Source organism: Lepus europaeus, chromosome 9 (genome assembly GCF_033115175.1).
Source record: "Lepus europaeus isolate LE1 chromosome 9, mLepTim1.pri, whole genome shotgun sequence".
Classification (NCBI taxonomy): domain Eukaryota; kingdom Metazoa; phylum Chordata; class Mammalia; order Lagomorpha; family Leporidae; genus Lepus; species Lepus europaeus.
In genome coordinates this window covers 98,706,849-98,823,191 of record NC_084835.1, presented here as the reverse complement: position 1 = coordinate 98,823,191, position 116,343 = coordinate 98,706,849, and the positions used below count along the sequence as shown (strand labels likewise).

The 116,343-nt window shown below is 43.2% G+C and overlaps 1 protein-coding gene across 2 annotated transcripts; it reads right to left on the bottom strand.

Moving 5' to 3' along the window:
- Positions 1-57,005: 57,005 nt before the first annotated feature.
- On the bottom strand, positions 57,006-114,036 carry SMAD4 (SMAD family member 4). 2 transcript variants are annotated; one of them, XM_062201682.1, is made up of 12 exons: positions 113,959-114,036; positions 92,199-92,583; positions 91,254-91,428; positions 90,467-90,496; positions 85,416-85,628; positions 81,277-81,396; positions 81,065-81,181; positions 79,548-79,598; positions 71,973-72,156; positions 70,598-70,766; positions 60,023-60,161; positions 57,006-58,528 (listed from the first exon to the last, which is right to left on the bottom strand). In XM_062201682.1, the coding sequence occupies exons 2-12, from the start codon at positions 92,445-92,447 to the stop codon at positions 58,317-58,319; spliced, it is 1,659 nt and encodes a 552-aa protein (XP_062057666.1). In that variant the 5' UTR covers positions 92,448-92,583; positions 113,959-114,036; the 3' UTR covers positions 57,006-58,316. The 2 variants fall into 2 exon arrangements, with proteins under 2 accessions (XP_062057666.1, XP_062057667.1); XM_062201683.1 differs by lacking the exons at positions 81,065-81,181; positions 81,277-81,396; positions 113,959-114,036.
- Positions 114,037-116,343: the final 2,307 nt, after the last annotated feature.

Below are 116,343 nucleotides of genomic sequence, written 5' to 3'. Positions count from 1 at the left end.
ACATGCATGCCTGTATGGTTGGCTATAGTCATTACTGACCTAACTGTAAATAATTAGTTTTAATACATTTAAATCCTCAATTCAATTTAGATGCTGCTTGGGTAGTATACTCCTGTGGACTTTTGTCCTTTTTACCAACAAATCATAAAACTTTTCTGATATGAAAGTACAAGTTTTTAACTTTGAGTTAAAAAAAAAACTACCTTCTGGAAAGTTTTGTGGTGAACAAAAATATTACTCAATTTATACAATTGATTTTATGCTGATTAGGGTAGGTTGTTACTCTTATTGTTAAAAAATAAACATAATAAAGACATTTCCAGTATTTTTTAAAGAAACTAAAATTCTATTCATTCTTAACAGTACTACACAGAATAGTAAGTCTCATCATAGGTTTTGGAAAAATTCTTAAGCTGTGCTGAAAGATTGGCATATATAGATTCAGTGATGGACAAGATCATTGACCTAGAATTATGTATTTGTCAGAATTGTTTTTACTAATCTTAGGATTAGCTTCCTGAAGTATGAGAGTTTAATTATTTGGGTGTGTTAAAGTATTTTACAAAGACAGTTTACATTGGATGGCCTGTGAACTGAATTTCTTAATAACAAGGTCAGGGGACCTTGAAATAATCTACTTTAGAGGCTTTTCTGCCAGAGTAAGCCAAAACTTTGTCTGGAACTAATGTTAGCAAAACTGATAAGCTCTTATCTTAGTTCTAAGTCTGAATCTGCTTTTTCTCGTTGCTGTGATTTCTCATGGCTGTGTCTTAGAGGCTCTAAGAACTCCAGGTCCTGTGTCTCAGCTCAGTCACACTGGGCAAGCTGCAGTGTGAATAATCAAGAATTGGCGGGAACCTGTTGAAGAGGGCTTTACCTCATTTCATTTTCACAAACTGGGGGTGGCGGTGGAGGGGTAGACACTAAACTGAAAACATTTGATTTGGCTAGCAGTTCAGTGATTGTTAAGTTAGGTCATTCTGTAAGGGATTTGAAGAATCACTGAGAAGTAGGTGTTTAGCAAGAATGAAAAAGGCTTGAAAGATTAGGTTTAGGGAATAGGTGTGCTGTGTCATTATACTTGCAGATTATCCCCTTTAGAGGATCTGTTAGCACAAAACCAGACATTGGCTCTCAGTCTGCTATGTACACACAGCTCTCCCTTAAATTTCTTCTTTTTCTCATCCCAACACATTTTCATAAATCATGGGACTTAGAGATGTTTATAATATGTGGTGAACACCTTTTCCATGTCAGTATACATCTACAATTTGATGGTGACTACTCTATAAATTGCTCACTATTAGTGTTTAATTAAGAGCAATGGAGCACTGATGAAATATAGAAAGTACACTGAAAATTCCAACCAGGAGACCGTATTCAATAAAGATTTAGAACAGCTGTTCCCCTGAATTACCATAGCTTTCCTTTCACCTTGGTACCTGAGTCATTATTCCTATTTTTCTTTAATCTGTGGAATAACTGAGAATTATGAAAAATCTTCTGTCACTGAGTTTTCCTACTGCCTCCTTGTTTAACTGCTTATACATTGTGAAGGATAATATCTGTACACCAGTGTGAGAACTTCAGTAGGAGGGTGAGTGGCCAGATTTTAAAGAGTAAATGGAGTTCATTACTCAGCAATGGGGATTGGGAGGCAAAAGAGAAAAACAACGGAAGAGCAACCATACATTTCTAGACATTCGCTCTGGAGTTTCATGGAAAATGGGAATGTTTGTAACCTGGTGACTGGAATGAGCAGTAATGGGTTCCTGCTGCCTGTATACGTGTTTAAAATACAAACCCTAAATCTTGTTGAGAGTGTGTCCCTAAGTACCTTCCTTTTTTAAAATATGGAAGTCTTCAGAAGGAACTACCAATATTGAGCGGAATACACAACAGAAAAACCAAAAAGAACTTAGTAAGAAAAAGCTTGCCGAAGAACAGGCAATAAATGAGGGTCTCAAGATTATATGTCTTAGCTCTTTGCCTACTTGCAACATTTCAGGTTTGCCCAAAACTTGCAGCAGTTTAGTGCATAACTTACTGCATGTATTCATGCTGAGCTCAGGGTAGGAAGAATCGCACCGTTGTAAGGGCTGCATAAACCTCAAAATACCAAAAACGACCTGTGCCCTCAGGACAGTCAGGTGGAGTGTGTGTTTGTTTAAGTGATCCTGGCACTGTAAGTGTGTAATCACTGAAAATTAGAAAATTAACTGTAGGTAGTCCCCTCTTAAAGCACCAAGGCTCGAATCTGTTTCATTTCCCTAGATTGAAAGACAGAGTGGAACTTCTGACAGGATCTATTCCCACAAATTCAGGGGAATTACCAAGGCTTTACAAGAGACAGAAACGGGGTAGCGGTTCAGGTCTGTGTGAGTCAGACGTGAAGTGCTGAAGTGTAGAAACGACAGCTTTGTTCTTTCAAGCTAGAGCTGGAGAGCTAAGGGTTCATAAAGGATTGAGGGAGTGCTTGATAACTTGACGAGTTGGCTAATGCTAACCATTGTAAACTACCTAGAACGAATGTCAGGCCTGTTAAAGACAAGGAAGGGTGAGACTAGAGTTCATAAGAAGTAGCCGTAACCTATTAAAGTCAGTATTGTTCATGAAGTGAAGTTTTCTGAAAGGTCAATTAAAACCACACACACAAAACTGGAGCAGTGGATGAATTCATTTCTTCCATATCGGTGGGAACCACGACAAAAGCTTGCTCTGTGAAAGTAGTTGTGCACATGCTAAAAGCAGCTCTTAACGCCGCTTTCTTAAAATGATCTGAGTGTTCTTCAAAATGTTCATGGGCAAATGGAATTAAAGGATGATTTTGCTCCAAAAAGCTTTGAAATCCAGCACAAGTATTTTTAGAACATGAATTGTCCATGAACTTTTTGAAGATCCTGTGTATTTATAATTTCAAAATTTAGAGGATCAAAATAAACTTAGCTTTTAATTCTGTTTTCCAAGAACTTTCTGGAGTGCCCTCATAATACTACCTTAATTAAGGACTTTTTTTCTGTGTCTTGGCCATTGCTAAACAACCAAGATGGGACTAGGAGTGGGCTCTTGGGTTGTGTTTGGATTCAATAGATACTTTCCTACTCTGTATACAACTAGAACTATGATTGAAAACTTCACGTTTGTTAAATTACCAGATGATATTGCTTAGGGTTTGGTTTTGTTTTTTAATTCCAAAAGATCCTGTTACCTACCAGTCAGATCATCAGTTTATCTTTTCAGCGAGTGGGTGATGGTTTCGCAGATTTTATGTTCTGAGAGTTGCCATCTCGTTGGAATTTGAGAAAGCAAACTTCAAAAAATGTTCTTTTCCTGGACTGTTCCCAATGGTCTTTTTTAGTGAGAGACAGCTCCCATCTGCTGGTTCACTCCCCAAATATCTACAATGGCCTGGGTTAACCCTTGGGCCGGGCCCCAGCAAAGCTCAGAAACCAGGAACTCAATCCAGGTCTTCTACACGGATGGCAGGAACCCAACTACTTGAGACATCACTGCTGCCTCCCAGGGTTTGCGTTTGGGAAGCTGGGCCCAAGTATCAAACCCAGGTTCTCCAACATGGGACATAGGCATCCTAACTGCGAGGTCAAACACCCACCCTCCCCATCCACTTGAAGCTCTGTCATTTGTCCTCATGTCAAAGTCTGTGTTTGTGATTGAGTTGCGAAAAAGGTCCTTTTTTCTTTACTAATATGCCTGCCTTCCTTCATGTGCCTGCTCCGTTTTCTCCGTGTTCTAAGTAACATTCCTTTAGATCTTGGAGCCTTTATAGCCTTCTGCTGTGCCTCTCCCACCCCCACTGCTGGGACATTCTTATCCCTTTCAGGTAGAAGAATCGCTCTTCCCAAAGTCTTTCATTGCCTTTGAGAGTACATGTGATTTTCCCATCATTCCTCATACTTACAGGTTTTTTTTGTTTGTCTGGTTTTTTTTTTTTTTTTTTTTTTTTGAGAGGCAGAGAAGCAGACACAGAGGTCTTCCATGTTCTGGTTGACTCCCCAAGTGCCGACAACAACGGGGGCTAAGCCAGGCCAAGGCCAGGGACCCAGAACTCAATCCAGGTCTCCCACATGGTGACAAGGACCAAAGTATTTGAGCCATCAACTGTTACCTTTTAAAGTGTGTAATTGCAGGAAATGAATTTGAAGTGTAGCTTGACTGCAACCCAAGCACTTCCATGTGGGTTGCAGGTGTTATAAGCAGCAGCTTAACCACTGCAGCACAGGCTACCCCTTTCCCAAGCTTTTTATGTTTCTAAATAGCTGGGAACCTAACGGCTCCTGGGCCAGGCCTGTGAAGGTCCCCAGACACAGCAGTTGTGGGGTTTCATCGTATCCTCTAGCGTTGGCCTTACATTTCAACTCAAGTTCTCTTGTTTTTCTGGCTCCGTTAGGGGGCACCTAGTCCCATATTTTGCACATTACCTACTTTGAAGCTCACTTCCCTTTTCTACAATCGTTACCTCTTAGGGCTGCATGAGACCTAGAAGTGCTGTGAAGTGAGTAATTTGCTTTCTGGGTAGCATCGCTTTTGTTCTGGTTCTTTTCAAAACCTGGCAGAGAAAGCGCTGTAGCACTGCCCCCAGTGCGCTCAGACACGCACCTGTGGTGGGGGAAGCGCCCTAGCACTGCCCCCAGTGCGCTCAGACACGCACCTGTGGTGGGGAAGCGCCCTAGCACTGCCCCCAGTGCGCTCAGACACGCACCTGTGGTGGGGGAAGCGCCCTAGCACTGCCCCCAGTGCGCTCAGACACGCACCTGTGGTGGGGGAAGCGCCCTAGCACTGCCCCCAGTGCGCTCAGACACGCACCTGTGGTGGGGGAAGCGCCCTAGCACTGCCCCCAGTGCGCTCAGACACGCACCTGTGGTGGGGGAAGCGCCCTAGCACTGCCCCCAGTGCGCTCAGACCCCTCTGGTGGGGTGAGCCAATTGTGCAAAGTGAACTCAGGTGCATAATCTGACTTAGTCGTCACCATAGCCCAGAGGTGGAGGGACCATTATCTCCATTTTGCAGAAAAGAGCTGAGACTTAAGAGTTTAAGGAACTAGCCTTAGGTAAAGATTAAAATCTCCAGTCTCATGTCATTTTCAGAAGATTCCAAGAAAATGCCTCAAGAGTTGCTTACAACAGCCTTTTTTTTTTTTTTTTTTTTTTTAATTTTTGACAGGCAGAGTGGACAGTGAGAGACAGAGAGAGAGACAGAGAGAAAGGTCTTCCTTTACTGTTGGTTCACCCTCCAATGGCTGCTGCAGCCGGCGCCCTGCGCTGATCCGAAGCCAGGAGCCAGGTGCTTCTCCTGGTCTCCCATGGGGTGCAGGGCCCAAGGACCTGGGCCATCCTCCACTGCACTCCCGAGCCATAGCAGAGAGCTGGACTGGAAGAGCGGCAACCAGGACTAGAACCCCGGGGGACCGGCGCCGCAGGTGGAGGATTAGCCTATTGAGCCGCGGCGCCGGCCCTACGACAGCCTTTTTCATGTAACTCAGTGGTTCTGTAATTTCTGGGCATGCCAAGCAAAAGATTTCAGCCCTCGTTAGGGTGGCATGGTTACCCTGTTCTCAGGCTATCCATGGTGGTGGAAGGCGTGGGCTAAGTCAGGCACCAGTTCTTGTTTCAGAATTGATGTGTGGACTCCCTGGGCAATAAAGTGCTCTGCCTGCCAGGCACCTATCAAAAGCAGCCCCAACAGGTCACGGGATTTTCACTTCGTTTTTTACTTCATTTCTGAGTCCCTAGGATGAGTAGGTAAGTGGCCCAGCCAAATAACCTTGTTGACCTTCTGAGGGTTTGGTCTTTTTTCAGGATCGTGCAAGTTCCCATTTACATACTTTTGGTATGTAGGATGTTTTATCCTGGAAAGACCAAATCAGAAATGGGGGACAGGTATCATTTTTATCACTATATGATGCCCTTTTTTTCTCTGCCCCCCCCCCAAAGCTATATTCTGGCCCTACAGGTTTTTTTTAAAAGATTTATTTATTTACTTGAATGAGTTACATGGAGAGAGGAGAGGCAGAGAGAGAGAGAGGGAGGTCTTCCATCCACTGGCTCACTCCCCAATTGGCCGCAACAGCCGGAGCTGTGCTGATCCAAAGCCAGGAGCTTCTTCTGGGTCTCCCACGTGGGGGCAGGGGCCCAAGCACTTGGGCCATCTTCTACTGCTTTCCCAGGCCATAGCAAAGAGCTGGATAGGAAGTGGAGCAGCCAGGTCTCGAACCGGCACCCGTATGGGATGCCGGCACTTCAGGCCACAGCGTTAACCCACTGCGCCACAGCGCCGGCCCCCCTACAGTTTCTATAGCTTTTTTACATCTTATCAAAAAGCTATTCAGATTAGTTCACTAACCTGTGAGTCTGAATTCTGAATCCAATGTCTCTAACTTCCCCTTCCGACCCTTTGGTGGTAGTTGCTACAGCGTCCTGACAAGAGGACAACCTCTTCCTGGGTTGGTTGCTGCCAGATGTCACACTTGCAAGCCAATTTGCTAAGTTTCCCTCCTTGTCTGGATGGGCCTACCCCAGCTTCTCCCAGTAGATCAAGGGCCCTCAACCCCAGCACCATTGAGGTTTGGCCTGGGTCATTTGGGGGAAGGAGGGCGGGGAGACTGTCATGTGCACTATTGGATGCTTGCCTGTAGAGGTCAGTAGTGTGCACATGCCCTGTTGTGCCCATCACAAATGCTTTCTGATGTTGCCAATTGTACCCTTGGGGGGCGGGAAAATTGTCCCCATGAAGAACCACTGCTTGAGTCAAATGGAAATCCATACCCTCATTTGTCTAGTCAACTTGAGTGGTCCTAGGTACTAAGGAAAGTGCTGGAAAAATGCTTTTAGGAGACCAAAACAACCTCTATTTTTGAGCATGCTACTAAATGTCCCCCCCGCCCCTGCAGCCCCATCAGATTGCCTCATGGTTGGTTTGATGAAAGATACTATGTTGTTTGTGAGGCAGACAGCAAGCTGCCTGGGGATCTGTTTGCTTAGGTCCCAAGTAAGATTTTATCTGGGACATCTGCACCTTGGGAGGTGGTGTTTTTTGTTTGTTTGTTTTTTTAACATTTGTTTATTCTAAAGAGTTACAGAGGGAGGAGAGGCAGAGAGAGAGAGAGGGAGGTCTTCCATCCGATGGTTCGTTCCCCAATTGGCTGCAACGGCCGGAGCTGTGCCAATCCGAAGCCAGGAGCCAGGAGCTTCTTCCGGGTCTCCCACGTGGGGGCAGGGGCCCAAGCACTTGGGCCATCTTCTACTGCTTTCCCAGGCCATAGCAGAGAGCTGGATTGGAAGTGGAGCAGCCGGGTCTCAAACCGGTGCCCATACGGGATGCCGGTACTTTGGGCCAGGTCGTTAACCCACTTCGCCACAGCACCAGCCCCGAAGAAGTCTTATTTTTCAGTGGTTTTCCCATGGACCTTGCCCTGGTCCAAGAAGGAACCAAAAGTCTTCAGAACCATCGCTTCTAGGCTTCAAATGCTGCCTAGCAGGGGTGGGGCACACAGCCTGTGAGCTGTGTAAGGCAAATCTATAGCAGGCTGATTTTGTATGGTCCAGGAATGATGGTGTAGATATCCAAATGGCCCTGGGCAGAAAGGAGGTTCCCCGCCCTGGAGGCACATCCTTAGCTGGTTTGCTCTCCTAGTGTCAAAACGTGGAAGAAGACAGCGGAAGTGCGAGTCCTTGGTCTCTCTGCCATGTCTGTTTGCAGCTTCTCGGGCACCCGGGGACAGGGGGGTAGGGGCAGGGTGAAGACCATGTGGAGCTAACCCCATGGACTTCCTCATCCCCCAGGGCTCTGATGGCGACAACGGTGTGATCCTGCAAGGCCTCGCACTGGGTTTGTCGCTGCAGCCCTCAAACCTGGAAGGCGTGCCTTTTATCTCTTCTACAGAGGGACCAGGAGCCAGTGCTGAGGGAGTGTGCTCCACACCTGTCCATCTCCTACCTGGCTTTCACGAGCAAGCACACCTTGGAGCTGGTGTGGCTCCAATGCAAGCGTAGCATCCCCCGGGGCCCACCCTCAGAGACCCGGCCCTGCTGACCAGTCGGTCGCTGGAGGGGCGCGGCAGAGCCGGGCGAATAGGGGGGTGTTCGGCGCCCCAGCCAGGCTTGCCGGTGGCTGCTTTGAGCTGCAAGCTTGAAAGGTCTTCCAGGACTTGTGTTTAAGCTGTCTCAGTGAAGAGATGCATTTTCTGAACAACCGTCCCTTTTTGATGTCAAACTCTCTGGAATTCCTTCACTACGTGCCACATTTTGAAAAATAAAATCCAGCCCCAGATGTTTGTCACGCAGGCCACGGGGCTCCTGTGCTAGCGCTGTCGTTTGGGGCAGGTGGGGACAAAAGGGCTGTGTCACCAGGACAGGCTGTGCAGCCTGCGGCACCCGCTGCTCTCTCTGGGCCTCTGGCTATTGTGTTCTTGGGTGCCGTGGGCTGAGGGGTCCTCGGCCTGGTGGGCCACATGCTCATGGTGACCTCTGGACACAAGGGGAAGAGGAGGGGGAAGCTGTGTTGGGGGCTGACATTCCGATCTGAGCAGCAAGGAGGGCACCCGCAGAGGGAACCCCCGACCACAGCGGGGTCCTGGGGCCCAAGCCAGGGAGAGAATTTCCTCCTGAGTCCCAGCTGTCATGGAAACGCCTGCCCATCCCTCTCATTCCACAGAGACTTGCACGTGTGACCATGTTTAATACCAATCCTCTGAGGTAGCCCATTTCACAGATAGAGGGGTGGAAACTGAGACCCGGCAAAGTCGGCTGTGGTGCCGGAACATTGGAAAAGCGAGGCCCACGCGTGCCCGCTTGGTTTGGGCACCCTCCCCCAGTGCCAAGCTGGAGCCTAACTTTTCTCAGTGTTTTCAGCCCTTACAGCTTTCTGAATTCAGCTTACAGTAACTAGCCTAAAACGAATTCCCCTGGGCATGAGGTATTTCATCCATAAAAAGATACCTGTCTGGGCACCTGTGTTTCTTTATGCTCCATTCTGAGCCCCTGGTGCCCCCAAGCTCATGCTGGGGTGGGGGAGGTGAGGATGTTGCACACAAAACTTCATTTCCAGGTCAGAGCCAGCCTGGCTCCATAAGCATGTACAAAGCAACATGGGGTCTCTGTCAGGCAGACGGGGCCCCACCCCCACCAGGCCTGTAGGTGACACCCTGTTCAGCCAAGCTGGTGAGGGTGGGGACCTGAGGTATGGCACTACTCAGACTGGGAGGCAGACTAGCCATGCAGCCACTGGCTTCTAAACAAGCCAGGGAGTGGGACAGCCACATGGGGAGGTCAACACGCAGAGCACTGAGCCCAGCCCCCGCCTGCCCCGGGCGAGCAGAGTGGAACCTGCGTGCTGTTCATTCAGACACCAGGAGGGGACCAGCAGGGGAAATGTTTTCACTCCCAGGAAAAAAGGGATCTTTAGCGGGCTGGATAGTCCACTAAAGGAGGCAGGAGAGGCTGACCACTCTCACCTGCAGCCCCTCTGCAGGGCCAGCCAGACCTGGGCAAGCAGGCAGCTGGGCTTGGGGTGGCCGCTGAAAACTCCCGGCCCGGATGGATCCTCAGGAAGTGCTTCCGGCCCTCCCCTTCCCACGCCTCTCCTGCCTCGCCAGCCACCCTCCTCCGCTCGCCCTCCCACTAACATTTGTCCTGGGGCCCAGCATTAGGCCTGGGGTATCAAACACTTGAAAAGGACTCTGTCCTCAGCGAGCTGGGTCCTCCCCACCCACTCAGAGCTCCCCTGGCATCTAGGAACCAGGACTTCAATGCGTTCTTCTGATGCTGTTTGAATTTGTTCCTTCTGGGCAGCAGTGTGCGCCCTTGGCACGAAATGGGGAAAGGAGCAAGAACGGTTTAAAATAGCACACCGGGCAGTTTGCACCACCAACACAGGCCAGCTATAATAAACAAAAAATCCAGGTGATGTAATTTGTTGCAACTGCCTTTGGCATGGGCTCCTGTGTGGGTTTGAGAGCACACATGCTCTGTTAGTGGAGCGGAAATGAACAGACCAAGCGCGAATGCTGTTGTTGCGATTGCATGCTTTGGGACTAGTGTTGGGTGTGGTTACAATGCAGACTGCAACTTGCTTTGGGTGCAAATACAACATGCTTGTCATCTGTTCCCTGTCCCCGGGCCTCCGGGTTGGAATCCATGACTTCTAGGAACCGGAAACTGAGCAGCCACAAAAGGAAGCTGCTCCCGGGGGGTTGTGTTTAAAGACCTGGGAGACAGCTTCTAGAAATGACCACCACAGCCGGGGTCCCTGATCACAAATAAATACAGCAGACATGTGTCACTCATGGAATCGCCCTCCTGAAACTTTTGAGAGGGCCAGCGTCGGGAGTATGGAGCTGTGATTCACGAGGGAACTTCGGAATCCCTGTGCTTGTCATCGCTAGGAGAGAACAGGTAGCATCCCGGGATGCACACGCTGGAGCCCTCAGCACACTAACTCAGCAGCAGCCGGGTGACTCGGAGCTGCACCTGTGCAAGATAACAAATGCACAGGGCCAGCTTCCTTCAGGGGGCTTGCAGATGACTGAAGCGTCAATGGCACAAATGCCCAGGGTGTGCAAAGGTCTCGTTATCAAACCAAGAATGGAGCAGAACAGGGACACTGCACATAGCGAGCCGCCCTTTGCTTCCCTTGGCGAGAGAGACAGAAATGTACCACGTCCGAGGGCTCGGCTGGCTTGGCTCTCCATCTGAGTGACACTTCCGGTCCCAGAGCATTTCTGCTATTGTCTTCCTTTCTCAGGGTCAGCAGCGCAGATCTTGGACGGATGAGGTAAGCAGAGGATGTGAAAAGCCTTTTTTGCTGGAAATCACGTCACTGCTAGTTAGGTGAAGCTGGAGTTAGAAGCGATTGGCCAGCTTCTGGTTTCTATGTCACATCTTGCTGCCTCTCCGACGCCTGGCTCGGATTTTCCCCATACTCTCCCCCTGGAAAGGTCAGCCAGAGGAAGACACCTGTCATAGGCAGGTGCCTAAAATTCCACCGTAGAGCGTCATCTCATTTCTTACAGCAAGCAGTGCCTAAAGTGTGAATGCTCCCGAACGGAACGTGTCTCATACTCGGGGTTGGCAAGCCTGTCCTGCGAAAGGTCAGAGGGTAAATATTTTCGGTTTGACAAGCTCCACAGATAGATAGCCTGTGCCGCAGCTCCTCAACCCCGCCTCTGCAGCACGAGAGCTGCCGTAGACAACACAACAGGTGGCCAGGTCCGTGCAAAGGGATGCTGACATTTGAATTTCAGGCGACTTCACGTGTCACCAAGCAGTATTCCCTGCTCGAGTTTTCTCAGCCACCTGCCAGCGTGAACGTCATCTTGGTTCATCAGCCAGTTTGGCTACAGGCACGCGTTCCGTGATCCTTGTTCTAAGGTGGCCACATCTCTGCTGTGCGTCGTGAATAGCCTTTCATTGAACAGATGAGGTGGGAAAATTGAAGGGACAGGAAGCCACCAGGCAGGGAGGTGGGGCACGTAGACAGTCTTGCCACTGCTGTCCCCTGAGCCCGCCTAGAGAGGGCCAGTTGTCCACTGGCTGGCTGGGCAGCTGCTGCACTGGGAGCACTCAGGGAGCCATTTGGAGCCATGGTTGAAGGCTGGGGTCCTCCAGCTCACTGAGTGGGAGCCAGCGGTTGCTCACTCTGGACGACAGCTGCTCCAAGGTTCTCCTGCTTCCCCTCCCCCACATCCGACTGCCCGCACACACCGGCTGGGAAGGGGGCAGGCATTCGGCTCGCTGGTTAGGACACCCGCATCCCTCATCCCAGGGCCTGGCTTTGAGTCCTGGCTCTGCTTGCTCTTCCAGCTGCCTGTCAGTGCACGCCCTGGGAAGCAGCAGGGGATGGCCCAAGGGGTTGGGTTCCTGCCACCTGTGCGGGAGGCCGAGATTAAGCTTCTGATTCCAGGCTTTGTGTCCCTCTTCCCGCTGTGTCTGGTTTGACCTGAGTTTCTCTTCTTTTTTCTTTCTTTTCTTTTCTTTTTTTTTTTTTTTTTAATTTATTAGAAAGAGTTACAGAGAGAGAGAGAGAGAGAGAGATCTTCCATCCACTGGTTCACTCCCCAAATGGCCACAATGGTCAGGGTTGGGCCAGGCTGAAGCCAGGAGCTTCATCCAGGTCTCCCAGGTGGCTGCAGGGGCCCAAGCACTTGGGCCATCTTTCACTGCTTTCCCAGGTGCACTAGCAGGGAGCTGGATGGGAAGTGGAACAGCCGGGACTCGAACAAGCGTCCAGCGTCCATCCGGGGTGCCGACGCTGCAGGTAGCAGGTTTACCTGCTGTGCCACAATGCCAGCCCCTCCCTGAGTTTCAAGAGCAGGAGCCTGCATTTAGCCCGAGGCCAGCACGACAGGAGCTGTGCTGGTATAGACCACAGCACCTGGCTGATCACACCGGGCTCCAGCAGGCCACCCAGTGGCCACCACAGGCACTGGGCCACAGGGCAGAGGAAACCAGAGAGGGGTTTCTTGTGGCATTTCTGAAATCTTATTTCCGGCCTCATTTCCAAAGCAGGTGTTTCTATTTTAGGTACATCTTCAGTTGCTATTCCAGTCCTGAGTTGCTAGTTTTTTCCAAGGACCCAACTGCTATTCTTTCTTCCGGAGGAGGCACAGCAGACAGCGGTTTGTGCAGCCAAAGTCAGCTGAGAGACAGAGGCTCCTCCCAGGCCCGCCCCTCTGAGGCTGGGGCCCCTCCGCCGACTGAGCTGGGAGCCCCAGCACACAGGGCATTGCCCTAGCCCGTGGTGTCTGGGTTCCAATCATGCACGTGGTGTCTTCCCCGCCCCACCAGTGAAGAGCAAAACAAAAACAAGCCAGAGCCAAGCACCTTCTAGAGAGACCTCAGCCCTGCGGGGCACTGGAAGTGACCAGCGACAAACCCAGATCCAGAAGGCCTGGAATTAAGGGGCTGCTCCCATGAAAAGGCAGAGGTGAGAGCTCAGATCCAGCACTTTAAGAGCCAGGGCCACCAAATACCATCAGAACCTCCAGGTGCAGTGGAGAAGCCCCTGAGCCCTCTGCAAGAATTTGCATTCTTATTTAAATGAAGGTCTCAAAAACCAGTAGAACATATTCCACGTGGTGTGAAAGATCAACTCACGGCACAGTGTTTCTTGAGGCCTCAGGGCCTAAGCACAGCCACAGAAAAATCAGAGCCGGTGCCACAGCTCAATAGGCTAATCCTCTGCCTGTGGCGCCGGCACCCTGGGTTCTAGTCCCGGTCGGGGCGCCGGGTTCTGTCCCGGTTGCTCCTCTTCCAGTCCAGCTCTCTGCTGTGGCCCGGGAGGGCAGTGGAGGATGGCCCAAGTGCTTGGGCCCTGCACCCCATGGGAGACCAGGAGAAGCACCTGGCTCCTGGCTTTAGCTCAGCGCATTACGCCAGCCGCAGCGGCCATTGGGGGGTGAACCAACGGTAAAAGGAAAACCTTTCTCTCTGTCTCTCTCTCACTGTCCACTCTGCCTGTCAAAAAAAAAAAAAAGAAAGAAAGAAAGAAAGAAAGAAAGAAAGAAAGAAAGAAAGAAAGAAAAATCAGAAAGGAGCACTCGTGTTCCCTAGGGCCCGGCCCGCACTCCTAGCAGGTGACATGGGCGCTGCCTGCAGCAGGGGAAAGGCGGGAAGAACCGCATCACTACGCCGCACGCGGTGGTGCCCCGAATGCAGGAGGAGTCCCAGCGCTGGGGCTTAGGAAAACAGCAAGGTGCTTGCAGACCTGAGTGTGGGCCGTTTGCAGGGACTCTGGGAATTTCACCTACTCGCTCGTCTTTGGTTTTAGAGCTGGGGGCGCTGTGAAGGTACACAGCGCTTAGTCTTCTGATCGTTCGTCCTCATGGAAGTCACGTGCTAAGCCAAATCATGTCAGTCAACCCTGAGGACCACAAGACTTTGGGATTCCTTTGTTTCAAAGAGGTTTGTGCAGGACTCAACTTTAAAAATCCTCACTGCACTGTCTGCATGCGGTGTCCAGAGTGATCGGCAGCAACGGTGGACGTGGGAGAGGGCTTCTGGGGCTTGGGAGCAGCAAAGAGAGGGCGCGAGAGGGTTTGCTGTCAGCCGGCTGCTGACCCGAAGCAGAGCTGGAGAAGGCAGAGAGAGTCCAGGGGCAGAGTTATGGGGCGCGGCCGGCTGCAGGGGCTGCAGCTTCCAGCGTCCTTATCTGGGCCTGAATCGTTACTTCCCAGGGTTTAAGGCCAAGTGCGGTCGATAGAAGTGTTGCTGCCTAATAAGCTGAAATATGATTGGGATGCTCACACATGTCCCAGAGGCCCCTGCAGCCCGGTGAGGTCATCGCCCTGGGAGCAAGGAAGCCGCTCCTCACCTGGCTCCCTCCCCAGCCCCCTGCCTCCCCCAGGAGCAACACGCCAGCCTTGGCCAGTGGATTGGAGGCCACGAGGGAGGTCAGTTCTGGGCTGCCACAGCCGAATGTTGCAGCCCTGAGCTGTCCCTCTGATTGTCCAGAACCCACAGTGACTGGGGAATCCAGGGACGCAGCAGCCTAAGAGGCTTGGAGACAGAAACAAGGGAGCTCGCGCAGGTGAGCAAACAAGGCCGTCCTGTGGCACAGCGGGGACCGAGCAGGAGGTGCGCAGGCGGCAGCTGCTCCCGGGCCTACACCTGCTGAGCCCGGCAGCCAGGTGCCAGGTCCCCTGGGACAGAAGCTCCAGAGACCTGGGCTGTCTGCCTTCTGAGGCAGGAACTTGCTAGAACCTGGAAGGGAGTGGGTTGGCCACAGGAGACAGAATAAGGCTGGGCCAGACGAACGCGCGTGCAGAAACAAACGGAGCAAGAAGCGCCGAGGAGCCACTTTCCAAACGCCTCAGGACCACGCTGACCGGGAAGACAGAGGCGCTCAACACCGGCCTCCATGTGCTCCCGGGGTCGGGGTCACAGCAAAACGCCACAGGCTGGGGGGCTGACAACAGGAGTTGGTTCTCTCACCGTTCTGGGGGCCGGAAGTCCAAACCCAAGGTGTCGACAGGGTTGGCTTCCCTGGAGGCCTCCCTCCTCGGGTTGGGCACGGCCGCCTTCTCGCCGCATCTCCACACTGGCTTTGTCTGTGAGTGTGCGTCCCTGGTGTCACTTCCTCTTAGCAGGACACCAGCCCCGTAGGGTTAGGGCCGAACCTGTATGGCCTCATTTAACTTGAATTAAGTTTCAATGAAGGCCCTGTTTTTAAACATAGCCACACTCTGAGGTGGGAGGGGTTAGGGCTACAACAGGTCACTAAGAAGCATGGCGTGAGGTGTGGACGTTCCAGGCCCGAGCTGTGTCCTTGCCAGTGAGGGTCACACAGAGCACGTGACCACAATGACAGCGTCGCCATGTTCATAAGACCATACAGCAGCTCCAGACCTTTCCTCAGGCCCTGGCAAGGATGGGCTGACCTCTGGCCTCAGGCCTAAACACCTGTCTTCCGGGCTACAGGCTGCTGAACCAGCACCAAGCCCTCATTGGGTCTATCTTGGTGCAGGTGGAACACTGAGCCTTTTCATTGTCTGTAGAGTCTAGGTGTGCTCGATGGCACTGGGCCCGGGGAAGTGATCCACAGCCTGCTTGGGACAGCAAAGGCCACCTTGCGTGCCCTTCTGGCCAATGGTTATGAAGACAGCTAAGCAATATGCGTAGCTCCCAGGCTGGGCTAACACACACCTGACCCCTGACACAACATCACATGCTAGGCCCATGAGTCACCCTTCTAAGACTTAATACAGAGCAAGGGGATTTAGCCTGACCCAATAGCAGCAATTTTTCCATGTCTGCTCAAAGGGCCTTCACCAAATAGAACACAGTTAATAACACCAGACATCCACTTCCACTAAGGACAGACTGGGGAAATCAATTCTTCCACCAGGGACAACTAGAAAAGCTGGACTAAATATAAAAGCGCAGGGGCCAGTGTGGTGGTGCAGCAGGTTAAGCCACCGCTCGTGATGCCAGCATCTCATAGGAGTGCTGATTCGAGTCCCAGCTGCTCCACTTCCCATCCAGCTCCGTGTTAATGCACCCGGGGAAGCAGCAGAAAACTGCCCAAGTCCTTGGGACCCTGCCACTCGCAGGGGAGATCCGGATGGAATTCCAAGCTCCTGGCTTTGGCCTGAGCCAGTCAGAGCCATTGTAGCTATTTGGGGAGTGAGCCAGCAGATGGGATGATTCTCTCTCTCTCTCTCTTTCTGTCCTCTCTCTCTCTTCCTCCTTCTCTGTGTAACTCTGACTTTAAAATAAATAAATTAATCTTAAAAAAAAAAAAGCAAGAAGTATTCCTAAAATAAAGAAGTTTGGGGGATTTTTTATCCCCCCCCCCTTTTTTTTTTCTTGGAAAAGTTGAGACAGAGACAGACAGAGGGATCTTCCATCTGCTGATTTACTCCCTAAATGCCTGCAACAGCCAGAGTTGTGCCAGACCAAAGCCAGGCTCCCAGAACTCAATTCACCCCATGGGTGACAGGGACCCAAGTACTTACACCATCATCTGACACCTCCCAGGGTGCACATTAGTAGGAAGCTGGATTGGAAGCAGAGCTGAGGAGCATCCCCAGTGGTAACTTAACCACAGTGCCCAATGCCCACCGTTAAAGAAGTGTTTTATAATAATGAAAGGTTTGGTTCACCAGAAAGATCTAGAGAAAGAACTAAATTGATATGATATAATAACACAGCCAAAAAAATATAGAAAGCAAAAATTGACAGAACTAAATTAAAAAACAGACACATCCACAATTAGGATATAATGACACATTTCTCCCAGAAACTTAAAAAAAAAAAAATGATCGTAAGTCAGGGCCAGCACTGTGGCACAACAGGTTAAAGACCTAGAGGCGGCATCCCACATGGGCGCCCGTTCAAGTCCCAGCTGCTCCTCTTCCAATCCAGCTCTCAGTTATGGCCTGGGAAAGCAGTGGAAGATGGCCCAAGTCCTTGGGCCCCTGAACCCAAGTAGGAGACCCAGAAGAAACTCCTGGCTCCTGGCTTCGGATTGGCACAGCTCCGGCCATTGCAGCCATCTGGGGAGTGAAGCCCTCTCTCTCTGCCTCTACCTCTCTCTGTAATTCTTTCAAATAAATAAAATAAATTTAAAGAAAAGATCATAAGTGAATCCAAAATGCACACTACTTAACTGGAGAAATTAACCCAAAATAACCAATACTAAGATGTATTCTAATATAGTATTGAAATTAAAAGAGAGAGAGAGAGAAAGAAAGAAAAACTTCTGGCTATCCAGGCAAAAAGACCAAATAACTTCTAAGAGAAACAAAATTGTTAAAAACATTTTGGAAACAACATTTTTTTCTGTGAGGGAAAGTGAGTAAGGTTTAAGATACTGGAGGGGGCTGGATGTTTGGCACAGCAGTGTGCCAGCCAGTATCAGGGTCCCCAGCTGTGAGTCCCAGCTCCACCTCTGGTTCCAGCTTCCTGCTCATTTTCACCTTGGAAGGCAACAGGGCAGGTCTAGGGCATGGCCAGGGCAGCTGAGTCACCCCCTCCCATGGAGGAGACCTGGGGTTGAGCTCCAAGTTCCTCACTTTGGCTCAGCCTGGCCCAAACTGTTGTGGGCGTTTAGGAAGTGAATGAATGGAAAATATCTCTCACTGTCTTGCTTTCAAATAAATAAATGATTTTCTAAATCTACTGGGGGAAAGAAATGAAAGTCAAGAATTGTTTTTAAATTTAGCCAAACTGATCTTTAAATATAAATGCTGCTGAAGTTTTAGTTACAGAACACACAAAAGTCCAGGGGATGGGGCCAGTGCTGTGGCATAGTCGGCTAAGCCTCCGCCTGCAGCACTGGCATCCCATATGGGCGCCAGGTTCACGTCCTGGCTGCTCCTCTTCCAATCCAGCTCCCTGATAGTGGCCTTGGAAAGCAGTGGAAGATGCCCCAAGTGTTTGAGCCCCTGCACCCACGTGGGAGACCCAGAAGAAGTTCCAAGCTCCTGACATCAGATCAGCTCAGCTCAGCTCTGGCTGTTGCGGCCATTTGGGGAGTGAACCAATGGATGGAAGACTTTTCTGTCTGTCTCTGTCTCCCTCTTTTTCTCTGTAACTCTACTCTCAAATAAATAAATAAAATCTTAAAAACTCCAAAGGGTGATAATTCTTTAGCCCTAGCTAGAAAAACACTAAAGGACAAAGTTTTGACAACTCTGTGTGTGTACATGTGTGTGTTCATGTAAAACTATAGCGGCATGAAGGCTGTGAAAGAGAATATGATATGTACTAACTGCCTGCTCTGTGGAGGAGGCCGAGCAAGAGAAGGGGCAATAGAATGGGTGAGAATATGTAAAATAACCCAGCTAACCGGCCAGCGTCGTGGCTTAACAGGCTAATCCTCCACCTTGCGGCGCCGGCACAGAGGGTTCTAGTCCCGGTCGGGGTGCCGGATTCTATCCCGGTTGCCCCTCTTGCAGGCCAGCTCTCTGCTGTGGCCTGGGAAGGCAGTGGAGGATGGCCCAAGTGCTTGGGCCCTGCACCCGCATGGGAGACCAGGAGAAGCACCTGGCTCCTGGCTTCGGATCAGCACGATGCACTGGCCGCAGCAGCCATTGGAGGGTGAACCAATGGCAAAAAGGAAGACCTTTCTCTCTGTCTCTCTCTCTCACTATCCACTCTGTCAAAACAACAACAACAAAAAATAATAATAATAACCCACCTAACCATGCCCAGTAGCCAAATTTGGACTGTAGTGTATCATATCCCATCAAAAAAAAAAAAAACATAAAAACAAAAATCAGTGCTCCAGGGAGAAATGACTGGGCCAAGAATTGCACAGGATCAGCCTGGAGTGTCTTGTGACCCCAGATGAAAAAGAAGATATAGAAGCCACACTCCAGCTGCCCCCAAAACAGGACAATTTGATTACTGCAAAGGATGAAACACATGAAATATGATTAAATCCATTAGTTCCTGATCAAAAAATAAACTCAAATACCAATTGATCACCCTTGGAGGATGCTGCGAACCCAACTCTTTATTCTGAACACTGGTGAGGAAAGGGGAAATCATTGAGCATGCACGTTATTTTTTTCTGTTGAACTGTGCATCTGGGAACTAAATGGCGGATGAAATGAAATTTCTTTCTCTAGAAGTGTTCCAGCAAATGGATGAAAAAGGCATGCTGGACCTGTGATGTCAGTATGAGGCAGCCCTGAGCCAGTGGACACACTTGGTGTTGAACACGCATCAAGGCCAAACCTCATAAAGAGGGAATTCCAGACATCGCGTGCCTCCTGGCGAAAAGCAAAACAAGCAAGTCCTTAAGAAGAGTCTTGCCAAAAAATAACAACAAACAACAACAAACTAACCTGATTACGATTAGACTTCTAGATCCAATTACCCATTTACAGGAAATACAGCGGACAGGGAAATACGTTGAAACCCTGCCGTGGAAATGCCATCAGCAAAATCCAGAATATGAGAAACCCCGCAGAACAGATGACCTTGTTGTTTAAAAGCAAGTTGTGAGCAGCGAAGAAGAAACTATGAATTACAAGAGACTTGGAGTGGGGGGCTGGTGGGAGGCATTTGTCCTAATGGTTAGAACACCCCCAGGTCACAGCGAGTCTCCCCTCCTGATTCCAGCTTCCTGCTGATGTGAACCCTGGGAGGCAGAGGTGATGGTGCAAGTGGTTTGGGCCCTGCCACCCCCGGGATAGCTGGATTGTGTTCCTGGCTCCCAGCTTCGGCCCCAGGTCTTTTCGAGCAGTTGGAATTGAGCCAGCAAGTTGGCGTGTGTGCTCGCTCGCTCTCTCTCACTCTCTTGCTCGCTCTGACTCTCTCTCTCGCAATCTCTCTGCCTTTCAAATAAATAAACAAGAAAATAAAGAGACATATCAAAGCAGTTAAACAAAAAAAAAAATCCAACATTAAATTGTAGCATTAACCAAGCATAGATATTTATATGTGGGCAGTGAAATTGTAAAGACTGGAAAATAATGACTGAAAACGCTGGGCTGATCGGTGCCCCAGCAAGGTGGGAGGTGGCTGAGTCTAATGAGAGCACTTCTCACAGGATTTATCCTCGTACATGGGAAGTGGATGCAAAAATGGTCACCTCATAAAAATACATTCAACAGTACCCTGTTTAATGTGGTTTTCTGAAAGTGTGTTTACTTTTAAAAGTTCATGGAAATGTGTATTATGGAAAACTATGCATGGGGGTCAATGGTTTTTGCACAAAATAATTTTTTAAAGATTATTTATTTATTTATTTGAAAGGCAGAGTTACAAAGAGGCAGAGGCAGAAAGAGAGAGAGGTCTTCCATCCACTGGTTCACTCCCCAGATGGCCACAATCGCCGGAGCTGCACCGATCTGAAGCCAGGAGCCAGGAGTTTCTTCTGGTCTCCCACGTGGGGGCAGGGGCCCAAGGACTTGGGCCATCTTCTACTGCTTTCCCAGGCCATAGCAGAGAGCTGGATTGGAAGTGGAGCAGCTGGGACTCAAACCGGCACTCATATGAGATGCTGGCAATGCAGGTGGCAGTTTTATCCGCTACACTACAGCACCAGCACCCCCAAATTATATTTTTAAATTTATTTATTTATTTGAAAGAGAGAGAGATTTTTCATCTGCTGGTTCACTCCCTAAATAGCTACAACAGCTAGGGCTGGGTCAGGCTGAGGCTGGGAGCCTAAAACTCCATTCAGGTCTCCCACATTGGTTACAGGGACTAAAGCACCTGAGCCACCATCTGCTGCTTCCCAGGCACATTGGCAGGGAGCTGGATTGGAAGAGGAGCAGCCAGGACTTGAACTGGCACTCCGATATGGGATGCAGGCATCACAAATGGAAGCTTAGCCCACTGAGCCATAATGCCAGACTCTGAAGAAAAAAAATATATTTGAGGAAGACAACCCCCCAAAAAAGTAGTAAGAAATAGCAATGATAAGAGCAAAAACCAATAAAACAGAAAATATAGTCGAGAAGATCAACAGTGTCAAAATTACTTCTTTGTTCAAAATAGTAAAAAAAAGCTGTTGGTATGACCAGTTAAGAAAAAGAGTGAAGTTCAGGGACCGGCGCCGTGGCTCACTTGGTTAATCCTCCGCCTGCGGCACCGGCATCCCATATGGGCACCGGGTTCTAGTCCCGGTTGCTCCTCTTCAGTCCAGCTCTCTGCTGTGGCCCAGGAGTGCAGTGGAGGATGGCCCAAGTCCTTGGGCCCTGCACCCACGTGAGAGACCAGGAGAAGCACCTGGCTCCTGGCTTCAGTAGGCGCAGCGCCAGCTGTAGCAGCCATTTGAGGGGTGAACCAACAGAATGAAGACCTTTCTGTCTCTCTCTCACTGTCTATAACTCTACCTGTCAAAAAAAAAAAAAAAGTGAAGTTCAAATAACCCAAAGAAGCCATCACTGTATATCCCACATGTATTCAAAAGAAAATAAGAGGGTACTCTGGAAACTTTGGACAATGGAAAATTTACAATGAGCAAATTCTTAGAACACCACACACAAAAAGAGATTTTCAATGGACTCTATCTATTAAAGAAATTAAGTTTGCTATTAAGTCTCTCCCAGGAAGAACAGCCCAGAGGCAGGCATCTGACCTCACAGGTAAGGTGCATATGAAGATGCGGGCTTCCATCCATATCAGAGTGTCTGAGTTGGACACATGGCTCCAACACCTGACTTTCTGATGACGCAGATCCTGGAAGGTAACAGATGGTGCCAGCCACCCACGCCCACGTGGGAAAGCTGGATTGTGTAACCAGCTCCCAGCTTCAACCCCAGCCCAGCCCCGGCCGTTGGGGAATTTGGGCAGTGAAACAGCAGGTGGAAACTCTTTCTGTCTCCCTTTCTCTCTGCCTCTCAAATAAATAAATATTTTAACAATAAAAGGAGCACCCCTGTCTCAGATGGCTTCTCTAGTAAGTTCTACTAAACCTTTAAAGAAGTGTCTACACTTCTGGAAAATAGAAGAGGGATCAATCCCAAACTTATTTTGTAAAGCGTGGCCTTGATACCAAATCTGACAGAAAAATTACAAGAAAGGAAATGTCAAGCCAATATCATTAATATAGATTTTTTCAAATTCTTTTTTAAAAATGGATTAGCAAACTGAATCCAATGATGTATAGTATAAAGGATAATATATCATGGCTAAATGGAATTTATTTCCAGGCTGCAAGAGACAACTTTTGCAAATCGATCATTACAACTCACCACACTTTCAGAATAAAAGTGGAAATCATGTTATCTCAATAAATTCAGAAAAAGTAGACTTTGAAAATACAAGGTCAACATAAAATTCAATTGCATTTGTATAGATCAACAATAGTTTGGAAATGAAATTTTAAGAGTGACACCATTTATAATAGCATCAAAACCCCAAATACCTAAGGATACTTCTAATAAAAGATAACCTCTGTGTTAAAAACTGTACTATTAAAAAAAGAACTAAATTAATAAAGTATATCAAGTTTAAAAACTGGAAGACTTGATATAGTTAAGGATATAAATTTTCCCAAAAGCAATCTATAGATTCAATGCAAGACCAATAAAAATTTCATTTTTGTGAAACCAGATAAAGTGATTTTAAATTTCATAAGGGAAAGCAAAGGATTAAGAGTGGCCAAAAGCATCTTGAAAAAGATTTACTCTATCAGGTAGCAAGACTCATTTTGCAAAGCTAAAATGACTGACATTTACTGTTCTACTATTGATTCAAAGATAGACAAACCAGTGCAACAGGGAGAGGTTCGTGGAAGTGTGGCCGCTGGCTTAATGGGAGGATGGCACTGCAGGGTGATGGGGACCCATGGCCGCTCTGTCCACTGGATCCATGGGTATCCACAGGAGAAAAAAAACGCAATGCTACCCTATCATAGAACGTACACAAAAGTGAATCCACAAAGTAGATCTAAATATGAAGCCAGAGCAATATAGAACATCATCTTCAGGACGTTCTCAGCATAGGGAAATACAAAAACTGCTACACATACAGGAAGTGGCTGGTCTATGTGAGTGTGTTCATTATAGGAACTCCTGTTCACACCTTGAAGAAAATAAAAGACACAATTAGAGAAAACATAACCCAAAAAAGAGTTTATTTCTAGAATATATTTTTTAAAAAACTAAGAAACATGTTAATGACCCAACAGAAAAATGAGCTAAAGAGTTAAAGAAGCACTTGCAAATGGCCGACAAACACAGTACAAAGTGCTGAGGCTCTTGGGCCATGAGAAGAATGCAAATTAAAGCCCCAGGGAGACGTTGCTGCCCATACAACAGCTCAGATGGAAAAGCTTGGCTGTGATTCCTGAGTGTCGATGAGGAGGCGCATCAGCAGAGGAGGAGCAGTTTGGGGAGCCACTTTGGGAAACTGACATCATCTGGTAGAGTTCAACGTGGACCACGTTCTGCAACCAGCAATTCCTCGGTCAGATATTTCCCCAACAGTAGTGTAACAAAAGCATTCTGTCATTAGGCAGGCAACACATGACGGTATTTAGGGAGTAAGAAATGCAAAAGGAAACCAAATGCCCTTTGGACTGCAAGCATAAAGCAGAATGAGAAACACAGAATTCAGGAAAGGGCTTAACTCTGCAGGCTGAGGGCCGGGGACAGAGCCGGGGAGGATGGACAGGGAGCTTCGAAGGAAATCGCAGTGTGCCGTGTCTTTGCCCAGGTGGTGGGCACATGTGGATGTCTATCATACACCAACTCTTCATGTCTTCCTTGGATTTTACAAAACATTCTTTTATAGGTATTGAGTATTCTATTTTAAACACATTTTCAAAATAGGCATGCAGAAACATGAAAAGCACCTCAAATGCCATTTTGACCCTATCCCAAGATTAATGACTATTTAATGACTTGGTGTGTATTTCCCGATTTTTGCTCGTTGTGAATGACTAACATATGCAAGCTTGAAGAAAACAAAGGCGCACTTTCCCCAGATCTGGGCAGCTAGGCAAGTCCGTAGTAGACACCTGCAAAAAGCACTTTGGGAAACAGAAATCTCACCCCTGGCCTCATGCGGTCTGCGCGTGGGCACTGCAGGGGTGGGGGATGTTCCCACTCAGGAATAAGGTCATTGTTGGGTTTCTTTTCCTTCCTTTCTTCCTCCCTCTCTCCCTCCCTCCCTCCTTTCTTTCTTTCTTTCTCTCTTTCTCTCTTTCTCTCTCTCTTTCTTTTGCTTGCAGTGTTTTTGCTTATTTCATAATATATTGAGTTGATTTTAAAATGCCCTGAGCCCAGTGGGGAGGTAATATATTTCTGAACAGAAATCTAACAGTTCCTGGCAAGCAAATGGACTTGCTGACCCATGAATCTTCAAGACACCCTGGGCAGGAAGAGGGAGGGAGGGGGTCCTGCGACTCCCTGCTGCCCGGGAAAGACTTGGGGCTCGTGACAGAAAAGCCAGGTTTCCATCTCGACTCCCTGTGACGTTGGAGAGTGGGTTCCCCGCTTCCTCGTGGGCGCAGGGAATGAGCGCATCTGGCCCCCCACCCCCCAACCTCAAAGGCTCTGGCCAAAGGGCTCTGTGGACCGGACCGGGAAGCCCAGCAGACCCCGGGGTGAGGGCCTGCGGTTCCCCTGCAGGCTGGGGACAGGGTGTGGCCAGGAGACACAGCAAAGGACAGACAAGGCCAAAAACAAACACAAAAGAGTGCCCGAGAATTCTAAAACAGCCAAACAGACAACGTAGGTTTTTCCACCTCTCAGAAGGAGGCGTCTAACTGCCCCGGGGTCCTGTCAGCCTAGGGGAACCAAGATGATCCCGTGGCCGTTAGGTGAGGAGGTCAACAGGAATTGTGTGGCTGGGTGCGGGACCTAAGCATTCTGATGAAGACTCAAGTCTAAGTAGCCCTCAATCGCCGGCCAGCCCAGCGGTGTCTGCGTGTTGGAATCCGGCTGGGCACTGGGCTCCTCCAGACCTCCGCTCACCCGGCTCCTGATCCCGCTGTGATGCTGCCGTTGTTCCCAGGTGTCTTTTACTCGCGGGCAGGAAGGCCTGGGAGGAGAGGAAGGCAGGTGTGCGTGAGGCAGGCGAGGACAGGCGTCCACTGTGTCTGACAGTAGCTGCTCAGGGAGCAGCGCCCCACTTCTTCGGACGTGCAGGGTGGTTTTCCTAAAACCCCATCAACTTGGCCTCCCTTTGTCCCTTTCCGTTCCTCCTTAGTGGGAAAAACCAGTTAGAATTTATGATTTGAATCCTGGCTATGCTACCAAAAAAAATCCACCTCCCTAGGTTTCTGCTTGCTAATCTGTATAATGGGTCTAATTGGCCTCCTGCTAAGTTATGGAGCAAACAAAGCAAAATCGCTTGGTAGTGCTGAAAGTGCTAGGCATGGTGAGTTTAGTTTCTTCCTTAGGTCCCATAGGACCCATGGGAAAACAGTTTGCTGACCAAAAGAAAGGTGCTTCCACCTGGGCAGAGGGAAGACTTAGCCTAGAAAACGATTTTTTGGCATTTGCAAAGGAAGTCTGACCCATCATATTATTTAAAAAAAAAAAAAAAAGTTTATTCACTTATTTTAATGAAAGGCAGAGAGCTTCCATCCACTGGTTCACTACCGAAATGCCCACAGCAGCCAGGCTGGGTCAGGCTGAAGCCAGCAGCCTGGAGCGCTATCCACGTTTCCCCCAGGGGTAGCAGGGACCCGAGCACTTGGGCCACCCCTTGCTGGCTCCCAGAGTGTGCATGAGCGGAAAGCTGGGGTCAGGCCCAGAGCCAGGGCTTGGACCCATGCACACCAGTGTGGGATGGAATGTTTAACCACTGCGCCACAGCACCGGCCACGTGACGACTTACTCTTCAGCCACTCCTCACCCAGAGCTCCCAGGAACCAATGCTGACGAGGCGACTCCTTACCGCTGAGGGCTGCGACGTCCCACCGCTGACAGCTCCGGGAACCATGCTGGCCGGACTCCTCCAGGCCCTCCACGCACCTGCCCTCAGGGAGGGTTTGTGTCTGGAAGGAGATCCCTGGAGTCAGGATGAGGCAGCCGTTGAGGGCCCGGCTTTTGTGGCTGGGTTGGGTCTTTGTCACAACTCCCTTGCTGTGTGTCCTTGGCCAAGCAACTTAGTAGCCAACTCTCCCCCATTTCTCATCTCCGCAACAGGAGACCCAGAATCCCCACCTGACCCCGCCCCTATGCCACGCTCGCTGCAAGGCCTGACGTCACACAAAGTGCAGAACAACACCTCTCTTTCCAGAAGTCTCCACGAAGCACTGTGTGGGCCATTACACTCGGGGGAAAAGTCCGACTATGAGCAGTCAGCTTGGCTCCGGGAGGTGGACAAGCCCCCTGGGGCCTCGCTGTGAGCTCTGGAGCCAGATTTGAGCCCAACGTATGCAATGGTTTTACTCCACCCAGCTCCTTCCAGGCCTGGCAAGCAACAGTTCCGGGGACTTTGGCCAGGCTCAGGCTCCGGGGCACGTGGACTTCGGCTCGTGTCCAGGGGTTGGTTCCAGCCAGGCTTGTCCCAAAGGTCAGCTGTCACCGAAAGCACCCACTGCCAGTGCTGTGCCTCCAACCCAGGGACCTCAAGCTGACCCAAGAGGTTCCCTCTCCCTTTCCACACATCGAGACGCTAACCAGACCTCCCAGGGCACCTCATGCAGAGGTGTGGGGACCCCTCGCCACAGCCACGGCACCCTAGGTCATTTCCAGAGTCAAATGTGCCCAGAGTCATCCAGAGGTGGTCCCCTCAGGTTCGGGGGCCTCCCCCAAGGAGCTGCTGGGTCATCAAATTAACCAAAGAGTAGGGGATTGGGCAGCAGAACTGCCCAGGGGAGTCTCAGCCAAGAGGTTTGCCCCTAGGAATTGGGGGGCTGGAGGGAGGAGGCAGTTCAAGAAGGGAGCACAGGAATGCAATACCAGAAGGAATAATCGAATAATCGGGACGAGGTGGGGCAAGGGGATCTCACGGTGGGGGGGGGGGAGCTCCAAAACTTCCTTATTCCATCATCCCCCCCCACACTCTGCCCCGCTCTCTGGTGCTGGCTACAATTCCACCTTTGAGTGGAATCATAGAAACTTCTCCAGAAACTTCTGTGCCTCTCTTGCGTGCTCCCAATTTCACAAAGTCCCTTGGCCACTGCTTATAAATTTAAGGAATTGCTCGTACATGACCCGAAAAAAGACCCACCCCCTTCCTGGCCCATGGAACCAATCACGGTCGTGTTGATTTTTTCCAACTCCCTTCTCCCCCCAATGCATTCACTTTGTTTCCGCGGGAAGATTTTAAAGCAGCTCCTCGGGTTACTTTCAGCAACAAGAATGAGTTAAGTCCAGCCCAGCAGAGTCATCTAGGACTCCCCGATCCCGTGGCCCCAACCTAAGCCCCCTCTCCTGCCCGGGACAGCTGCAGGGCACCTGGGCAGTGTCTCTCTGCTCACCCACTTCGGGGTCTCCTTCTCCCGGTGCTCTGGGTGTCTTGGGCTCCTCCAAGGCTGACAGTGGCTGGGGAGGGGCGGGCAATGTCCCCCTGGCTGTCACAGCTCAGAGCCAGTGGTCACCCAACACCATCCCTCCTCTGCAGGTCTTGCCCACTCCGAGCTGACAGATTGTGTCCCTCTGCCGGGTGAGACAGCAGCGTCAGCCAGGAAACTGCACATGGTGTGGCTGTCCCTCACTACAAAGACATTTTTTTTCAATGCAGAGAAAAATTGGAGTGGCCGGCGGCGGGGAGAACACTCAGGGCGTCCGCTCACGAGAGAAATGCTGACCTCTCTCTCTTTCCTGCTTCGGCCATCTGCTGTCTGCCCTGGGAACACGGCACCTGGTGCTTCTTGCCGTGGACACGTGGCTGCTGAGCGTGGGGCAGGAGCCTGGAGTGTGAAACACGCAACCAGAGGTTGGTACCGGGAAAACATCGAGAGCATCGTTAGCATTTTTATATTGATTACATGCTGAATTGCTATTTACATGTTGTGTTAAATAAAATGCCTTGATAAAAATCAGTCTCACTTATTTTAGAAGATTTTTAATGTCACTACTGGAAAATCTTAAATGACACCTGAGGCCAGCATCATACCCAACTCCACCTGTTAGACACTGTGCTCTTCGAAACCCAGCTAAAGTAAGGGGCAGAATTCTTACAGTTTAATCTCGTGTTTAGAAAACTCCCTGCACCGCTCAGAAAAATTTGGTTCCCCAGCCTGCAAATACTTGATCTAGCTGAATGTCTGGAGACACCGAGCCCGGGCTGGGGGGGAACTGGCCTGGCTTAGGGTCCCCTGCATGTCACCAAGAGCCCTTCAGCTATTTCCAGCTGTTCTTGATAAGCAATGGGAAGGGTGGGTGCCAAAGAAAAAGCCTTCCTACATGGACTTCCGCTTCAAAAACGAAAGATTTCCACGCCCGTTAGCTGAGCGACAGCCGCGGAGCTGGGGGACGAGACTCCGGCAGCGGCTGGTCCCCGGCCAGCAGACAGCACGTGGCCCCGAGAGCTCTGGGCCCGAGGTCAGCCTGCTGGCAGCCGGGCCTGCAGCTGGCCCTCGGACCTGTTTTGATTGGCCTGTGCTGCTTGAAAATTTTTTGAATTATTTGCCAACATTTAAACACTGGGAGACGTCCATAAAAGCACGGGTTTCCGACTTCTCTTGAAACATTAGGCCTTGTGGCACGAGGCTCGCTTTCCTGCCTGGCAGAGCCTGCTGGCAGCCGCGTCACCTGCCTGATCCATGGCCCGCCCTGGTCCACCGTCTGCCCTCCAGCGGCCTGCGCAGTGGCCAGCTGTGACCAGCTGCATCTCCAGCTCTTCCTGGAGCAAATGCAACTGCTTCTCTTTCTTGTGTCTCCAGCAAAAGCTGAGCCAAAGCAGCATCAGGTTTCAAGGAAAACTCATTGTTTTCCTGAGCCGCCTTCTTGCCTCCCCCTCGGCTCAGCTGGGTTTCCTATTCTCACCCTTTTTTCCTGCCACATCGCATGCCTAAAGGAAGGTGACCAGGAGACACTGAGAAAGGCCCAACCATTGCATCCGGGGAGCTGGCTGGAGTCGGGGCCACCAGCGCAGTGTCCGGGGTCTGGGCTGCGGGGCAGGGCCAAGTCGGCCAGTGCAGCAGGTGCTTCTGGCCCAGGAACAAAGTGCCGCTGTGGGGAGAGAAGCCCGGCCAGGGCGCCCCCAGGCGCTGCTTGGGAGCCACCTCCAGGCACAGAGAGGAGCAGGACTCAATCTAAGCAAAAAATGAGGACCTGACACTTCCCAGAGAACTGTCACCACTGGCAAAATGCTGGGCTGCGTTCCCACTAGCAGGCCGCTCTCTGTCACAGACGGCCCGCCACCGCTGAGGTCCTGGGGCCCTGGCCTGTCTCCCCAGGGGTGCGGTGCTGGTCCCAGCAAGCTGCTCCCGGCTTCAAGGGCGGTCTTGCTGAGTGGACTCCTGGACTGGAGCTGGGGGCCCCTCAGCTCCCTCCGCCCTGCTCCAGCCCCTAGAAGGACCTTGTTTCTTGCATCCAGAGGAGCAAAAAGTTCATGGAGACAAAATCAAAAGACACATTCATTTTGGTGGGAAAATCTGAAATGTCTGCATTTGTTCATAACCCGTATTTCCCACTGGCTTTGTGAAGATTCCTTCTATAGTACCGCAAACGACTTCAGAAATGGCTTTAAGAACAAAAGAGGAAGGTTGGCACCACGGCTCACTAGGCTAATCCTCCGCCTGTGGCGCCGCCACCCCGGGTTCTAGTCTTGGTCGGGGTACCAGTTCTGTCCCGGTTGCTCCTCTTCCAGGCCAGCTCTCTGCTATAGCCCAGGAAGGCAGTGGAGGATGGCCCAGGTCCTTGGGCCCTGCACCTGCATGGGAGACCAGGAGGAAGCACCTGGCTCCTGGCTTCGGATCGGCCCAGCACACCGGCCCAAGTGGCCACTTGGGGGGTGAACCAATGGAAAAAGGAAGACCTTTCTCACTGTCTAACTCTGCCTGTCAAAACAAACAAACAAACAAACAAAAAACAGAAGAGGAAAAACCCCAACCTTAATCCTACTGCCATAAGTGCGTGGATCTGTTCACTTCTGTATATTTTCCCTGTGTACTTTTCACATATTCTTTGTACACTTTTTTATTTTCTTAGTTTAATTGAGAATCAGAGAGCCAAAAAGAAAGTGAGAGAGAAATCTCCCATCCTCTGGTTTTCTCCCCAGGAACTCGCAACAGTGCTGAAGCCAGGAGGCCAGAGCTCCATCCACGTCTCCCACGTGGGTGGCAGGGCCCCACCCAGGTCTCCCACATGGGTGGCAGGGCCCCAAGTCCTTGACCCATCATCTGCTGCTGTTCATGGTGCCCACAAGCAAGAGGCTGGAACTGGGACCCAAGCCCAAGCACTCCAGTACGGGACACAGGCGTTCCAAGAAGCCTCTCAACCGCTGGGCCAAAGCCCTCCCGTGTCCGTGTCCATGTCTATGTAATATGTGGATGCAACCATAAGGCACATACGATTACCTCTGGACCGTTTCACTGACCATCGTTGAGCGTTTCAGGGTTTGATGGAGGAATTTTTGGTTGGGTGCATAAACTCCCATCCCTTTTCTCATTTCTGAAGGCCACGGTCGCTTCAAGATTCTCCCCTGTGCAAGAGATTCTGAATCCACCTGGGGTGCAATGGGGGTGGGGGAGGCTGAGGGGTCTGTGTCCTCCCAGAGCTCAGAGGGGAAGGATGGGGCCAGAGCTCATCACTGCAACTGGAGTTGATGGGAAACAAAACGAACTTTCTTTTCCCGGGTCACAGGACCAGGAGCCGGGCCTGTGGCTGAGGATTTGCACCTGGGAAAGCAGTGGAAGATGGCCCAAGTCCTTGGGCCCCTGCACCCGCGTGGGAGACACGAGACACGGGAGAGGTTTCTGGCTTCGCCTGGCCATTGCGGCCATTTGGGGAGTGAACCAGCAGATGGAAGTCCTCCCTCTGTGTCTCCCTCTCTTTCTGAATCTGTGTTTCAAATAAAATAAATCTAAAAAAAAGAAGAAGAAGCGGCAGCAGCGAGCAAGCGGCGGGGGTCTTCTCCCACGCAGCTCTCGTGAGCACGGACCCAGAGGCGCCCTCAGCAGCGGGGGGCGCGGGGCTTGCTGTGGGGGCCGGTGCTGTTGCTGGGTCGTTCCCAGAACTTGCTTTTTTGGCGTACAACGCCCCCTGCCCTCGGTGCGCTGCTGTGTGCAGCGGAGCCCCGGCGCGGCACTGGCCCCTTGCACACCGCGGGCAGCTGGGGGCTGCCAGGGGGGGCTCCGGGGGTTTCCTGGAAGCCGAGACCCCCAGAGCTGGGCTCTGCCCTGGGGAGGTGGGCTCTGCCGCCCGGCGGGTCACCGTGAGAGGCGCCTGCGGCCCTCCAGGGACAGGTGTCCGAGGGCTCTCCTGGGCGCCGTCGTCCGCAGAGCCCGGCAGGTAAGTCCAGCCGCGGCGTTCACTAACCCGGGCGGGCGAGGAGGAAGGGGACACTGGGGCTCCTCGGGACGCTCTCGCGCGCGCCTCCGCGAGGCAACGGCGACACCCAGTGGTGGCCGCGGGAACGGGGACCGCGGCTGCAGAGCGCGGGGCTGGCACCCGTCTGGCCTCGCGTGCGCCCCCTGCTGGGCAGCCCCTCGCTCGCTCCGGGGTGTAGCAGCCTGGCTGCTTCCCGGGGTCCCCGCGTCCTGGAGGGCTCTTAGGGGGCCCAGACTTTCAGGGCCTGCCACCCCATGTCTCCCATCGCCATGGATACCTGCAGTCCCATGCTTACCTGCTTGCCCTCCCAATAAGCATCGCTCCTGCCACACCTAACACGTGGCTGCCTGTGCCCAAGGCTCTGGCAGGTAGCCCTGCTCAGGTGGGTGATGAGGTTCACTGCAACCCCAGGGCCCGCGGTCACACCTCGGAGGGCAGCCCGCGGGCACAGGTGACAAGGGGAGGCCACTGCGCAGTCAGGACAGAAAACAGCCCCTCTCCGTCTGGTGTATAGTCAGGCTCATCCATTTTGAAGGTGAGGGCCTTCCCAGACACACTGCTGGTGACGATGGTGCTAGCTGTGTTTTGTTAACACCTGTTGTGCACCAGGCACATTGCTAAGAACGTCACCTACAGTTTTCTCACATGTCAGTATTTCACAGGTGACAAGAGACTTCAGAAGTTAAATAATGGACTTTTTAATTTTTAGCCTACAGGTTAAGACACCTGTTCAGGTGCCCACACCAGAGCACCTGGGTTTGACTCCCAGCTCCTACTCCTGATTCTGTGATGATTCAAGTAATTGGCTTCCAGCCACCCACAAGGAACACTTGGATTGAGGGGCCGGCATCCTGGCAAAGCGGGTTAAGCCGCCACCTGTGAAACCGGCATCCCATATGGGCACCTGGTCTAAGTCCCGGCTGCTCTACTCCAATCCAGCTCCCTGCTAATGTGCCTGGGAAAGCAGCAGAAGCTGTCCCAAAGTGCTTGGGCACCTGCACCCGTGTGGGAGACCCAGAAGAAGTTCTGGCTATTGGCTTCAGCCTGGCCCAATTCAAGCCATTGTGGCTATTTGAGGGAGCGAATGAGCAGATGGAAGATTCTCCCCCCCCCCAACTCTACTTTGCAAATAAATAAATAAATCTTAAAAAAAAAAAAAAAACTTGGATTGAGTTTCTGGCTCTGGCCCAATCCCCAGCATTTGAGGAGTAAACCAGTGGGTGGGAGAGCTCCCTCCATTCTCCCCCTCTCTCCCTCCCTCTCAAATAAATAAAGTTTAAAAGAAACTAAAAAGGGCCATTGCAAGAGTTGCTGCAGACCCACAGACACTGGGTGACAGCTGCGATGTGACTGTGGGTGCTGACGGATGCCCGTCCCCTCTGACCGGGACACCTGCACCTGCAGGTGGCTGCCCGTGTCACTCTAGGCAAACCTGCAGAAATACTACTGCTGTGTGAGTGCTTCCAGCCTCGAGCAGAAGTTAGCGGGGTCCTCCCTCCTGTCTGTAGTCCTTGGCTTGGTCCTCAGAGTGCCAAGGAAAGGCGCCTGCAGGACCCCAGGAGATGACAGCAAAGTCCTCGGGTCCTAAGTGTGTCCTGGGTGTCTCAGACACCCAGTGATCCCACTCCACGTGCCTCTTAGCCTTGGCTTTCCCCAGGGTAGAGCACTAGACCTGGCCCAATCTAACTTCTCGGGGCCACCAGCCAGCCAAGCATGACAGCCACCTGCAGCTCCTCTTGTGCAGCCAGCATCAGCATCCACCGGCTGCCCCTCACGGAGCCAGGCCCGAGACACCTTTGAAGGATGAAGTAGCAAATGAACAAATGAACTCACTTCCTTGACGGCTGTGACAAAGCCCCACACCCCAGACGGCTGGAGCAAAGGAATGGTTGTCTCACAGTTCCGGAGGCCCCGAGGCCAAAGTCAAGGCGGTGTGGGCAGGGCCACGCGTCTCCTGAGCCCTGGGTATGGGGCGTGGGCCGTGGGCAGTCATGGATGCTGCCTGGCTGGTGACCGCCTCTACCTCCGGCTTCCCAGCTGACATTGGGGTCTCCCTCTTCTTCCTCTAAGGCAGGGCTGGGAAATCTTCTTCTGCCAGGAACCATTTGAATATTTACATCATTCACAGCTCATACACAATTGTCAGCTTAAACATTAGCCTGCTATGGATTTATTGCACTTCAAGTGCCACCTGCACATGCCTTGGAAGGGCTGGACCATGAGATTTCTGGAGCCTCCAGGCCCCCAGGCTGGGCAGTCCCCCACCCTGCTGTAAGGGCTCCGGTCACGTGGATCTGGGCTGATCTGAAGGACCTCCCCTTAACTGGATGCCACCTGCAGATTCTAGTCCCAAATAATGTCAGTTACAGGCACCAGGGAGTGGGACTTTCGGGAGGACACACTCAGTAGCAACGGGCAGTTTGTGGTCTGGTTTTCAATGAAAAGTTGTGCTCTGTGGGCGTGGCTTGGCGCCGGCAAGGTCAGCGCCTCACACCCCGCGCAGGTGCACTTGTTCTGCCCTTGCCATTGGCCCATCAGTGCCGCTCTTGTGCTTACACCAGGCTCAAGTGCCCGTGTTCCTCATGCCGAAGCCCCTCCTCTGGCCGGCCCTGACTCTCCTTGCCTGCCGCGCCTCCATTCTCGGCACCCCCGGGGCTGCTCCATGTGCTGGCTGTTCGTCCTTCCAGAAGTGTGCCCCAGAGTTCCGGGCCCTGCCTGCCACTCCTGGAAGCCCCTTCCCATATCCGGCTCCTCCAACTGAAATCCTCGCCAACCTTCAAGGGCCATTTCAAAAGCCTGGCCTAATTCTCCAGCTTCCCCCTCGGCTGACCTGCGCTGCCTTGATGGGAAGTAAGATATGCCTGCCTCCCTCGCCCTACCGCTCCTGAGCAGGGACAGGGGAGTCGGGAGGCACGCGTGGAAGAAATAGCTGAGGTCGCAGGGAGTGTTTTCTTAGAACAGAGAAGACTTCCGGGAGTCATGTGCTCCAGACTTCCCTCCACTGCTAAGACTCTAACAAACTGTGATGCCCTTTCCACCTGGCTTCTCGGCACCCACACCTGTGCCTGGCACGAGTGGTGCTCAAATCCATCAACTGCCTGTCCAGCGCCAAGGCCTCTCCTCGGCCCTTTCTGATGGCCGAATCCTCAGCTGGCCCCAGGTCACGTCCTGAACGCTTCCCAGCTGTGACTGTGAAGGCTTTTGCCTGTGTCTTCTGGTGCCATCAACGACCTTGAAATAGGGAGGTGACCTGGGTGGGTCACAAGAGCCCTATACAGGCAGCTGCTCACAGAAGGGGAGTCCAAGCCTTAAAGCATGAGGGGAGGGGTCGGAGGGAGGGAGGGAGGTTCCCTGCAGCTGAGGCCAAGGACTTGAGAGTGGCCTCTAGGAGCGGACAGCAGTCACCAGCACACAGCTGGCAACATGACTGGACCTCGGTCCCCCCAAGTGCAAGGAAGTGAATTGTGACAAACCCTGGGAGCTTGGAAGCGGCTGTTTCCCAGGCCGAGCCTCTGGACGAGGACACAGCTGGCCAGCAGCGTGGTTTCAGACCAGCGAGCCAAGAGCCAGGAGCTTCCTCCAGGTCTCCCACATGGGTGCAGGGGCCCAAGGACTTGGGCCATCTTCCACTGCTTTCTCAGGCCATACGATCCAGAGAGCTGGATCGTAGGGGGAAGAGCTGGGACGTGAATTCTATGTGGAATGCCAGCACTACAGGTGGTAGCTTTACCCGCTATATCACAGCACAGCAATGCACAGGTGGGCACTGTGGGAGGGGCATGGAGCACCATGTGTTCAGCTTTCTGGAAACTCACCAAGCCTATGCCTTGGGGTTTTCTGGAAACTTCATTACGTACACGTCAAAGCCAATAGACTGGGAAGCAGAGCAAGTCTCATCTGCTCGAGCCATCTTGGCTTCTCTGTGTTCCACCCCTTCCTCTGGGGTTTGGGACAGGACCCCTTCCGAAATGGGGGTCTTATGATCTCCTGTCAGACAGGGTAGGTCAGAGAGTTCCACTCTGGGCAACTCCAAGACAGAAAGGTGGGAAGAGAGGAAAGTTCCCATGATCCACCTTCAAGACAAGAAATTCTAGTGTCCCTGACCTGTCTTGGGAAGGGAGTTATGGGCCAGAAACCGTGGACAAAAGCCAAAAGTAGATGAGACATATATTGCAGATGGCATGAACTTACACTCTACTTTTGTGGGTTATTGGACAGCTCCTATTCTAGACATGAGAGAATAACAGGGAGAGAGTTACCCTCTTGGCTTTAAACAACTAGAAAACCAGGTACTGTTTTAATATGTGAAACACAGAGCGACCTGCAGTACAGGGCTACAAGCCCCAAGCCAAGCCAGACAAATGAGGTCGGCCCTGTGGTCACCTTGACCTGCTGCTAGGTCATGATGTAGCATGGCGGAAGCCAGAGCCCACCGATGGCCTCCCTGAGTTGAAACAACAAAGGGCAGAGTTGGAGGAGAGCACCTGCTTCCTTCCTGGGCAGCTTCTCTGGGGTCATTGCTGAGCAAGGCTGGTGTGACCTGCGGAGTGTGCTGATGACTTTGTTTGAGGGAAAAGAGCCTGGTGAGATGTGCTTTTCTGGAGACTGGTCTGCTACAAGAGCAGCCCAGAACGGAGAGGGACACAAATGCCTTGTTATGGTTTGAATAGGACGTGGCTCCCCACACGAAGCCCCAAAGTCTGCTGTGCACAGGGAATGGCTCAGTGCTAATGGTTGATGGATTAGGGCGGGGCGATCTGTCAGATTGCAAGGGTGGAGCTCTGTGATGGAATCATGTTGGGATCTGTGTAAGGTTGCTATGGTCTCAACCACTCCTCGTGAAGGCAGAGGTGGGTGTATGACTTTTCACTGTAGTATTCCACTTCACATCTTACACATTGTATTCATTTGTAAAAATTACCTCTTTATTGGAAAGACAAAGAGTTCTCACATCTGCTGGTTCACTCTTCAAATGCCCACAACAGCCAGGGCTGGGCTGGGCTGGGGCTGATGTCAGGAGCTGGGAACTCAATCCAGGTCTCCCACATGGATGGCAGGGACCCAAATGACTTGAGCCATCCGCTGCTGCTCCTCTCAGGGCATCAGCAGGGAGCTGGAACTGGGAGCAGAGCTAGGACTTAAACTCAGTCTCTCTGAAATGGGATGCAATTATCGCAAGTGGCACCTTAACTGCTGTGCCAAAAGTCTGTATTTACATTCATTTTTATTCATCAAATACTATAAAATATTGTTTTAATTAAAAGTTTTGCTCCCAAAATCTACAGCAAAAGGCATACCCTGACAAAATTATAAGGAATCTTGGAAAAATACTACCAGCCAGCACTGGGCACCCAAGCTCTCCAGGTGTCTGTCCTCAACTCATAGAGCTAGATGCCACACCAGGCCACTGTGATTCCCATGTGATATTCACGCCAGCCCTGCTGCCAGGATTGGCAGGGTTGATCTCGTCTCTGCCAGGACCCCTGCTTCCTGGACCCACAGTGGCTAGGCCACCTTACCTAAGTTGAATCCCCTCCTGAACCCTCTGTTACAGTTCTGTTTACAGAATGCCTTCAGCTTTGCCTATTTTCACTGGCAATTCACTATAGCATCATATCTTCCTCCTCTCACCTTTGCCTTCTGGCCCCAAGTAGTCCTCAAGAATCCTGTCACTGCAGAATGAAATGTCCATGGATGACAACCCTGAGGCAGCCCTAGAGAAGTGCCAGTCCCGATTGGAGCTGTAAGACAGAAGCCACCCCCAGAAAAGTAAAGGGATTAATGGAACCCGAGGGTCTCTGATGATTACGAAGGAGCATTACTGTTCTGTTGCCAAGTTTGGGGCTCAGCCAAAAAAGCAAATGAAACTATTAAGACAGCTAACTTTGGGAAAAAAGACACACACAAAAAAAATTGTATAAGAAAGAAAATATACAGCAACTAGGGGCCAGCATTGTGGCACTGCAGGTTAAGCCACTGCAACACTGAGTGCCTGGCTGGAGTGCCTGGAAGATCCAACTCCCTGCTAACGAGCCAGGGAAAGCAGCAACAGATGGCTCCAGTACTTGGGTCCTGCTACCCACATGGGAGACCCAGTGCATTTCTGGGCTCCTGGCATTGGCTTGACTCAGACTCAGCTGTTTGGGCCATTTGGGAAGTGAACCAGCAGATGGAAGATTCTCTCTCTTTCTCTTTAACTGCCTTTCAAATAAAATAAATAACTTTTTTAAAAATTTTATTTAAGATATACAGTATTTCCTATATATACAGATTCAGGATCATGGTGGTACTTCTCACCCTACTATCCCTCCCACCCACACTGCTACCCTTCTTTCTCTTCCCTCGCCTATTCCCACTCTTAATTTTTAAAAATATTTATTTTCAGTTAACTTTACATTCATAAGATTAACCCTATACTAAGCAAAGAGTTCAACAAATACTATGAAGAACGAAACACTGTTCCTTAGCAGTCGAGACAAGGGCTGTAAACAATCACTGAATCTCACAATGCCAACCTCACTCCTGTACATTATCTTTTAGGTACTCTATTACAGATCAGGAAAAAGATAAAGCATTTGTCTTTTGGGAACTGGCTTATTTCACTGAATATAATGGTCTCCAGTTGCATCCATTTTGTTGCAAAAGACAGGGTTTTTTTTAACTGCTGAGTAGTATTCCAGAGTGTATATATGCCATAATTTCTTTATCCAGTCTTCAGTTGATGGGCATCCAGGTTGATTTAATATCTTAGCTACTGTGAATTAAGCTGCAATAAACATGGGATTGCAGATCACTCTTTCACATCCTGATTTCATTTCATTTGGGTAAATTCCCAGGAGTAGGAAGGCTGGGTCATATGATAGGATGATATTGAGAGTTCTAAGGTTTCTCCATTTTGTCTTGCACAGTGGCTACACAAGTTTATATTCCCACCAACAGTGATTAGAGTACCTTTTCCCCCACATCTTCACCAGCATCTATTGTTTGTTGATTTTGTAGTATGTGAGCCTTTCTTACTGGGGTGAGGTGAAGTCTCATTGTGGCTTTGCTTTGCATTCCCTGATATCTAGTGATCCTGAGTATTTGTTCATGTGTCTGTTGGCCATTTGAATTTCCTCTTTTGAAAAATGCCTATTTAAGTCCTTTGCTCACTTCGTAACTAGATTGTTTGGTTGTTGTTGAATTTCTTGAGCTCTTTAAAGATTCTGGATGTTAATCTTTTGTCAGCTGCATAGTTTGCAAATATTTTCTCTGATTCTGTCAGATGCCTCTTCACTTTGCTGAGCATTTCTTTTGCAGTGCAGCAACTTCTCAGCTTGATGTAATCCCATTTGTCAATTTTGGCTTTGATTGCCTGTGCTTCTGGGATCTAATCCAAGAAATCTTTGCCTATGCCAATGTCTTGCATAGTTTCTCCCATGTTCTCTAGTAATTTGATGGTATCAGGGCATAGATTTAGGTCTTTGATCCATTTTGAGTGGGTTTTTGTATAACGTGTAAGGTAGGAGGTCTTGGTGCATACCTCTGTACATGAATATCCAATTTTCCTAGCACCATTTGTTGAATAGACTGTCCTTTCTCCAGGAATTTATTTTAGCAAATCTGTCAAAGATTAGCTGATTGTAGATGCGTGGATCTATTTCTGGATTTTCTATTCTGTTGGTCTACACATCTATCTTTTTGGCAGTACTAGGCTGTTTTGATTACAACTGCCTTGTAGTATGTCTTGAAATCTTGTATTATGATGCCTCCGGCTTTGTTTTTGTTGTGTAAGATTGCTTTAACTATTCGAGGTCTCTTGTGTTTCCATATGAATTTTAGCACTGGTTTTCTGTATCTGAGAAGAATGTCATGGTATTTTGATTGGGATCTCACAGAATCTGTAAATTGCTTTTGGTAGTATGGACCTTTTGTTGATATTCTTCCAATCCATGAACATGGAAGATTTTTCCATTTTTTGTGTCTTCTTCCATTTCTTTATTTAATGTTTTGTAATTTTCATTACAGAGACCTTTGACATCATTAGTTAAATTTATTCCAAGGTATTTCATTTTTTGTAGCTGTTGTGAATGGGATTGATATTAGAAATTCTTTCTCAGCCATGGTATTGTCTGTGTATACAAAGGCAATTGATTCTTTTGTGTTAATTTTACATCCTGCAATTTTACCAAACTCCTTTATAAGTTCCAATAGTCTCCTTAGAGTCTTCTGGTTCACCTATATATAGTATCATGTCTTCTGCAAATGAGAATAGTTTGACTTCCTCCTTTCCAATTTGTAGCCCTTTGATTTCTTTTTCTTGCCTAATGGCTCTGGCTAAAACTTCTAGGACTACACTTACTAGCAATGGTGAGAGGGGCATCCTTATCTGGTTCTGGATCTTACTGGGAATGTTTCCAACTTTTCCCTATTCAGTAAGATGCTGGCTGTGTGTTTATCATAAATTGCCTTGACTATGTTGAGGAATGTTCCTTTTATACTCAATTTGCTTACGGTTTTCATCATGAAAGGATGTTGTACTTTATCAAATTCTTTGTCTGCATCTATTGAAATAATCATACAGTTTTTGTTCTTTAGTTTGTTAATATGATGTGCCACATTTATTGATTTGTGAATGTTGAACCATCTCTGCATACCAGGGATAAATCCCACTTGATCTGGGTGAATATTCTTTTTGATGTGTTGTTGTATTTGATTAACTAGTATTTTGTTGATAATTTTGTACCTATGTTCGTCAGGGATATTGGTCTATAATTCTCTCTCTTGGATCTTTTCCTGGTTTAGGAATTAGGTGATGCTGGCTTCATAGAAGGAGTTTGGGAGGATTCTTTCTCTTTCAGTTGTATTGAATAGCATGAGAAGAATTGAAATTAGTTCTTCATTAAATCTCTGGTAGAATTCAGCAGTGAAGGATGTGAGGACAATCTGGCTGCAACATCTGTCACCCCAAGGATCACTAGGGCTGACTCAGCTGATCTGGCTGCCTAGGTGGGTGTTCCTTTCCTCCCTCACCACTTCATGTGTATCCCTCCCAAAGCTGTGTGCTGTGTCAAAGAGGACAACCTTTTCTGCTAGAGGAGGACGAGTCTTTGGTCAAGGGTATATGAATAGCAGTACTCCCCTGCTAAAGCCTCCAAACAAGCTCTCAAGAATTCAGTGGTGGCACTATCTGGTCCTGTGCTTTTCTTTCTTGGGAGGGTCTTTATTACTGTTACTGATTCAATCTCTGTCTTGGTTATTGGTCTGTTTAGGTTTTCTATGCATTTATGACTCAATTTTGGTAAATTGTATGTGTCCAGGAATCTTTCTTCTAGGCTTTCCAATGTGTTGGTATATAGCTCTTTTTTGCAAATTCCTGATGATTATTTTTATTTCTGTGGTATTTTCCTTTTTCATCTCTGATTCTTTTAGTTTGGGTCTTCTCCCTCTTTTTTCTTTTTTTGTTAATTGGGTCAATGGTGCATCAATTTTTTTTTTTTCAAAAAAGAAGCTCTTCATTTCACTGATCTTTTATATTTTTTGTTTATTTCTTCTCTAATGCTTTCTTTCCTCCTACTAATTTTGGGTTTTGCTTGTTATTCTTCTAGGTCCTTCTCTTTCTTTAACATTTGGGCCATTTTTTTAAAAGATTTATTTATTTATTTGAAAGAGTTATGCAGAGAGAGAAGGAGAGGTAGAGAGAGAGAGAAAGAGAGGGGTCTTCCATCTGCTGGTTCACTCCCAAATTGGCCACAATGGCCAGAGCTGCACTGATCTAAAGCCAGGAGCCAGGAGTTTCTTCCAGGTCTCCCACACGGGTGCAGGGGCCCAAGGACTTGGACCATCTTCCACTGCTTTCTCAGGCCATAGCAGAGAACTGGATTGGAAGTGGAGCATCTGGGACTTAAACTGGTGCCCATATGGGATGCTGGCACTGCAGGAGGCAGCTTTACCCACTACACCACAGTGCCAGCCCCTCTAGGTCCTTGAGATGCAGTGATAGTTCATTTACTTGGTACCTTTGCAATTTCATGATATAGGCACCAATTGCTATAAACTTCCCTCTTAACCCTGCTTTTGTTGTATTCCATAAGTTTTGATATATTATATTGTCATCTTTATTCTTTTCCAGAAAGTTTTTGATTTCTCTTTTTTCTATGATCCATTGTTCATTCAGTAGCATGTTGTTCAGTCTCCATGTGTTTGCATATGTTCTCAATATTCTTGAACTGTTAATTTCCAGTTTCATTCTGTTGTGGTCAGAGAAGATGCATGATATGATTTTGATTTTTTTTAATTTGCTGAGACTTACTTTATGGCCTAGCATATGACCAGTCCTAGAGAAAGTTCCATGCACTGATGAAAAGAATGTGCATTCTGCAACCGTGGGATGAAAATTCCTGCAGATATGTTAGGTCCAGGGGTCGGCGCTGTGGTTCACTTGGTTAATCCTCTGCCTGTGGCACCAGTATCCCATATGGATGCCGAGTTCTAGTGCTGGTTGCTCCTCTTCCAGTCCAGCTCTCTTCTGTGGCCTGGGAGGGCAGTAGAGGATGGCCCAGGTGTTTGGGCCCCTGCACCCACGTGGGAGACCAGGAAGGGGCACCTGGTCCCTGGTTTCAGATTGGTGCAGCGCTAGCCATAGCAGCCATTTAGGGAGTAAACCAATGGAGGGAAGACCTTTCTCTCTGTCTCTCTCTCTCACTGTTTATAACTCTACCTGTCAAATAAATTTTAAAAAAATAAAATAAAAAATAAATAAAAGATATGTTAGGTCCATTTGGTCCATAGTTTCAATTTGCTCTGTTGTTTATTTTCTGTCTAGTTGATCTGTCCATTGATCAAATTGGGGTGTTGAAGTCTCCCATTACTATTGAATTGGCATCTGTCTCCCTTTAGATCCATTAATATTTGTTTTAAATAGCTAGACACACTAGCAATTGGTGCATATAGATTTATTATAGTCACATCTTCCTGTTGAATTGATCTCTTAATCATTGCATCTTGCCCTTCTTTGTCTCCTTTAATAGTTTTCTTTTAAAGTCTATGTTGTCTGATTTTAGGACAGCTACACCTGCTCTTTTTTGCTTTCCATTAGCATGGACTATCTTTTTCCATCCTTTCAACTCAGTCTGCATGTATCCTTGTTGATGAAGTGTATTTCTTGTAGGTAAAAATAGATGGGTCTTTTTTTTTTAATCCATTCAGCCAGCCTGTAGCTTTTAATTGGAGAACTTAGGCCATTTACATCCTAGGTTAATATTGGTAAGTAATGACAAGGCCCTGTCATTTTTCCATAAATATCCCCATTGTTTACTTTGGATTTCCTTTGTACTTTTACTGATTGTCTGCCTTCACATTCTTTCATAATGATGACTGTCTTTGTGTTTCTGTGTGAAGCACATCCTTAAGCATCTTTTGTAAGGCTGAATGAGTGGCAACAAATTCTTTCAATTTGTTATGTAAGGTCTTTATTTCACCTTCATTCATAAATGAGAGCTTTGTAGGATACGGTATTCTGGGTTGACTTTTTTTTCACTTAAGACTTGGACTATGTATCTTCATTCTCTCCGAGTTTCTGATAAGAAGCCAACTCTAACTGGAGAGCCTCTAAAATTAATCTGGCCTTTCTCTCATGTACATTTTAGAATCTTCATGTTTTACTGTTGAAAGTTTGACTACAATGTGTTGTGGTGAAGATCTTTCCTGGTCATGTCTATAGGAAGTTCTATATGATTCATGTACTTGGATGTCCCTTTCTTTCTCCAAATTAAGGAAGCTTTCTGTATTTATTTCACTGGGCCTTCTAATCCATTCTTTTTCCACTCCTTCAGGAATTCTAAGATCCATATGTTGGGTCATTTGACAGTATCCCATAAATCTCCAATACTGTTTTAAATTTTTCTAATTTTTTTTGACTGAAAAATTTCCAAAGATTTGTCTTCTAGTTCAGATATTCTTTCTTCTGCCTCACCAAGTCTGTTGTTAAGCTTTCCACTGTATTTTTTATTTAACATATTGGCTTCTTCATTTCTAATATTTCATTTGGATTTCTCTTCAAAAATCTCAATTTCATGGGAAAATTTTTCATTTATGTCCTGTATGGATTTCTTTAATTCATAAAATTGCTTCTCACTGCTTCTGAGTAACCCTATGTTTAATCTTTTGAATTCTGTTTCAGGCATTTCATCAATCTGTTCATCTTCGCATTCTAATATTGAAGTGTTGTGTTCCTTTTGGGGGTGTCATGTTGTCTTTCTTATTCTTATTTCTTGAATTTTTAAGTTTATTTTTAGGCATCTGTGGAGGTATTTGCTGTTTTTTTCCTCTGTTGGCTTTTATCTTTGAATTATGCCTCTGTTGCTTAGTGGAGCATCTGCTCTTTCAGTGAATACCCAGATATGTGCTGGGTGTTGCCTGGGAGCTATGGTCAGTGCTCCAGGGTGGGGTGGTTATCCAGGGTGACACCCAGGTTGGGTGTGGTACATCTCTTAACACAAAGCAGAGTATGATCACCCCTGTTGGCATAATGATACCCTTACCTCCTCTCTTCCAAGGTGATCAATGCCTGGGTGCTAGCTCTCAGTGGATGCAATACTTATTCACATTTCCACTTGAAATGCACTAAAGATCATCTGTGCAATCTTAGCGTGAGCATGGATCCTGCTGCAATGACCCACCCCAGGCAATCAGGAAGCTCTGAGTGTGTGTGATTGTCCAGAGTCCCAGCTACATCCTGCCCTCTCTCATGCAAACAGTTCCCACAGTCTCAGTACACAGGACTCCCACAGTCACAAGGTGCAGAGGATCCATTCCATCTTGCTAGCCTGTCCCATCTACAGAGAAGCAAACATTCCCAAAGCCAGCTGCAGGTGGGTGCTCTGCCTAGGTAGTTTGATCCCTGGAGGCTATGATCCATTCAGAGGCTGGGGGCACCTCACAGTCCTCCATGGGGGCCCAGCCCCAGTCAATTCTCAGCAAGACTCAATGACAGTGGGAAATGCAGAATTTTCAGTCTGGTAAAACCACTGAATCACATGTGTACACAAGAGCCAATGGCCACAGCCCTACTCATTTCACAATTATGCCTGTTCCCCACTGGTTGCCAGGCACATACAAGAGTCTCTGCAGCAAATACTGATGTCAGAATGGCACCTTCTCCTGACCCACTGATGTAGTTTTTACTCCCAGCAAGATGGTGTCTTGTCCCCACCAGTTGCTGGGCATGCACACAAGAGCTGCTGCAGCTTCTAACTACTTACATCCAAAATGGAACCCGCCCTGTTGGGTGCCGGGTGCCACTGTGGGAGTGATAAGGAGAGAAAAACATGTCCTTTTTCACTGGGTTAGCAGTCACCTTGTCCTCTCAGGGCTCTGGGCCAGACTCAAAGACAGTGTAGTCTGCTAGGCACTCCCTCCTGCTACATCACCAGTGGCATGGGCTGCTACAGTCTGATCTCACCTTGTTCTCCAATGCTGGCACTTTCTCTGGCTCTGGGCTGTTGGGGTTGTGTGTTAGCTCAATTGTGAATACTGAATTAATCAAAATTATGACTTAATTCTGATGAATGGATACTAATGGTGTTAGAGGTGATGTGAGAGAGTCACATCCTTATTTTCCAAAGTATGAAGTCAGTGCATGTATAAATGGGGGGCAGAGAGGAAATAGAGAGGTATGACAAAGATGGACAGAAAGAGGGAGGCAATACCCCCCACAAAAAAAAAAAAAAAAAAACCAGCTAAGAAATAGGAATGGGAGACAGGGAGACAGATGAGACAGATAAAGAAGGTAAGAAAACACTATCATTATAAGCCTTGTGTTAACAGTCTTTAAACTTTTTAAGATAGTTTTAAGATAACTGTATTTGGAGATAATTACAGACTCACATGCAGTTGTAAGAAATGACACAGAGAAATCCCATGCACCCCATTACCGAATTTCCCTCAGTAACATCTTTTTTTTTTTTTCTTAAGATTTATTCATTTATTTGAAAGTCAGAGTAACACAGAGAGAAAGAGAGGCAGAGAGGTCTTCCATCCAATAGTTCACTCCCCAATTGGCCATAACAGCCAGAGCTGCACCGATCCGAAGCCAGGATTCAGGAACTTCTTCCAGGTCCCCAATGCGGGTGCAGAGCCCCAAGGACTTGGGCCATCTTCCACTGCTTTCCTAGGCCATAGCAGAAGAGTTGGATTGGAAGTGGAGCACCCAGGTCTCGAACCGGTGCCCATAAGAGATGCCTGTGCTTCAGGCCAGCGCATTAACCCATCGCGCCACAGCGCCGGCCCCAGTAACATCTTGACAGGCAAAGCACAACCATCACCCTGGGCTCACCGTATCAATCCAGGGAAAGCACTCTTCCTGTTATAGCCACACCCACCTACTTTCCATACCATGCCCTCCCCTGACAACCACCAACTTTACTTTTCTGTTTCTGCAATTTTGTCATTTCAGGAATGTTCAGTAACTAATTTGTAAACTTTTGAAACTTTGTTCCACTCAGCATAATTCCCAACACTCATGCAGGTTGTTCCATGTGTAAGGATTTGCTCCTTTTTGTTGTTCAGTAGTAGTCAATGGATGTATCACAGTTCATTCAGGTGTTGTACAGCAGGTTAAGCCACCACATGGGATCCCTATCAGAGCAGCAGTTCATATCCCAGCTAATATGCACTTTCCAATCAGCTCCCTGCTACGTGCCTGGAAAGGGAGTGGATGATGGCCGAAGTACTTGGGACCCTGCCACCCATGTGGGGAGACCAGGATGAAGTTCCTGGCTCCTGGCTTTGGCCTGGCCCTCCAAGTTGGGCAGTGAACCAATCATGGAAGTCTCCATCACTCGGTCCCTCTGCCCTTCAAATAAATTAATTAATCTTTAAAACAAAATATTCATGTGCAGAACAGCATCTGTATTCTTTTCAGCCATTAGTTATCACAATAAAATTTCTGTAAAAAATTCAGATCCATGTTCTCTATGAACATGTTTTCATTTCTTTGGGAGTGCAACTGGTGGACTGCATGAAAGGTGTGTATTTCATGTTTGTGAAGGAACTGCCGAAGCATTCTCCAGAGTGGCTGTACCGTTTTACAGTCCCACTAGCAAAGTATGTGTGCTCATTTTCTCTGCCAGCATCTGACATCATCACTTTTGATTTCAGCCATCCTGACAGGCTTACAGCAATGCTTCATTCTGGTTTTACTTTGCATTTCCTCAATGCCTAGTGATACTAAACATCTTTTAATGTACTTATTCGCAATCTGGATGTCTTCTTTGGTAGAATATCTGTGTCTTCTGCCCATTCTCTAACTGGATTGTTTTATGGCTGAGTTTTGAGGATTCTTTGTACATTCTGGATATGAGTCTTTAATTGGATATGTAGCTTGCAAATATTTTCTCCAAGTCTGAAATGGTGTCTTCATTTTCTTAACAAGGCTTTGCAGAGTGAAAGTTGTGAACTTTATAAAATCAATTTAACAGTTTTCCCATTTATGGATGATACTTTTGGAGTTAAGTCTAGGAATTTCTTAATTCTAGATCTCAGCAATTCTTTGTCTAAAAGTTTTGTCTGATCCATTTTTGGTTAAATATTGTGTAAGACTTGGGTCAAGGCTCATTTTTCAGTCTATGTGTGTCCATTTTCTTCACCATTTAGTAAATGGCTAACTTTCCACCACTGAATTGTTTCTGCATCTTTGAAAAAAGTTATGGAGCCGGCATTGTGGTCTACCAGGTTAAGCCACCACTTCTATTGCTGACATCCTATATCAGAGCACCAGTTTGGAGTCCCAGCTGCTCCACTTCTGATCCTTCCTGCTAGTGTGCCTGAGAAAGCAACAACAAAAAAAAATCAAGCACTTGGGCCCCTGCCATCCACGTAGGAGATGAGGATGTTCCTTATTCCTGGCTTTGGCCTTGCCTACACCTGGCTGTTGCAGCCATTTGGGGAATGAACCAGCAGATGGAAGATCTGTACCTTTTTCTCTTTTAATCTGCTTTTCAACAAAAAAAAATTTATCTTAAAGTTGTGTATACATGTGTGGGTGTGATTTTAGGTTCTTTGCTTTTTTCCACTGACCTCTGTATCTGCCAATACCAGTCTTGATTACTGTAGCTACATATCTTGAAATTGACTCCTCCCATTTTATTCCTTTTACAAAATTGAATGAAGTATTCTAGTTTATCTTTCATAAATTTTACGATCATCTTGTCTATGCATACAAAATTCTTATCAAGAGTTTTGTGCATGCAGTTGTCAATTCTAATAAAAATTTGGGGAGAATCAACATATTTTCTATGCTGAATGCTCCAATTCATAAACAGTATTTCTTCATTTTTAATCTTTATCAGCATTATGTAATTTTCAGTATATAAGTCCTAGTTTACTCCCAAGTATCTTTTAAAAAGTGATTATAAATGGCATTTTTAATTTGTATCCACATTATTAAAACTACAGGGTTTTTTTGGGTGTTTTGTTTTGATTTTTGTACAGAGCTTTTCTCCTAACATAGCATTCAATTATTGGATCTAGGATTTTCAAAAAAATACATAGATATTTCAAACAGTTTGTGGAAAATTAAGTTACAAGATAAATTTGCTGTAAAAAATTTTAAAACCCATGCAATGTTTTCACAATATACATTCTCCATGAACTTTTGAAGACCTCTTATGCATGAATTTTAAAACATTTTTGCACAAAAATGAAATCCTTTTAATTCCATTTTACATGAACTTTCTGAAGCCCCCTCATACTTTCCTATTGCCGTTCTACACAGTCATAATTGGGACTATTTTGGTTTCTTAATTTCCAAATTGTATACCTTTATTTCCTTTTCTTGTTTTATTACACTGGCTAACACGTTCAGCACTATTAACAGTGGTAAAAACAGACATCCTTGTTCCTGACCTAAGCAATAAGTTTTTACCATTAAGTATGTGGGGTTTTTTTATGAGGACTCTATCAAGTAGAGAAACTTCTCTATTCCTATTTTGAGTTTTGATCATGAATGTACACTGGATTTTGTCACATGCTTTGAATCAATTGACAGGACGCTGAGATTCTTCCTCTCTGGCTCAACAGTGTGGTCAGATTGATTTCAAATACTGAACCAGTCTAGCAACCCTGGAACAAGCTTCATTTTGTCATGGTGTATCATTCTTTTTTATACACTGCTGTTCGATTTGCTCATGTTTTGTTAAAGATTTTCCTACAAATACTTAAGGGATATTGGTCTGTAGTTTTCTTTGCATTATCTTTATCAGAGTAATAATAGCTTCATAAAATAAATTGAGAAGCATTCCCTTGTCCTATTTTCTGGAAAAGACTACAGAATTGTTATGCATTCTCCTTTAGTAACAATTCTTCAGTGAAATCATCTGGGCTTAGAGGTTTCCTTTTTAGGATTTCTCAAATTATGGGTCTAATTTTCTTAATAGCTATATGCCTATTTGAATAATCACTTTTATATTTGGTTAAGTTATGGTAGTTTAAGCAATTGTCAGTTTCATCAAGGTTATTAAAATCATGTATTCAATTATTATCCTTTTGATGCCCAGAGTTTGTAGTGATAGCTTCATTCCCCAAACTGGTAATATGCATCTGTCAGTCTTGCTGCTTAGTTTGCCAATTTTAATCTTTCCAAAGAACTAGCTTTTTCATTGTTTTTCTGTTTCAGGTTTATTGATCTCAGCTCTCTGTATTTCCTTCTTTTTGCTTGCTTTCTATTTATTTCACTCTTCTTTTTAGGGGGCTGGAATTGGGAGTTTTGAGTATTGATTTGAGAGTTTTCCTCTTTTCTGTTTAATTCATTAATTAATTAGAGATGCAATGAGGAAAGAGAGAGCTCCCATTCCCAAGTTCACTCTCTGAATGACTCAGACCGGTCCGGGCTGAAGCAGAGGGAAGGAATTCAATCCAGGTCTCCCACATGGCTGTGATCTAGCTACTTCAGCCACCACATGGTGCACATTAGTAGGAAGCTGGAATTGAGAGGGAACCCAGGTACTCCAACATAGGACCCAAACACCCCAACCAGCAGCTTAACCACTAGGCCAAATGCCTGCCTGGTCTTTAATTATTTTCTAAGGTTTGCATTAAATGCTATAAATTTAGCCTAATTTAGCATTGCTTTAGCCATATCTCACAAACACTGGCATGCCTTATTTTCACTTTCATTCAGTTCAGTTTTTCAAACTTCCCATGAGACATCCTCTTTGATGCAGATTGTTTTGAAGTGTGCTGTTTAGTTTCAACTGTTTGGAGATTTTTCCTGCTATCTATGTTACTGATGCCCACATCCATTACACATTGTCAGAAAATATTCTGTATAATTCCAGTATAATTCCGTATAATTCTAGTTCTTATAAATGTGCTTTGCTTTACAGCCCACGATAGAATTTGGTAGTCTATGTTGTTAACACTTGAAAAATACATGTATTTTGCTGTTCCTGAATAGTTTATAGGTATAAACATCAGTTAAATCTTACTGGCTAATGGTAATATTGAATTCTTTTAAATAACTGATGATCTTATGTTTAGCTGTTCCTAGATCTAGAGAGGTGTGGTAGTCCCCAACTATAGTTGTGGACATATTCCACCATTCACCTTTTTCTTCTTCATATTATTTTGTAGCTTGGGGGTACATACACATCTATGATTACATTTCCTTAATGGACTATCCCTTTTATCATCATATAATTCCCCTATGTTGCTTCTTTTTGCTCTGAAATCTATCTTATCTGCTTTCCTTTAATAGGTAATGTTTACCTAACATTTTTCTGCCTTCCTATGTTTGAAGTGAGTTTCTCAGAGAGAACACACAGTTGGGTCATGTTTCTTAATCCATTCTGCCAATATCTGTTTTTGTATCTTCTGTTTCCCTTTCTCTGCATTATTCTGAGCCACCTGAATATGTTCTAGAATTCCCCTGTACCTATAGTGCTCTCTGTAGAGTTTTAGTAGTTGTACTAGGTATTACATTACTTATACATACCTTGCTGCAGTCTACCACTGTCATTTTACCAATTTGAATGAAATATAGAAAACTTACAATCCTATACATCTCTTTATGCTTCCCTGTTCATAATGTCTTAAGCACTTCCTCAAGATAAATTTAGAACTACCTTAGGCAGTATTATAATTTCTTCTTCAACTAAACAACACAAGTTAGAAATCTCAGGAGAGCATATTTACCCATATTTTTGCTTACCATTTTTTTTTTCTTCTTAATGTTCCAAAATTTTCTTTCTTCATCATTTTCTGCTATTTAGAAAACTTCCTTTAACCATTTTTTCTTTTTTTGGAAAGACAGATTCACAGAGCGAATGGGAGACAGATCTTCCATTCATTGGTTTATTCCCCAAATGGGTGCAACAGCCATTGTTGGGCCAGGCCAAAGCCAGGAGCCTAAACTCCATCTGTATCTCCCACAAGGATAGCAGGAGCCCATGTACTTGGGCCATCTTCTAATACTTTACTAGGTGTGTTAACAAGAAACTGGATCACAAATGGAGCAGCTGAGACTACAACCGGAGCTCCTATGGGATGCCACATCACAGGTGGTGGCTTACACTGCTGTGCCACAATGCTGGTGCCCCTTCTTTAACCATTCTTTAGGGTAGGTTTTCTAGCAACACATCCTTTGGTCTACCTGAATATATCCTGTCCATCTGTCTGAGGTCAAATGGTGCTCCAACAGGAAAATATCAAAATGCAGATATGGATCCTACCCCAAAAGCAGGGCCCAAACTAACAGAACATAAAGGCTGGTGGGAACAGGCTTTGCAATTTATCAGTGAGGCAGTGGGGTAAGGAAGGTTTGCATGATAAGAACATCCTACCTTTTGAGACTGCCATTTGTGGGAGAGCTGTAATAATAGAACACAAAGAATCAAGGCTCAAGAGTGGAGGGCAAAGAGATAAAGAATACACACAACTGCCCTTCCTTCTGAAGCACTCCACAAAGAATTGGTTTTGTTTGTTTTCTTCAACTGAATGTCAACCTAATACCCTCTTCAAGTTCTAGCCTAAAATACTGTTAACTTCAGGTTAGCAAACAGATGAGAACAAGTTTCTTGGCCTAATAAACATCTTGGGACCTCGTGTCAGTCAGATCAGAAAGAAAATATTGGTGTGGCTGTGCTACTGACAAGCCTTTGAGACAGAATTCCCTTACCTGATGCTCCCTCTCCCCTGCCTCCACTGCCCACTTTGATCCTCATTATACAGAAGCAGCTGGGAGAAAAAAAAAATAGCTTTTTAAAATCCTTACATGGGCAATTATAGGGTCTCTAATTCTCAATTTCTAGTTCTCTGTTAAGCATCATAAGCCCCTAAACCCTACCTCTTCTCCAATCACCACAGCTCCATACCCTCCTTTTAGAAATGAGAAAAAAAACAGGGAATGTTATTCCAGGGTCATATCTGAAATACCATTAATTCTTTCCATTTCAATGGCCACAGAAGTGAAGGCAATGAAGGAAAACGCTGACCTCAAGTTGAGAATTCTCTACGTGATGAGGAACTCTTTCCAGATCCAAGACATCCACAAGCTTAAGAAAAAGAATGAGCACATAATGATTTAGTTGGCTTTCTCTTTTAATCAAAAACATACTTTGTTACAGAGTTCTCAAGAAAGGTTCAACTATTTTTCAGCCACAGACTTCAACCAGGCAAAGGTATACAGAAAGCCACAAAGGAACTACGGGAGCTTCAGCTGAGCAGTTTTCCCAAAGCAGAAGCTAACAAGTGGCTCTTCTCTGGGTTTTGGCATAGCTGCATTCCTCTGACTTCAGAAGAGGAGACGGAGTTGGAAAACACTACCACCAAATCTGTCCCCACCACCGCAGTCACTTCTTGCAAACTGGACTCTGCAGCCCACCAGGTTTTCATCATCTAGAGCCATTCAGACTTTTCCCTTAAATCACATGTCTAATGCATTGAACAGAAGCCAGTATTTGGAGGAAGTCTGCCAACTCTGTGTTTAGCCTTTTTAACCAATCCAAGCCCATGAGTCCTTCTATCAGTGACAAGCAGCCTCAGCAACAGCAGCTGGTTTCATTCCTTCCTCTCCAGCTTCCACAGAGCTGGCCTCTACCAGGACTCCCCAGTCCCGACCCCACCCTACCCTTCCCCTAAAGAAGGCTCCCCAGGTCCTTGAAAAAGCCAAGTCCACTGATTCTACTCATCCAAGGACAGGCTGGAGGACAATTCTGAAAGGAATAATCCAGCCAGAAGTTATCTAATTAAAAGAGCCAAAAATAAAGTGAGTAATCATACACTGGTATTGTTTTCTTGAGTCATATACAAGTAAACCATTTTAATTGATGCAGTTCAGAACAATCTCCCTGTTTTGAGCACACATGAGTTAAGAAACCAAAGACTCAATAATAATGATTTCTAATATCATTAGGCATAATAGGTTTTCCATCCATTTTAGTTGAAAAACAAAAACAAAAAATTGCCAGCACACAGCACTTAAGATGATGGTGTCATATATGCCAATGTGAAAGCTGGAATGTCATGACTCAAAACCTTTAAAAACTTTGAACAGAGATGATGGAAAAAGTAAATGAAGGCTTTCCCCACCCCCCTTCTCCGATTTTTGTTTTGTGTAAAGTGTTTATTGCAGCCCCTAAGGTGTGCTGGCCTTTGGTTAAAATTAAGTCGTAAGGTCATATTATGTAACTTCTTGTCCATCGGAGAACAGTAATAAAATATTAAGCCTAGTCTCAATTAAAATAACACAGAAATAAGAAAAAAGCCCCCTCCAACAGCAGAGCAAAGGTAAGGAAGAAACCCAAACTGCTGCGAGGTAGGCAAGGTCACTTGGAATTCAGAGCTGGAAGAACAAATCTAGTCCAACTCCCCTCATTTTACAGATGAGGCAACTGAGGCCCAAAGACAGTGAATGACTTGCCCAAGGTCACACATCAAATTAGTGGCAGAGCAACTGTCTGGTCTAACCCAGAGCCTTCAATCAGATTCAGAATACTGGCTCTAGAGCTAGTGAGAGAGCATCCTAAATAAATTGTGTGAAAACCATCCACATCAATGGAGAGAAATGATTGTCTTCACCGAATGTCTTCAGTCCTTCCCACATTTAAGAAAAGGTAAAGAGCTTCACTCATCCATTCAAGTCTGATGTGAAAATCCCTGAAAACATCAGCAGTAACTTTAGCTATTCCTTGGGGCAGGATATCAGACCCTCAATTCCCATAAAGGCACCTAAAGGTCAAAGTATTTATAGAGGATGAAGCCCAGAAGATGCAGCTTAAAAGGGGACACCAAAACGAAACAAAAATGGCTCTTCCATTTCCCAAGGTTTGTTCTGTGTTTCTGTGTGTTGTGTGTGTGTTTGCTGGTGTCCTCTAGGCTACTGATGCTAATGTAGGAACCCCTGCAACACCAGTTTCTGTGTGATCAGCACTGAAGTGGAGGCAATGCAACCTTTCCAAGCCTTTCTCTAAAGTGGAAAAACAGGAATATGACTTACTTCTCTTTACCTCAACTACCTGAAACCCAGCAAGAACCAGGAAACATTCTATGCAATGTTGAATGCCAGTACACTGAAGTCCTTTTCAACACTTTGTAGGAAAGCATTTTGGGTCCTGTACCACAGCTTGTACTGTGTTTTTAGAAAAAGTTCTTGTAAGTTTGGTTATCTGGTTTCCTTGCCCAAGTAGAAATAGAAAAGTAAGAAGAGAAAACTAAAGAAAAGGAAAACTAACAACCATACGTGATGGAGCAGCTGCTGAGAAGGAAAAAGGTCAGGGGCAGTAAAGGAGTTAAAAAGACTAAAAATTTGGCCAGCGCTGCGGCTCACTTGGCTAATCCTCCGGGTTCTAGTCGCGGCTGGGGCACCTGACTCTGTCCTGGTTGTTCCTCTTCCAGTCCAGCTCTCTGCTGTGGTCTGGGAAGGCAGTGGAGGATGGCCCAGGTGCTTGGGCCCTGCACCCGCATGGGAGACCAGGAGGAAGCACTTGGCTCCTGGCTTCGGATTGGCGCAGTGCGCCGGCTGTAGCAGCCATTTGGGGGGGTCAACCAACGAAAAAAAAGGGAAGACTTTTCTCTCTGTCTCTCTAACTCTGCCTGTCAAAAAAAAAAAAAAAAAAAAAGACTAAAAATTCAAAGCCACAGCAGTCTGACACACTCAAAAGCCAAAACAGTCCTGCCTGTCTTAGAAGCCCCTGAAGTCCACACAACCAGCTAAGCACAAAAAGAAACAGCAAATCCAGATATACAGATTAAGTAACTCTTTCAAAAACTGGCTGGGAAAAAGTTTTGCCACTTAAATAAGGCAAGTTTTGATTATGTGCAAATTTTCAATCCACCTTGACACCAGATAAACAAGATAAACCACTTAACAGCACTGAAACCAAAGCTAGGAATAAGGCTGCTGACTTTTTACTTTCCTTCCTGGTATATTAGAACAAAAATTATCTATTCAACCAGGGGAAAAATGGTAGGGACTGCAAAGGTTCTCATAGCTTATTTCCCATAATCTTGCCAAGGAGGATTTAGTCATCTGCAATGAAACAGGTTCTGCCTTTGGGGGGGGGGGGAGCATTTCTTCCCAGTTATCTGCTAGTCTTGGGCAAACTCTACCTCTGAAAGAGTTAACAGACTTTACATGCAATATGCTTTCATACACTCAGTACCTTGGTAACCTAAATTCACTATTATCCCCATCCGCTATCATTCAATACAATGACAATGATAAAGAGAACAAACTACAGAAATGATCAACATAAAGAATTCTGCCTCTCTCAGAAGAAAAAACTGCTTCTTCCAAAAGGCTCTCAAAAAAAGTTTGAACTAACCTGACTTTGCATCAAATCGTTAGAGAGCAACTGATGGTCAGTGCCCATCAAAACAGAGCAGAAACATTTCACTTTGTATTCTTCAGCCTCCACAGATACTTAAAGACCATGTAAAATTTTTCTTTCCCAGATGGCCACAGTCAAAAAGATACCTGCAATTACTTTCCTACAATTAGCAATAAACTTAAAACTGGATGATTTCTCATCTAGAAGACTGAACATTTTAAACTTTGATATACAACACAGTTAAGATATGTTCAGTTTACCTGGATGTATCAAGAATGGTTAACCTTAAGCTGGATCATCAAACCTATTAACTTGTACTGTTCGCAGGAGGAATGGGACAGGGGACCTATTTAATGTCTAGGGCAATATAAAGGAGCTATGTTTCTGGAAAAACAAGACTGAATGGCAGTGATTATCATTATCTCTGTATACCAGGGCAGCAAACTATAAAAAACAAGATAAATTATATCCCAAAAAAGAATCACTCCCTGGAAAATAAAGGCAATACTGTTAAGGGTTCCCTTTGATAATACACTTCATGAAAGGCACCAGCAAAAGTGGAATGGGTCTCATACTGGCTTGTACTTGATTCCCCTCTCGTTCAGCTTTCACTGAAATTCAACATTCAGAGAGTCTTTGAGATATGAATTAAAGAAAACCTACCCAGACCATATCCTGACAATAATCAATTTCTGAGAACTGTGGAAACTATTTTATCCTCAAAGTACACAAAAAATTTTAAACCTGGGGAAATTTTTTTGTCTTATGAAAGCTGACCACATCTAGGAAATAGAAACACAGTTTAATAACCAAGCTGTGAGAAACAGCTGATCATAACATAGGTGTTTTCTCAAAAGCTCATGCCTCAATCTAGGTAATATAACAACTAATAACTAGAAAAACTTCTATATTTTATGGCTCTTAGTAGAAAGAAACCAAGACTGGTGGTTTGGCTATAAAGAGATATTTCTTAGCAAATACTTTCTACATACTTCCAGCAGGTGAATAAACATGAAAACCTTCCTTAAAGTAGAAAAGGAGGTAATGGATGGTACCATTGCATGGTTAGGGTTCTAATCAAATAGTCTGGATTCTTAAAATTCTGTCATTATAAGACTCTCTCCTCTCCTATTTTTCATTCACAGTAAAACAGGCCTAAAGATAAAAATTTCTAAAGAAGGTATCTTTTTATACTTCTGTCAACAAAACTTAAATCATTTAACTTTTACAGATAAAAATTAGGTCTTCACTGAAAGTACTTGAGTATTCAAGAGTACAAATGAGTTGGTAGAGAAGTTATTTAAAAAACAGAAGATGTGTAGCCTGGATAGGATTTATGTTTCAGTCACAGCAATAAGCAAACTCAGTGGCAGAACTTACAGGATGGCCCTATAAAGGAGACCTTCTAAGCAAGGCAGAAAAAGCTTTGTTCATGTCAGCTGCTATAAAAAGGACTATTATGCATAAGTGCTTCTATGGCTCAAATCTGTAACACACTTTAGTCGTAGTAAGTTTACAAGGACCCTTCTCAAACAAAAAATCATCTGAAAGATAATCATTGATATATTTCACAATATTTATCATGTAGACCTTCTTTTACATAGACAACTAGGCTTATTTTTGCTACAGCAAAATAAAAATTCAAAAAATAACCAACTCTACATGTAATATACAATATCCATGGGAAAGTCCTGGTAGAGTGTGAGAGAAAAACCAGAGCTGCCCAATAGAACTGGCTGTTGCCTGCCATTTAGTAGAAGGTGTCTTGCCACTGAGATTGGACTCAAAAGTGCAAAAGAAAAAAATTTTAAAAATCAAACCTAGAATTCAACTTTGTATGTCGAGATTCAGTTTTATTTATGCTACTAGCTAGGTAAAAAGCATACATATTGTGTCTGTGGTACAGTCAATGCATCTGCAACTTTTCTACTTAAATTCTCTATACAAAGTCACTGCCAATTGATATGATCATTGATGGCAAAGGGCTTAGAATAACCAAAAGGTATAAAAAAGTTTGCAGTCTTGCCCCAAGATACAAAAACTGAATTTTAAACAATATCATAACATACATGATTTAAACAGTATATGAAAAAAAAGTCACACATCAAATCAAGTACAAAAATATCCAAACTACCTAGTATGAACTGTATGTAATGTCTCCATTATTCTGCACAGTATTTAACACAGAATTTACCAGTTTCCAAAATATTCATTTAGTTTAAGCACTGTCACCTTTGCAGAACAGTGAAATACTATGTTGAGTGACACTGCTTTTAGTGTTTTTAAAAATACAAAACTTTTCCCTATGAATTAATGAAGGAAAAGAAATTCTTCTTCTAGGCCAAAGTAACCAACCTTGTGCCTAGTATATAGACGAACATACCTACTGCTTAATAGGGGAAAAGTATACTCCCTGATAGTCATCCAATAGGGATAACAAATGTAATTTTAAATGACATTTTTGTCTAGTAATTTTAAAGAATTCTTAATACACACTCAGATTAGTGTTTTGCCTTGTCAAAAGAAAATTGAGTTGCAAGACAATCTGAATTGAAATCACCTCACTAGTTTAACTCGCAAAAAAATATTTTGGATAAAAGGTTATAATACATTTCTATTTTATTTGTTAAATACAGAATAAAGTTGCTCTTGGTAAAATTAACTCACCCACATGGCACAATATTTTGGAGTAAAGTTTGTCCAACAATAACAATTTGCACACAAAATAATATAGGTGAATTAACTTTGAGCACTTCTCTGCCTTTAAAATCAGCAATATTGAATTTATTTTGTAGAATAACACACACATCAATGTTCTGCATATAAAAGGCTCTAAGACATTTTAAAGGGCTAAATTTTCCAGCATTGGAATGACTCTTTCATACACAACTGGTAAAGATTTAGTAAGAATGCGTTTTTCCTGATCTTCAAGCTCTGAGCCATGCCTGAAAAGTTCTAAATAGGAAAAAAAAATTGTTTTAATCCAGTTTCTGTCTGCTAGGAGCAAGGCAGCAAACACATTTTTCAACCCTTTATGAAAAGATAAAGCAGAACAAAAGTGAAATATATCTTCAGATAATAAACAGGATTGCATTTTATAGTCCACCATCCTGATAATGTTAGGGCCCTGACAGTGAAAGACCTCAGTCTAAGGGCTGTGGGTCTGCAATGGGCATGGTGTGAAGTACTTCATCCAGGAGCTGGAGAGCCCTGTGCAAGTGAATCTCAATCCAACAAGGCGTTTCTTTGATACTTTGTCGTGGGTAATCCGGTCCCCAGCCTTTCACAAAACTCATCCTGAGTATGCATAAGCGACGAAGGTCATCAACACCGATTCCAGCAGCAGCTGACAGACCTAATGGAAAAGATTTAGAAGACGTCAGAGAGACAGGGCGACCTCTTCCCATCCTCCCTACATCTTTATAAATAAAGTGACCAGCTTTCTTTACTTCATTCTCAGCATATATCTTCTTTGTCAAAGAGCCAAGAAATAACTGTGGGTCTAAAGTTTATCAACAAGGACTGAAGTCTTTTGGTTAAGGGAAGTTTATATTCCACATGTATCTTCTAGCTACCATCAACTACAAAGTAAATTACCACAATCCACCAACACTCCACCGATTTTTCTCTTTAGAAGTGGAGGTGAAGGGATAACAAACTGGTTTTTAAGAGGTACTACATGTCCACAGATTGGCTCTAACAACCTTACTGTCTGTCTGCCTAAACAGCCTAGTTCAGAGTACATTATGACTAATAAGACAATCTTCCTGGTTCTACTAAGACCTCTTGCATGACCCAACTGATGTCTGTCTCTTAATTCTGTAGTACAATAAAGATATACACAATCATTCAATGGGGGGGGAGGCATAGATGAGAGTAAGTGAAAATAAGAAAGTCAATAATAGTTATGGATTCTTTAGTAAAAGCATGTTCAGCAAAACTAGTAAATTAATGGCTTGATGCCCAAATTTTTAAAAAAATCAAATTCTCTAAATGGATATGCCTTATCTACCTCTAAATTGTAAACTCCTGAACATTAAGTCACCATAAAGACTCTGCACCTAATTTTCACATACAATCATAATATCAATTTTCATTCATCAATATTACAATGAAACTAATGGGAGGAATTTGCATGTACTGTAGAGAAACCTGCAGGGCCACTGCAGTTTTCTTAGCCAGTGTGATTTGCTTACCACACTGAAGAGGTTAAGAACAGGGGTTGAATGAATCACTAGTTATGCCTTCAGACGTGGAAGATGGGTGCCACGTGTTTCCATCATAAAAGTCTATAGTCAGGAGTTTAACTCTGCAGTAAAAAATTCCCCATCAGTGTGAAACCTGGCACACAGTTCAATTTTACCCTAAAATTAAAAAAAAGTCTACAAGTTATCAAAATACCACCCTCACTTAGTTTTCTCTCCATGCTTTCCATACTTTAAAAAAAACAAATGGAGAGGTGTCCAATTCTGAAACTGAAATATGCTTTCATTACTAGAATAAAGTCAAGCACTTCAATGAATATAATCCCACCCTACTGGTAAGGCAGGAATCATAATAAGCATCAACAACAACAACAAAAAAAAGGGAGACATAACAATGTACCATAATAACCCCCTTGCTCCTTTATCCCATACTCCCTTTCTGACACAAAAAGAATGCTAACAGGATTGTAGGAAAAGGGCAACTATTATAGGAAGAACAACTTTTACAAAAAAATGTTTTTTCCAACTGTTATTCTAGTAAAAAGAATTTTAACTCTGTTATTGTTTAAAGTAACAAATCAACTGAGTGAATTAAAATGAAATACCAACTATTACATTCTAACACAAATCAAAAGCATACTTACTGATCGCTGGAGCTATTCCACCTACTGATCCTGGGCCAGGGATGTTTCCTGCCACAGCTGCTGCCTGGGCAGCTGCTGCAGCTTGTGCAGTGGCTGCTTGCTGCTGCATCTGTCGATGACACTGACGTAAATCAAAGACCTGTTTAAAAAAAAAAAAAAGTTAAGTTTAATGTTATGAGTCCATCAGAAAATTCCATATATCAAAAACCAATGTACAATGTATTTAAAACTTAAAGCTGCATTTTACTCACACAAGAATTAAAATTTTAAATTTCCATATGGATTGTAACTGATATAAAACTACTTAGGAAAGGTGGCTTGGAGCTCACCAAGAGCTGTACTTCATTATTAGGATGACTTTCACTGTCACATGCCTCTGTATCCTTTATCAGGTTCAGCGTGGGCCAGTTGGCATCCTTGTGAAAACCCACTGTGTAAATGAACAGTAGAGAAGTCACCTCACCCTTGAAAACCGAATTGTTAAGTTGCTTTAGACTGGAGTCATGTGGCCAACAGCTAAAATTCTTTACCATTCTTTTAGTTGGAAGAGTATAACAAATGGCATTGTTGCTATATAAGAAAATATGTACAATTTTAGAGACTTATACTTAGTGCACAGGGGAAAAAATAACAATAGTATCCAGGACTTGCTTTCAAATAAGAAGCAAAGTGAAAAATGAGTACATCAAATGGAAAATCTTAGTAACTATTTAATTTGAGTGAGGGGTACATGGGATTTCATTAAACTAGTTTCTCTTTACTTTGCTGTATGTTTGAAAATGTTCACACTTCTTAAAGAAAAGTAAACTATCAACAATTACTATGTTTTTAGCCTTCCCCGTGGCATTTTTCTTTCAGGATGAGTTAAGAAGGCATTCTTAAGTAATTCTAGTATTCTCTATCAACCTAGCCAAGGACTGGTACGGTAACGAAGAGGTTGCCACTTTTACCTTTATCTTCATGAAAGTACTGGAATTTTCTTTGAATAAGCAACAAATTATGCATAATAATTCACATCACATTTTTATCTGGGAAGAAAAAACATCATCCTAGAGTAATATATTTGCTTATATTTGATTCTTTTTTTTTTAAAGACCATTAGGGGCAGGCATTTGGTGCAGCAGTTAAGACACTGGTTGGGACACATGTGTCCCATGTTGCAATGTACCGGCTCCACTCAGAGATTCTAACTCCCTGTTTAAGTACCGGCTCCACTCAGAGATTCTAACTCCCTGTTAATGTACACCATGGAAGGCAGCAAGTGATGATGGCTCAAGTAGTTGAGTCCCCACCACCAATATTTGGGAGGCTCAGATAAAGTTCCTGGCTCCAAGGCATTTGGGGGATAAGACAGCAGATAAGAACTTTCCTCCATCTCGCACATTCTCTCAAATAAATAAAATATATAAACTTTTAAAAAAAGATTTATCTATTTACTTGAGAGGCCGAGTTACAGAGAAAGGGAGAGACAGAGAGAATCTTCCAACCACTGGTTCACCCCCCAAATGGTCTCAAAGCCAAAGCTGAGTCCATCCAAAGCCAGGAGCCAGGAGCTTCACCCAGGTCTCCAACATGGTGCAAGGGCCCAAGCACTTGGGCCATCTTCCACTTCCTGCTTTCCCAGGCCATAGCGGAGAGCTGGATTGGAAGAAGCGCAGCCAAAACACAAACCAGCACCCATTTGGGATGCCTACACCGCAAGCAGAGGCTTAACCTACTATACCACAGCACCAGCCCCAAAATACATAAATTCTTTTAAAAAATTAATTTGTTAAAACAATGCTAACATCAGCAGAGATAACCATGAAGCTGAGAATTTATGAGGTATCAGCAGATGTAGTGACTGCTCAGGCACCTCAGCAAATCTTTCTTCCACAATAAATTATTTATGGATTACAACACTGACCAGAAGACTTAAATTTATTCAGTTAGGTTTATACCACTAACTGAAACTTGGGCTGCCTCCTAACTTCATATCCTAACTGATCCTTTGTACTACAACAGATTTCATCTATTGTTCTGGATAGTAAAAATCAAGGCTATTATTAAAATGGTACCATCTCCCTTCAGGATTTGACTAAGTTGTTAAAAATGACAATTCAAAATAACCAAAAGCTTTAAATTTAATCTTTTTGGCTGGCTCAAATTCAAAACACTGTTGATCACCACGCCTCAGTTAATTGACTTAACTGTTAATTTATTTAACTATGTTTCCTGTGGTTACTTTCTTCTTCTTTTTCTTTTATTTATTATTTTATTTTTTGACAGGCAGAGTTAAACAGTGAGAGAGAGAGACAGAGAGAAAGGTCTTCCTTTTTCTATTGGTTCACCCCCAAAGTGGCCGCTACGCGCTGCGCTGATCCGAAGCCAGGAGCCAGGTGCCTCCTCCTGGACTCCCATGCGGGTGCAGGGCCCAAGAACCTGGGCCATCCTCCACTACCTTCCCAGGCCACAGCAGAGAGCTGGACTGGAAGAGAAGCAACCGGGACAGAACCGGCACCCCGACCGGGACTAGAACCCGGTGTGCCAGCGCCGCAGGCAGAGGATTAGCCTATTGAGCTGCAGTGCCGGCCCTCCTGCGGTTACTTTCGTATGTGTTTATTACAAACCTATTACTTAACATAGTTGAGTATCTATAAAGATCACTGTCAGCATCTTCAGGATGTTGTCTTTCAAATGGGAGTAACATTTTTGCATTTTCCTTCACAAAGCTTAATTATAATACTGTATCAGTTTGAATAACACTAGGAAAAAGTAATTCAGAAGGAGAAACAGATGTTGGTTTTGGGGAGCACCTGAACATAAGATTATATTAAGGACTTGCTAAGTTCCTGACCTAAAGTTAAGGATTACAGTATGTGTTAACCAGGAATAAACTTCAATTTTAATGGAGTATATAAAACCCTTCAACCTGGCCCACCTGTGTTTTAGAGGCATCCTCTGCCCCATTCCCCTAATAAGTATGTGTTCAAAAACAAACCTGACCCAGTATTATCTGGGAAATGCAAATCAAAACCACAGTGAAATTCTACTGCATACCCACTAGGATGGCTAAAATCATAAAGACAATTTCAAGTGTTGAGCATGTACAGAAATTAGATCTCTCACACACTGCTAGTAGGAATGGAAAATGGAAAACAGTCTAGCAGTTCCTCAAAAAGTTAACACATGAGAGTTACCTCATGATCCAGCAACCCCACTCTTAGGGACCTATCAGGAGACATGAAAACATATAACTACATGAATACTTGCAAATAACTGTTCACAGCAGTTATTCCTAACAGAAAAAAATGGAAACCGGAGGTCGGTGTTTAGCACAGCAGTTGAGATGCCACTTGGGACTGTATCCCACTTCAGAGTGCCTGGGTTCAAATACCAGCTCTGCTCTCAATTCCAGCTTTGTCTTTTTAGAACATTTTTAAATTTATTCTTTATTTTCATTTTATTTATATGTAAAGACACATAGGCAGGCAAAGATCTTCCATGGGCTGCAATAGTTGTGGCTGGGCCAGGTGGAAGCCAGGAGCCTGAGAACTCAATCTGGGTCTCCCACACAGGTGGCAGGAAGGGACCCAAGTACTTGAGCTAGTGCCTGCTGCCTCCTAGGGTGTACATTAGCAGGAAGCTGGAATCAAAGAGGAGCCAGGACTCAAATCCATGCACTTAGATATGGGATATCAGCATCCCAAACAGTATTCTGACTGCTGCATCATACTCTTAAACCCTTAAAATTCTAGCTTCTTTGCTTGTAAAATGCAGTTATAGCTCTAGTTTTTCTCATTCTAATTAAAAAGGGAAAAATGTATGCATGTATATTCTCAATGTGTGGGCACTACTTCTAGGGGTTTATGACATCTGTCAACAACTCATCCCAGTAATTTCATCTCTGGTGAGAATTTATCTAGCAACCTAAATAGTAATCTACATATATCTTATTTATTGCTGCCAAAAAATTTAACAAAAATGTGAATGATAAATTTAAGTATATTTGCATCTTTCTTTTTCGGATAATAAGACTCTTTGGCAGATTAATAATCTTGGTAAACAGAAATCATTCTTTTAAAAACTTAATCAACTACTAAAACAAAATCATATGTTCTACAAATTCCAAATACCTTGTCCCATAAGATATTTATCTGTTGCTCAGGGCAAAAGTATGATTCACTATAAAATTCTGTCCATCATGATTTGTATTAAGTGATAGATAATCTCACAATGTGGGGGCTTTCCAAAGGCCACTTGAGGGGCTGGCGCTGTGGTGTAGCAGGTTAAAGCCCTAGCGGGCAGCACCGGCACCCCATATGTGCACTGGTTCGTATCTTGGCTGCTCCACTTCCAATCCAGTTCCATACTAACACACATGGAAAAACAGCGGAGGATGGCCCAAGAGCTTGGGCCCCTGTACCCACATGGGAGACCCTGAAGAAGCTCCTGGCTCATGGCTTCGGCCTGGACCAGCCCCAGTCACTGCAGACATTTGGGGAGTGAATCAGTGGATGGAAGACCTCTCGCTCTCTTTCTCTCTCTGTAACTCTGCCTTTACAATAAATAAATCTTTTTAAAAATTTTAAAAATTTAAAAAAGACCATTTGTAACAAGAGAGCTATTAGATTTGACAATCAAAAAACTTAATTATGCAAGATTCCATATTACTTAAGCAATTTCAATTGCTTGAAATAATACTCTATATCCATAAGTTCATAAATACTATCTGGTATAGTCCATATTCACTGTAATTCCCTGTCCAGTCACTTAAAACTACACAAATAATGCAGGACTGGGTTTACATAATCACCTTCTCTCTTTGTTGCAAAAACATACCAACAGAAAAACTACTGAAACATAGTTTGCTTTTTTTTCAAAGTAATCAAAATTCATAAAGGGCTGGCATCAACCAAAATAATCTTAGGAAAAAACACACTTCTCAATGTCAAAACTTCTTATGAAGCTATAATAATCAAGTGCCATTGCAACAGGCATAAAGAGCAATGAAATAGAAATGACAGACCAAAAACAAACCTTTATATTTATGGCCAATTAATTTAACAAGAGCTCCAGGACAATTCTACTGGGGAAAAATAGTCTGAAAATATAGTGGCTCAAAAAAAAGGGATACAGCATTTGCATGCAAGAATGAAATTGGACTTCTTCCTTATAGCATACACAAGAATTAAAATGGATCATAAACATAAAAGTCAAAACTATAAAAACCATAGCAGAAAACACAGAAATAAATCCTTATGACCTTAGATTAGGTGACACTTAGATATGACATGAAAAAGAAAATTAACCCAACGTAACACTGAATTACATCAAAATCAGAAATTTCTGTGCTGCAAATAATATTACCAAGAAAGTAAAAGGGCCGGCGCTGTGGCTTAAAAGGCTAATCCTCCGCCTTACGGCGCTGGCACACCAGGTTCTAGTCCCGGTTAGGGCGCCGGATTCTGTCCCGGTTGCCCCTCTTCTAGGCCAGCTCTCTGCTATGGCCCGGGAAGGCAGTGGAGGATGGCCCAAGTCCTTGGGCCCTGCACCCACATGGGAGACCAGGAGAAGCACCTGGCTCCTGGCTTCGGATCAGCGCGATGCGCCGGCCGCAGCAGCCATTGGAGGGTGAACCAGCGGCAAAGAGGAAGACCTTTCTCTCTGTCTCTCTCTCTCACTGTCCACTCTGCCTGTCAAAAAAAAAAAAAAGAAAAAAAGAAAGAAAGAAAGAAAGTAAAAGGATTTCTCTGCTTGAAGTCTTGCCATCAACCACGAGAAGGGCGTGATTCTGGTAGTAGCTGCTCTCTCAGAACAAAAGAAAGACCTGAAAGACCTAAATCTGATGTTGAGCTTCAACATGAACGCCACAATGGATAATAGACTTGTTGAATCCCTGAGGAGCTAGAGGAGGGAAGATTTGTAAGACAGAAAGGGCGTGATTCTTCAGTCACAGGTTTCTGAAACACCCTTCACTCCCACTACAAAGTATCTGTTTGCTGCTTTTTGGTAAGATGGTGAGAGTCCTACACAGCCTTAGTCACAAGTAATACACTCAAAGCTCCTTGCAGCAGTTTGTGGTGACTTGGAGTACCCTTTGAACTTCCACTGGGGATTTAACACCAAGAGAGAAAAGTGGTAGGAGTGAACTTTATTGTGCCTTTGAAACCAGTGTGGCCATGTGATTCAGAAGCAATATGTCACTTCCTTGCAGAAGCCTTTAACAGACAGTGATCAATTTACGCTCATTCCCTCCAGGCCAACGTGAGAAGAATCCTCAGTGAACCCATTATGGACATGCAGTATATGACTAAGAATTATAACTGTTGTTTTGAATCACCAAGATTTTTACGGTTGCAGCTGATGTTAATTCAGCAAATCCTGACTAATATGGAGATGAGATTCTTGGTTACTGCGGGAAACAGTGAAGACTCTCTGCCTGTGAGAGGGACATGAACCATTGGAGACCTACAGCAGGCTACAGAAGATAGCTTCTGGCATTCATACATTTATGTAATTTCCTATCCTTGAATGTGGGCTGGGCCAAGTGACTTGTTACTTAATAAAATAATGCTGCAAAAGTAATGGAATGTTGCTTAAGAGATTAGATGGTCATCCCATCTCACTCTTGCTTGGAGCCTCTAGACTGGGGAAAGTCAGTTGTCAAGCTCTGAGTTGCCCGCCTGTGGGTAGGCCCACAGAGCAAGGGATTCATTTCTCTGGCTTATATAAGAGACTTTTCAACAGTCATGTTAGTACACTTACAGTGGATCTACCTCCATTTGGGACCTTGAAAGAATCATGGTCCTAGCTGATACCTTGCTTGCAATCTTGTGAGAGATCTGCAGCCACATCATTAAGGTAAGCTAACTCTATCTATGACCAACAGAAATTATAATAAAAGTTTATTGATTCAAAAAAAGAGTGAGGCCAGCATCTCATCATAATGGGTTAAGCCACTGCTTGCAATGCCACCAGCACCCCAAATCAGAGTACTGCTCAGTTCTGTCTGCTTAGCTTCCATGAAGCTCCTTGCTAGTGCACCTGGGAAAGCAGCAGCAGATGGCCCAAGTATTTGGGTCCCTGTCTTCTGTGTGGGAGACTGAGATGGAATTCTGGGTTCCTGGCTTTGGCCTAAACCAGCCTTGGCTGTTACAGCTATTTGGGGGAGTGAACTAGTGGATGGAAGCTCCCTCTCTCCCTTTCTCCCTCTCTCTCTCTCTGTTGTGTTTGTGTGTGTGTGTGAGAGAGAGAGAGAGAGATCAAGAGAGCAAGAGCGCGAGAGAGGAGGAGGAAGGGAGGGAGGGAGACACTGCCTTTCAAATCAATAAATTAATAAATCTTTTTTTAAAAAAAGTGGAAGACAACCCAAACAATGGAAAATGTTTGCAAATCACGTATCTGATAAAGCACTGGGACTCAAGAACTGGGACTAAAGAACTCCTACAACTCAATAAAAAGAACCCAATTTAAACATGGGGGAAAGATATGAACAGACATTTCTCCAAAGAATATTCACAAATGGCCAATAGCACATGAAGAGATGCCCAACGTTATTGGCTATTAGGGAAATGTAAATCAAAACTACAATGAGATACCACTTCACATCAACTAGAATAGCTAAATTCAAAAGACAGACAAGTGTAGAGAAATTGAAATTCTCATACACTGCTGGTAGGAATGGAAAACATGCTAGGAGTTCCTCTAAAAGTTAGTTACCTAACAAACTAGGAATTCCACTCTACATGTATATCCAAGAATATAAAAACATACATCTACCCAAAAACTTACACATAAATGTGTATTACTCATAATATCATAATGTATTACTCATAATATCAAAAATGTGAAAACATCCTATATGTCCACCAACTCAAAGCAAAACCAAAGTAAAGAGGCACTAGGGGTACACCAAGTCCATAAACCCAGAGTAAGGGACAGAAATCTGACTTCTTGGACCAATGTGGAAAGAGACAACAGTAAGGCTCTCTGAGAGTTAAATTGGGCACCTGCCCATGTATCAATAAAACACTTTAACAGCCCAATGCAGAAGTGTGCTTAGGATACTTGCTACAGCAGAGGAAGTATTAGAGAAATCTATGCCACAGAAAATTAGGCCTTGAGCATTCCTGGGGATTAGGATTCACTTTCTCTAAGAAAGAAAATTGCCCCACCTGCTAAAATGCAAGGTCTGGCTCTGAGCTATGGATCCCAGGACCCAGGCTAAAGCAAAATTGCCTGAAAGGAAGAAGTGAAGAAGTGACAGAGAAGGGGGGAAAAAACTAACAATAAAATGAATTAATTCAGCCGGCGCCATGGCTCACTAGGCTAATCCTCCGCCTGCGGCACCAGCACACCGGGTTCTAGTCCCGGTTGGGGTGCTGGATTCTGTCCCGGTTGCTCCTCTTCCAGTCCAGCTCTCTGCTGTGGTCCGGGAAGGCGGTGGAGGATGGCCCAAGTCCTTGGGCCCTGCACCCGCATGGGAGACCAGGAGGAAGCACCTGGCTCCTGACTTCGGATTGGCGAAGCGCGCCGGCTGCAGCAACCATTTGGGGGATGAACCAACAGAAGGAAGACCTTTCTCTCTGTCTCTCTCTCTCTCTCTCTGTCTAACTCTGCCTGTCAAAAAAATAAAAACTAAAAAATGAATTAATTCTCTCAAAACAAACTTTTTGGGGGTGAGCATCATGGTGCAGCAGTTAATACACCTCTTGGAACACCCAAATCTTAGAGTGCCTGGGGATTTGAGTGCCAACTCCACTTCCAACCCAGTTTCCTGCTAATGTTCAACCTGGGAGGCAAGAAATGATGACTGAAGTACTTGGAGTCCCTGCCACCAATGTGAGAGACCAGGATAGAGTTTCAGACTCCTGGCTTTGACCTGGACCAGGCCCAGCTTTGCAGCCATTTGGGGAGTAAACCAGAAGATAGAAGATATCTCTATCTCTATGTCTCTTTCTCACTCTACCTTTCAAATAAATAAATACATAAAACTTAAATTTGTCAACAAATAAAAAATGGAATATAAAGCATATGGGTAATTCCAATACTATTTTAAAAAACAGTAACAAAGCACAAATAACCTAATACAAAAAATTCTATGCAGAAAAACTGGAAAATACAAATTAAGTTTTACCTCCCAGAGACAATTTCTAGTATGACACTGTAGATTTAGATACATTGTAAATTTATGGATACAAATAAACAAATATCCATGACTTCATTTAACAAAAATGCAATCATACTCTGCATTATTTAATAATCAATTTTCTATGCTATGAATATCCTATCAACAGATTTAATTTAATATTTTATTATTCTCTCCTATTGTTCAGACTAGCAGGGAATCACTGTTAATTTTCTTAAACATAATACATAGCACTGTGACTTTAGCAATTCATATTGGAATATTTCTTGAGTAAATTAATACAATGTTTGCAACTGATTTTAAGTTACTCAAGGAAGAAAAAAGGCAGAGGGAAAAGAATTAAAGATGGACAAAATGCTGATAAGTGTTGGAGCTGGATAATGGGCACATAGGATTTTATTATTTTCAATATACTTGATCTATCTGCAAGTTTCACACACACACACAAAATCCTGTAACTGCAAGGCAATAGAGCGATTACATTGGTTGTATTATTTGTATCACAAGCAACTGCCTGGGACTACGTGATCAGATACAGATATTCCCTCTTATTCACAATAGCTGACAATGAAGATGGTTAGGCTGACTGAGGAATCTAAGTTAAAATTATATTTATAGGATGAACATTTAGCCTAGCAATTAAGATATCAGTTAAGACACTCATATCCTATAAGAGTACCTGGGTTCAATACCTGACTCTGACTTACTGCTAACGAAGACCGTGGGAGGCAGTGGTGATGGCTCAAGTAAATGTGTTCCTGCCACCCATGTGGGAGATGTGGATTAAGTTCCCAGCTTCTAGCTTCAATCTGATCCAGTCCTGGTCATTGTGAGCATTTAGGAAGTCAATCAGCAGATAGGAGTTTTTTCTCTGTCTCTATCTCTCTCTGCCTCTCAAATAAACATACACACACACACATACATATATATGCTAATTGCAACATTCTCTTTCAAAAAGATAAGTAAAATTGAAATGAGCTGAATATGTGATAACTAATGAAAACACATCAGGCTTCAAATTTCTCAATTTGAAAAGCCAGTAATTTCAGAAAATCCTCCTACAAAATCCTGAGGATTAGCTACTATGAAATTCATGAGTCTGCTTTTTACAAATTCACACCAATTTGGAGTTTCATTCAACACCTTCAAAAGTATATGTATTATTCTAAACCATTTAACACTATACTACCAAAAAAATAAAATTCCATTCATACAAGAAATATTTAGCAAATTTGTTAATAAGTAAAACACAAGGGAGGACATGATAGCAACCACAAGAGTAGATAATTGATCATGCCACCAATAAATGCTCTCAGGAAATGTGTTTTATATTGAAAACAATTTCTGATTATGTAATAATTTTTCTATTCCTCCTATCTCCATTTTACTTCTTAAAGCAACAGAGCTTTCCAAGTCTAAAATACTCAAATAAAATTGCAACTAACCTTTATATATGCACTTGGGTAGATCTTATGAACAGCATCTCCAGGTGCACGCCCAGCTTCTCTGTCTAGGTAGTAACTCTGTACAAAGACCGCATGGTCGCTAAGGCACCTGACCCAAACGTCACCTTCACCTTTACATTCCAACTGCACACCTTTGCCTATGTGTAACCTGAGGAAGAAAAAAGGAATTACATTTCATCTTAGTAGGCATTTAAAAATAGGTTTTAGTTCAGGTTACATAGCAGGTTTAATGTTGAAAAACTGAAAATAAGGAAAGGATATCATAGAACACTACAGCCAAAGACTGATAATGTTAACTTTTTTATATTTCCTTCTTTTTCTTTTCATATTCATTATGAGTGTGTGTGAAAAGTCCTCAAAAATTCATAAAAATGCATTTTATGGAAAAAGTATGAATTTCAATAAATTTTTGCACCAAAAACATTTTAATTCAATTTCCACTAACTTCTTGATGTATTCGCATATATTTTCATATAGCACTTAACTGTATGTCAAGAGCATTTAACATGAATTTGCTTTTAATTCTCACAGCTCAATGAGATAAATACTATTATTCCTATTCTTGGCAAGAAAACTAAGGCTTTTAGCTATAGTACTCAAATTATCAGCCACTACTAACAGATGGATATTTAAATTAAATAAAACTAAAAACTCAATTACTCAATCCCATCAACCATACTTTAAGTACTCAATCACTACATGTGACTAGTGGCTACTGAAGCAAACAGCACGATATAAATCATTTCCTTCATCAAAGAAAATTCTATTAGCTGACACTGGCTTAGGGAATAAGTCATTTGCCAAAGTTACAAAGCAAGTAACAGAGCCAAGATTATATGCTCTACATGCATACACATGTCCTTAGAGAGCTGAGATCAAACAGTAGCTAAAATTGTAAACGGTCATCTTAAACATTTCCATTTCATTACAAAACTTAACATCTTAATGACTACATTAAAGTTTATCATAATTTACTTAACCATCTCCCTTTTAGTGCCAATTTTTCAACATTATAAATAACCCTGTCAGAAACAACTATTCTCATGTTATTTCCTTTCGATAGATTTGTAAAAATAATATGTGATTAGAGAAAATAAAAACTGGCTTTCAAACTGGATCTAAAAAATCTAGTTGCAATTCAAAACACAATACCTTAAAAAAAGGTAAGGCCATATTTTATCATTACATATTAAATACACATCAGCAATTAAAATGGAACGTTTACAAACTCTGTATTTTCAAGATAACATGTCTTTATTTAAGAATTTATATAATGTACATGGAAAAATATAATTTTAAATAAACAATAATGTACTATGTTCAATTTTTAACTATCTAACTATATAGTCAATACCTTGCTCTCTCAATGGCTTCTGTCCTGTGGACATTGGAGAGTTGACCCAAGCAAAAGCGATCTCCTCCTGAAGGGTCCACGTATCCATCAACAGTAACAATAGGGCAGCTTGAAGGAACCTTAAATGTCTCTCCTACCTGAACATCCATTTCAAAGTAAGCAATGGAACACCAATATTCAGGAGCTATAGGAAATAAACGGGAAAGAACATCCACTAATGTGACAACGATATTAACAAAAAGGGTTTCTTGTAAAGAAAAAAGAAAAGAAAAATTGTGTAGGGATGGAGAGGGGGAAAGAAAAACAAAACACACCCAAAAGAACTGGATTAAAGGGCCAGTGCTGTGGCGTAGCGGGTAGAGCCAACCTGCAATGCCAGCATCCCATATGAGCACCAGTTGTATCCCAGCTGCTCCACTTCCCATCCAGCTGCTTGCAGCATCCGAGAAAGGCAGCAGAAGATGCCCCAAGTCCTTGGGACTCTGCCATCAAAGTGAGAAATCCAGATGAAGCTCCTGGCTCTGGCCTGGCCCTGTGCTGGCTGTTTTGACCATAGGGGAATGAACCAATGGATGGAAGTTCTCTCTCTTTTCTCTCTGTAACTCTTTCAAAATAGATAAGTATTTTTTCTAAAAAATGGACTAATGTAATGCAATACAATGCATTAAAAGAGGGGTTTTCAATTTTTCTACTTTTCTGCTCAGTTCTTGGCACTGGTCTTGAAACTTTAAAGTCATTTTTATTTTTGCTTCTTTAGTAATTTTTAGTTATTTGAAAGGCAGAGAGCAAGCGACCATGTGCACTTCCATTCACTGGTTCATTCTCCAAATGACACCAATAGCCAGGGTTGGGCAAGGCCAATGTCAGAAGCCAGGAATTCCATCTAGGTCTCTCATGTGGGTGGCAGAGTACCAAGTCATCACCTGCTGCCTCCCAGGGTGTGCATCAGCAGGAAGCTGGATCAGAAGTAGAGGTGGAACTTGATCCCAGGAACTCAGATATAAGATGAGGGTGTCGCAAGCAACACTTAACCCACTGTGCCACCCCAAAGTCATCTTTAAAATCTAGAATTTAGTTCTTACCTCAAATTGCCAAGTCAACTGAGAATCTAAAATAAATAAATCACCATGATGCTTCACTTGACTGCACATGCTGTATTTTCTATGTAATGGGAAGTTCTGTTTTTTTAAAACACACTGACCCCAAGACATATTTCAGGGAAATGTTCTTAAACAACCACCACCCATGTCATGTTTTTATAGCTCCCTAATTGAAAGGACATAAGCAAGTCAGCCATCCCAGCCATGAGTCAAGGTTAATTATACTCTAACTACACAAAAGTTCTACACATGGGTTCTCAATCATCTCACAGGTGAAAGGTTACTTGTCGAATTTGTATATACAAGTATATGCCACAGCAAAAGATATTTTTAGTGAAGTCAATTCATTTTAACTACTACAATTTTAACTTTGAAAATGTATTTAGTCTATTTGAATAGCAATAAATTATTTAAAATAATTTAAAATGTTTGAAGGAAAAAAGGAAGCAACAGTCTGATTTGCAAATGTAGCTGACCAAATACTTCTAGTTTTTATTTGAATATCATGATTATATCAAACCCACATACATGAAAATGTTTTGGCTTTCCTTTTTTAATTCATTTAACATACAACTAGATTATCTAGGGATTCTTCTAGGCACTGCATACACAGCAGTAACCAAAACAGTTATAGTCTCTAGTCTAGCTGAAGTTCATGGACAAATAAGCAAACAAATGAACAAAGGAATTTAAATAATGACACATGTTGTGGTAAAATACCACAGGGTATGGAACAGAAGATCAGTGGGAAAAACGCTTCAGACTGGTAGGGGACGTTCTATCAGAAAAGGTCAGAGCTGTAAAACCTTGTTTCAATGTGAAGACAGAATATTTCAAAAAGGAAAGCAAAAGCAGAGACCTCAGAGTAGAAATGGATTTGGCATATTTAAGAAAAAGAAAAAAGCTCAATGTCATTCATTAAAGAATGAAAGAATGAAAGGGAGAAAGGGTAGAGTTTTATTTACAGATGTATCTCCAAGACCACATGCTATTTATAAAGTTTGAACTAGAATTTGAAGAAATAAAACTTCAACATTCTGAAAATATGCTTAACTCAAAAAACTACATCTTTTCAAACAAAAGGTTCCAAAATGAAGATTAATGTTTAAGATTAAAAAAATAACTTGCGGATATTGCATTGTGGTGTGTTGGGTACAGCCACCCTAAGTGGAAGACGGCAAAGTGTTTGGGCCCTTGCTACCCACATGGGAGAACTGGAAGAAGCTCCTGGTTCCTGGCTTCAGCCTGGCCCAGTGCTGGCCATTATGACCATGTGGGGAGTGAACCAGCAGAAAGAAGCACATACAAGCTTGCTCCCCTCCATCCCTCCCTTCCTCCCATAACTTTAAAAAAATCAATAAAAAATAATAATAACTTGCAAAGGCTATGTACTTCATTGCTTTTTAAAATGCTGTCCAGCAATAAAGTACCTTCTAATTCAGAGTTAATATGGGGCCAGTGCTGCAGCAAAGTGGATAAAGCCACTGCCTGCAGTGCTGGCATCCCATGTGGGCACTGGTTCAAGACCTGGCTGCTCCACTTCCAATCCAGCTCTCTGCTATGGCCTGGGAAAGCAATGGAAGATGGCCCAAGTCCCTAGGCCCCTGCATCTGCGGGGGAGACCAGAAGGAAGCTCCCAGCTCCTGGATCGGCATAGCTCCAGCCGTTGCAGCCATTTGGGGAGTGAGCCTGCAGATGGAAAACCTCTCTCTGCCTCTCATGACTCTGCCTTTCAAATTAAAAAATTGAAAAAAATGAGATAATAAAACAGACCACATGAAGACTGGGGCCTCAAAAACTTACACATTCAAATGTTTTGGCATGCCAATCTAATTATTACAATAATGCAAGCATTTCTTAAAATATATTTCATTATGATTAGGAAATAAAACTAGTGATGCACTAAAGTGTCTTCTTGAAAAGCCAGTTTTGAAGTATTTGAAGTTATTTTCATAGTTAAATTATTAAAGATATCACATTATGCTATACAAGCAACTTCAGCACATTGCTGGGAGGTATACAGGTTAAGATGAAACTAAAGAAACTACATATAAAATAAGATAACAACTATTTAATGTTCTGGAAGCAGTAATAACACTTAAAAGAGATCTTTTTAACAAGCAATCCAAATGTAAGTTTTGTTAAAACCAATGCCCTGACATCGTGAATGTTTATAAAACTGGATTTAAAAAAGAGGTCCTAGTTCCTGCTGAAGGATACCATGCAGAAGTAAAGTTCCATGGTTACAAACCTTTTTTCTGTTAGAGTTAATGGGGGCAAGGAAAGGGCTAGAAGTTTTGTAGCCTCCATATTTAAGTAAGAAACATATATTTTTATTATCATGAATTGCAACATTTGCAACTGTACTGAAATCTTGTTTCTCAGTCACCAAAGGATTTGTTCGCTTGTTTGCCTAATGTCTGACACACCATACAACAGTGGTTATATAAAGCTGCAGCTCGGAACAGGTTTAGCATGAGTTCAACTGGATAGTATTAAAAAGAATTTTTAAAAGACTTGAGGATAAAAAGGCTGGCATGGGATCTGTGCCACAAACCAAAGATTAAAAAAAAAAATAAAGCAAGCAAGAAGGTTACCATTTATAAGGAGAGAGAGGGCTAAAAGTAAATGGGTCCCAGAGAATTTGGCAGCACTGAGATATAAAATACTATGTGAAAAACTTCCCTGTTCCATTTTTAATTTGCTAAATAATCAGAAGAGAATATTCTTATTTCAAAACTAGGGGAAGGCAAAACCCTTTCTGGATATCACTTTGCTCTTTTGCCCCCAGATCCAAATGTCATGCAAATGAAAACCCTGCAGCTTTTCAAAAGTAGCCACAATACAAGAGGGCTTAGTTAATGTCTTAAATCATTTGAAAAGAGAGGGACTGTTAAGTGTTGATTTTGATACCTGCAGCTTATTGCTCCAAAAATAGCAAAGGCAAATCAGTCTTATGAAGCCCATGGGCTTCAGTGGCCAGAGAAAAGTTTTAAAAGACTGAGTTAACAACAAACATAATGGGGAAATGTATTATAAAGTACTGTTGAAGCAAATACATGTTGCTCAGTTATAATGGAAAATATAAAACTTCAAAATTATCTTCAATTTCTGAAATAAAGTAATTAAAGATAAAGTTTAAAATTTGGCAAAAGGACCTAAGAAACTCATTATGAATTACTCCTATTATTCATATCTGAATGAGATGCCCTGTGAGGACCTTTTATAAACACATAAAGGTACTTTCTTGAATGGACAGCTCCAAAGTACTAGCATACACCTCAACTTGGAATTTTGCATGTTGAACCCATTTGTGAATCTGAACACAAAACAGTCTCAAAGCACTGAAGAAACTCTTCACTTTAACTTGCAATCAATACATAATATGATGAACAGAAAGGTAGTTCAAAAAGTTCATGGAAACTGGAACTAAAAGATAAGTGTATTTTAGGGCAAATCATTATCTTTTATTCTACTTTCCATGAACTTTTAGAACTACTCTTGTATATCTCAGCTTAAAGGAAAAGAGAAAAAGAGTAAGCCCATGAAAAAAGAGTACCATGATTAAGCTTTTCCAAAAATACTTTTTTTCAACTTTCTCAAAATCAAAGCATAGAAATCACCAAGTATGAATACAGCGCCAGTGTGAAACACTTAACACCAAGGTATAATGATAGCAGTTTCCCTTTATTCGTAGGGTACAGATCTAAAATCAACAGTAGCACTGAATACTGTTTTTGTTATAATTTCTTTATATAGCCCCATACCTATAAGAAAGTTATAAATTAGGTATGGTAAGAGATTAACAATAATAATAAAAGAACAACTGTGACAATATAGTATAATAAGTTATTTAAAATTTATGATTATTTCTAGAATTTTGCATTTAATATTTTTGGATTACTGACCTGAGTAACTGAAATTGTGAATAAGGGGGGATTACTATCTTCACATTTTCTTTTTTCTTTAGGAAAAAAAAAGATTTATTTATTTGAAAGGCAGAATAAGAGAGAGAGAGAGGGAGAGGCAGAGAGAGAGGTCTTCCATCTGCTGGTTCACTCCCCAAAGGGCTTCAAAAGCCAAGCCTGGGCTAAGCTGAAGCCAGGAGCTTCATCTGAGTCTTTCATGTGGATGAGGGGCTCAAGCCCTTGGGCCACCCTCTGCTACTTTCCCAGGTGCATTAGCAGAAAGCTGATCAAAAATGGAGCAGCCAGGACTGGAACTGGCGCTCATAAGGGATGCCAGCACTGCAGGCAGCAGCCTAACCTACTGTACCACAGCCCCAGCCCATCTTCACATTTCCTACAACTACTGCCTATTTCCTAAAACATGTAACTACCTTCAAAAACAATTTCTGAAACTAGATTCACTATATATTACTGTCGATGTCTATATGAAGAACACATTTACAAACATTTTTAAATGGTCTTCGGCATGTGGTATTTTTCTCATCAGACCATAAAACGCGACTTTAACCCTATACCTACACAAATGTTTACACTTTGATCTCTTTTCTATTTGCACATTAAACAAGGACAGTATACATGTGAACCAGTAACTATGAAGAAGTACAATTAGGTGGGTGGGGACAAGATTCAAAAAGGCTTCCCAAGAGTCATGTGCTAAGGAAGCAGAGATGTGTCTTAGCCTGATTTGTGTTGCTATAACAAAATACCTGAGGCTGAATACTTTATAAAGAAAAGAGGTTATATGGCTCACAATTTGGAAAAGTCCAAACAGCATGTCACAGCCATCTGGCAAGGGCCTCCCAACACCAGCTACGTCACAACATGGCAGTGAAGCAGAAAACGGTCCCATGCAGGGTGGCCTTGCTCTATCACAACCTGCTCTCATGAAAGCTAACCCTTGCCTTAAAAAACTACACTAATCCTTTCCAATGGAGGTGCCCATGATCTAGTCATCTCCCACTAGATCCCACTACTTAAAGATCACCATTAACCAGGATCCAGACTTTTAGCACACAAACTTTGGGGGACAAATGAGAGCAGAATACATGGTACCCAGCATTCAAAATGGCTCCCAGTGATTCTCAACTCCTGTATAGAACTTTCCACTTCTGAAACTAAGTTTCAAAAGACATCAAGGCTCTGTTTACTCTGTCTTGTTCACTCAGTAGCTGTCATGTTGTGAAGACATTCAAACAGCTCTACAAAAAGTCCACAAGGAGAGAAATTAGAGCTTCTTGCCAACAATAACACTAACTTGCCAGATATGTTAGTAAGCCACCTTGAAAGTGAATCCACCAAGGCTGGTGCTGTGATGTAGCAGGTAAAGCCACTGACTGCAGCGCCAGCATCCCATATGGGAGCCGGTTCGAGACTCGGCTGCTCCACTTCAGATCCAGCTCTCTGCTATGGCCTGGGAAAGCAGTGGAAGATGGCCCAAGTCCTCTGGCCCCTGCACTCGCATGGGAAGAACTGATCCTGGATCCTGGCTTCAGATTGGCACAGCTCCAGACATTATGGCCAACTGGAGTAAACCAGTGGATAGAAGAGCCCTCCCTTTCCCTCCCAATTTCTCTCTCTGCCTAACCCTGACTTTCAAATAAATAAATTAATTTTAAAAAGAAAAGAAAAAAGTGAATCCTCCAATCCTCAAAAGCCTATAGATGACAGGGCTTAGCTGACAGACTCACTGCCAACTTCATGAGACCCTTAGCCAGAACCACTTAACCAAGCCACTCCCAGTTCCCTACCCATAAAACCTTAATGATATAACAAATTGTTGCTTGAACTTGCTGAGTTTTTGAGATGATTTGTTGTAGAACAGATAACTAATACAGAGTATAAGATACATCAGGCAAAGAACAGCTTACTCAAAAAAAGCAGAGAGGGCTAATATACCTAGCAAGCTTTGGTGAGCAGCACAGAATGATAAAGAAATGAGGCCAGAGAAGTGTGCAGGGAACAGGACAGAAGATTTTTTGCCAAGCTAAGGACTTTGGACTTAACCCTACAGTCAAGCAATGAGTGAGGGAATCAATGAAAGACGTTGAGCAAGGCATAACTACATTCAAAATTTAAAAGGAATACCAAGTAGCAGCAAAGATTAACTGGTGAGGAGATAACTAGACTGGAAGCTCTTCTAACAGGGAGATGAGTTAAAATAGAAAGGAGAAGAACAGAGAAGAGAGAGAGGAAGAACAGTTGTGAGGTGAAACTCTTCAGGCGCCCGTTAGTGCCCACAGTCAAACAGCACCAGGTTCTGACTGACTTCATTAAAGGTGTCCAAGCAGAGCTAATCTCCTCCTGCCACCACCCAGAGATATTTTAAGAGTCACCCTCACCATTAAGTCACTTCCTTATTTTATGCAAAGATAAGCTTGAATGCCAATGTAGGCTGCTATAGACACATATGCTTAAGTAGGTAATACTATTCCTTAACCACCAGGAGCTATTAGGCCTCAATGTAACAAAAATCTAATCACAGGGAATTAGTTTTCAAATATACTTACCAGGATGATTGGATATGGGAGGCTGGAATGCAAGCTCATTGTGAACTGGCCCTAAAGAAAAGACAATAAAATTCCCATTTTTATTTATTAAAAAGTTTTTCAATGCTAAAATTTTTAATAAACTTTACTTAAATATAAATATCAAATATAAATATCATGCCATAGGAGTTATTTAGATCAAGCTTATGCAAGGTCTAAAATTAAAAGCTCAGCTTAGACTACTTGATAATTATAACAAGCAAATAGAATTGACTACTTCAGTAGATACTTAATAGTTAACTTTTTAGTGCTATGTGCTAAGGGCTGGTAAATCATCTACAAATGGTTTTACATGCAATATTTAATGCAGATTATAAATGAATTACTCATATAACATGCAATACAGTACAATTTATAATATAATAAATGTATAATAATTTAAAATGTTAAGTCTATTCTAAAAACTAATGCTTACGATTATTAAGATATTTATGTAGTGGAATAGTAACTAACATAACAGAAAGCTTATTATGTGTTAATATACTGCGCTTAACAAACACCTCACATGACTTGCTATACTTCCTAAAATATTCTAATGTACATATTACTGTTACTACCCTTGAAGCCTAACAAGCTTAAATAAATTACCAATAGTCACATAGCCAGTTAAGGGTCCAAACTCAACACTTTCAACCATTATGCTGGCCCAAACGGTCATTAAAAGTCATATTCTTAAGACATGGAAAAACAGTAGCGTAACTGGAAATGGCATAATATAACAATATACATATAGTATCATAGTAACATCTCTCCCCCACCCCTAATTTACATATACCCATCTATTTGACTGGAAGGAAAAATGACAAAATATTAGAAGTGTCTATCACTGGGTGGTAGGTTTCTTGGTAATTTTAATTTTCTTATTTGCACCTCTCTGTATTTTCCAAGTTTTCTTTGGTACTACTAACCTTACAGTGAGAGGAAGAGTTTTTAAATAGATACAACATTTACACTCATGATTTAAATAAACCAAATACACAATTTCCCTATTCTGCCTGGATCTGCAGGCTATCTGTAGGGGATCCCACCCAATCAAGCTTGCACAGTGTAGCAACAGATTCAACATCTCAGTATATCTGGCCCAGGGAACACGATGGTGATAGAAACCTTGGGATTTTAGCACTCAAGCAGGGACGGGGGAGGTGTCAATCCACTATGGATGGATAAACAAGATACGCATGAGGTCTAAGAACACATACAAAGCGAACAAACAAATGAATGGAAATCAATGTGATGTTAATGAAATATTAGCAACAGAGAAATAGATGAATTTAGTAAACAGCACTCCTCTAAAACAGAGCTGTGATAACTACGAAAAATAAATGATACTGCTTATAAAAAAATATTGAAAAGCACCAACTATTTAATGAAACTAAATTATAGGATAAATAAAAGATGTAAAAACATTATTTTGAAAAACAGAAAGAAAACAAAGTCCTATAAAAGAAAAGGCCCTTACAACAAAAACAAGAGCTTACAGTAATGTCCGGGATGGGGCGGCATAGGCGGGTGGTGCTGAAGATGGCCGTTTTGGTGGTGAGGCAAATTAGGTGTGTATGGTGCAGTCCTACTTCCAGTCCAGGTAGTAGTGCTGTCTAAAAATTAAGGCCCACATGGATTAATTTGCTTTTATAAAGTCTGCCTATTTTTTTCTCAACTATTTAAAAGATTTTAAAAAGCATGTACATACTATGATGGTAAGTAGCTGGCTGACCAGTAAATCCATTCTGCTGCTGTCCTGGCTGAGGCCCTGAAGCTATCTGCAACAGTCCTTCACTATGGCTGCCTGCCAGTATACTGGCAGGCTGACCTAGAGGAACAAGAAGACATTACATGGCACATTTACAGATGCAAGTCTATGGTTTCATATAACAAATGAAGGACTAATCATATATGATAACCCACAGCTATAAAGAGGGGCAAATAGTGGAACTCATCCACAGCCTATCAAAAACAAAACAAAACAAAACCAAACCTAAAGTTATCTAGGCAAGCCTTAACTCTAAGTTCAACATTATTTCCTCCTAAGTAGTATTAGCTAACTGTAACGGACTATTACTTCATAAATATTCTTCAAACACTAGCAAAATGCCTCTCTATTATGTCTACCTATTATAATAACTGCTTCAGAATTACATCAATTTATCCCTTACCACTCTACCCTCCTCTCTGTGAAATTTCCTGATTAGGACTCCAAAAACCCAGGCTCGAGAAAGTGTTGAAATGCAGAAAGTTAATTAGCAGCATTGGTACTGATAGTGACAGAATGCTAAGGTTTAATAAAAGGAAGGAGGGCAAATATTTTAAATAGAATGTGATGGGCAGAGTAACAAAGTTAGAAAGATCTAGCTCCACTGCCAAATCAATTTGTGGATTAAAAACAAACCATAAAAAAAAAAAAAAAACCTATCATTCTACTTGGACCTTTTTTATGTGCTTTGCAAAACCAAGAATTATGTCTTTTCAAGATCATCATCAGATTCCCAATTTACATACAATCAATTGCCCTCTCTATATGTAATAAACTAGAAGAACTAAGCTTTCTCTGGCTTCAACTCAAATGTTTGCCATTTAACATTTTAAAATCTTTTACAACGATTTTTTTTAAAGATTTATTTATTTGAAAGGCAGTTGACAAGGAGAAAGGGAGTAAGGAGAGAGACAGCAAACGAGACAGAGAGAGCGAAAGAGAGGTCAATCTTACATCTGCTGGTTCGTTCTCAAAATGGCCTCAACAGCCAAAGCTGGGGCAGGAGGAATCTAGGTCTCCCACGTGGATGGCAGAGGCCCAAGAACTTGGGCCATCTTCTAATACTTTCCCAGGTGCATAAGCAGGGAACTGGATCAAAAGTGGAAGAGCCGAGACTCCAACCAGGGCTCATATGAGATGCTGGTGATGAAGGCAGACTTAACCTGCTGTGCCACAATCCCAGCCCATAAAACAAATTTTTAAAAATTTATGTTCATTTTATTTGAAAAGCAGAAAAGACAGAGACAGAGACAGATCTTCCATCTGTTGGTTTATTCCCCAAATGCCTGTAACAGCCGGGGCTGTGCAAGGATAAAATCAGAAGCCAGGAACTCAATCCAGGTCTCCCTCATGGGTGGCAGGGATCCAAGTACTCAACAAAACACCTGCTGCCTCCCAGGATGCATATTAGCAGGAAACTGGGATTGGGAGTGGAGCCAGGATCCACACCCATATAACTCCAATATCAAATGCAGACATCCCAAACAGTGTTTTAACTTCTGTGCCAAACACCAACCCAAGGCCTTTTTTTTTTTAACATGGAAAAGTTAAGGTAAACATTTCTTAAGGTAAACATTAATTATTTTTGTCTTCTTTCATTTGGAAAGATCTGTTTTCTTTATTTGAAAGGAAGAGTTAGAGGGAGGACAGAGAAAGAAAGAGATCTTCCATCTGATGGATCCTCCAAATGGAGCTGGGACTGGGCCAGGACGAAACCAGGAGCCAGAAAGTCCATCAGAGTTTCCCACGTGGGTACTGGGGCCCAGGCACTTGGGTCATTTTCCATTGCTTTCCCAGGAGTATTAGCAGGAGCTAGATTCAAAATGGAGCAGTCAGGACTCAATCCAGGTGCTCATGTGGGATGCCGGCATTGCAGGTGGTAGCTTAACCAACTGCACCACAATGTCAGACCTAAGGTAACCATTAAATAAGTCAACTGTCTATCCCGTATGAAAAGCACTGAAATTTCATAATTGTCATTATCACCGGCATCACCTCATTCTTTTATCATCTAAATGGGAGCCTAATCAGACAGACAGTAAATGTCACTAACTCCTCAAAGTACAGAGAAAAAGGAAATATCCCTCCATTTAATGTATCACATTTCCTTAAATCTAAGAATTATAAAAGCAAAGGGTGAATAGAATATTTCATTGAAAGATGACATTTTATCAACATTCCTAAAGTTCTGTAAGTTATCTTTAAAGGCTAATTATGTTTTTTGTTCTTGCTGTTATCAATTATACATGCTACATACTCTTATGTAATTTAAAAAATTGTTACTACACAGGATAATTAAATGATTTTCACTTATAGATACTTAGGAAAAAAGCCCTGAAGAACTCAGGTACCAAGTGAACATTAATTGTAAACTGGTTCACCGCAGTTTTCCGTACTGAATATTTTCACTGCACAATTCCAAGCCCATAGGATAAAACTAAACAATATAACTCAAATCAACTCATGTGAATGAAATAGGCTTCCAATTCCTCTTCTTAGTCCAGCTTTTCTTTCTCTTAATACAATATACTTTTGAGATCTATGGTAACATTCTGCCACCAAGTTTTAAAACTCACAGTATTTAGTATTTAATTATGAAAATCCACCCCAAAAAATACCAAGACAAAATTCGCTGCATTTCATTCATATCACTTTTCTGGTCTTTAAACAAGACCCAGCCACAGGGAAAATGGTCAAACTGCAGTCATTTTCATAAGGATTAACAAAGGCACAGAAATTTAATCTTTAGATAGCATAACAGAGGTAGGTAGCTGTGTTCCAACACTAATCTATACTCAAGTGGCTATACTGTACTCTCAAGTTTCCATCACTACCCATGCTGTTGGTCAACCATATTTTCCAAACAGTAAATAAAAATTGGACAGGTAACCAAAGCATCAAGAGATTAAGTGATTGAGGGTCCCAGTTTTAAAGTGCTCAATCTACAAGGCCCACTTAGGATACACTATCAATGGAGAGACTGTCACCTCTTAATTATGTATTGCTTTGAAGTGGTGAAATGAAGATGGGAAAATCTGGGATACTTCACTCAAAAAAATCACAATTACAGATATCAGTCCCCTATTCCAAGATCAAATCTACACTGACTCTGATCTGCTATTAAAGTATATAGAATAATGCTCCTTTTAGTAGCATTTGACAAAGTATCAGTCCAAATCTACATACAATATATTGCTGATACAATTCCCTTGGTACCCATGTACAACTAACATTTTACACACACCAAGACAAGGCTATTATTCAAACAAAAAGGCTATTTCACCTGTCAAGCATGAAACTGTCCAACCTTTGGTAATTGTGAAAATAAGTAGCTGTTCTAATAGAATCTGATTATATTATACATCAATCAGGTCTGAGAAAAGCAGAGACTAACAGCCCTCTGCCTCCTAAGACATGGCAGAGGTAATACTTCTACTGGGAGAAAACCCTTTAGAAACAGATTTCTCATTATTTAAAAAAAAAAAAAAAAAAAAGATTAAAAAATAAGAGACAGTGATATGTAGTATCTGCCTTTATTTTATAATGGACAAAGTACCTAATGTCTATCTTGGGGGTTCTATGTTATTAATAATTTTGCTAAGATTCCTTTTTCTAAGTTTGCACAATGAAAAAATGAGATGATCATTATAAAGTAATAAGCAAGAAAAATAAATCTTTTTTAGAAGAAATGATGTAATTCCACTAACACAGGTCTTCATAAATATCTCGCCTCAAAACTACTCATTAGCTACTTAAATTATTTCTCTTAAACCTATGTGGAAGTTTAAGAGGCTTTCTACTTCTCTATGTGATAAAGTACAAATTAAATCATTAATTTAAATCAATACTATAAACAAAGTCATTACTACATTCAAAGTGACTTATATCAACATAAGAACATTTAAGTAAATTATAATCACCATTTTTCTAGGACCCAAACACCTATTTCATACTTGGATACCTCTGAACACACTACAGCATCTTTTTTACTTACGTGGAGTTTTGCTCCAAATGACTAACACAGATATTCAACAGTTAAGAAATTCAACTTGCTGACTCTGTCTGATTCTACAACTCACTTGTGGAAGCCACAGGAATGTTGGGAAAGTTGGTGGTGCTGGCAGCATTAGACTCAGATGGGGCTAACAGAGCTGGGGTGCTATATGTCTCGGTTGATCCACGATTACTTGGTGGATGCTGGATGGTTTGAATTGAATGTCCTTCAGTGGATAATGATGGCTGTCCCTCAAAGTCATGAACATATTCATCCTTCACCAACATGCTTGGTGGAGCTATGTAAAAAAACAAACGTATTTTTAAATTTTATAAGCTTCTTTTCCCAGAAAAAAACTCATAAACAAGTAATATGACAATATTTAAAATTAACTATATTATAAATAACTCTAATTTAGAATTTTTTCTTATTTTAAAAGCCTGTATTTTATCAGCAAAAGCCACTTATATAAAGGTAGTAGCATCAGATATAGTTTATCAACCAGTCTGACTGCCTCTGACAGCTGAAGTTCAACTATATTCCAGCAGCCTCCAGCAATGGCCCTAAGAGGCATTCCTCAGTTTTCTGATAAACCTATAAGTAATAATGACCTAAATATACCGATGAAGTAGGCAAAACCCAAATGGCTAGAAGATGTGCAGCCAGTTGAGAAAATCAATTACTCAGTTCATACCGAGACTGAAAGCTAGCTGGACCTTTTTACTATTTCCCCATTGTGGATAGACCACAGGATCTGACAGCTACCCAAATCCAGAATTATTGTTAAATAACACATTCTCTGAAAGTGAAGTGTACTGAAAGGCTCCTATATGTTTAGAACCAAACAGAAAACTCCTGGTAAGTCAAACTGTAATTCCCCTTAGAAATCCAATCCTAATAAGAATGTTTGAAATATATGCACTATGAAAAAAAAAAATCAACATCTTTCAGTTGCATGGTTACAGATTAATAAACAAAGATAGGGCTCTATCTAATACAGCACAATATCTTCCATTAGCAAACTACAAAATGATTTGCTTGGTTGTATGAAAAAAATCTGTAACTAAACTGTATTCCTAATGCCAATTCTCTACGAAGAACCTCTCATGTGTTTGGAGGCTAATTATTCTGAGGTTTGTTTTTTACCTTTAGCAAACAACCCTTTACTGCTTCTGAACAAACACTGCTCCAGGATTTGACAATCCACTGACCTCTAGCATTAGGTTCTCTTCTTAGAGCAGGCAATTAATAGAAACAGTCTTCACACCAAACATTCCCTCTTGCATTAAGAACCAGCATAACACTTCCCTTATCTTTCCTGACCTCAATCTTTGAAACAATGTATTACACATAAACATTGATTAAATGGCAATTTTTATTAAGGTGAGAGTGTTTCAACATTGTTCTAGTTTCTATGTACAACCTCTTATGCCATTTCATGCATCAAAACTCATAAAAGCGTTCTTTCAAGACCCACAAATTATACTCCAAAGAGCAGATCTTTAGAAAATTTGATAGAAACAGAAAGGATACTTTAGTTTTCATTAAAAAACAGATAGAAACCTAAGAAAATAGATAGAAACCTAAGGATACTTTAGGTATCATTAAAAAAAAAAAAAAAAAAAAAGGACCCAACCATTCATCACTAATGTTAGCCAAGTTATTAAAATAATGCAAAGAAAAATGGTTTGGGGCATAAAGTGGGTACATCTGCATTTATTCAGTCTTTTATTATACTCTTTAAAAAAATTCTATGATTTTCTCCACATGGATCCTGACATTTTTATTTAATTCCTGGACACTCTAGGGTTTTTGTAGTGACTACAATCTTTTTATTGATAAACTGGTAATGTTAAATGTTAGCACATAAGGACAAAGCTACTTATTTGATGATACCCAGATCAACTGGTCAACTTGATATCCATCACTTCTTTTCAGCTGACTCTGCATTTAATGGATAATCAAAACATCTCTAAGTCCTAGCTACATTCTGCTTTTAAACAGCTACACCTCAAACTTCCCTCAATACATTGACTAAACCTTCCCAAATTTAAGTTCAGGACTTCTAGTCGGTAGTTATCTACAGGTGTCTTTAACCAAATAACCAAAAATACATGCTTCTTAGACATATCTGAAGGTATCAACAAGGACAGAAACCTACAATATATTTTTGCTAACAGAAAAAAAGCAAGTTACAAAACACTGTTGTACCCTATGTTCAGATGCATCTTTGAATGTTTAAAACTATCATATACTGTAAGTTAAAAAAAAAAAAAGGTCCAAAACAGTGTGTACAGTATGATTTTCATGTAAGAAAGGAGGGAAATAATATGTGTATCCTTTTTGCATAAAGAAACACAGGAAGGAAACACCAGAAACTAATAAAAAGTGATTACCTGCGATAGGGGGAAAGGGGGGCAGGGGTGGGAGCACTTCTTTTCACTGTATACCTTTAAATAGTATTTTGATTTATGGACCATGTATTGCCTATTCAAAAAAATAAAATTAAAAAAAAAACACATACGGTATATATTTTTTTTAAAGTCCAGGATAACAGACATCAAACTATTAAGTATTTTTCTTTATGGGCTAGTATTCAACATATTCATTCACTGAAAAAATATTTACTGAGCACCTATATTCTGGGTGCTGCTCTAGCAACTGGAATACAAATATCCCTGCCTTCATGGAGCATACAGTCTTCCTAACATTGTATTGTTTAAATATCTAACAGCATGTACGTATTCTCCAGTTCCTCCTAGCTGTCCAGTCAGGCAAATTTCCTGACCTCTCCAAGCACCATTCTCCTCATCTGGAAAGCATGGCTAATCCCTCCTGAGAATGACGACACAATTCTCTCAAATCATTTAGCTCAGTACCTGACATACAATGAGAACTCTGTTAGCTATTATTGTTTAACTATAATTTTAGAATAAGCATACATATAACACACGTGTACAGAATGAATGTAACATGTTCAGTGACGGGTAAAGAATGCACTCTCTAGTGCTGAAGTCCAGGGGCCTGCTCCAGTCTGTTCTTGGTCACCACCAGCTGGTGGGCCACAGAACTTGCCTGATGGTATTGCCACTATGATTTACTTTTTCATTTCTCTACTAACCTATGAGCTCCTCAAAATTGGGGGGGGGGGGCACACCTTATTTATCTTAGCATCCCTGGAACTCAACACAGTACCAAGCAATATATGCTCATTAAATATTTGTTAAAACAAATATACAGGTCAATGTGATCATATAAAGTTTCACACAAGAGATGAGACACGCTGGAAATGATTAAAAGACCCCAATTCAAAAGTGAAGGAACTGTTCATTTTCTTAATTTTCAGTTATATAGCCATGTACTATTTCTTTGTCCAAATGTAGAGGCTCTGAAAAGTACTTATTGTCACCCAAAACTGCCTTTACATGAATTCCACTAGCAAGCTCCCACCGGCATGAATACAGCCCTTGAGACACTAAGGAGACAATCAACCCATGCAACCCTATCAATAACAGGCACTCGAAACAACAGTAATTTTAGGATAGGGAAACAGTGTGATGAGCCTTCACCTTCTCAACCATTTTCATGAGGAGATTCTGATACAATTATCATTGCAGTCTCCCAACCACTAACATCCTCTGAGCTAAATGCTTTAATTCTCCAAAAACAGATGGAGAATTAAGATGATCTAAAGGGCATTTACTTGAAAAAAAAAAAAAAAAAAGAGAGAGAGAGAGAGAGAAAGAAAAGAGACATGGTATTAATGTCTGTGTCAAAGAGGCAGGGCTTGAAACCAATCTTAGAGCTACCATTCCCCCATCACAACAGCTCCTATTACCAACCAACCTTTCTCAGAAACCTATTAATCATTAACAAGTACCACAAGCACTGGAGTCTTCCTCTATTATTAGTGATACGGAAAAGTGGAAAATGAAAATAAGTAGACTGCTATGCTCTTCTTAAATTTTAAGGTCACACGATATTTCTGATCCACTCCTAAGATTCTGCAACAAAAAGATGCCACAATACTGATTTTCCTCCAGAAAAATCAAACAACAGCACATCTTTCTATAATAATGGTTCTTTATCAGAGTTTCTCTGCAAATTAGTTCCTACAGAAATTTCAATCTGTTAACAAGTTCCAAGAAACAGACCTAAAGATTTAATAGAACTCCATTTTCAAATATTACACTAGAAAACAAAAACCACACACCTCTATCTGTTTCATTTCTCACCTCAAAACACTTTTTCTTTTTTAAAAGGGATTCTATCAGCTGATTGGCATATGCTGTAAAGTGGCCTTGTTTCATTTACATAAAGGTAACAAGACTGAAAAAGTACTAAAATGTGTAATTTTAAATAAATTTCAACATTATCATTCATAAAAATAAGTTGGGATAAAATGAAAGACAACTTTAAAGGGTATATTATACATGATTCCAAATTATCAAACACCACTGGAGGTTAGATCCATTTAAACGGGGTCTGTGGATTTTTTTTTCCAAAATAACCAGTTTTTATCAATTTAAAAAATATTTTTCCTTTATATTCATGTTTTTGGTACACTCTACACGTTTTTGAGTACTTTATTTAACAAATGACAGTTCTTATCCAAAGAGCCAACAGCCGATTTAAATCTAGTTTGTTTGTTTGTTTGTTTGTTTTTTTTGACAGGAAGAGTGGATAGTGAGAGAGACAGAGAGAAAGGTCTGCCTTTTGCCATTGGTTCACCCTCCAATGGGTGAACCACCGCGCTGATCCGATGGCAAGAGCCAGGTGCTTCTCCTGGTCTCCCATGGGGTGCAGGGCCCAAGCATTTGGGCCATCCTCCACTGCACTCCCTGGCCACAGCAGAGAGCTGGCCTGGAAGAGGGGCAACCGGGACAGGATCCGGCGCCCCAACTGGGACTAGAACCTGGTGTGCCGGCGCCGCAAGGCGGAGGATTAGCCTAGTGAGCCACGGCGCCGGCCTAAATCTAGTTTTAAATGCAGATGAACGGCCCCTAAAAAAATCTACATTTCCAAAACAGTAAGATTTTTTCCTGTTAATGTTACTGGCACCTATACAAACTAATTTTAGGTCAACAAAAAAACAGAGGGAAGAAAACAGAAAGTTACAAGAAACAGATTACCTACCATTACTCTGCAGCGTTAATCCTGAGAGATCTTAATTTTTTAGAGGGGGGGAAGAAAAAAGGAAACATTAATCATTACCATAAAAATATTCTCTATTACATTTTAAATTACAGGATGCAATTTCAAACTAGAGATTACAAAACTTTATAAATTATTTCAATTCAGGAAGAGCAGCATACATGCTGTCTAGCAATAAACTAATCAGATCTACAATACTTTCCATTCTATTTTTCAAAACCAATATTGTCTTTTAAAAAGATTTATTTATTTGAAAGGCAGAGTGATTGAGAGAAAGGGAGAAACAAGGCAAGACACAGATCTTCCATCAGCTGGCTCGCTCCAGGCAAAGCCAGGAGCCTGGAAATTTATCCAGGTTTTCCACATGGCTGAGGAGCCTAAGTACTTGGGCCACTTTTTGCTGCCATCCCTGGCACATTAGTAGGAAGTTGGATTGCAAGTGGAGCAGCCAGGACTCAAATTGGCACTCTGATATGAGATGCTTGCATTACAAGCAACAACTTAACCTTCTGCACCACAACACTGGCCCCAAAAACAATGCTCTTAAAGGTCAAAATATCAACTATATACAGTTAGTTTTAGAAGTCAAAATATAAGTTTGGTCCCCAGTTCAAATTTAAATACTTGTATTTCATAAAAAATGTCTGACTCTTTAACCTTATTGAAGTCCTTTACGATTTCAACATTTATAATTTAACTTAGAAAAATTAAACCAGTACTGGAATCTTTCCCTTTTATGTTTCTAAGGAGAAAAGCAAAGTCCACTTACCAATTCCAGGTGAGACAACTCGTTCATAGTGATATGGATTCACACAGACACTGTCACATTTTAAGTCAAATGCATACTGACAATATTTAACATGTTTTAGTTCATTTTTGTGAAGATCAGGCCATCTCCAGAGACGGGCATATATCACATGAGGAAATCCCTTCCGACCAGCCACCTAGGAAAAATATATCATTTGCTGAACATCAGTTATATGTCAGATATTATGCAAGGCACATTATATATGTTCTCATTTAATCCTCACAATCTTATAAAGCCTGAATTTACTTTGAGAAAACTAAAGCTCAAAATAACTAACATGGCTATGTCTCACATGAGAGCTAGAATCTGAACTTAGTTATAATTTAAAGGTCTGAGCTCAGGTCTTAAAAATGTAAAAAAGTATGAATTTGTTGTAAAACCTACACCTAAAATCTAGAAATAAAATTTTTAAATATAACAAAATTTCTCTAAGTTCCTTTAATCAGAGGATTGTAAAAGGGTTACTTCTGCGTAAAAACTGACAAGTGCAACAATTGATATCAGTGAAATGTATGATATCAGATTTCAAAATTATAAAAGGATTAAGGATAATTTTGTTTCTAAACATGGATACAGTATCAGAAAAGAAAAAAAGGCTACAAGGATGAATACCAAAGTGCTAAAGGTAGTTCTCTCAAGAGTGTGGGTTTTCTTCTGCTTTTTATTTTTATTTTCCAAATTCTCTTCATTGAACTTTTTCTGAGTCAGAACATTAAAAAACTTTAAAATTTATCTTTTATATGTTCTTCCATACATTCCCATAATGCATTTGGTACAGGATACACAGTATCTGAAGAGATGGAGCATGCATTAAATTATCCTATAGTAACTAAAGAAAAATAATTCAGAATTTTTTTTTAATCTGTCATCACAGAAGACAAAGAAAAAGTTTAGTATGAGACTAACCTGCAGTCGTCCATCCAACGTTCTCTGTATGGTAACACATTTACTAGGATGAGCTCCATTTGTAGTTATAGCTGTTATTAAAGAATCTAATTCATCTTTTTTCTCCTTCAGCTTCTTTACCAAACTTTCAATTGCTCTTTTTGCAAATGTTTCACTCTCTCCACCTTGTCTATGGCACATCAAACTATGTACAATGCTTAGACAGGCATCATTACTTGTTGGAGTATTCGTAATAGACATATTGTCCATTTGTTCAAGTTTTTTCTTTTAAATCAAATATGTCTCCAATTTCCAGAGCGATTTTGATTTTCTGGAGGCAGTGAAAAACATACGTTTTGGATAACGTTGCAAGGAAAGTTGTTAGACATGTGGTGTTCAAAATAACCTAAAAGAGAGAGAGAGACAAAGCTGAGAACATATTTCACAAAGTAAATTCAGCTGAGGGAAAAGATAGATTTGTTTGGTTAAGTCAAGGATCTGATACACATACTTAAATTTGACCTTCCTAAAGTGACTTAAAATGTTGCCATTCTTGACATTATAAAAATACTAAAGTTAGGCCTTTTCATTATTATAAAGGCATTCTCAATTAAGTCCTGTTCAGTGCACCAGTCACCTTAAAGCAAAATCTTCAGATTTTGTAAAAGGGTTACTTATATGAACCAGCATTTTAAAATATTATTGATTACCAATTATAGTTAAACCTAAAAATCTACCACAAATACGTATTATGAAAAATTCAGCATCATCTAGTATAAATGCTGTTTAGCAGCTAACATCATCATCATTGTTAAAAGAGACCACGGCAACAATAAAAAGACAAACACAGTTGTGCATCCTGTAACGATGGGAGTATGTTCTGAGAATGAGTGATTAGGCAATTTCGTCTATGCGTGAACATCACAGGCATACTTATGGAAAACAAGAGAACTACAATGTCCCTCGGTGATACAATCGCATGGCACCACCATTGTATATGTGGTCCAATGTGGCAAAACATCATTATGCAGCACACATCTGCAACCCAATTTTGAAATGGACAAAAGGATTCTAAAGGACATTTCCCCAAAGAAAATAGCCAACGAGCCCATAAAAGACGTTCAGGCACTGCGATGTAGCTGGTTAAACCACTGCCTATAATGCCAGCATCCCATATGATAACCAGTTCAAGTCCTGGCTGCTCCGCTTCTGATCCAACTCCTTGCTAATGTACCTGGGAAGGCAAGTAGCCAAGTATTCGGGACCCTGCCACCCATGTGGGAGACCAAGACAGAGTTCTAGGCTGCTGGCTTCAGCCTGGCCCAGCCCCAGCTGTTGTGGTCATTTGAGTAGAGAACCAGTGTGATGGAAGGTATCTTTTTGTTTCTGTCTCTCTCTAACTCTGCCTTTCAAATAAATAAATAAATCTTAAAAAAAAAAAAATGCTCAACAACATCAATCATTAGCGAAATGCAAATAAATCACAACCACAATGAGGTACCATTTGATACTTACTGGGATGAATAAATCAAAAAGACAAATATTAGAATTTAGGAAATATGATGAGAAAAAGGAACCCTCACAAACTCCTGGTAGGACCACAAAATGAAAACTGAGTTACCATGTGATTTAGCATGTCCATGTTTTTAACAATTCTCCCCAAAGAAATAAAACCTGTGTACACACAAAAAGCTGTATGTGAATGTTCACAGCAGCACTGTTCTTAATAGCCAAAAGTAGATACAACTCAAATTCCATCAACTGACAAATGTATAAATGGGTATATCTATACAATGGAATATTATTGAGTCATAAAAAGACCAAAGTGCTTATACATGTTTCAACAGTTACTGGGATGCTACAGTTTTTAGGGATGAACCTAAAAAACTTAGTTAAATAAAAGAAGCTAATCGAAAAAGGTCACATATTGAATAACCTCAATTTATATGAAATCCCAAAATAGGCAAACCCATAGAAATAGAAAGGAAAGCAATGGCTGCCAGGGATTGGGGGAAGTTAAGTGAGGAGTGACTGCTAATTAGAATGGGTTCTTTGTGGGGGTTAGGACAGGAAGGGATGAAATGTTCTACAATTATAGCACTAATAAATAATTCTACATCTACACTAAAAATCCATTGAATTACACACTTTAAAAAAATTGTATGTGAATTATACATAAACAAAGTTGTTTTATATAATTATTTTAATGTTTTCATTTTATTTGGAAGGTGGGGGAAAGAGGCAGACACAGAGACATTACACCCACTAATTCATTCTCCAAATGCCCACAACAGCAAATGAAACCAGGAATATGAAACTCAATTCAGGTTTCCCATTCGGGTGGCTGGGAACCAACTACTTGAAGCACTATTTGCTGCCTCCTAAGGTGCACATTAGCAGGAAGCTGGATTACACTTGAACCAGGCACTCTGATAAGTAATTGCTGAGCCAAAGCCCAACCCAACAAGGTTATATTTCTAAAGACAGACCACTAAATTCCTCAAAAGATTTTACCTGTAAAAGCAATAGGGTAAGGAGCCAGTGCTGTGGTGTAGAAGGCAGGGCTTCCGCCTGCAGTGCTGGCATTCCATACAGGTGCCAGGTCAAGTCCCGGCTGCCCCACTTTCGATCCAGCTCTCTGGTATGGCCTGGAAAAGCAGCTGAGGGCAGCCCAGGTGCTTGGGGCCCCACACCTGTGTGGGAGAGCCAGAAGAAGTTTCTGGCTCCTGGCTTCAGATCGGCCCAGCTCCAGCCACTGCAGCTGTTGGGGAGTAAACCAGTGGATGGAAGGCCTCCATCTCTGCCTCTGCCTCTCTGCAGCTCTGCCTTTCAGATAAATAATTAAAAAAAAAAAAAAAAAAAAAAAAAAAAAAAAAAAAAAGGCAATAGGGTCAATTATTTTAAAAAGGAATTGAGGGGCCAGCACTGTAGCGTAGTGGGTAAAGCAGCCACCTGCCATGCCAGCACTCCATATGGACACCGGTTCTAGTCCCAGCTGCTCCACTTCCAATCCAGCTCCCTGCTAATGTGCCTAGGAAAGCAGAAGATGGCCCAATTCCTTGGGCCCCGGCACCTACATGGGATACCAAGAAGCTCCAGGCACCTGGCTTCAGACTGGTTCAAGCACTGGCCATTGCAGCCATTTGGGGAGTGAACTAGCAGATGGAGACCAACCTCTCTCTGCCTCTGCCTCTGCCTCTCTGGAACTCTTTCAAATAAATAAATAAAATATTTAATAAAAAGAAATTAAAATATAGGAAATGGATACTAATCAAGAACCCATTCAACACTTAAAACCATAAAGAGCTTATTTGACTTCAAGATCACACATGGAACAGGAAAAAGGCCATCAGCTCAAGAATAAACAAGGTAAAGCAGGGCTGAAGCCTACCCTTTGCATGATGGATTATTTATTTGTTCAATGATATTCCAGACTGCACTTTTATTTTATTTTGCTATTTATTTGAATCTTAACCCCCTCCCCAAATGAATAAAATTCACCCAACATTCTTCTATAAAAATCTGTTCCTCTTCAGAGGATCCCAATTTGTTAAAGCATCAATTTCATCCAATGACCCAGTCTTGGAAAGTATGGCAAACCATCTCTGACCTCCCCTTTCACTACTCCCACATTTCCTCACAGAGTCTTCACCTTAATCATTTTTTGTGCCCCCTCCTTTCTATTCCCCATGCCACTGCTGTAGTTTTGAACCTCCTTGGTGTTTATATTAATAACCTGGTATTTAACCCTTGCTTCTCTCTATTGTTACTCCTTTTACATATAAACTTGTCTCTTCAACTCATTATAAGCCTCAAGCAGAGAAGTAGTTTTTCACCTCTTTGAATACTTATAAGTATATGTTGACAACTAAAGATTACTTGCATGGGGAGTTTTGGAATCAGAGACCTGGATTAGAATCATAATTTTGGGGGGCCAGCATTGTGGCAGAGCAGCTGCCACCTATGATACCAGCATCCCATATGAGGGCCAGTTTTGAGTCCTGGCTGCTTTACTTCCAATGCAGCTACCTGCTAATGTGCCTGGGAAAAATCAGAAGATAGCCCAAATACTTGAGCCCCTGCCACCCACATAGTAGACCCATATGGAGTTCCAGGTTTTTTGTTTTGGCTTTGCCCAGCCCCTACCATTGTAGCAATGTAGGGAATGAACCAGCAGGCGGAAGACCTCTGTCTCTCCCTTTCTCTATAACTTTTTCAAATAGATAAATATTTTTTTTTAAATCTCATTTTTCATACTAATTGGGTAAATAAAGTTATGTAACTAGCTAATGCCTGGAGCAGTTCAAAAGTCTTTATTGGGACTAATTTCTACTTCAAGAGCATAATGCTTCCAAAGCACCAGATATTCTTCAAAGTTGTTCTTTAGGTTTCTGTCACATTCCAGGAGAGATGCAATCATCAGCTACCCTGAATGGGTCCAGACCCTGAAGCCAGGGCAACACCTGTGCAGAGGGGTCAGAAAGTATCCAAAGGTCATCCTTCATTTCGTTTTTAATTTTTTTTTTAGTTTTTATTTATTTGAAATACAGAGTTACAGAGAGAGATAGAGCCAGAGAGAGAGTTCTTCCATCCATTGGTTCACTCTCCAAATGGTCACAACAGCCAGAGCTGAGCTGATCTGAAGCCAGGAGCCAGGAGCTTCTTCCGAGTCTACCACACAGGTGCAGGAGCCCAAGGACTTGGGCCATCTTCTACTGCTTTCCCAGGCCATAGCAGAGAGATTGGAAATGGAGCAGCCGGGACCTGAACCAGAGCCCATGTGTGATGCCAGCATTGCAGGCCAGGGCTTTAACCCACTGTGCCACAGTACCAGCCCCCCTTCATTTCATTTTAATATTACGATCTCTACCCCAGAAGGAGCTTAACCCTTATTACCATACGTAGGAACATGATTCTGAATTGCACCTGCATGAACTTGTACCCACCCCAACATGCACCCATGTGAGAGATCTGGAAGAAGTTCCTGGCTCCTGGCTTCAGATCGGCTCAGCTCTGGCTATTGCAGCCATTTGGAGAATGAACCAATGGATGGAAGATCTCTCTCTCTCTCTCTCTCTCTCTGTCTCTGTCTCTGTCTCTGTCTCTGTCTCTCTCTTAAAAACAAAAGAAAATTACTAAAGAATACAAGTGCCTGTCCATCCAAAGTGGGCAGCTACTACATACTTCCAGAAGCGGCAATTGAGAATGCCAGCCCACTGCTGCCAGATCTTCAGAGAAAGTAAAACACGTCCATCAGCATATGAAATCCCATTTTTAAGTAGTTGTGACTTTTTCATGGAAAAAAGAAGGAAGAGAGAATGCGAGAAATCACTGCATATGCCAAAAAAGACCCTACAACCTTAACTCAAATACCACTGAAGAGAACCACCAGTATGGAATCAGTGAGGGCCAAGCTTCACAATTTAAATTTCTACATTGAAAGCTCTAAGACATAGCAACTATACCTGTCTTATTCACTATTATATGTCCAGTTCCTAGGACAGGTAAGTGTTTCATGTTGTCCAAAAAGTCCCTTTTCATATGTGCTCTCAGATGTTAGTTCATGTTAAACATCAAGACAAATTTATCCACTGAGTAAAGTTCTAGCCTACCTTCAAAAGTACAGCTTAATTTATCAGACAGTTTTTCCCAAACACTGTCTCCTCTCCTCTTAATCCCAAAGAATTGCTTCACAGGTATATCTATTGTAGGTTCCCTTGAGTGCTACTTAACTCCCTCCCTAAATTTTGAAACATATTCCTATTACAGTTTAAAACATTATAGTTATTTGATTATGTATTTGTCTCACATTGTTGACACAAATGTGTAAGTTGTAGAAAACAGCCACATTTTCACCTTAGAAGTTTCTAACACCATGCACAGTTCCTCACATAGGCCAGGCAAGTGTCTGTGCATTAACTATAGTTTTCTATTCTGTAGAATTTTCTTACAATAAATTCCAAAGCATACAAATACTTTGGTTGAACTCATTTTCCACTACTATGTTCCAAAAAGATTTGTACCAATTTATAATTAAAGTATTTGAATGTGATTATTTTAACCACAATCTCACCATTACATCATCATTTTGAAGTGTTTGAGTGGGGTCAGCATGGTGGTGCAGCAGGTTAAGCCTCTGCCTGCAGGGCCAGCATCCCATATGGATGCCTGTTCAAGTCCTGGCTACTCCACTTCCTTTTTTTTTTTTTTTTTTTTGACAGGCAGAGTGGATAGTGAGAGAGAGAGAGAGACAGAGAGAAAGGTCTTCCTTTTGCCGTTGGTTCACCCTCCAATGGCCGCTGCAGCCGGCGCATTGCACTGATCCGAAGCCAGGAGCCAGGTGCTTCTCCCGGTCTCCCATGCGGGTGCAGGGCCCAAGCACTTGGGCCATCCTCCTCTGTACTCCCGGGCCATAGCAGAGAGCTGGCTTGGAAGAGGGGCAACTGGGATAGAATCCGGCGCCCCAACCGGGACTAGAACCTGGTGTGCCGGCGCCGCAAGGCAGAGGATTAGCCTGTTAAGCCACGGCGCTGGCCAACACTTCCAATCCAGTTCCCTGCTAACATGCCTGGGAGCAGCAGCAGATGGCCCAAGTGCACTCACTCAGGATACCAGGAGGAGGCTCCTGGCCCAGCCCTGGCCATTATGGCCATTTGGAAAGTGAACCAGGGGATGGAAAACATCTCTTTCTCCACCTCTCCCTCCGACCACCACCAACTGTTTTTTTCAAAGAATTAAAGTAAATCCTTAAAAAATAATAATAAAGTGTTTATGTAACCACAAACTCACTATCACATGTCACCATTTGTAAAATTTATTCTTTTAGGGTACCTAATGGTATTTCACATGTTGTCTTAATTTCAAGTTTCTTTGAACACTAATAAAATGACCTTGCTTTCATTAATTTATGGATTTATTTATTTGAGAGGCAGAGACCTCCCATGTGCTGATCCTCTCCCTAAATGCCCACAACAGCAAGAACTGCGCCATGCTGAAGCCTAGAGAGTGAGGAACTCAATAAAGGTCTCTCACATGGATAGCAGGGATCCACCTACTTGAACCATCACCTGTGGCTCCTAGGATAAACTTTAGCAGAAAGCCAGAATCAGGAGCAGAGCCAGGACTCCACTTACAGGATGTAAGTACCCCAAGCAGCAGCTTAACCACTGGGCCAAATGCCTGCCCTATGACCTTGCTTTGTTAAATAAGCTTTCTTATATTTCTTTTGACTTTGTTGTATTCCTCTGGCCACAAGTGCCTGAAACATAAGTAGAATTTCCTTGTATAAAAAAAAAAAAAATCACCACAGGGATATACAGATGAAGTCCTAATATAGTAGACACAGGCACAATACTGGCATTAACAAAATCATATGATCTAATCAAAGCTCTAGCAGTATGACTGGTCATATTAACATTTCTTTCAATTTTCATATGTAAATGGGAACAATATTTGCTATACCAACTTTACAGACTTACTCTGGTAATCAAATATAACAGTATATATGAAAGCAATCTGGGAATCATAAATTGACCAACTCAATAAACACAATATCTATCATGTGCAAAGCACTAAAAAGTAGTACATAATCAGAAAGGGGTGGGGTCAGCGCTGTGGCATAGCAGGAAGAGCCGCTGTCTGCAGTGCCAGCATCCCATATGAGTGCCAGTTGAGTCCCGGCTGCTCCACTTCCAATCCAGCTCTCTGTTATGGCCTGGGAAAGCAGCATAAGATGGCCCAAGTGCTTGGGCCCCTGCACCCACATAGGAGACCCAGAAGAAGCTCCTGGCGCCTGGCTTCAGATTGGCACAGCTCTGGTCATTGCAGCCCACTGGGGAGTGAACCAGCAGATTGAAAATCTATCTCTCTCTCTCTCTGCCTTTCCTTCTCTCTCGGTGCAACTCTTTCAGATAAACCTTTAAAAAAAGGGGGAGGGGGTTTCCAACTTGATCAGAACATCTCATTTTTATAACAGATAATTTATATCACCTCCAGCCATGCTGAAACAAAATTCTAACCTACTGATATTTTTTAAAATTTGGCAATGCCTCAACTGTAATATAAAGGGGAAAATATTTATATTAAAATGTACATTTTAATATATAAATGCTCAAGCATACTAACTTAGAATGCAAAATAAAGAGGCTAGATGCCTGCATTAATGCACAGAATCATAAACAGCCACAAATTCTGACTTTCCAGATAGGTGCACTACATTGGCAACTAAAATAGCACCACGGCACTGCAGCTGGTGACATGAATTTTCCCTAATGGTGAACTTCTGATAAACAAACAAAACAACTTCAATAAGAAATCAGATTGAAGAAACTTAATTCCTAGAAAACTGGAGTATATATTAAAATGGAATTAGTCTACTAACTGAAAGAATTAAAAAGGAGAGAACGATCCAACTTGGGAAGCGGGATACACAGCAGACTCATAGAATGGCAGATGTCTTAAACAGCACTCTGGCCTCAGAATCAGCCCTTAAGGCATTCGAATCCACTGAAAAGCCCATGAGAGTATTTCAGGAATGGAAAGCCAAGACACTCTGGCAAAAAAAAAACAAAACAAAACAAAAAAAACCCTAAATAAAAGATCTCTGCGAGTGAGATCCCAGTGGAAAGAATGGGCCATCAAAAGAGGAGGTACCTTTCTCTGAAGGGAGGAGAGAACTTCCACTTTGACTATGACCTTGTCTAAATAAGATTGGAGTCGGCAAACTCAAAAGGCTTCCATAGCCTTGGCAACCCATGACAAGAGCCTAGGGTGATTACTGACGCCATAAACAAGAGTGTCAACTGTTAAGTCAACAACAGGAGTCACTGTGCACTTACTCCTCACGTAGGATCTCTGTCCTTAATGTGTTGTACAATGTAAATTAATGTTATAACTAGTATTCAAACAGTGCTTTACACTGTGTTTCTGTGTGGGTGCAAACTGTTGAAATCTTTACTTAATATATACTAAATTGATCTTCTGTATATAAAGATAATTGAAAATGAATCTTGATGTGAATGGAAGGGGAGAGGGAGCGGGAGAGGGGAGGGTTGCGGGTAGGAGGGAAGTTATGGGGGGGGGGGGAGCCATTGTAATCCAAAAGCTGTACTTGGAAATTTATATTAAATAAAAGTTAAAAAATGGAATTAGTCTCCAAATTATGTTTTCCTCCTACATGAATTTCTTGGGTGTTTGAAAATATTCTATGGCAGAAGATAATCTTCACTATCTCTCAAAGAATGTTATCACCAGGCCCCACCGACCAATCTCCCACAAGTTTCCATAACACCCCTTAAAGAGTTACAGTAATAAATACTAATCTAGATATTATTGCACAAGTAATAAACACTAAAAGAGGTAGGCATTAAAATGATGTGGGAATTTAAGTGCAGAAGAATGGAAGGACTACATAAGTGAAGCCTTAGCATGATTCATCTGTCAAGATACGGTAGGTTATACCACACTGACAGCCAAAGTCTTATTTTCTGCGTAAGCTACATGTTCAGCTCAAATCAACTCAGAGCACTACACACTGTCATCTTTCAAGGAGCAGTTTGGCAATGGCTCCATCTTATACATGTGTTCTTTCAAATGGCAGAGGAAAGGATAGGACAATTCATGCACCATCTTTTAAATGCTGTCATTTCATTCACATTTGGTTGGCCAAAGTCATAGAAACATGCCAACAGTTCCCAACCAGAAATAATTTTTGTCCCTTGTGGGACATTCTGGCAATGTCTGAAGAAATTCGTGATGGTTATAACTGGAAGGAGGAATCGGGACACAGACATCTAAAAGGTGAAGGCCAGAATGGCTGTTAAATGTCCTGCTATGCAAAAGGAAGTCCACCCACATAACCCCAAAATGTCAATTATGCCACAAATGAGAAACCCTGGGCCATGCCTACCTCAAAAGGGCAGAAGATGGGGAGGAGAAGTGCATCACTTAAATATGCCAGAGGAGAACCATGAGAACACTGGTAGAACAGTACTAATGACTACCACATGTGGATACAAATTTGCCAAGCTGATGGAAAATCACAGGAAAACGCAGAGTGATAAGCATACAAATGTTTTGTCTAGAGTAGGTTCATGGAAGGAAAGAGAGGAGCAATAACAGCATTATGTTTGTATTACAGAAAGAACTTCAGTGAGAGCATGGAGAATAGCTTGGGAAAGGAAACAGAAAACCAGTTATGACAGGCAGCGTCATGGCGAGGTGGGTAAAGCCGCTGCCTGCAGTGCCAGCATCCCACATGGGTGCTGGTTTAAGACCTGGCTGTTCCACTTCTGATCCAGCTCTCTACTATGGCCTGGGAAAGCAGTGGAAGATGGCCCAAGTGCTTGGGCCCCTGCACCCGCATGGGAGACCCAGAAGAAGCTCCTGGATCCTGGCTTCAGATCAGCGCAGCTCCTGCCGTTGCAGCCAATTGGGGAGTAAACCATTGGATTGAAGACTTCTCTCTCTCTCTCTGCCTCTCCTGTTTCTGTGTAACTCTTTCAAATAAATAAATAAATCTTAAAAAAAAAAAAGAAAACCAGTTATGAAACAATGATCAGAAACATGCAAAGGGCCTAGATTAGGAATATGGCAGTAGAAATGAAGGTGGGAAATCAATGAGGTATTTCCAGGCAGGAAACACTGAACTCTTTAACCAACTGAACAGGAAGGTGAAAAAGGGGGACAATCAAAGGATGACCCATTTCCTAGCTAGGTTAACTGAATGCTGAATAAAAGATTTTAAAAGTATTAATAAATTCAATTTTATATATGCAGTTAGTAGAGCTTAGCAGTGAAGTTTGGCCTATTTAAAAGTCAGTAACATCTAAGCTCACATCACATACTGGAATGCCTGGCTGACGTCCCAGATCCTCTACTTTGGATCCAGCTTCCTACTAATTCTTAACCTAGAGGAAACAGATGATGACTCAAATACCTGGGTCCCTGCCACTTATATAGGAGACCAGAACTGAGTTCCAACTGACTTTGACCTGGACCATCTGGGTGGTATAGGCATTTATAAGGTAAACCAGAGACGGAAGCACTTTCTGTGTTTTTCTCTTTCAAATAAGATGAAAATTAAAAATAAATAAATAAATAAAATTAAACAGGCTAAGTTATTAGCCCAAGGGTCTTAATGTCAATTCATATATTTCAATTCATGAATGCTGGTGTTTTTTTTTTTTTTTTCTCAGATGTGCTTACTTTTCAATTAACGAGTATACATGTAATTTAAAAAATTCATAAATGGAATTAAAAGGTAAGTTTGGGGTGGCCGTTGTGGCACAGCAGGTTAAGTCACTACTTGGGATGCCCTCATCCCATATCAGAGTGCCCAGGATCAAGTCCCACCTCCAATTATGATCCAGCTTCCTGTTAATGCACACCCTGGTAAGCAGCAGATGATGGTTCAAGTTCATGGGTCCCTGACACAAAAATTGGGAGACCAAGATGAAGTTCTAAGCTCTTGGATCTGGCCTGGCCCAGCCCTAGCTGCTGAAGGCATTGGGGACGTGAGTCAGAAGATGGAATATCTTTCTCCTCACTCCCTTTGTGTGTGTGTGGGTGTGCTGCTCTGCCTTACAAATAAATAAAAATAAACTTTAAAAGTTTATTTTGGTGCAAAAATTTTTTGAAATCTAAGTAGTTTATTTCATAATACACATTTTCATTAATTTTTTAAATTTCTTATTTGCAAGAGAAATAGAGAAAACTATCTGCTGGTTCACTCCCTAAATGCCCAAAACAGCCAGGAGCTGGAACTCAATCTCGGTCTCCATGAGGTCATTTGAGCTACCACCATTATCTACCAGTGCCAGCACTATCAGGAGGGTGGAATCAGGGTCAGAGCTAGATATCAAACCCAGGCACTCCAGTATGGGTTGTGGGCAACTTAACTGCCAGGCCAAACACCTGACCATTCATGAACTTTTTGAAGATTTCTGCTATGCATGAATTTCAATTTCTCCACCAAAATAAATATATCTTTTAATTCCATTTCCCACAAACTTTTGGAAGTAACCTCATATGTATATTTTCATTATCAATCAATGATCAATAAAACATTTAGTATATAAGTATTTCAGGAAAGTGCTTAAGTTTAATTTCGGCGGAGGGGGTGACAAAATGACTATCCTAGCAAAATATCACCAAGAAATTCTTCAAAGTACACATTTGGCCTAGTGGTAAAATCACCCATATTCCAAACCAGAGGGCCTAGGTGCCAAGTTTCAGCTCCACTCCCAGTTCCAGTTTCCTGATGTGGCTCAAGTACTTAGGTCCCTGTCACACACATAGGAGATATGGGCTGAGTTCCCAGCTCCAGGTTTTGGCTTGACCCAGCTCTGGCTATTGCAGAAACTTAATGAATGAAACAGCAAATGAGAGCTCTCTGTCTCTCAAAAAACCCACAAAAACAGAAAAACAAAACAAAACAAAAAACTATATTAAAAAAAAAAAGACCGAGATGAAGATGAACAACAAGAGATGGATAAACTGAGAGATATACTTCTTGCTTATCCATGGGTTTTAGATTTGAAAGTCATCTTGGTGTAACAGTTTCACTTTAAATAATCCTATTTAAGTCCTGGATTAAGTTCCAGCCTCCTGGATTCAGCCTGGCCCAGTCTGGACTGTTGCAAGCATTTGGGGAGTTAATCAGCAGATGGAAGATCTATCCATGTCTTTCAAATAAAATGAAAAAAATACAATTTTTAAGTAACTAATTTTATTTTAAAAGTCAACACCAAAATAACTTTGAGTTAATAAATTAGAGGTTGTTAAAAGCATAATCAATAGAATACTACAGCTGACATCTGTTTTTGTCTGCCAGCATATATTTCCCATTCTGTAATGGTATTCTGATTTTCCAAGAAGACTCTCCCCATCTGGGCAGGTAGGCCAATGCCCACCCTGACAAATCAGTTACCCACTGGCCACACTACCATTTCAGAGATGGGAAAGAGACCAAGACAGGACAATGACACCACTCCACCACTTTAGTGAACTAAGGAAAAACAGAGCCAAGAGTTAAGAGTCTTCAGGATTCTGGTGAGATCCTGGATCCAGCAGTTTGAGGCTAGCTCTGTCTCTATACCACGCCAATGGATTTCTCTTTTTACTATATGTTCCATAGTATATAATAACTAAACAAAATATTCATTACTAACATTTTCAGAAATAGCAGTGATATAATACAAACCAATCAACAGAACTAACCAATAATCCACATAATACAGAGAACTAGTGACTTTAAAATAGCAGCTTTTTTTTTTTTTTGGACAGGCAGAGTGGACAGTGAGAGAGACAGAGAGAAAGGTCTTCCTTTTGCCGTTGGTTCACCCTCCAATGGCCACCGCGGTAGGCGCACTGCGACCGGCGCACCGCGCTGATCCAATGGCAGGAGCCAGGTACTTCTCCTGGTCTCCTATGGGGTGCAGGGCCCAAGCACTTGGGCCATCCTCCACTGCACTCCCTGGCCACAGCAGAGAGCTGGCCTGGAAGAGGGGCAACCGGGAAAGGATCGGTGCCCCGACCGGGACTAGAACCTGGTGTGCCGGCGCCGCAAGGCGGAGGATTAGCCTAGTGTGCCGCGGCGCCGGCCTAAAATAGCAGCTTTTAAGACTCTAGTCTCAGGATTCCTTTACTTATACCCTTAATTATTGAGGAAACCAAATAGTTTTCATTTAGTGGGTTGTATCTACTAATATTCATCATATTACAAGTCAAAACTAATAAAATTCTAGAACTTATTCTAATTCATTTAATATAACATATTAATATCTTTAGAAAATATTTTCCAAAAGGCGGTAATCAGAGTGACACTGTCTTCTATATTTTCAAATTTCTTTAATGTCTAACTTAATAGGAGACAGCAGTGAATACTGCTTCTGCAATCTGTTGTGATATGGTGCTGTTCTGGTTAAACTATATGCAGAAAAGATATGTTACTGGAAAAAAGGCATATTTTATTAACCTTTGGATAAAAGTGGATATTCACCTTTTATTCAACACAGCAATTCTTATTTATAATTTTTAAATAATTTGAATAATTCTTTAATTTCAAGCAACAGGTGACTGCAGTGAAAAATCTGAACCCACAGCAATTAATTTCTTGACTTGTTATATTGTACTCTGAATGGATCACACACCTATACATGATTTTATAACATCATGAATTCGTCATTTGAGAAAACATTGGTTCAACGAGTTACATAAATTTTTCAAACCTTGATACATTTTCTTATACAATATATATCTTTTTAAATCACATTCCTCAGTATCATCAGAAAAATCTTTATAAGGAAACTGACATTCATAATGACAGATTAGAGCTTTCCAAAAACCTAATTTTGACTTAAAGGTCAGATTTTATCATTGACAAAAAAACTCACTATATTCATGGTCAAAAAATAACTAGGGCCAGTGCTGTGGTGGAGTAGGCTAAAGCTTCCACCTGCGGTGCAGGCATCCCATATGGGCACCAGTCCCAGTCCCGGACACTCCTCTTCCGATCCAGCTGTTTATAGCTTGGGTAAGCAGTGGAAGATGGCCCAAGTGTTTGGGTTCCTGCACCCATGTGGGAGACCAGAAGCTCCTGGCTTCAGATCAGCCCAGCTCCAGCTGTTGCAGTCATTTGGGGAGTGAACCAGCAGATGGGAGACCTCTCTTTGCCTCTCAAATAAACTAAAAAAAAAAAATTTTCCCCTCAAAGAAACCTTTTATTTAAGAAATACAAACTTCATGCATTACATAAGTACAACTTTAGGAATACAGTGATTCTCCCTATAATATCCACCCTCCCACCCACATTCTCACCCCTCCTCTTTCTCCTTCCCAGTCCCATTCTCCAGCAAGATCCAATAAATAAAAATCTTAAAAAAAAAAAAAAAAGTTTATCATTCTGTTAAGTGAAAATAAAAATGGTATTCTACATTTAAAAAGCAGCCAGTTTAGCTTGCAGCTCACACAAGTGCTTCACCTAGAAATAAACACTGTATTTCAATGTGCAGAATGCTTTATACATACTTCGTATTTAATCACACTGAATATTAAAAAAGACTGCATGCATTCCATGGTAGATTTTAAAAACTGAAACCGTTTACTGCTTCTGCAAAGGCACTCTCAAGTGAACCTGTTAATTTTTTCAGATGTTTAACGTGTATTTGGATGTAAAGAACATGATAAGGACTTATACACAGTTGTGCAATTGCCTTGATTCATGCCTTTGTGCCAGTTTACCCACTATTCCTCCTTTACCAACAGTGTAAATGTCAACACAGTGAAAAGGCAAATAATGTCTTAGCTTTATTCTGAAAATTAATTTGACTTTGTGAATCCCTTAAATAAATGGGTCCAGGGAATCCCCAGGAGTCTGTGGATCATACTTTGGAGATCACTTTTTGTTTTGACTTGTATTTATTTATTTGACAGGCAGACACACAGAGAAATTGGGGGAGGAGGCACGTGGTGGGGGAGGGGGTGGAAATGGGAGCAGGACTCCCGTCAGCTGGTTCATTCCCATATGCCTGCATTCACTTAAGCCTAGAGCTGAGAACTCAATCCAGGTCTCCCACATGGAGGGTGCCCAATTAGCTGCCTCCCAGGGTCTGCAGAAAGCAGAAATCAAGAACTGGAGTCAGAACCTTTCTTAAAAACAAAGCTGGAGTCAGGAGCCAACGACAGCTATCAAATCCAGGAATCTGAAATGAACCACTGGTGTCTTAACCACTAACCAACTGCCCACCCTAGAACCATTGTTTTAAAAGATTTGGAAACTAAGTTAGAAAATGCATTAATGCGAGAGGGAGGGGAAGATGGGAAGGGTGCGAGTGAGAGGGAAATTATGGGGGGGGGGGGCATTGTAATCCATAAACTGTACTTTGGAAATTTATATTTACTAAATAAAAAAAGAAAGAAAATGTATTCCATAAAACTTTTAAGTCGGGGCTGGCGCTGTGGCAGTGATTAGGCCATGGCCTGCAGCACCAGCATCCCATTTGGGGAGTGAACCAGCAGATGGAGTATCTCTCTGTGTGTGTCTGTCTCTCCTTCGTTCTGTAACTGTGCCTTTCAAATAAATAAATAAACCTTAAAAAAAAAAATCAGGGGACCGGCGCTGTGGCATAGTAGTTAGGCATCCGCCTGTGGCGCCAGCATCCCATATCGATGCTTGTTCAAGTCCAAGCTGTGCCACTTCTGATGCAGCTCCCTGCTAATGGCCTGGGATAGCAGTAGAAGATGGCCCAAGCCCTTGGGCCCCAGCCCCTGTGTGGGAGACCCGGAAGAAGCTCCTGGCTCCTGAATTCAGATGGGCCCAGCTCCAGCCATTGCAGCCATCTGGGGAGTGAACCAGAGAATGGAAGACCTCTCTGTGTGTCTCTAACTCTGCCTCTCAAATTAATAAATAAATCTTTAAAAAAAATTTTAAGTCAAAGAGACTGTCAAGTCATTTAGCTTATTCTCACAAGGGGGGCTATCAAAACACTCATGGACTAGTCCAGCTCTACTAAACAGGTATCAATAAATACTCAGGGCCCCATCTCTTAGAGGAGTCTGAGGTACTATCAATTTTACAAAATATGGATCTAGTCTATAAGGTTCACAAACTACCAAAAAAAAATACTGAAACAAATTATAATACCATGATATAGACAACTTATTTTTTTTAAAAAAACTATTTACATGGTAGTTATTTTTCTTTACAATCAGCCCAGCCACTTCAACACCTATACACATAAAATTCTTCCTTCAATTAATTTTAGATGCACCTAGTATGCTGATGTACCATGATTCCTGGCTAAGCTTATGTCATTTAGTACTACTTTCAATCTTTCACTAAATGTTTCAATATTATGACTGGTCATCTACAGATATCAAATGACCTGGAATTCACAAATGAATATCACTGATTAAATATTCTTAATTCAGTTTTACATCTGGAATACATGCTGACTGGAAAAAGATCTGAATTCATCTATATTAAGATACAGAAATCGTACCTTACTATAAAAACTAATATTCAGAACTCCTATTTTTTAATCATAAATAAGATTTGCAATGAAACATGTAAGATGTAGTTTGATAGGTTTTTCTTAAGATTTATTTGAACGGCAGAGTTAGAGAGAAAGAAACAAAGAGAGACCTTCCATCTGCTGGTTCACTCCTCAAATGGCTGCAGTGGCCACAGCTGGGCCAGTCCGAAGCCAGGAGCTAAGAGTTTCCTTCAGGTCTCCCACGTGGGTGCAGGGACCCAAACACTTTTGCAATCTCCACTACTTTCCCAGGCACATTAGCAGGGAGTTGGATCGAAAGTGGAACACCTGGAACTCAAATTGGCGCCCATATGGGATGCCAGTGACTACCCACTATTCCAAAGTGCCAGCCCCAGTTTGATAGGTTTTAAGTAAATTAACTCCAGTGTACAGATGATGAAAAAGTTAAAAAGTCTGTACTATATGAAAACAAAGCAATAAGGATAAGCATATTAAAATAACCAAAGCCCTTAAAATCAGGAGTGTTTTTTGGTAAGACTGTACAGATATATTTTTCTGATAATACTGTATAGATTCCCAGGCCACCTCCACTCTGTTACTATTCTAAATCAGTGTGTGTGTGCTGGGACAAGGAGGCAAAAAACATTTTATTTCTTAAAGTTGCTCTTTCAGAGACAGAAAAGCAACCAACTCTATAGACCAGCATTTGGAAACTACTTTAGCTGATGTTAATGGAGCCCTGGGTCTGCTGCTAGGATAAAGTGCTAACTAGTGGGGCTAGTTGAACAACTTTCTCATATGAAGTTAAGCCCAGACAGCACAAGCTAAATCAATACAACTTGCCTCTCAAGAAGTGACCAATTAATTGGTGGCTAGCAAATTTTATGGTTTCCAAGCAGATGAATCCCCTAAGACCAACTGCCATTAGGAGTTTAGATGCTAATTTAGGTACTTAAAAATTGTTCATTTCTAAAAGAGCAAGCATTTTAGAGTACTTTAAAAGGCCAACTTCCCACTTAAAATAGTGATACACCAGCTTCTCATCATGGAAAATACAGCTTTCTAAAACTTGCTACCAGACCATTCAAATAAACTGAAAATAAGAGGGAGAAAGGAGAGAACAGGAGAGGGAGGGAGGGGTAAAGAAACAGGCTTACAACAAAACAAATCTGGGGATACCTTCAAAATCCCTTACGGAGTGAGATGAGAGATGACCACACTGTGCTTGAGGAGGAGCATGACACTCCACTGAAGAACACAGAGTTGACAAAAGGGAAACCACTCAAAAGAAAGAAAATCAGAGATCCCTAAAGGCCCAACCACTGTGGAGCTCTGAATTGGCGACATTTTAGACCCACTGAATCACAATTTCTGGGGGTGGGATTCAGACTAAAGCATTTTGTAAAGCTCTTTAAGAGATCTCACAGTACACCCAAAGTTGAAAATCACTGCCCTAAACCTTGAGAATCAAAAACAATCATGATAAACCCTACTCAATTACAAAGCCGTCAAAACTGTGAAATATTCCCATATAAGCATTACCTGGTCTTTACTCACATGTTTCAAAGTTTCCTGGATGTCAACTACACCATGTAACTACCAAGGTGACACAACCTATAATATCTTGTTCCTGAGAAACTGGAATTAGCCAAATTTCCCATTACCAAAATTAGACATTTTAGAATGAGAAGAAGTCTAAATCTGACTCACCACCAAGTATATCTGTATGTCTGTATCATACTGAAAGTAGTTCAAATGAAAGATATCTAAACACAGTTTTCAACTGTTTGAATTTCTCATTTTAAAACAATTTAGTCTTCATCAATTGTTGGGAAACAAGTCTTAAATTTGGTAATTTAACAAATTGTGTTATGCTTTATTACACTGGTCTAATGTCTTTAACTTTCATTTAGTACAGAAAACAATGAAATCAATTAAATATTTTAATCACGTTAGTTTTATGTGATTAAGGGTCACCTCAGAATCATTATTCATCACAGCTTTAAGTAAAACAAACAAAACAATTCTGCCAAACTACAAATCTTCTAGGGGGAAAAAAGAAATCCAAATCTCTGTACAGTGAGCACTGAAGTCTCTAATATAAGATGTTTATAGAACCATTCACTAGAAGTCAGCTTAGTGGCACAGAGGGTTAAAGCTGCTGCCTGTAACACCAGCATCCCATATTGGAGTGCTGGTTCGAGTCCTGGCTGCTCCTCTTCTGATCCCTGCTATTCGTCAGCTCCCTGCTATCGCACTTGGGAAAGCAGCAGCAGATGGCCAAAGTACTTGAACCCCTGTCACCCACATGGGCTCCTTCCTGGCTTGGACCTGACCCAACGCTGATCATGACAGCCATCTGGGGAATGAACCAGTGGATGGAAGATTTCTTTCTCTGTCTCTCCCCCTTTCTTTGTAAATCTGCCTTTCAAATAAATAAATCTGTAGGGGGAAAAAAAAGGAACCATTCACTCTAAAATCACTGAGTGAAATGGAGAAAAAAAAAGTATGGTTAAGGAAGAACAAAATAGAACTAAAGTAAAAAATGTATGCTCTTTTCAAACAGGCAAAAATTTAGACAAGATTAACTGTAAATATAATGAACAATGCAGAGTCTGTAGAGTTAACTACCGCAGTACAAGTCTCAGCAATTCACAGCTCACATAGAATAGCAGAGTCTAACCATGGAACTATAGAAAAAACACCTTCCAAGTGTAGACCTGGAGTGGGACTGGGCAGCACATAACTATTTGAATGCTTGCTCCTTAACTGGGGAAGGAGAAGAAGGGTGGAATCTGAACAGGAATGCTGCAAAAAAATGCACACACAGAAATACCTAAACTAAAATGTAGCTTAGGAAAGTGAAGCTTTTAAAAGATTTGCAAGATTTACCGCTTCCTCATGTAAAAAGAATTGTTTTAAGTATCAAAGTTATCAAAAAAGGTCAATAATCCATATAAGATCATTCCAAAATATTTCAAAATGACTTTCTCAGCACAAATTTTCATTAAGTCTGAAACACATTTGCAGGGTATTTTTTGCTAAGCTCAAGATTTTCAGTGATGCTATTTAGCTAAACAGAGAAATAGGCACTCACCACTTCAAAAAAAAATTTTAACTAAGATGCAATACCTCTTTAAAGCAAATTCACCCAAAAGCCTGGAAAGCAAAGAAAAACCACTTCTATTATTAGATTTACAAAACGTTATATCAATTTTCTCAAGAAAGGCTTTTGGTTTTAATTTCAAGAACCTACACTTACATAATTAGTCACCACCTTGACACCTAAAGGTAAGACTTCACCATCAAAATGCTTGGCCTGCCTCTATTACATTTGTTCTGTAACAAACTCATTTAAGACGACTAAGACGACAAGATCATGACAGCCTTATGGAAAAAAATTAATGAGAAATCATATTTTAAAATGATATCCATCATTTACAATTTGGAATGTCATCTAATTGTATCATAGATCATCTAATTGTGTCATAGAGACAGTAAGTCCTCAGTAGGAAAAAAAAAACAAAGTTACACTTTATAACTTCTACTGCTGTTTCAATTGAAATATATTAAGTCTTGGTAAGGCATGGCAGAGGTAATTTACGAAACTACAATAAAATTATCCAAAATGCAGTGCTCCAGGTCTAACGTATGAAATTATGCATTTCTGTATTTCCTATTGAGCCTCTAAATGGTTTCAGCCAGCAAGAAGTACTGAATCTACCTCTTACACACTCGGACAGCCAAACTGCTACTCAGATTAAAAGGATGCTAATTCTAGCAAAGGCCAAAGTTGCTAAAAATTAGTTAAGACTACATGCCTCAAACAGCCATTCAGGGTACTTAAAATGACCCCCCCCCACACACACACACACACACACACACTTCTCTTGTTATGCACCCTTATTATTACTAAATCATTGGCAATCCCACCTTAAATTATGCTACAAAAGCTTAAGGCATTAACAAACTAATTTCAAAATAACTGTGTTTAGTCTCAGAAACAAACACAAGTTTTCTACGGTTTTCGGGGTGGGGGAGCTCGGGGGCGGACACAGCTACCCATCTTCATACTGGGCTTTTTATAAAGCTTCCGTAACCGCAAAGAAATCTTTCAAGCTCACTAAGCACCCCCGTGTCTTTCTGAAAACCTAGCTCGAGAAATCACCGCAGCAGCTGGGGCCATAGGATGGAGCCACCGCCCTCCAGCCCGCACCGACTTCACGCTCGGGACCCGGAGCCCCGACAATAAGGTCAGCTGCGGCTTTCGCAAGGAGGCGCGCCGTCCTGGGGCGGGGGTAGGTCGGCTTAGGTGCGGAGGAGGGGTCCCCGCCGGCCGCCGCCGCCGCCCCTCAGGCTGCAAAGTAAGTAAACAAATCGGAGCCAGGAACGCGAGCCGGGATGACAGGACCGGGACAAAGAAATCAAACATCTGCCTGAGCGCAGCCGCGCAGGCAAGGCCGTGACAACTTTCACTGAGACCCAGGGCGCCGCGCTGCGCCGGGGGCCGCGGCCGAACTACTCGGGAACAACAAAGGGCGGCCGCCCGCCCGCCCGCCGCGGGAGTCCCTCGGCGAGTTTAACTTGATTCGCCCACAAACTACCAGCCGAGTTCGCCGCCGCAGGACCGAGCCCGCAGCCCGCGGGACGCTGGGCTCCGCGGCCCGGCGCCCGCCCGGCGCCCCCGGCGGCCCCGCCGGCCTCCCGCGCGCTCGCCGCCGGGCGCCCGCCCCGGGGCGGGGTGCGCGGGCCCGGCCTGGGGAAGGGGAGGGCCATGGCGCGGTTACCTGGGCTCGGGCGGTGGCGAGCAGCGTCCGCTCTGCCGCCGCGGCTCGTCCGCGGGCGCGCCGGGCCGGTCGCTGCTGAGCCCCGGCTGCGAGGCGTCCCAGCCAGGCCGCCCCTCCTCAGGGCCGCGCGGGCCGGGCCGCCCCGCGGCGGGGGGCCTCTCTCGCGGGGCGCCCGGCTCCCCTCGCCCGCTCCCGCCCCGCGGGCGGCCGGGGAGCCGCGGAGAGGACGGGAGAGCCTCCCGTGGGGAGCGGGCGGGCGAGAACGCGGGCTCCGCCACCCGAGCCGCTCCGTTACCGCAGCGGCGACGACGACCAGGGCCGTGTTGTTGCTGCCAACTTGTCGAGAGGACACTGAGCATGCGCGCGCGGAGACCACATCCGGGTAATTTCAGGGTTTGGCCCTTTTTCCCCCCCGCAGCTTTCCTTTCTCCTCGCTGCCCCCGCCTCCCGCCCGGAGTGCCGGGAGGGTCGCTCTGCGCAGGCGCCCGCAGGGCAGCGCCGGGCGGCGGGCGGCTCCGGGTCCGGCTCAGGGCCGGGGAGCCGGTCCAGGGCGCTGCCCCGCCGCAGTGGGGAACGGCAGCGCGCGGTCGCCGGAGAAACTGGTGTCCCTTTCGGAAAGGCCCCCGGGCAGCGCGGGAGAGCTCGGCGCGAAGGGTCCAGTAAGTTGATGAACAGCGAGCAGCCAGGCTTTTGTGGGATTTTTGTTGTTTGGCTTTGAGGACCTGCGTGGGCACAGCCATGAGACCTTCCCAGCCAGGCGCTGGCGCTGGGGAGAAGGTGGTTGCAGCGGCTTACCTTGGCAGAAGCTGGCGGTGACCGCCTCTCCCTTCGCTTCCTGCGGCCCCGACCCCGCGCTCGCAGAGCGGACAGTCAGGGCGCGCGCGATCGAGGGCCTGGCCGGGAGTCCCCGCGGTCTGCGGCCCCACGCGCACCTGTTCACCGTGAACCCCGCTTTGGACTTTACATTTCGTTATGTCGACAACAGAGCTGCTTTTCTTTTGTAACTTAAAGAGTTCCAGAAAAGACATACACTTTTTTTTTCCTCACCAACTAGGAAATCCTTCCCAGACTCAAGGCGTCTCTGAGGTCACGTGACCCAGAAAGTGGGAGAAACCGCGAGCAGCACCGGTCACGCGCACACACACACACACACACACACGGCCCCGTTCCGAGCTCGCTCGCTGCAGGCGCTGCCTGCGCCACTTCTTCCACAAGAAACCCCTCAGGCTGCCCTCTCTCCAGGGCTGTTCCTTCCCCCTCGGCCCTTCCAACGCTGGCTTTAAGGGGTTTCATTTCCGGACTTGCCAAAGGTACTGTTTTCTAAAAATTGCTCCGCCTTAGGAGGCAGCTGAGGACACGGCCTCACCTGAAACTTGCCTCCACCCGACTTGTAGAAAAGAAGTCAAAATTCTCACCCTCTGCTGCGGTGCAGTGGCCCAAAATGTGAAAATCTTCCGGGACAGTTCAAAGGGCCAATTCAAAAATTAGTCTGCGGTGAGAAAGTAGATGACCTTAACGGGTGGGTGTGACATTATTTCGCAAGTCAGGTGGATTCCAATTGTTTGCCATCAAACAAAACTGAAGACCTGTCAGGCCAATAGATCATTAAAATGATTGGCTAATAGATCAATATCTGATTCTGAGTTAATGTACCTGGAGGAGCTTCTAAAATTGAGTAATGTTACTATGGCTAAGCACCTTCCATCTGTATAGTTAATCTGTAGCTGTGTAACAGTATTACCACAAGTCTGGAAAGTTAAGCACCACACAGCTTCTATGGATCGGGAGTCCAGGCTCAGCTTAGCCTTCTGCAAAGTAAGGCACTCCTGGGAAAAAGAATTTGCTTCCAAGTCCACCTCGCTGTTGGCAGCATTCAGTTCCTTGCAGGCCGCAGGACGGAGGGCCTCAGTCCCTCGCTGCTGGCTGAAGCCCCCTCGGCTCTTTGCCAAGGGGCCCTCTCTCTAAGGAAGTTCACCGTATAGCATCTTGCTTCTTCAAAGCCGGCCAAGGGAAGAACCTCCTCAAGACACTAGTTCCCGAGCTTATGTGACAGAACCACCTGCACCTAATCATTCACATCCCGTCGCCTTTGCTGTGCCCCACCTGCACTCAAGGGGCAGGGACTGCACAAGGGTGTAAAGACCAGGAGGTGGAGAGCACACGGGTTCACACCAGGGTCTGTCCACCACACCATTTACCTAGCTATGCAAATCCCATTCCCTATAAACTCAGCCTCTCCTCTGAATTTCTCCTCAGCTTCTTGTCGCCTTTTTGCTTATGGGAAATCTGACTTTCCCCTGGGACACTGCTTCCTTTGCCACTGCCCACAGTCATGACTGTGTTTTCAGCAGTAAGCCGCTTAGTCTGTCCAAGGAGCTTGTCTTG

Excerpts from the sequence above, each read along its gene's own strand:
- SMAD4 (XM_062201682.1), bottom strand. The coding sequence starts at position 92,447 with ATGGACAATATGTCTATTACGAATACTCCAACAAGTAATGATGCCTGT. Across the intron at positions 91,429-92,198 it reads CGTTGGATGGACGACTGCAG|GTGGCTGGTCGGAAGGGATT; the intron begins GTTAGTCTCATA and ends TATTTTTCCTAG. Across the intron at positions 85,629-90,466 it reads ATTAACGCTGCAGAGTAATG|CTCCACCAAGCATGTTGGTG; the intron begins GTAGGTAATCTG and ends TTTTTTACATAG.